Here is a 144,179-nt window from a genome sequence, read left to right on the forward strand (position 1 = left end):
GATATTATTCCATAGTTTAGGGCCTGAATATGTCAGAAATTTTCTAAAAATTTCTTTTTTAGGTTGTGGCACAAACTAATCTGAATTTTTTGCTGACCTAAGAGCTCATGTCTTTGATGAATAAATTGAAATTTGTTTTTCATGTACCGTGGAAATGAGGCATTGTTTAAAGATTTATACATAATGACAGCTTTTTATCCCCCGCCGATGGAATCGGGAGGGGGATATAGTTTTGGCGTTGTCCTTCCGTCCGTCCATCCGTCCGTCCAAATTTCGTTTCCGGAGTAGTTCTCTGCAACTACTGGCTGGAATTCAACGAAACTTTATGGGAATCATCAATATCAAGAGGAGATGCGCATATCGTCAGCTTGTTCCGGTCAGACCCTTTAACTCAGAGTTATGGCCCTTGATTAGTTATGTAGTATGCATATAGAGTAAAAATTGTTTTCGCACTACTTCTCTGCAACTACTGCCTAGAATTCAACGAAACTTTATGGGAACCTTCAATACCAAGAGGAGATGCGCATATCGTCGGCTTGTTCCGGTCAGACACTTAAACTCAGAGTTATGGCCCTTGATTAGTTATGGAGTATGCATATGGAGTAAAAATCGTTCCCGCGCTACTTCTCTGCAACTACTGGCTGGAATTCAATGAAACTTTATGGGAACCTTCAATACCAAGAGGAGATGCGCATATCGTCGGCTTGTTCCCGTCAGACACTTTAACTCAGAGTTATGGCCCTTGATTAGTTATGCAGTATGCATATAGAGTAAAAATCGTTTCCGCGCTACTTCTCTGCAACTACTGGCTGGAATTCGACGAAACTTTATGGGAATCTTCAATACCAAGAGGAGATGCACATATCGTTGCCTTGTTCCGGTCAGACACTTAAACTCAGAGTTATGGCCCTTGATTAGTTATGGAGTATGCATATGGAGTAAAAATCGTTTTCGCGCTACTTCTCTGCAACTACTGGCTGGAATTCAATGAAACTTTATGGGAACCTTCAATACCAAGAGGAGATGCGCATATCGTCGGCTTGTTCCCGTCAGACACTTTAACTCAGAGTTATGGCCCTTGATTAGTTATGCAGTATGCATATAGAGTAAAAATCGTTTCCGCGCTACTTCTCTGCAACTACTGGCTGGAATTCGACGAAACTTTATGGGAATCTTCAATACCAAGAGGAGATGCACATATCGTTGCCTTGTTCCGGTCAGACACTTTAACTCAGAGTTATGGCCCTTGATTAGTTATGCAGTATGCATATAGAGAAAAAATTGTTTCTGCGCTACTTCTCTGCAACTCAGGGCTGGAATTCAACAAAACTTTATGGGAACCTTCAATATCAATAGGAGATGCGCATATCGTCGCCTTGTTCCGGTCAGACATTTAAACTCAGAGTTATGGCCCTTGATTAGTTATGCAGTATGCATATAGAGCAAATATCGTTACCACGCTACTTCTCTGCAACTACTGGCTGGTATTCAATGAAACTTTATGAGAACCTTCAATACCAACAAAAGATGCGCATATCATTACCTTGTTGAGGTCAGACACTTTAACACAGAGTTATGGCCCTTGATTAGTTATGCAGTATCCATATAGAAAAATATTTGTTTCCTGACTTCTTCTCTGCAACTACTGGTTGGAATTCAATGAAACTTTATTGGAACCTTCAATACCAAGAGGAGATGCGTATATTGTCGCCTTGTTCGGGTCAGACATTTTAACTTAGAGTTATGACCCTTGATAACTTAGGCAGTATACAACCAGAGCAATAATCGTTTCCGTGCTACTTCTCTGTAACTACTGGCTGGAATTCAATGAAACTTTATGGGATACTAAGAGGAGATGTGCATATAGTCGCCTTGTTCCGGTCAGATACTTATAATTCAGATTTATGGCCCTTTATTAGTTATGTAGTATGCATACATCTCATTGGCATTTTCAGATATTACTATTTAACACAAAGTTATGGCTCTGTTATTGCCCTGAATATTTATCAAGTTCAAAGAATATTACTGTTTATGCCATGATTAATATATAAATAAAACCTTATGTCTTCAGTTGTTGTGTAAATAATAACCAGTACTCGGCGGGGGATATAAATTCAACGAATTTGCTTGTTTGTATCTTATTCTTTCATTAAATTTTATCCAATTTAATTCATTAAATAAGTCAGCAGATGGAGCATCATAGCTTTTGTCAAGAATGATTCTTGCAGCTCTTTTCTGAAATTTTATGATATCCAAAATCTGTTCATTGTTACAATTCCCCCAGACTGTACAACAATAATCATTGTTACTACATGACTGATAAGACTCTATTCACCATTAACTCTTACAATATTTGCACTTGTCACAACTGGACAACAGTTTAGCCTCTGCATGCTAAAAGCACAAATTATGTATGTTTTTTTTTATATTAATTGTTTGTGATGAAATGTAGACACTGTTTATGTTAGTTGCCTGTTTGCCCATCAACAAAAATAATGCATACGCACATGTCTGTCATTATAGTTTGTGTACAGGGGAAAGTTATAAAGAGAGCAAATCTTTACTTTAGTTTTGACTTAACAGTTTGTGTTATTCAAAAACATACAAATTAGGTTCTCTCTGGAAGATTGAAATTTCAAAAGTTAAAGACTTAAATGTACAATGATTACTTATTTCCAACTTAATGAGGGGAGTAAAGAAAATCAATCCCTGATATATATTATATACCTTTTTGCATTGGGAAGTAGGGATTTTTTTCTGGCCTCATATTAGTGAAAAAAAAAGGTATGTTTCATAACAATACCTGCAATGTCATTATTTAACCATGACAGTGATAATGTCAATTAAACCATAACAGGGTATATTTATGAATTTCAATTTCTGCTGTATCACATTGTAAAGCAATGAAAATAAATATTTATACTACTTTCATATTACAAATTTTTAATTTCATAGTATTTACACAAGGTTGATACTTTCTTTTTTACTGGTATTTTTCAATTTCCTTTGTATTGATGTGAATTGTTTACTATTTGAGTTCATTTTATATCACAAAAGATTTAAAGTATATAAATTATGCTTGTTGAAATGGTATGAAGAGTTTAGGCAACAAGTGTCCTAAATATAATAATAAAATAGTTGTAAATAAAAGATCTGATGTTTAGTATTCAATTTTTGATTAATTTTACATTTCCTGCACAAATAGCAGGTGTGCAGTAATTGAAACATGTTATTTAATTGTCTTATTATATGATTTAAATAGTACTTGATAAGTTTTAAACAAGTTTTAAACAAATACATAATAAATTACTTAAAAATTGTAGCACTATGAAAAACATACTTTGATTTGATAAGTAAATATTCAAGTTCTTTTCATTACATGACAATTTTATTATCATTTCATGAGCTTTTTGAATAAGAGAAATTGGCAAGAAAATTCAGATAAAAATTAATTGATTTTTAATTTTTTTTAAGTAACTTACTTTGAATCATTTGCCATCTAGACAAGAACTTTGAATTACTTCATGAGATTAAACAAGGCAAATACAGCTGGTAGTAAAGCTGAAAATTCGCCATAAGTCATTTACTACCATGATGTGATTTATCCCAATCCCAAACCAATTCTCACAAACAAAAATAGTTAAAATAAAGATGATTTTGAAAAAGGTAAATCAATGGTTTTGTTTAGATATTTATAAAAATAAATGTAAGCTGTTGTAAATTTTAAAAAAGAATAGAGATGTTCAGACAATTTCTATAAGGCCTATGTGAATCTGAATTCAACATTTTGCGCTAAAAGACTAAAGACTATATACTTAAGTGATACCCATTTACATCAAACATGCAATAGTTTTGATATGTTTTATAGTTCTTAATTATTGTTTCTTTTTAACTCACCTGTCACAAAGTGACAGGGTGAGCTTTTGTGATCGCTTTTCGTCCGGCGTCAGTCCGTCGTCCGTCCGTCTTCCGTCCGTAAACTTTTACTTTAAATGACATCTCCTCATAAACCACTAGGCCAATTTCATCCAAACTTCACAGGAATGTTCCTTTGGTGGTCACCTTTAAAAATTGTTCAAAGAATTTAATTCCATGCAGAACTCTGGTTGCCATGGCAACCAAAAGAAAAAACTTTAAATGTCTTCTTTTAAAAAACCATAAGAGCTAGAGCTTAGATATTTGGCATGAAACATGTTCTAGTGAGTGTCTGCCAAGTTTGTTCAAATAAAAGCCCTGGGGTCAAAATAGGCCCCGCCCCAGGGGGTCATTGATTTTCCCTATATGCATATAGTAAAAACTTAGAAAATCTTCTTTTAAAGAACCCAAAGAGCTAGAGCTAAGATATTTAGCATGAAACATGTTCTAATGGGTGTCTACCAAGTTTGTTCAAATAAAAGCCCTGGGGTCAAAATTGGCCCCGCCCCGGGGGTTCATTGATTTTCCCTATATGCATATAGTAAAAACTTCAAAAAATCTTCTTTTAAAGAACCAAAAGAGCTAGAGCTAAGATATTTAGCATGAAACATGTTCTAATGGGTGTCTACCAAGTTTGTTCAAATAAAAGCCCTGGGGTCAAAATTGGCCCCGCCCCGGGGGGGGGGGGTCATTGATTTTCCCTATATGCATATAGTAAAAACTTAAAAATCTTCTTTTAAAGAACCAAAAGAGTTAGAGCTAAGATATTTAGCATGAAACATGTTCTAATAAGTGTCTACCAAGTTTGTTTAAATAAAAGCCCTGGGGTCAAATTGGCACCGCCCCGGGGGTCATTGATTTTCCTTATATGTGTATAGCAAAAACTTAAAATCTTCTTTGAAAAAACCCAAATAGCTAGAGTTTAGATATTAAGCATGAAACTTCTTTTAGTGAGTGTCTTCAAAGTTTGTTCAAATAAAAGACCTGGGGTCAAAATTGGCCCCGCCCTGGGGGTCATTGATTTTCTTTATATGTGTATAGCAAAAACTTAAAATCTTCTTTGAAAAAACCCAAATAGCTAGAGTTTAGATATTAAGCATGAAACATCTTCTAGTAAGTGTCTACAAAGTTTGTTCAAATAAAAGCCCTGGGGTCAAAACTGGCCGGCCCCAGGGGTGTCATTGTTTTTAACTATATGTGTATAGCAAAAACTTAAAATTTTCTTTGAAAAAACCCAAATAGCTAGAGTTTAGATATTAAGCATGAAACTTCTTTTAGTGAGTGTCTTCAAAGTTTGTTCAAATAAAAGACCTGGGGTCAAAATTGGCCCCGCCCTTGGGGTCATTGATTTTCTTTATATGTGTATAGCAAAAACTTAAAATCTTCTTTGAAAAAACCCAAATAGCTAGAGTTTAGATATTAAGCATGAAACATCTTCTAGTAAGTGTCTACAAAGTTTGTTCAAATAAAAGCCCTGGGGTCAAAACTGGCCGGCCCCAGGGGTGTCATTGTTTTTAACTATATGTGTATAGTAAAAACTTTAAAAAAATCTTCTTTTAAAAAGCCCAATGAGCTAAAGCTTAGATGTTTAGCATGAAACATCTTCTTATGGGTGTCTACCAAGTTTGTGCAAATAAAAGCCCTTGGGTTAAATTGGCCCTGCAACGTTGGGGGGTTGGGGGGCCTATATACAGGTGAGCGACCTCAGGGCCATCATGGCCCTCTTGTTTAAAAATTTCTTGGAATTTCAAGCATAAGATAAATACAAATCAAGGAAGACATGTTTTAGTTTCATAAAATTATAATTTCTACATAATCTTAACAATATCTGATCAGCATTCACTTTTCTAGAAGGGGTTTAGAGATTTTAACAGGAAACAAGGTTATGATCAATTTATAAATTAAATTTCAACAAATCAAATAAAATAAAAAAAATACATCCTGCTTGTGACAAGCTCTAACCCATTTAACCATAAAATTTTAAATGATTCAGAAATTATAAGATTTAAATAATTTAGTAATAAAGTTGGAAATAAAACACCAAAAATCATTTTGGAATTTGTCCTGTTTCACTGTTTAAGGTTTCAAGAAAGTTCAAAAATTTCATATTTTTATCATTACGTCTGTTATGAAGATAAAGTTGAGCTATTATGATTGCTGCAACATTGTTGTAATGGTAGTCATCTTGCAATAACTTTAATGTAGCCCATTATTCAAACATTTTAAAAGGTACCATGTCATGAAACTTGGTATACTTGCTTATCATGACAACCTGCAGTTGTACAACAAGGGGCATAATTCTGAAACCTATCTTTCCAAAGTTATACCCCTTTTTAACTTAGATTTTTGTCAGAATAGCTTTTAAAGTAGAATGATTTTAAAACTATGAAAAGTATCAACATAAAACTTGGAATACTATTTTATCATGACAAGGTATAATTGTTAGACAATGGGATTAATCTTTAGAGTAATGCCCCTTATTAACTTACAATTTTGTGAAAATTGCTTCTTAAGTAGAATGATAAAACTATGGAAGGTATGTAGATGAAACTTGGAAAACCTTTTTCATCATGACAAGGAACACTTTTTAGACAATCAGGGCATAGTTCTTAAAGCTTTATTGTTGGAATTATGCTCCTTTTTAACTATATATAACTTTAAATATTTTACCTTATTATTTATTTGAGAGTGGATAATTTGATAGGATCTTTTGTCTAACATGTCATTGTTGAACTTAAGGGATTTTTGTCTGAGAGGGATTCTTTTTTGTCTGTTTGTCATGTTTGTGTGCCCATCTTTTTAGTCCATAACAGATGCAGCAGTGCAAGTATAATAAAGGTTTCACAACCTGTTTCTAAGGAGCCCTGAGTTAAATTTGACAGGGTCTGCCTTGATATGTGAATATTACTATATTATGCTAATATAGCATTTTCAGGTGACATTTTCTTTGTTTGCTCTTCATAAGAATTGATAAAAAAAAGAATAATATCATCTAATTCTTTGTCTGAGAGAACGTGCTGTCTTAAAGTTGTGTTTGCTTAGAGAATTAAGTGTGTAAATAAATATTTTACTCAAATTTGCGTGACTTATGGCAGAAATTCTTAATAATTTTAAGTTTAAAAATATCTTTAAATATTTCTTTATCTCTTTTTGAACTAGATTACCATTTTAGGCTGACATAAGTCTTTGTAAACAGTGCATTGGTTAAATGAACGAAAGTAATTAAAGTAAAGGAACTGTGATTATACAACAATACCTTTAAAGGGGGGTGAAATTATTGTTTGCTCTAATATACCCCATTTGAAAATTTTTTAAACACTTTCTTTTATATTTTCATTTTTTTCTATATATGTTTATTTGCTGTAGGAAGTTTATTGAAGGGTTGTGTCCATGTTCCGTTACCCTGACGGCTCTCTTAACATTAAACAAGTGCCTTGGTAAGGGATGAAAAGCATGCCTGACACATGAAATCAGACTTTGACGGGGGAAATGTGTTTGATTTGGAATTTTGTGGTAGTTTTCAACTGTGATCTTTGTAATAGATAAAAAAAATGTAAAAATAGAAATAAAGTGTGTAAGAATTTATGGTAACACCATTGTTATACAATATAATATAATGAATCATTTTTATAAAATATTAAAGCATAATAGATGTATCTCGGCTGTTGGATTTATATATGAAAAGTGATTGTATTTGGAATTTATATGAGTTTGAAAATGATTGGACATTTAATGATGAAATAGAGCAAATAAGCAGTGATATTTGAGTTAGATTGGAACATAACATGAAAATCTTATCATCATTGAAAATAACGTGATATGAAATAATATGATTTAAAAAGGAAAAGAAAATTTGAAGATTTCTTGTTCTGATTATCAATTATCTTAGTTTAAGTAAACTTCAAATATTGAAAATTCAGTTAGAGTATTACATGACATATTAGATTTAATGAAATAATAATCTTTATAAATTGGAGGAAAATTATATTTGCAGTGAACTTAAGAAAACAGGCTGTGAAGTGAAAATCATTGAAAAGAAATCCCATGGGACACTGTCAATGTTTGGTTTTTAATTGCAACTTATTTGTTTATGAAAATCTTCCATTTATCTAGGGACAGATTACAAAGTGAAAGTAAATTATTATGATGTGAAAAAATGTAAAGGAAGCCTTGAAATCTACATTATTATGTTAAACAGTAGTTAGTACCGTATAATGATGTGAATTGAATTGAAATATAATTTTATTGAACAAAAGATGAAATATTATGCAGCGGATAGAGAGGCACACAAAATAAATGTTTGGTAATAAAATGTTTATGACTGACAAAAGCATCTAAGAAAGCTTTAAGGCTTAAGTTTGTATGACAATACTAAAAATTGCCAACTCAAAAATACGCTTACTTTACAGTAAGTTTATTCCAATTTCTTAGACAAATTTTTTACAACATTCTGAATATAACACTGGCTTGTTCCTTGTCCAATAATGAAAGGATGAATTTTTTTATGTACATATCAGCAATTTAATCATAATATCTGAGTGACTTTAAATATGACTTGCAGATACAGACTTCATGATAATTGAAAAATTTCATAGTAATTAATTGAGATAAGATCATGTAATTGGATTACATATGGGATTTTTGTATGCTTCACCCATATCTTCGTATTTCATGCAATATAGATGATAACAGATAAGCAAAGTAAAAGGAAACCTTGGAAAAGGCGTCACACACATAAAAAAAAAACAAGGTCAGTAAAGCATTGACTAGGCTCTTGATAAATCCGCCGAAATTGAAGTGAGGATTTGTATTTTCATCTGATGATAAGTGGAATATTAATAAACATTGATTGATGGAAGATAGACTGGTAGACAGTATAACAAAGACGACGGTATCTTAACAACGGCAACAACTCTTCAATGTGAGCCTATGATGTAATGCGTAAATCGGCCTGTCTTCATAATGTCCTTTAAAGCCAAATAAAGTTAAGTGGTTGGTATTTTTCATGATGTCTCAATTATTGGAGAGTGATTTAAGACCACTGTTTTCTTTGAAGTGCTTTTAGAACAAAATTGTTGAAGATTATATAGAAAGTGTACTGTGAATAAAGAAACATTGATATTTAATAATAAAGGAGGCAATAAAAAGCAGGTTGTATTGAAATAAATTATTAAAAATGAGCCAAAGAAGATTATCTGATTTGTGATGCATGCTAAATTGAATCCATGAATTACAAGTTTAACAGTTTAGGACAATATTCTTCTGAAGACGTCAGTCTTAACTTAAGTATTGTAGGATCATAATTTCGCGGTAAGAAAGATATTTTCCACAGAGTTAATTTTGATTTTAAAAAAAGAAATAAAGAGAAAGCTTCAATGGCACAAATTAAGGAGAAAGAAAATGAGCTTCCACAAATTGGTGACTTTTCTTGGGGAAATAAATCAAAAAGGAAGAAGAGAAGACCTCTTGCTTCAACTTCAACTGTTAATGGATTAACATCTGTATCGGTCCCTCAGCGTGCAGAGATCAATGACCCAATATTCCAGTTGAAAGGTCAGAAGATGACCACACAACGTGTTGTAGATGAGCAGCTAGCTAACACAATTGCTATGGTATTGTTGTCTGAATCAACTTTCCACATTTCTTATGGTCCAAATGATGAAGTTCACTTGAAGGAATTGTATACAAGAACTACACAAAGTTATATCAAGGATAAGTCTGAAATAATAAAATATGAAACTGGATTTAGAGTAGATACAGAATATATTTCAGATGAGAATTTTGTAAATTTTCCAGAATTTCAGAGAAGTTTGACATGTACTGGAGCAAGTCTTTCACCATGCCAACATGATTTCAGGGTATCTAATTATTTTAATCCTATTTTTTGCAGCAAAACTTTGACATTAATTCTTATTTTGTTCTTTGCAGAATTTTTTGAATGGAGCTTAACACATGAATAATAGTACAATTTCTATAGTTTTACATTGAAACACAATTTGACTTAATTTAAAGTTTCAGATCTACTAATTTCTTACATGTAGATGTGGAGCATAATTTAGAGGCTGATTTTAATCAGATTGCATTGAAACAATAACAATTTGATTCATGAAAGTTATATGGAACTAGCTAATTTGAAAAGCATTTTAATCACAGAAGGAAATTTATATTGTTTTGCTATAAAAACAAAACTATTTCTTTAATTGATGTTCCCCACAGATTTATAATAATATTATATGGAATATTGAACAGCAGTTATATTATGAGTTTTCTTGATCTACGTAGCTTTAAACTGTTCAATTTTAAATATAATCATACACAACAGTCAGGTCTCCCAGACTTTCCTGATGAATTCTTCATCAAAATAACAGTAAATCTGTATTATGATGGAAGTTTTGAACTATTTTAAATTGTTTTTTTTTCACAATAAACAAGGGTATTAGAGTTGCGCTATTAGAGTAAATGTGAAAAAATACCTAGGGTACATTAGCTATATAGAATTGTAATGAAGTTTTATATGATTTGTATGAATTTGATCGATACTCATGTTGCAATCACAAACACAGGGAAGCGTTTGTTATGTGGAGTCAAAATCTTGTATCTTCCTTTTGAAAATACGCTGATTTATAGTTTTCCCCGTAGTGTTGTGTTAAAATGCTGTATAATTTATAGGCATTTTGTACAGTTCTACTATTTTATTTTTTTCTGTACATCTTTAAGATCCAGCTTATGTCTTTTAAAAGTGTTACATAAAATGAAAATTTATCAGGTAAGAGAAGATTTAAAAACTTAAATCATTTTAGAAATCAGGTATACTGCTTTATCATATAATAACTGCGATGATTATGCCTGTACAATGACATTTGACAAATTAAGGGTACGTCTTTACCCAGCTTGCATAGTTTTATCTCACAGATCTTCGTCTATTGTTATAACTGATAAATGGATCTAGTTTGATCCCGGAGAAATTTGTCACTTAAGCTACCCACTGACTGAATTATTAACATTCTTTGGCAGCTTGGTGATTATGTTTTTGATGCATATGAGAGTGAAAATGATTGTAAAAGAGAAGAGAAGAGATAATGGAAAAAGGGGAGATAATTTACACGGCTATTGTCACATGGCCCACGGAGAACAAAAACGTGAATTGTAAAGGTGACAGTAATGAAAAGAAGACAATATTTTATTCCTGCCTCTCTAAAGTCAATGTGCTGTCAGTTAATTACCGTGAACTTTGCTATCACTCAGTTTTTCCCTTACCGTTCAACTTACTTTCCAACATTTTCCCAAATCTGGCATACTGCATTTTCATCCTGTTGTTCGGTCATTTACATTTTATGTCAGTGAGGCAAATAAATGCATTCAATATTGAAAGCATACCCACTGATAATAAAGCCATTTAGAAATAATTATTGACAACTTTTCTGGAGACAAACTTGAACCTGACTGGAAACTTTTTTTTTTTTTTTTTTTTATGCATATGAGAGTGAAAACAAGTTAAATGTTGATGCTGCACATCAAAGACGCCGCCAAATGATGTGAACAGTCAATCAGCATTGAAAATCGTTCTCTATTACAGTTGAATATCCGAAACAAAAATCAATTTTTTCTCCCATGTTCATGGTATGTGCTGGTTGTTTAATAATTAAGTTGCATATTTTTGTGTAAAGAAAGGAGAACCTAATGCATAAATTCACAAAGTAATGCCATGTCTGAAATTCTGAAATGTTTGTCTGTTGCGACAAAGATTGAAATGTCTGGTCAAAGCAAAATAAATTAGATAACAAGACAAATCGAATTGAAATGATTGGTATACTTAAAATAAATTCAAAACAATATGTGCCGAGAATATGTCCATTTAAATATTTGTATGAATTGCATAATGCTCAAATGATTTTTAGGACAAACTGTTCTGCAGTGATCTCCCCTTACTGGCCGTAGCGTAATAGATTTGGCGTACTTTCGTAATGGTTGATGGAGAACTGCCTCTCTGATAGTGGGCGTGGTTTAGGTTTTGTAACTTTCAATTTAATGATTCGACAAGAGATATTTATCAAAGTTGTCCTGGTTCCCTACCACCCCATCAACGAAGACTAAATGCTAGCATACGGAGCATCATCTTAAATTTGGCGCAATTTAAGGCAGAGCCGAACTTCAACAGAGGCGGAGCAAATGAAGTGAGTGACACTGCCTCAGTCGTGACCTCTCTCAACGGTAAATTTTTAGAATGATCGACTATAGACTGGCTCATTGGCACGTTATTTATTATGTAGATAAAATTAGATAATGATAAAAAGGAATATGATATTCAAACATGACACTATCACTTCAGTTAAACATTTATTCTAATCCTTTAAAGCTCTGTGACATGTTGTACATCAGAAAAGCTATTTTTATTAGAAAATTTGAAAACAGTGTGATTTTGTTAAAACAAAAAAAATTATACAAAATCAAGTCTAAAATTTTCCCGTTTCGTGAAGAACGATATCCAACCCTATTCCTGATGTGTCGTGAATTAGCTGAGAATATTCTATTGGAAAGGGTTTTAGATTCTCCGTTTCAAATATTTGAACTATGATAATTGCTGTTTCATTAGTTGTCATTTTTATTGTTGTGCAACAGCTTAAACATAGCCCATTTCTCAATCACTTGTAAAGATATCTAAAAGAAACTTGGAATACTTATATTCTTATCATAGCTAACATAAATAACTCTTCTTGAAGTTTATCATTGTGATTTCTGGACAGGATGTTTCCAGTGTATTTCCATTGTTTTGAGAACACACTGACTCTAGTATATCAGCACATTTTAAGCTTGACTATTCAAAGTATAGTGGGCTATCCTACTCATCCTGTCATTTGCATAAAAGTTTGGTTAGTTTTATGTGCATCTTCTTTTACAGCATCATATCTTAGCAACCAATAAACTTTGCTTTAACTTAACATACTCATTTAAGACCATAGTAGGTCACTACCCAAGGCCCTTAACTCTAGCATGGATTTTTATAGAATTGTGTCCTTTTTTGAACTTAGAAAAGTCCTGCATCTATACAACATTAATTATCAAAACTACTGAAAGTTTTCACATGAAAGATAATGCATGTTACTGTCACTGTTCAATGCCCATAACTCATGACATAGATTTTGACTGCATTATGGCCCTTTGTGAGGCAAAAACCTTTGGAAAAAAAAAAGGCATTTGAAATACTATGAAAAAGTTGTCCTTTGACCAAATACTTTGTAACTACATCATAAAGTTCTTCATAGACTTAGGAAACTTTACTGTATAGATTAAATTATCAAAATAATTTTCTTTAAAATAATTTTCTAAGTGTCACAGGGTTAGAAAAATATGCAGCCTGACCTGGATTCCAAACCGCGACCCTCAGAATACTGTACTGCGGCTATACTGACTAAGCTATATGGCCGCTTACACATCCTCCCCTAAAGAGTGAAGTTCTGAACCGTGAAATACTCCCCTGCTATATTGAAATTTGTGCTCGAATTTCACAGAATTACAGAGCAATGTGAATTAAACTCTGAGCTATATTTGTTCACGGTCCCATGTTGGGTGCAAAATGTCATAGGGTGAGAAAAATGTGCAGCCTGACCGGGAATCGAACCCGGGACCCTCGGAATTCTGTACCGCGGCTGAGTTATCTAGCTGCTTACACAACTTCTCTCCTAAATAGTGAACAGTTCTGAACCGTGACATAAGTACAGTGTACTTAATTTAGTTATAATATTAAAGCATGTCAAGCTAAATGTTTACATTTCTTTTATTTGATACATTTAAAACACAATACAAGACAAAACAAAACAAACAAAAAACATTTTTATTTTGTACAAGTCATGTCAAAGTATGAAAAGCAATTGTTTTTATCCTGTTATAAATGAAGAATTGAAAATAACAAATTTCAATTTGTTTTTTTCTACACAAGTATTTTTTTTATTAAATTTTCAAGACATAGTTGTCATGTGAAAATAAGACTTATATGGATGTAATATGTAATATAACATTTTTATAGAAAAAGAGTTCATGAAATATTTAAATCACTATCGTAGAATTTAATAAAACCACTGCATCTTCTTTCTCCCTTTGATATGTTGAGATTATCATGTGTTGAGTAGGGGGATTACATCAAGATCATTTATAAGGATATATGGACAATTATTTACAAAGATACACAATAGAAAATGTAGATATAGAATACGAAAAAGCTTGCATTGCATACCCAGATATTCAATCAGATCTTAGCATTGAGACAGGCCTGATTTAATGATAAAATAAACAAAAAGAGCGCCCATACCACTTGGTCGCCAACATAGTTTTTTTGACCAGTTTAAGGAAAAATTAAATAAAAAAACTGAATAAGAAATTGAGCATTGATTAGCTGTCAGTGAAAGTTGTTTAGTGCAAGTTGTTGATATGACAAAAGAGTAATGATTTAACTTTAAACTTGTGTTTTATTATTAAAATACAGACCCTCCGAGAAGTGATTTTTGATGATACAGTTGAGATTATTAAGTTGTGATATAAGTGCTGCATGCGCATGAAAAGATTGTTATCATTTCTTTTATTATATTTATTTTTTTATGGATCTAATCAATTTATTGAAATCTACGTTAAAGATGGTATTAAGGACACAACAATTAAAGTTGGCAGATACTTCAGGGACATTGTATAACAGTGTTGATATGTAAATGTGAAAAGGAAATAAAAAAAATTGATTTGAAATGGCTACTGCTCAGTTATTACAGAAGAAATTAGATGAGAAAAATGAGGTAAACAAATGACTTTGATAAAAAACAATTGAAGATTAAATTGTCATAAAAATGATTGAAACTGTAATAACTATATTTTGTTCATTTTTGCAAATTTATCATTCTAATTGATTTATAATTATCGATGGATATCAAATAAAAGTATTTCAGTGTCTTTTATAAGTTGCAATATTGATGAATATGGGGATTTTTAGCTCCTAGGTATAAATACTATGTGTGAGATTTTTAATAAAATTATTTATTTTCTGTAACTATTTGGCAGCTATAGTAAGATGAATGGATGACTAATATTTAGCAATTCCTTGATGCACAAGACTTGTATGGCAGTTATTTAATATTGAATTGAGTTTGAATTGTATGGTTAAAAGCAAACAATTAATAAACAGTGGTCAGACTTATTTAAATATGCTGTTTTCATTAGTGAATCGAATGAAAAATATATATGTCTAGGGAATGTTATAAAGGTGAATATCACATCAGCTTGCAGGTCCATAGACTTGGATATAATATTTACTTATCATCCTACAATAATTCTATGTCAGTTTTTCTGTGACAATATTTTCAGCTTCATCCAAGACCTTACATGAGTTTTGTAGGCAATGTTCCAGTATTAGAGAAACATGGCAAGTTGCCAAGGGAGGTAATGTAACATTTTTAATGGTTCAAAGATTTTGTGGTTTTAATGGTAAATTTCTGCTGTTTTGGTTCCCTCCACTAAAATCCTTAAAAATGTAAGGGCCAAGCTCTTAGTATAGTCATTTATAATACTGTCATTTATTTAACAATAACTCTGCAGTTTTGTTGATTTTTTTTACGTTCTTTTTACTAATTATCTGTACCTTTGATCATGTGAATATTGTAAAATGGTTCATTCATTTAACATTTATGAAGAACAAACTGTTTCATGGGCCATAATATATTTATGTCAAGTTTCTTAAGCACAATGTGATTAACAATTTTTAATCTTTTTGTAAAAGTTTATTTTCAGAATTCATTCAAACATACCTATAATTGGACCATTTTAACTCGATTTTTTCAAAGAAAAATACAGCTATTGCTACTGTCATTTGTTGCCATTGTGTCCGAAAACTTTAACATTGGCCATAATTTTAAATTCCATTGTGGATTGTCTTCATATTTAGATAGAAAAACCCTTTTGACAAGCCCTTTAAGTAGACTAAACTGAAATTGACTCATAAATGACCTTTAACTTCAAGGTCAAATGTTTGATTTTACTTAATTTTTGCCAAAATTGGCTTTTGCTTTGTCAGTTCGGACAACCACTTCAAGTAGATCAAATTGTCATTGACCTTAAGGTTAAACTATTGAATTTTGCTTGAATTTTTGCTATAATTGTCTATTACATGTACTTATAATTGGAAAGTCTTCATGCTTGAGCACAACTACCTGAAGGACAGTGTTTGTTAGTTATTAAACTTAGTTTGACTTTCGCCAAGAAAATTTTGGACTTGTGAGAGGCTTAAAATGACCCCAGGTCAATCATAAGGTAACGTGTAACCAACGCTGAAAAGCCTTTGACTCTATCTCAATCCCTTGAGAAGTTGCAGCACTTTGAAATAAATTTTGATGGAAAAAATCGAGGCAAAATAGTGATTTTTGGCAATTTTGAGATGTCCCCTCGTTGCCATGGTAACAGGAAATTTAAGACTGAGCATGTCGTTACAAAGGCAATGGTCCAGTCAACATTTGTGCCAAGTTTGATTAGTATTGAAGCATTTTTCATAGTTTCATAGCAGTTTGAACTTGTAAGAGGAGGCTTTTCAGTGAAAATGGCCATTTTTCACAATATGCTCATGGGGGAAAGGGTTAAGGACAAAGGACAATAATTCTTTGGAAAAGACATTTAAGATGTAATTGAACTTGATCTTGACCTTAATTTGATCTTGACCCTAAAGGTCAAATAAGTAAATTTTGCTACAATTTGCCATATCTTTGTTATTAACTTATGGATTTGATTTATACTTGTACAGAAGAACACTTATTTTAATAAAACAGAATGCTGTTAAGTTAAATTCAAATATAACATTGACCTATAAATGATCTTGACCATCAAGGTCAAATATTGAATTTAGCTTAGAGTATTGTAACTTAATTATTTATTAACAGATTAGATTTATACTTGTACAAAAGAATCCTTGTGACAAAACATGTATGTTGAATATTTCAAATGTAACCTTGACCTTTATTTGACCTCCTCCATAAAGGTCAAATTATTAAAATTTGCTTAGATTGTCATAAGTTTTTTTTTGTTTGTTACACATTTGATTTATACTTGAACAATAAAATACATATGACAAAATAGACCTTTTTAATTATTATGATATGACCTGGACCTTTACTTGACCTTGACTGTCAAGGTAAAATTATTAAATTTGCTAAACTATCATAGCATTGTTATTTATTTACCTGAAGTAGTAATGATTAATGCAAATGTGGCCTTTATTTTTCAATGACATTGAGCGTCAATGTCAAATATGAAATTCGAGTTAGATTTTGTACAAGAAAATAATGTTTTCTACAATAGTCTTTGCTAAAATGTTCTTCCTCAAATGTTGTGTTTGACCTTAGAAATAGTAATATAAGTAGACCATTTTTATTAGCAAACACAAAAAATGCAATTTCAACGCAGTTATACTCTTCAGCAACTTTGATTTACTGCTATTGTCTTTGTCATAACTTCAAAACAATTACAGCCATTGCCTCAGTACTTTTATTGCTTATTATTAGTTGCCATTGATAGATAACTCTATAACTGAATAATTTACCTTTCCTAACTTAGAAAATTTGCTTTTCAAACTTAACTATTGAAATTCCTCAAAAATGCAATAGTTTCAAATTTTAAAACGGAACATGTCCGGTGCCATTAAACTCAGCAGGTAAACATAAAATGTTAATAAACTTTCATATTTTCATTACAAAAGCTTTGATTATGAGAAAATATTATTGAACAGAAAAATTGATGTGATTGTTTACTCAAATACAAATTGAACATCGAAAACAATATAAAGAAAGTATATAAATCTTAGAAAATAATCACAGTAGGTGGTAACATAAGTTTAGATCAGTGACAATTTATTGCAATATGTTCACTTTAAGTGATTTTACTATCACAGGGAGAAAAGATATAAACCAAAATCTTCAAATAAAGCACAATAATCTAAGTACTTATCTATTGTAGTTTTAAATACAGCTTGTTCAGATTGCAAAATAATGGCCATGTATGAAAGTGTGATATTTTATAGCATGTGCACAAGTTTTCAATAAACATATCAATCATGTAGATATAAACAATGAGATTTTTCTATGGCGAATTAACAAATATCTGAAATAATGTATGTGTGTTAACCTTAAATAATAAAAGTTTATATTGGTGTTATGATCTTAACTTATTGTAGTAATAATTTCTATACACTTACAAATATTTTCAGTTCAAAATTATTGTATTGGACAGCCCACCAATTTAAGTACACAATAAAAGACAATTATTGAATTGTTCTCACATCAAAAATGGCTTACATACTCTTTAACAAAGGAACAATGATCATACATTAAAATAATTGTGAGTTTTTGATGAGAATAACAAAAAGTTTTGTTATAGGTTATTCTGATCCTTAGCTAAGATCAAAGCTAATATTATCTTAATATTAATTTACTGTGAGGTAAATAATGAAATCATTGTAAATTCTTCCCTACCATACATCATTTAAAAAAAATGTGTTTGTTTTGTTTTTCTGGTTTTAGCTCTTGATATATATGTTATTCTGATAGAGACAAAAGTATTGATTGCATAAACTGTTGTTAACTGTTTCAAACTTTTGATTTTGTTCTCTATTTTGCTTAACTAAGCCCTTACGATAACATAGGTAGTTTATTGTACTGTATAATTACTATTCTTTATTAATTTTGCTAACTAACTCTTATTTTTGGGGTAACCCTTAAGCCTGTGTCTCAAGATTGTTATATCTAGGTCACTAGTACTGCCCTGTCTCTCTGTGTGGTTTGACTAAGGTCTATAATAATTGTCTTTGACTCTAGATTTTAACAATATGTGAGGCAATAATCGGTGCAAGTCCAATGATTGATAGATCACAAACATTCACATGCGCTCTTTTGTTAACAAGCATGTTATGGTGAATTTTTTATTGTATCCGCTAATCTGATAATTAGAATTAGACAGGTCAGGGATCTATGCATTTTATGAATTTTGAAGGTGAAAGTATATGGAATACAAATTGATTTTTTCTAACATGATTTTATTTTCAACACTGATCATAGATTGCTGGTGGAGGCTGGGAGTCTGAGGGTGTACAGACTTGTGAGCGGTTTGAGATGCACATGGGGCAACGCACCAGTGTATCACAACCGCAAGACAAGTCCAGACTACGGGTACGACTGATGTAACCATGGTAGTGACTTATCTTACCAGTTAACCACTTACATTTAGTCTTACAAATACATGTACTGGCTAATGCTACCATCTTGGAGACACTGGCCAGCTGGCACATGTGATATGTGCTAAATTTTTTAACTGTTTACTGCTTTCAGGCTTAACTGATACAAATTCAAATAAAAGAGAAGTGTTACTAACTATACATAAAGTTATTTTACAAAAGTGGTTAACTGGTATAATGTTTATTAACATTTTTTTTCACAGTTAAATTTGTTTTGGTGCTTTTTTCACTGTTAGTTGTATTGGCTACCTTTTATATACAAAGACAGATCATGTTTTCATGAAATAACATTTTCTCCTAAAAGATAATTTTAACACAAAATTTTGTTGACTTTATTGTTTAATTAAATGTTTAATTAAGAACTTGGATTTTGGAAAACATGATCTGTTTAGGTAGTGTTAATTCAAAATAAGATTGTGTGTGTTATCCATATTGTTCACAAATTATTAATATTGTCTGTTATATCAGACATTCAAGAAAGAGGTTTACTTTGGCTAATTTACTTTCCTTTATTAGTTGTTTTTTAACAATACAAAATTGTAAATGTTTGATGATTTGATAAGTTAATTCAAATGTCATAATGATTGCAATTTTACTAAAAGGAAACAATTTATTTTTCCTATAGAGTATTTTTCTATAGAAAATTGGCAAATCAAACCTCTTTCTTCAAATGGTCAACCAGTTATTAACTTAGATACCTTGTTCAGAGCTCCAGATGTATGAAACTGAGAATGAGGGACTCCATGGAAGTTTTTTTGATGTGACAGGACTGGAAATATTTTTTCAAGATTTACATTGTATGTACCATTTGATGTAGGTCTGGACCAATAACTTTTGTGATCATCCATTTACTCCATTTACTTCTTTTTTGCAGAATAATTATTTTTATCATGAAAAATGACTAAAAGATAAAAAAACATGTAAATTCTGTTTCTCAAATCGGGCTGAAAATTACACAAAATTATACTGTTTTAAAATTAATTCTGAGTATATTTTTGTATTATCTTTAGCGCATTTTTCAGTTTCAATTACCCCATTTGATCTATATAAGAATTTTAAATTTAATGTTTGAAATATGCCAGAATGTTTTGTTTTGGTACAAGATAATTTTAAATTGTGCAACAATATGATAATAATGGAAAAAAAATGTAATCTGTATAAGTCCTAGCTATTGCGAGACCAACAGTAAACTAAGATTTAGGCAATAATGTCTGCAATCTCAACTTTATAAACTGGACTCAATATATTATCTGTAAAAGAGATTGTTTAAGGATGTTTTCGGGAGTTTTCATATAGACATATAGGCAAAAATAAAACTGTTCAAAAGAATTTCTTGAAACTTGGCATGTTTTTAGAACATGATAACAGAAACATTTTAGTGGTCACCATTCTCGTTTTTGTGTTATGTACCCCTGAATTAGAATTTTCTACTTATTTGAGGTAATTTAAAGGGCAGATAACTTATGCATCTGTAAATGAATTCTTGTTTTTACTTCTGGATAATGTTTTTCTTTATATTGTTGAATACAATACATAATTACATGCAATTCCTTATATCGTTTCTGTTAATTTTTTTCAATGAAAATAAAGGTACTTTAAATTCATAAAAATAGGTCAATTTTTAAGAAAAAATGCACAGGTTAAGAGAAGAAGTCGGGTAAAAAAAATATCCACTCTTAATTTGTTCTTGAAATTTTGCATAGTGACTAAAACGAAGGTAAGCTTCGTGAAAATAAGAAGAAAAATATGGATTGTTGCATTTCATTGTAAATTATCTGCCCTTGAATTTAACAAAATAGTCCAATTCAAGGGCAGATAACTCCAAAATGAGAACGGTGACCCAAATTTTTTTTTGTTTAAAATGCTTCTGTTATCATATTCTAATAACATGCCAAGTTTAAATATTCTGTTGAACAGTTTTAATTTTGCCCATATCTCTATATGAAAACTCTTGAAAATGTCTTTAATTTCACTTGGTTTGCTTTTAGTTAGAATTCAAGAAATTTTATATCATAAAAAGAATAAAAAAGAAACTTTATTTAGATATTTCATCCATCAATCATGTCCTGGGTTGACAATGATATTTGTGCATTTTATGTCTGCTCAGGATAATGTTGTCAAGGTCAAGATTCTTTTGCTTTTCTTCATTGCTATTAACAAGAATCACTTGAATAAATAGTCAATGAAAGTATTACCTTGAAAGTATTAATCTGACCTTGTTCATGTCATCAAGATGTGATGTTAGAATACCTAAATTAATGTTCAGTCCTTAATGAAATGATCAAGCAGAGTGACATAATAACACCATAGAAATACTAAATACTGATGGAAGAAATTGAAAAAAGTACATGTAGTTTAAAATATTTTATTATATTTAGTTCTTATTTTTGCCATATTATGTATATATTGCGTTGATAACATAACCTGCAGTATTGTGCTAAATGTGGTGGTAATGTTAAAATGTTTACTTATACTCATATTTTGGAGCTATTTTAGATAATGGTTTTATATTTTCTTAATGGCATGTAGCATGGTGAAAGTTTTGTTTGTTCTATTTGAAAAATTTATTTGCAATAGCATATACATGAATAACGTTTATAGTTTTCTTTAAGTGAACTTCTTCAGTGTACCTTAACTATATGAACTGATTAACTGATTGGAATTGTTGAGATAAGAATTCTGAACCAGTGAATTAATATGTATTCCTTATTAAGATGTTATATTGTTGTTTTATGGAATAATTTATTTAGTCTTTATTTATTCAAGTATTTTAAAATTCTGTTCAAATTAAACATTTACTTTTATGTGAAATCAGATCCTATCATATAGGAATTATTATTTGATCGTTTTAATTGAACTGCTCTAATTCATCAATACCTGATTTGTAAAGTACACAAAAGATATTTGTTTATAAATGACTAAAATTAAACTTTTGGAAAATAAAAATTGAACATTGGCAAAAAATAATCTCCTGTCATAATTGTAATTAATTAATGATGATAATATTTACAATGAGATATTAATTGTGTTACAATATATGATTATAGAACAATGAGAAGAGGGAGGCGATCAGAAAACGAGCCCAAGAGTTGGCTGAACAGAAAAAACAGAGAAAAGCATACTCTACGCCACTGTATACATCATTAACTGAGAGAAGTAAACTTTGTTTTTATATATTGTACTTTCACTTTTGCAGAACATTTTTAGCTTGACTTTTTGGAGAAACATTTCGAGCTATTGTTACAGTCAGGTTTTTGCTCCCTTTGCCATTGCTGCTGCAAGACTTTAAAGAAGATTTAATTGAATATGACCTTAACCTTAATTTGACCTTGACACTACATACTGTGTGAGCAGTATTCAATTTTGTGGAACTTGTTTTTGAATGGACAAAGGGGTCTCCAAAACTCATTTTTACATTGATCACAAGACATCTTCATTCTTGTAATTTGCAATGTATATTTTTCAATGTTTTGGCCACAAATTAATAATGAAAAAAAACAAACAAAAGGTACCATCTATGCAAGTTTTGGTACTCCGTGGTAGTTGAAATGATGAAGTACTGTATTATAAACAGTAGATATTGATCTTATATTGATCTTGTGAACTCTTATACAAGTTAGATATTAGAATTTGACAACTTTTAATAAGATGCACAATTCTTATTGTGAGTATCAAGGTCAATATACTTAACATGCCAACAATTTGACTTGCTATTTAAACAGCATGCTATAAATATAACAGTACACTCAGAGGCACTGATAACCCGACACTAACATTTTTCGGTATAAATTGGTTATATGTGAACAGATTTTGTTCAACTTTTGAACATAGAAAATTCAACATATCATACTTACTACTTAGAATTTTATTTACAATTCATTGACAACAAAATAGAGAAAATAACAAAACAAATATGCTACTGCAAAATGAAAAATCACAGAATGGCTGTAAATATCATATCAAAATGAAAAGTTTCTGAATCCCAGTAAATCTGTATGTTAACCAGTTATTATCATTTGTGTGTCCTCCCGTGTCTATAGCAAAGTGTAAACACCTGTCTCATGATTATGACATGGTTTCTCATGAAGGCTTGGGAAATATTTCTGAATAAGGGTTTCCTCGAGTTCCAGCAACTCCTGCATCCCAAATCACCAGATCGAAACATCACACTTGACGGCTGAATTGAACAGGCATGTGAGAAAGCGACCAAAAGCCCCTTGCAATTTGCTGGAACTCAGCAAGCCCTTGTTTAGGAATAGAGAACTGTGAGGCAGTGGTGTTAACGTTGTTATAGCCAATTGGGAAGACATTCAAAGTGTTATAATTGGTTCACATACAGATTTAGTGGGATTCAGATAATCATCATTATATTACGATTTTACAGCCATTTTGTGATTTTTCATTTTACGGTTTTGTTATTTTTTTTATCAATGAATTGTAATTATGATTCTAGGCAGTAAGATTGATATGTTGAATTTTGTATGGTCCAAATTTGAACAAAATCCGTTCACAAGTTACCTATTTATACAGAAAAATGTAAGTGTCGGGTTATAAGTGCCTCTGAGTGTATACAAAGTGCATTTGTCGAGTACATGCATTATCTCAGTGATTTAAGAATGGTAAACCCCATAGATTGTTATAATGGTTTGCCAATTTAAAAATTTCTATAAGAGATCTCTGGAGAAAAGTATAGCCAATTATCAGAATGCTGTTTCATTTCTTCAAAGTGATTTCCATAAATATTTGAATATGTTGAAAATGAGTTACTTGCATGCATTTATCATGTATTTATACACCTACATATCTGTGATGTATGTTATCTAACAGAGCAGAATCTGAAGCCCCACATACAGAGCAGTAGACACCATTCCTCATTACCAGTCTCGCCAGTACAAAGAAAGGAGAAAATTCCCTCACCTAAAGAAGTATGGCAAGCGGCGGATCATTCAATAACAGAGAAGAGACCATCCCCATCACCTGTACCAATGAAGAGGGAAATATCTATAAAACTTGTCTCTCCAACACCAGAAGGTTTACTTTACTTTATAATAAAATATTGTGTTTAATTAACAATGCTTTTATTAAATGTTTGTAACATTATTGTGCTCTTTTTGGTCTTTGTTGCGGAGAGAGACAGATCTCCATGGGATATTCAATTGTGATGTATATTATGTAATATGTGTTGTGCAGTACCATGAAGATAACAATTTTAATTATAAATTTTATACGCCCGTTTGAAAAACGGGACGTATTATGGGACCGCCCCTGGTGGGCGGTCAGGCAGGCGGCGTCCAATTTTGTCCGGAGCATATCTCCTACATGTATGGAGGGATTTTAATGAAACTTCATAGAAATATTCACCACTATGAGGAGCAGTGTTGCGCACATGAACCAGGTCTTTAGGTCAAAGGTCAAGGTCACACTTAGAGCTCATTGAAAAATGCTTGTCCGGAGCAAAACTTCCACATGTATAGAGGGATTTCAATATTACTTGGAACAAATGTTCACCATTGTGAGGCGGAGTGTCGCGCGCACGATTCAGGTCCTTGCGGCCAAGGTCAAGGTCACACATAGAGGTCAAAGTTCAGATAAAAATATGAAGATGTGTATATGGACCATTTAGTCATCATTTATTGAGGGACTGTAACACAAATGGTCATTATCAAGACTATGGCTGTGATACATATAATTTAGGTCAATATATACAAGGTCAAGGTCACTAAAGATGATGAAATATCCAGATTTTGTCCGGAGCATATCTCCTACACGCATGGAGGGATTTTAATGAAATTTCATAGAAATGTTCACCATTATGAGAAGCCATGTCATGCACATGAACTAGGTCTCTAGGTCAAAGGTCAAGGTCACACGTAGAGCTCATTGAAAAACGCTTGTCCGGAGCAAAACTTCCACATGCATAGAGGGATTTAACTTGGCACAAATGTTCACCATTGTGAGGCGGAGTGTCGTGCACAAAATTCAGGTCCCTGCAGCCAAGGTCAAGGTCACACATAGAGGTCAAAGTTTAAATAAAAATATGAAGATGTGTATAGGGACGATTTAATCATCATTTATTGAGGGATTGTAACACAAATGGTCATTATCATGACTACGGCTGTGACACATGTACTTTAGGTCAATATATGCAAGGTCAAGGTCACTAAAGATGGTGAAATATCCAGATTTTGTCTGGAGCATATCTCCTACATGTATGGAAGAATTTTTATAATACTTTATGGAAATGTTCACCACCATGATATGTATTGCTCCATGCATGATCCAGGTCTCCAGGTCAAAGGTCAAGGTCACACTTACAGCTCATTGGAAAACGCTTGTCCAGAGCAAAACTTCTACATTCATAGGGGGATTTCAATATAACTTGGCACAAATGTTCACCATTGTGAGGCTGAGTGTCGCACGCAAAATTCAGATCCCTGCGACCAAAGTCAAGGTTACACATAGAGGTCAAAGTTCAGATAAAAATTTGAAGATGTGTATAGGGACCATTTAGTCATCATTTATTGATGGATTGTAGCACAAATGGTAACTATCATGACTACAGGTGTGACACATTTAATTTAGGTTAATATTTACAAGGTCAAGGTCACTGGAGATGATTAAATATCCAGATGTTGTCCGGAGCATATTTTCTACATGCATGGAGGAATTTTAATGTTACTTTATAGAATTGTTCACCACCATGAGACGTAGTGCCCTGCACATGAACCAAGTCTCTAGGTCAAAGGTGAAGGTCACAGTTAGAGCTCATAGAAAAACGCTTGTCTGGAGCAAAACTTCTACATGCATAGAGGTATTTCAATATAATTTGGCACAAATGTTCATCATTGTGAGGCTGAGTGCCGTACATAAAATTCAGGTCCCTGCGACCAAGCTCAAGGTCACACATCCTGTGCATATCTTCCCTACTGATTTGTTTTAAGGTTCATTTAACAACACAGTGCCAAGAATAAAAACTTGCTTGCTAGATAACACTTATCCATAATGCCCCCATCTCCATCTAAAGCTTTCGTAAACGGGCGTATTTTGTGACTATGGCACCCTTGTTTTCCATTTAAAAAGGAAAAATCATATTTATTTGTTTGACCAAAAAATTAGCAAGCTTACCAAGTCTTACTTTTCATTAGAGATCAAATGAGTTTACAAGATTATTTGTATATTGTCAACGAAACAGTTTTAATATTATGTTTCAGCATATGGCATATGTGTTTTATGAACACATTTAATTGAAGCATGTGTTGTTTGTATTTCAGATGAAGTTAAAGATGAGGAGGATGATAAAGACAAGTTGTCCGAGAAAAAGGTCACTTTTATAGATGAGGGGAAAAAAACTACGCCAAAATCAAGTAAGATAAAGAAAGGTAATATCTGAAATATTTTATTTCAGGTTTTTCAGTTATTGAAATGTTGTCAGTTTATCTGTTTTAAAGATTTGTGTATTTCTGTCGAACACTTTACTCAAGCTATTTAGACCTTTAAATAACAAAAACTATGTACACTTTTTAATGACAAAAAGAAAATAATATTACAAAATATATGTTAAAAAGGATACATAAGGATACAAGAATAAATAAATAAAAGTGTAAATTCTCATTTGAATTCAAAAAAGTGTTTGGCAGAAATGAAAACGTAAATCAAAAAGGATTTTTTATTTGACTAAAAATATTTGACTGTTCAAAAAGTTTCTTTTCATTTCTAACAATTACAGGGTTCTTGAAAGTCCTCTGACCACCAGACATGGCTGGTAAAATTTCAGTCGGTCTGGTGAAGCTTTTAGAAATATTACATTAGATATAGAAGAAAATATTTTTATGGTCTGGTAAAGCCTTGAGCTCTTTCATGATCTCTGCCTTGACAGAATTTCTCACCAAAAGGTTTGACAGCTTTTTTATTTCAGTGGAATAGAAAGCCATATTTTCTTTAAAACAGACAGGTAAATCCCTAATGTGTTTAATATGATGTATTAAATTGATATTTCTGTACAAGAAGATGAGGACGCTGATAGTATAAACAGTGCTGACAAGGAAGAAGAAATGAGACTAGAGGAGCAACGTCTGATAGAATCTCTCGAAAAACAAAGACTATTACAACAACAGGAGCAGCAAAAACTGCTTGAAGAGGAACAGAGGAAAGAGAAAGAGAGAAAAGAAAAAGAACGAATAGCAGAAGAAGAGAGATTAAAAAAAATGAAGGAGTCGCATAATATGCATAAACAACCATTGTCAACGCAGAATCAGAATCATGATAATTATTATGAGAATACGATGAATGCCGCAGGTACACCTTGTATCATTGTAGATGTGTCGTGTATATTCATTATTTTGTAGACTTAATCTTAGAACAATATTTAAAATGTCTATATAGATGTGTTTTATTCCTTGTTTTAACTGTCTATTTTTGGCAATTGAGATAACTGCTACTGATATTTTTCTCTGGTATCTATCTGTGTTACTTCCCTTGATTTTAATGTTTTTGTTGTTGATTTGGTGATCTGCCTTTTTTCAGCAAAAAATTATGTCTGTGATTTTAATATGTAGTAAATGAGTATAATTAACACTTTATATATGATTTTCATTTACCTTAGTTAGAAGATATAGATTTTAAAAACTTAATCCTCTTAGTTGAGTAAATAGAAATTATATATAATAATTCCATTCTATATTATAATCATATATACTGCAGTTATATATTCTTGCATATCAAACTGGCGGTTCCGTTTGTTTTACCAATGCCGGAAATTTTATGTTAGCACATTTTATGAACAAACTGCATTAAAATTTTGTCATTTCATCGCATTTTAAAATGAAACTGCATGTCTAGGATGGTATTATTTTGCATTTCAGAATGACATTGTAAATTTATATGCTTTTGTAAGAAAATTATAAGTTACAAGTAAAATAACATTCATTTCCATGAAAAATATTTATTGAGGTAAACATTTAATATATAATAGAATATGGTAGATTATGCAAGAAAAATATCTGACATGTGTTTGTGGTTCAGATTGGTATATCAATCCCCCTCAGGAGGGATATTTCGATCCTGATCGCAGCAATATGACAGATATTATTATTCTGTAAGTTAGTAAAATAACAACTTAGGCTGTAATGAACTCCTTTTATGTACAGTATCCTACATAACATCATATATTTATTCTTTTTTTCTCTCTCTTTCCCACCTACCAAACAGATCTGATATTTTCACAAAATTCTCAGGATAAAGTTGAAAATGAAGGAAAAGTTAATAAAAGCAAAACTAAAACTGAGGAATTTGATTTGAGGAGTGAATCTCAAAAGACTGAACCAATCAGTTCAGGTGAAAACATAAATGATTTGAAAAATAATAAATCCAAAGAAATAACATCGAATTCTGCTGACGCAATACCAGTTCCTCCTAAAACACCGAAAAGTACTGAAAAGTTACCAAAAGTGAATGACAAATCTAAAATGAAAAGTAGTTCTTCAAAATCGAGTGACTTTAAAAAGACGCAATCTGCTGAGAAAAGTAAAAATGCTGTGAAAATACCAGATGGTTTGGGTAGGATTGAGGAGGGTTTGGAGCGTGAAGGCACAACTGATAATGTGAAGGTGTCACATGGTGAGTAAGGTCGCATGTCCATTGGTAACACAATACTACCCTGTAAATGGAGAAATAAACTTACCTTGTCAATCCTGTAGAATAGAAAATTGCATGTATCAGTGTAAGAAATGTAAATTATTTAAATGTTAAACAGAATACACAGACGGTATTCTCACATACACAGACTGTATTCTTACAATGCATGTTAATTATAAGATATAAACTACATTATCGGATATGTAATGCTGCAATTTGTTGCTGAATTAATGCATGATTTCCAAAGAAGTATATGTTGTTTTACAGGACATGCTGAATGTTTTAAATGCCTTGTGTGACATTATCTTTGAAAATCATATGATTGAAACACATGACAATTATTAATATATCACATTTTGTTTTCCCCAGTAAGTAGAGCTAAAAGAATTGACCTTATTAAAAAAAAAATGTGGTTAAATTTTTAAATGCTTATGTAGATAGAGTTATTTCCCCTGTCAAGTGTTACCATAGAACAGAAAAAAGTTGTGTGCTGTGAAGTTGGGCTTTAGACAATTTGCTTTAAAATAACTTACACTGCTTGACTATCACGTTATTGTCATACATCATGATGCTGTAATATACAGAATAAATGTGTTATTATTTTTATTAACTCACTGGAACTAAAGGTTCTGTGTGAGCTGTCTGGAAAGTGTGATGTCTGTGGTCTGTCATCTACACCTTAACTATGAATGGTCTGATTTATATTTGAGTAGAAATCTTGTATTGTTTTTCATTCTGACACTGTCTTGGCCTCAAGGCTGTAAAACATTTTCCTCAAATCTGTGTTAAATCTCAGGATTTTCATTGGTCAGTATACATTCTGTGCCAGTTTTTGACCAATCATATACTTGAGATCTGAGTTTGAGCTGAGAAAATTTCTTTATAACCTTTGACCTTGGTCTCTGAGCTGAAAAATAGGAAATACCTCTCATTGTACAAGTGAATGTATAATGTCACCAATCTCGTTATAAGTTTTCGGAATGCCCAAATCTTAAAGTTTTCCTGTATTGATAGCATTGGCCTTGATTGGAGCTAAAGGATATTTAAAACATTTATTGAATGACTCTATAAACCTGGTAAGACAAAAAAGACACTTTTTACTCATATAGAATATAGATCAGACATCACTAAACTAGGTTTTGTTGGATCAAGTCTTTTCCCAAATGTTTTGCATGAATTATATTCATGTTTCACTGATATTGTGGTGAGCGACTTAAAGCCGTCTTGTTTTTGAATTTCACAGTTTTTACACAGAAAATGAAGTTTACAATTATAATATTGTGATGAAAGCTGTTTGTGAAATAATCACCTTTACAAGTCACTGATTGAAATTGTACACAGAACTGCCACTTTCTTACAGAAACTGTCTAATGAAGTTTAGACTAATGACTTTGTATAGATAGTCAAACATTTTCCTAATTTGAAATATTTTTTTCCATTTCATTGGTATGGAGCAGTGATTCAAACTTTTAAAATTTTGTTTTATTAACCTGTATTGTTTAAAGTGATTAAAATAATTGAAGATGATTGTGAAAAATTAGAAGAGTCTTTAATTAAGCTGTTAATTAAGTACAAAGAACATTCCCCTGTGTAGGAACATAAATAACATATGATATAAAACTTATTGATATTTATTTTGTAAGTATAATATACATGTATAATATTATATATGTTGATATTGTGTGAAATATATTTAACAGGGACATATAGTAAAATATATAAAAATATAGACAGCTTTATATACTTGGACAATCCTAGCACATAAACAAACACCTTTTGAAAAATTATTTGAGCCGCGTCATGACAAAACCAACATAGTGCGTTTGCGACCAGAATGGATCCAGACCAGCCTGCGCATCCATGCAGTCTGATCAGGATCCATGCTGTTCGCTATCAGTTTCTCTACTTGTAATAGAGTTGGGAAGTGAACAGCATGGATCCTGATCAGACTGCGCGGATGCGCAGGCTGGTCTTGATCCATGCTGGTCGCAAACGCACTATGTTGGTTTTGTTGTAACCCGGCTGATTTATATGTTCGTATTACATTCAAATTTGTCTTAATAATAAATAATATTTCAATATTTTTATTACACTTTCTTGAAAAGAAATCTGCACAAACTAATTCAAACAACCAATTCCTATTGTTTAAACATTGCTCAAAATAATTTTGCTAAATAAAGAATAGTAGATTGTGTAGAATATACATTCAAGTTTTATATTTGTACATAAATGAAAATAAATAATTGTCAAAACTAAACTATTTTCTTTCTCTTTTATTTGCAGCTAAAAGAAAAAAAGGTATGACTATTTTTGTTTTTGTTTAAAATCTATACTATTCTTGAATATCACAAAATCTTTTTATGTGATACACCTTAAAGATGTTAAGGATAAACTGTTAAATTTCTTACTCTGATTAGTTGTAGAGAATATTAAAAGACACTGATGAATAAAAGTCCATTGTAAGACTTTTATGCAGTGAATAATTACTGTGACTTTAATGAAAAAAAGGTGGGTAAATTTTGATTTATGTGTAATTTAGTGGCTGATTTTTGCCATGTAGGTGCAATGAAGGTGGCATAAAAGTGAAAGTTGCTACAGCAAAAAACAACAGTCACTGCTTTCCATCTTAAATATTTTTGGCCAATCATGTGAAAACCTTTGTTTGTCAGTAATCAGCCACTATAATGTTCCTGTTTAAAAAATCATGGTAATATTTAAAAAAAAATGCTTGTTACTTTACACATTAACTAGAGAATTAATTTTTTCTCTGAAGTAGGAATAAAAATGTAATACATGAATAAGATTTAATTTACTTTCAGTTTATTATAAGTATATTCTAACAATTATTGAACTGATTATTTCATGTATGTAAAGTATGGTAAATGTTTTTTTCTGTCTGTACAGGTAAAGCCAAGACTCAATCAAAGCCAATTAAAGTAGAGAAAGCACCAAAGAAACCTGCTAAGAAAGTAGTGGAAGAGAAACCACAAGGTAAAAATTTTATCATCTTTTTACTTAGGAATTTTACCCATTTGTTTCATGTATTCTATTACAGATAGAGTACTGATTATATAGTCTCCATCAGCAGGTGGGTATTTTTGTAAAGGAAAAGACATGTCTTGTTTTGGTTTTCCAGATCATGCCATGTTTTATTGTAGATCTTTTACCTCCAATACTTTAAATTGCACTTTCAGTAAGGCACCAAAATTAGTACTGCATTGTTTCCATAGAAATTGAAGTAAAGACATCAACTGACAAAAACTTTATCAGGCAGGGATGGAACATGATATAAATTTAAACCAAATTGTACATTTTTTGAGAGAATGAGCAATGCATTGTGTTCTTGTTTGAAAGAAAAAAAATACCTAATGCATGAGTTGATTGTAACCAATGCCCCTCAGCCTCAATAAATAGTGGGGATATTGATTTAGGATTCTCAAACCCCTGGGCTGCTCTGATTAGAGACAGGGTTGATTAATTAAATTCATCCTAAAAGTCCCAGCACTGAGATTTGGACATATTCCTGGCCAATTTAGCTCCAAAGCAAATATCCAACACTCCGGAAGGCAGGGACAGACAAAAAGCCAAAGCTTGGCTCATTCTTCCATATATCCACAGCCATTTCAATGGTTGGGTGGGCTGTAGTTACAATTAACTGGTGCATTATTGAAAATATATCATATAAATAAAACAGAAAACTAAAGCAACTCACTTAATGGTATCAGTGCATTTTAAATGCAATAAGTGAATTAGTGTTTCATATAGGTGAAAACTCAAGTTCTTTAATATTTGTTTGATTTAGACAATGTGGTAAATAGTGTGAAATATGTAAAACCAAGCAAACCTCTAGATGAAGACAAAGAAAAGAAAATAAATACAAAGACTACCGATAATAAAACAAAAGCAAGGGAAAACCTTGTTAAAAAGTTAAAACATGATGATGTGAAAGGTATAATCACAGAAAACACATGTCTCATTGTCAGAGAATTTTAATCACCAAATATTTGTGTCTATTATTTTTGACAACTCTAGTCACAATCTATATACATGTATAGTCACAATGTAGGGTTTTGTATCTTATAACAAAACTGTAATGAATACTTGTGAATCTTTGACTTAATACATATATATGAGCACAATGAAAGATGTTTTGCACAAAATAAAAATATTAACATAATAAACAGTTTTGCATTAACTCTGATATATATAAATTTTTATATTCAAGTTAAAAAATATGTAATAATGGAATATTACAAATTTTTATTGTGTTTAGTTATTGTCAGTTATGAAAATGAATCTGAAGCTTTTGCTCTGTAGAAATAATTATTTTTTGTCAGCAGTTTCTCGTAGGTTTGTGGAGGGGCTCAGAATTTTTCAATATTTTTGATATTTTTGATGAAGTTACTGTGTTTGAAATATAAATTTGCTTTTATTATGGCAGTGGTGGCAGAGCGCCTATTAATTTTTTTGTCCTTGAGAAAATATCAAGAAGTATTGAATACCAGTTAGAAGTCAATCTATTAAATAGAGTGTCTTTTATAGTTTGATAAGTTGTATTCAATATAAAAATAAGAATCACCATACTAGTACATAATAATTTTAAACAATATTAAATGCTCCTGATCACAAAATATAGTGTCACTTTCATCACATGCTGTATATCAATTCTTTGCTTAACAGGATGCTGTGTTTTAGGTTTTATAAACCATATGCATAGTATAAATAGCTTTATGATATGGATGAATACAGGAAAGTGTTGAACTTTGAAGCTGTTAAATTCTGAGAAAAATAAAGCATGAATTAACATGTATAATATAAATGTTAAATTTTCTGTATGCATTTTGCCTATGTCTTTAAACTTATATAAAACATAGATTAAAAAATTTACAGCACAAACAAGAGATTTAGATCCAAAATAATATTTCTGTATTATTCTACTTACTTTCTATAACAGCAATACAATTATTACTCTACAATGAAATTATGCTAATCTTTAATTGGTCTATTTTAGATTGAAATCATAAGGAGCATAGAGTACTTAGATTACTAATTACTGTCAAGCCATTATTACTCTTGCAATCTTGTTCATTTTATTCAAGATGTTTCTATTCTAATATCACCAATTTTAAATGTATCAGAACAAATGCAAAAAGTTATACCAAAGCCTAAACCAGAGCCACCAAGTAAACCTATCTTGGCTGGTATTGGAGCCCAGCAGAAGCCTGTAAAAGCCATGGCGCAGGGTGTGAAACCTGAGATGAAAGGTAATATGAAGGTTGTGGTAGACACATGAGCTGGTGTTTTTGCACATTACCTGATGTGAAGTCACATAACCTGGTGTTGTTATCACATAACCTGGTGTTGTAACATGACCTGGTGTTGTTATCACATAACCTGGTGTTGTTATGACATGACCTGGAGTTTTTGTCACATTGTTTGGGCATGGAGCTTGATGTAGATGTTTCACATAATGCACGATTGTTTTAATGTCATCACTATGTTTGTAAAGCAAGGTCTGTATATGCAACATTTGCATGTATGTCACTTGTACTAACTTTGTCATGTTTGGTGGTGTAAATATCAGAATTCACTCATTTTGTATTTAATTTGATTTCAATCATAACTAATAATATGCACAAAATTTTAATCATTGGTTAAACTTCACATAACAAGCATTTCTGTATTTTGTTCATTAGAAGCAAGAAAGGTGCTTATTGTGCTTATGTACATTGTTTAGTTATCATATGATTTATCATGTATTTAGATCTATATAATAAATCATTATCTTTAAATGCTTTGTGTTTAGGTTAAAGAATTATTTTATAAAGTGTTTATTAACTTTTTATTTGGGATTCACTCAAAGGATTTATTTTGGGCTGCATTTATATATCTATGTGCTATAAGGGTAGAGCTTTCTTTATATGTTGATTAGAATACACTTACTCAGGAATGAAGAATATTTTAGGGGTTTTTTTTGCAGCTAACCTAGGGGTACAAACAAACTTGCTGTTACAAATTTGAAAATAAAGTGCAATATGTTGACTAATCTATTGTGATTGGTACTCTGGGTGCACCTTGATGCTATAAAGGCAAAAGTTAATTTGTGATGGGGGATTAGCTTGGAAAAACTCATATTTGCAGTCAGTTCCGGAAAACAACTATTGGCTAAGGCTTAAAGTTTGATTTGTATGCAGATTAGTACTCTGTTATTTGCTGTTTAGTATTGCTTCTGTGGCTAAAGTATATCCTTTGGTGTTCTTTATCATAATCAAGTAGAAAACAAATTATTCATTTTTCAGAGGTTGAAGAAAGTGTCCAAATATAAGAGCTGATATTTTGATTTAAGAACCATGTAAATACTGTGATTGTATCATATAGTTATAAAACCTTTGCGTCCAGATATCAAAAATTAAAAGTACATTTGCTGTTTCTTAAGATTGTTAATATAACCAGTAAAAGATCGAACACTAATCAAGAGACTATGGGGAGCTTGCCTTGTAGATAAGTTGGCTGCCACCCATGTCAGGCATTGTGAATTCAAGCTTTATTTCAGTGTCCAGTCATATATATCCTCAAATATTTGTTAGTTTTGGACTCCAGAGCTAGTTAAATATGCTTAGAGATTTTGTTACAGTCATGTGAAAATATGAATGGTTTTACTAATAAGGCAGACAATCCATTTATTTTAACAATAAAACACACCATCACATTTCGTCTGAGGCATGGACAGGCACATGTCAAATGTCAAGGTCACATACATCAACTATAATGCTGGTATAATTTCATTGTTCTTTTGATATTTTGTTGGAAGCATTGCTTTAAATACAATTAAGGACAACTTTAAGCAACTTGCATATTCAAATAACCATATTTGTATAAAAATAGACTGGCATATTTATTTGTCATGATTATGATATTTTGATTATTGTATTAGAAAATAACAGAGAAAGATATGATGTGTAGGTTTATTTATTTTAGATTATGTCGCAGTTATTAGTGTGATTTTATATTATTTACAGTAGATAAAGAAATCAATTTTATATTGATTAGATCAACATTCCTATCATATGTAAGACAGTTCACCACTATTGCTAGACAACTGGTGATTTTAACATCTTTTTATTGTTAAAAGTTGGTCTATATTCCTTGAAGAAATAAAATTCATTTGAGTAAAAATGATTCTTCACTGATCGAAAACTTATTATAACTTTTATGCAAGACTATAGGTGTCTTAAAATATATGTTGCATGCAACAAGAAAAATATTTCTTAAGCTAATTGTTTACAGTGAAAGTGGCAATTCTTAGTATGTCTTAATTATGCCTCCCTTTGAAAAAATGAGGGTATATCAGCATCTGTCTGTTCTTTGGTCCCTTGGTCAGTAAACCTGAGCCTTGTGGCCAAAAACTAGAAAACACTTTGGCTTAAGATTTGGTGTTAAGGTTGGTAATGACTTTAGGAAATGACCCCTGTTGATTTTGAGGACAGTAAGTCAAAGGTCAAGGTCACTGTGACTTAGAACTAAGACCTAGTGGTATTGTGAAAGGACTGCTACGTTGAAAAAGGGAGATACCTTGAAAGAAATAAAACAGTAAAAATGGCAGATTGATTGTGTCTGTTCATGAGAAATAAATGGAAGATGCAACGACATCTCTCACAAGAGCTCAATATTATTCCAAATGACTTCTTGAAGAACTAAGGTTTAGTTTAATTATGTAACAACTGCTTACAGAACTATAATAATATGACTAAAATGGTATTGTTTTATGATTGTCAGCAGAACTTAGACTCCATGATTTTGGCTATACAATAAATAACTAAAAGCTAAAGATCCTATTATCATTATTGGCATAACAAGATTGTAAATCTTCTATTTTGTAATCAAATAATTTTGATATATTAGAAGTTCACATTGGTACAGATACCTCCTCAAAAGAATCATGACAAAAGAAATTCTGGATGTTAAAGTGTTGTTTTATTATCAGAGATAATTTAATATCCCTGTAGAATTCACTTTTATGTTATAAATCCAACCTCCTGCCAAATGTATAGAAACTGTGAATTCGTTTTTTTTAGCTCGACTTTTCTATGAAAAGGGGAGCTATCCTACTCGCCCCGGCGTCGGCGTCGGCGTTAGCGTTGGCGTCACACCTTGGTTAAGTTTTTCGTACCACCCCACTTTATTTCAGAAGTATTACAAGTATGGCTTTGAAACTTACCATACTTGTTCACCATCATAACCTCCATCTACAGACAAGAGTACATAACTCTGTCAAGGTTTTTGACAGAATTATGGCCCTTTTTTGACTTAGAAAGAGTATTGAGCTTGGTTAAGTTTTTTGTACCACCTCACTTTATTTCAAAACCATTGGAGGTATTGCTTTGAAACTGACCATACTTGTTTACCATCACGACCTTCATCAACAGACAAGAGGACATAACTCTGTCAAGGTTTTTGACAGAATTATGCCCCTTTTTGACTTAGAAAATACATTGAATATGGGTAAAATCCACTTATTGCCTTAACCCTTTGAGATATTGCTTTGAAACTTTTAATGCTATTTCACATCATTACCCCATCTGTACGCAAGAGAAGGTAACTCTGTCAAGGATTTGTTTTAAAAATTAAGGCCTTTTATCGACTTAGAATCTTGGTTAAGTTTTTTGTACCACCTCACTTTATTTCAAAACCATTGGAGGTATTGCTTTGAAACTGACCATACTTGTTTTACCATCACGACCTTCATCAACAGACAAGAGGACATAACTCTGTCAAGGTTTTTGACAGAATTATGCCCCTTTTTGACTTAGAAAATACATTGAATATGGGTAAAATCCACTTATTGCCTTAACCCTTTGAGATATTGCTTTGAAACTTTCAATGCTATTTCACATCATTACCCCCATCTGTACGCAAGAGAAGGTAACTCTGTCAAGGATTTGTTTTAAAAATTAAGGCCTTTTATCGACTTAGAATCTTGGTTAAGTTTTTAGTACCAGTCCACTTTTTGACTGAACTGTTTGAGATATTAATTTGAAAGTTGGAATACTTGTTTACAATCATGATTCCCAAACATGTCCAGGAGAAGGTAATTCTGTCAAAGATTTTATTTGAATTATGGCCCTTAACTGTCAATGTTTTGTATTATAGGCAAGCACTAAAAAAGTCGAGCGCGCTGTCTTACGGACAGCTCTTGTTATTGAGTAGGATCCTAAACCTTAAAGAATTGGTTGTTATTTTAATTGTAAAGAAATGATAAATATTTAATATTTCATTTTCTATTATTATATATGAGCCGCGTCAGGACAAAACCAACAAAATGGGTTTGCGACCAGCATGGATCCAGACCAGTCCGTGCATCCGCGCAGTCTGATCAGGATCCATGCTGTTCGCTTACCAACCCTATTACAAGTAGAGAAACTGATAGCGGACAGCATGGATCCTGATCAGACTGTGCGGAAACGCAGGCTGGTCTGGATCCATGCTGGTCGCAAACCTACTATATTGGATTTGTCATGACGCGGCTCATATAATCTCAACTCTGTACAATAAACAATATTTTTCTTAATATGATACCACTTTTCATTCTCTCTTTAATGTCAGTTTGAATAAATGCAATTTGAAACTGAAATTCTTTTATTTGAGATGTAATTATAAAATTGCCTGAATTAAGGGCATTTATATATTTTTCTATTTATGTTTTTTTTTTACTCAAATGGTTAACATTTAAGACCGTTCATTTTGAATGCAATAATGGTATAGAAATTATAATGCTGGAAGATGAGAAATGTGATTTACGCAGAGATCAATAGCTCCGAGGTACAACAATTATATTGGAAAGTTGATCCTCCATTAAATTTCACTTAGCTGTTTATCTGAGGGGAGATTGGTTGCACCTTACAAGTATTAACCTTCATATTCATCCAAATTTTAGATTTTATATAAAAAAAAAATTGTTAAATTTTAAATAATTGGAATATTTAAGTAGAGGTTTGTGTTTTTGTTTTCTTTTCTTTTTTTTTTATTTTTGCTAGTTTTTCCCTAGTTTTATTATTGAGCTTTTTAATAATTTTTTATACGCTGCAGAAATTGAAAAAGAATGATTAAAGTTCTTGTAAAATGGTTTTGAAAATTACCATTATAATTATGTACCTTTGATAAAATCTTGGACATCATTTTTAGTAAGTTTGCAGTTCAATTATTTTTTTTTTAAAGTTTCTATTAATATTGAAATTCTCTGTTAAACTGTCCAAGAGTAAGTGAAGCTTAGATCTTACTTATCAATAATTACAATAAATATTTTTTCCCTTTGGAAACAACTTCATATAAGTAAAATGTTCAGTTAAGTTTTAGGTTTTTCTGATCAATTTATAGTCATATTCATACTTGAATGTATTGTTATTTTAATGATTAATGACATTATTGATATGTTTCAATTTCAGCTTTCGGACAGCTATCTACAAAAACTTTAAAAAAAACAACTTTGTACAACTAAGTTAATCAGGGCAAAAAAAACTTCCTAAGTTATTAGCAAAATAAAATAACTTCTTGAAAAACATAATTGTTGGCATTTCGTTAAAATATTGTGGACATTTTTTTTTTCTCAATTATTTCTTCTACGGCTGTAATGATAGGGTACCAGTTTGATATTCTACAGTATAAAATGACATCAAAAACTTCATCAAAAACTAATAGAAATTTTGGAACCATTGCTTATTGATTCCAATACAGGTCAATTCAACATAAATACAGTATATTTTTTTAGAAAGATTAAAAGTTTTTTATCATTGAATAAAAAAAAATTTAATTCTATTTTAGACACTTTTAACTATTGTATGTGATATTTGACACGTTAAAGAATGATGATTACAGTATTTTTATAGTTTCCTTTACTCTTATTGTACCAGGTCTTTACAGCTTATACCCTTTCAGAACTTGTGACATGGCTTTTCATGACAGCCTGTAATTTTGTTTGAAGAGATTACATTATCCTCTCACTACAATTTACAGTAAAAGCTTTGTCTGAATGCTATCGGATAATTGGTAGGAACATGTGCTCTGTTAATTGTTATATTACATGCATTTAGGAATTCAGCTCCACTGATTTCACTTTGATGTGTGTTAATGGCTGTGAAATGTCAATTTGTGTATCATGGTTTGATTTGAAATGTTGAAAGAAAAACAGTAAAAAATTCCTATATCCAATGAATGATTTTTTCAAACTTAGGCCTAAGCAAGCTGATGTGCAGAATTCATTCATCTGCTGTGCTGGCTCAAGGTGAAGGTCACATTCGAAGGTCAAATGTCAGATGGTTTTGTGTCTGCTCTATATATAAGTCCTTTATACAATGAAAGGATTTTTCGTAAGTCTTGGCTTAATGTTCACCTCAGCAAGTTGATGTGCAGGACTGGTAGCTGTTGTGTGGCTCAATGTGAAAGTGACACTTGAAGGTCAAATGTCAGAGAATCATGTCTGCTCAATGAATCCTTTATCCGTGGAAGTATTTATGTTTAAATCTTGGCTTGACATCTCAGCAAGGTGATGTGCCAAACCTATACTGTAGCTGTGCTGCCTCGAAGGTCAAGGTCAGATGTCGGGCTTTTCATGTTGGCTATATACCCATTGAAAGATTTTTTTCAATTTTAACCCAAATGACTTAAATGTTTCCTTTAACAAAATGATGTGCAAAACTCATGCTGCCACTTAGCTGCCTTAATGTCAAGGTCACAGTTAAATGGTCAAATATAAGACAGCTTTCTCTGCTCAAAAGATATCATACTCCTTGAAGGACAGCTTTTAAGTTAGTTCAAATTAATGTTCACTTTAGAAAATTATGATAATGGCATAAATATAACTCTGTGTTATACAGATGGTGGGGGTATTTGTCAATTCTGTAACAGCTAAAGTTGGAACTACATGACTATAATCACATTAAGAAATTATACACCATAACCTAGTTGTAACTATTTGATTAGTTTTAAAAGCTTTTTCAATTAGGTTATATTGCCCACTTTAATATTAGTACAATAATGCTTGGAGATGTAACTAATATGCCATCTTTCATCAGTATTGCTGGAAAGCCATCATATAGCCATAACATTGTCAATTTAGCAATACATTCAGTCAAAGGAAAACTTTCTTTCATTTGCAAGAGTAAATTTAAGTTAGTGGAGCGTTTAAACCTATTCAAACTGTCTTGTATCATTTAAAACTGGAATCAATTAGATTGTATCAGTATTGTAATTTTGAAAGTGACAATGACAGAATGAAAGCAGATATTTTTTGTCTGGGAGTAAACCTTGGTGTAATAATACAGGCATTTATGATGCTTTATTGATTGAAATGATATCTTGATATATTGAGCAATTTAGAGTTGATTAGAATAAATAACCTAGACATCGATCTGGAGCTGTATTTATAGAATATTTCAATATTATTAATGGTGTTTTGGGATATAAGGAAACAGTCATTTATTCAAGTGGATGTTGATGTTATTATTTGAATATTAATTGACAATATTTGTAATACCTGCATATAAATGTATATTATTTTGTCAAAAGGTTGTTAATAACTTTTTTTAATGATATTAATTAGATAGTCAGATATTCAAAGATATGTTTTTAGATTCTATGATTATTGAATTTAGTTATTCTGTTTGGTAGTTTTAGGAGAAATACTCTCAAAATACTTATTTAATTTTAAATGACAGACTTATGAAATATCTTTGATTTAAAATGTACAAGACAATACAATAACTTTCTATTATGTAGTTAAATTGTATTTATGGTGTTTTAGTCAGTCATAGGTAAAACTACATTGAAAATCTTAATAGTATTATTAGATTCTCTTAAAGTTTTATTGTAGCATAATTTTAACTATAATTGTTGACTGTGATTTATTATTAGTTTCAGAAGAAAAGTTACCTGTTAGCAAACCTGCAGATATTGAGCCAGTCACAGAGGAGGAAATTATTAAACCAAAGGTATACTTCATTATTTTATTCCTACTGATACATGCAAGATGCTTAAAATAATCATTGTCTGATACCCGCGGTTGATTAACAAAAATTGTAGGTTTGCCCGTGGGTGTCTGATGATATTATGATGTATTTATCATTTTAATGATTTCTAAGACCAGTTTTACTGGTATACCTTTTATAATATGCAATGATTTTCCTGTATTTTGAGCAACAGGCATGGAATGCATAATGTTAAATGAATAGCAGTAGATAAAAGGCGAGGTTTTACACAAGCTTAAATTAGCTACGAATGAATGGTGTAACACCACAGCTATGCACTGCATAATAATATTTAAATTTCTATGCACTGCATTAGAATATTTAAATTTCTTCAAAATGTACTAATTTCCTAGTTTCTAAGGGTTCAAAGAGGGATGATAGAAAAATTAAATTTTATGACAGTGCAATGAACAGCTTTAACACCAATGTGCTTTGCCCAATTCAAAACAGTGCCCCTTTAGATGGAGCCCACATGATTGTTTTACCCATGATTTAATTCAGCCTAGTTCCCTGATAACGTTTTCGGTAAACTATCCTCATTACATGAAATCAGACAGTTGCATAGTCAATTATTTGTATACTGAGATAAGAAAACATTGTCATTCCATTCTACAAAAATGTAAATAAAAATTGTTTTGCAACAAAGAAAAAAATTTAAAATGGGTCCCGAAATGTTATGTTGATGTATGTGAATATTTTTATATACTTGTACTGTTATTGAGGAGTCACGTTATAAATTGTCATTCCCTGGTTAATCATGTGTCTTATTCAAAATCATATAAGACTAGCTGAATCATATAGCATATTTGGGCATCACTCATAACTCACAGAGGTGGTCTGAGCTATTTCCTCCTATTTTTGGCATTAAATCAGAACTGTGAAAATCTGCAAAATTTATTTAAGAAATGTAAAATAAATCTCTTAGTCAAACAGATGGCTAATTGGAGAAATTACTTTCCACTAATTTATTGAATTGAACTGTTAGTGTATTCTCTATTGTGTTACACAGTTATAGTAAATAACATTTATGTACATATCAAATTACTGTAAATTAACTATAAATTTACTTTATTGATTATAACAAGCTGTATTACTTTGTACTCCTTTTTTCTACTTAAACCTATTATTATTCATTATAATAGATTTTTCTTTTTTGATTTCTTTTAAAATGCCGTACAAATATCCAGCTTTATCGGATGAAATCATGAACATTTTCCCTTTTAAATAGAACTTTTAAGCAATAACTGGGATTTAAATATCATTGATACAATAAATTAGGTTTTTCATATATTTTGACAACTGTGATGGGCTGTTTGATTGACTTTTAGATCCTTAACAGTTTAAATTCTTAAATGAATTTATTTACAATAACAGTACATGTGTATGTGCAAGAAATGGTATTTGTCACTTTTCTCCCTAAATTTGCCAAAGGTGATCTGGTCATTGTGTGGTCCAGCCCAAAGATATAATAAAGGGTCAAAATGATGACTTATTTCATGTCTGTTAACACACAAACACACCTAATTGTATTTTCACAATAGTTTGAAAAGTGTTTAAAAACATTTTTATAAATTCCTACTCCTATTTTCATAAATTGTACAATTACATCAATAGAGAACAGTTGAAAAGGTAATGATTGTCGTAGATTGTCGTCAATAATTTTGTTATGTTGATAAAAGTCAATTTAAATCTCTTGGTCGCTGTTCTCAAATGGACATTTAAACTTTAACGCATTACAAATATTATCTTTATTAGCAATGTTATTTTTATGATCTGTTGACCTAGGATTGCAATGGGAGGTAAAAAGTTTGACAAACATGAACTTTCATTTAAGACAATTTCTATAATCGTGATTAGCTTTCTAAATGTTAGGTCTGCAAAATCATCATTATTTTTTTTGATAAATTGTAATTTTCGAAATGTTTTTTTATCAAGGGCATACTGTTTTAAATTTTTAATAATATTGAAAAAATATGTTTATATTATTAATAATACATCTGGATAGTTGTCATAAATTTATATGTGAACTAATAATGTCACAATTTGAAAGTTGTATGTAATATTTAAGATTTTTATATGACTTTTTTATCAGTCACCAGCAAATGAGAGAGGAAAGAGCATTGTAGAACAAAGGGAGATTGTGAAGAAAGAGAAAAGAGATGGTAGAAAATGTGTGAAAAAAAGTGAAGAAACAACTAAACCTCTTCCAGAACTTGAAGTTGATGCGAAAAAAGTTGACCCTTGGATATTTGATCAAGACGATTTCTCAGAGAAGAAAGATCTAGGGAAAGGTAAAGACTAAGTGCAGTTATGTTACCATGTATACTGTTGTTTGAATGCATGTTCATCACCTTAGTGCAGTAACAGGTTAACTCCTATATAATTATATAAGGAGTTTCCTAATCTAAACTTGATTATCTTTTAGAATCCGTAACTTCTGAAGTGACTGTATATATTGAGGATTTTTTTAGGTGATTTTCCAGAACCAATAAGCTAAAAAAGTCGCCATATAACCATCAAAAGTTGATATATATGTCAAGCCAAAACAAAGATGTATGTATTATTTTAGTTCAAACTTATCAATTCAAAACGTCACGTCCATAATCATTCTACTTTATGTTCTCATGGTTTAATTAATAAATATTTCAGAGGATTTACAAGTAGAAATAGAGCCACTGCCAGTATTATCTGGAGATTTAAATCCTGAATTAATAGAGAAAGAGAAAAAGGAACGTAAAGAAAACAAGAGAAAATCTGTACTAGCTAGCTTAATTGGTAGTGAAAAAACAATTAAAAAGTGGAGAAAACCAGGACATCTAGATAGTTCATATGCTGATGAATTACGGAGACTAGAATTAGCTGAAGAGAGGAGGAAAAGACAAATGGAGATGTTTGAACGATTAAAAAACAGACGAGTGTCAAATTTTAGTGATGCCTTTGATGATGGGTCACCAAGATTTGAAGACTGTAAGTTAATTACTAGTTTTTGTTAAAAGTTGGATTTATACTTAAAGATATTATACAGTTTATGACAGTACTGTTCTGATAGTTGTTATGTTAAAAAAAAATGAAGTTCTAATTAAACACATGCAGTCAAATGTTTTTGTCAGATGGTTAAATATGTTACAACATTGTATTTAAGTAACTGGCAAAGGTTTTTGTGTAGTAAATCTTGTTTTAACTCGAAAGTTTATATTCAGTGTTGTAATACATGTAATGTTTCATTAAGGTAAGATAAAAAGTAGACCTATGTCTGGTGAGTGCAGGCTAGACTTTGATGGTAAGTGTTGTGAATGGGTTGATTTTCAGGAAACTTAGGCATCTGAATTGCAATGACATTCTATCTTGTTTGATCATTCATTCTTTTCAAAATACTTTTCTTCTGATTTATATAGATATGAGAGTTGATTGTGTATACTAACAGATGTTATATAGATGCTTTATAATGCTCACGCTTTGAGAGAAAGTTTGGATGATTTGTTTTACAGCAGAGTGATTGTACATGTATTCTCTGTGGTTTTAATAGATGTTGTTTATTATTGAAGATAGCACCAAAGTTTTATCAGAATTTGCACATTGTCACATGAAGAACTAGTGCATATAGTGTGGTAGTATATATAGCTGGTGTGTTGGACTGCAGTGTCTGGTTTCTATGTCGACATCACAAAGTTACAAATTATTTGTAGTTTCAGTTGCATTGTGCTCAGCTAGAATTTTCTTTCAATAACTGAGCAAATATGATTATTATACCTCCACAAACAAAGTTTAGGGGGGTATATAGATGTCAGCTTGTCAGTCGGTCGGTCAGTCTGTCCGTCTGTCATCAGTCCACATCCAACTACAGTTTGGAATGAGGTATTTTAACCAAACTTTGTATATAGCAACCTTATATAGAGACCCCGGCAGCATTAGAGATAGCGTGCGTATCGGCGTCATTTACGCAAGCAAATAGCCTACTCAGGATACGCCAGCTTCGTCATTATTTTGGCGTATATTTACGCATAATAATTACAGTTTACACATTTAGTGAAACAAATTTGGCGTAGGCAATGTTTACATTGACACCGATAAAAATGACTGACTGGTTAGCGTACTGTTCTATAAAGGTGTGTTATTTTCTCAGTCTGGGTTGATAATTGCAAACCAGTCGACATTGTATCACTGAGACGCTCGGTAATAGATGTATATAAGATAAATCAAGCTTCAGGAATAATGATAAACATCACTGTGAAGCTATGCACCTGGATTTTGCTTGTGGATTTATCCAGTATTTGTAGAGTTATTGCCCTTGACTAAGTAAAAACTGTTTCATTATGTTGTGTTATTTGTTCCTTGAGTGCTTGAGTTAGAATCAATCAACTTTGCAGGAATAATGATCAACATCACTGTGAAGCTATGCACCTGGGATTTTGCATGTGGATTTTTTTCAGTTTTGTTAGAGTAATTGCCCTTGACTTAGTATAAATTTGCAATTTTCAACTTGTTCATGCATTATAAGGTCAAAAAGTATTTGACCTGTAGGCCTGAAAGTTTACAAGAATGTTGGTCAGGATGTGTACTTATGCACCTTTGGGTTCGCTTGTGGATTTATTCAGTATTTGTAAAGTCCTTGCCCTTATTTTCATAAAAGAGTTTTAGTTTTCAACTTGTGGCACATGTAGCCCAACAAAAATATTTAACCTAGAGTCATAAGATTGACAAAAGAGTGGAGTGTGGGGGCACCTGTGTCCTATGGATACATTTCTAGTTTCATACAATAGCGTATGAATTTACAACTTAACAACAGTGAAATGACGTCATTCAAAGCACATATTTATGCCACCGCAGCATCTGCGATGCGGTGGCATATAGCGATTTACCTGTGTGTATGTGTGTGTGTGCGTGTGTGTGTGTGTGTGTTTGTTTGTTTGTGTGTGTGTGTTATATAGATTATATAGTGAACTTAAAAAATCTTCTTGTGAAAAACCGCTACTCCAATTTCAACCAAACTTGGCAGGATTGATCCTTGGGTGAAGGGCTTCCAAAGTTGTTCAAAGAATTTCATTCCATGCAGAAATCTGGTTGCCATGGCAACCAAAAGGAATTATAAGAATAAATCTAAAAAAATTTCTTGTAAAGATCCAAAAGGCCTAGAGCTTAGATATTTTGCATAAGGCAATGTCTGGTAGACCTCTACCAAGATTGTTCAAATTATAGCCCTGGGGTCAAAATTGGCCCCGCCCCGGGGGTCATTGATTTTCACTATATATACATATAGTAAAAACATAAAATACCTTCCTGTAAAGACCCTAAAGGCCTAGAGCTTAGATTTCTTGCATAAGGCATTGTCTGGTAGAAATCTACCAAGATTGTTCAAATTATAGCCCTGGGGTCAAAATCGGCCCTGTCCCGGGGGTCATTGATTTTCACTATATGTACATATAGTAAAAACTTAAAATCCTTCTCGTAAAGACCAAAAAGGCCTAGAGCTTAGATATTTTGCATAAGGCATTGTCTGGAAGACCTCTACCCAAATTGTTCAAATTATAGCCCTGGGGTCAAAATCTCCTCTAGCAATTGACAAAATTAATGCTAGAGGTTAGATATTTTGCATGAAACATTGTGAAGTGAACTTCTAGCAAGATTGTTCAAATTATAGCCCTGGGGTGAAAATTGCCCCCACCCCGGGGTCATTAATTTTCAATATATACATATAGTAAAAAATCAAAAAAAATCTTATTGTCTGAAGGTACAAGGCCTAGAGCTTTAATATTTGTTAAATTATATCATCTATAGGTACTCTACCAAAGTTGTTCAAATTTTGCCTCTAGTGTCAAAATTAGCCCCGCACTGGGGGCCATAGGATTTCCTTATATGTATTTAGTAAAAAACTTTAAAAAAATCATCTTCTCTAAATTTACAAAGGCTAGAAATGAGATATTTTTCATGAAACATAATGTAGTGAACCTCTAGCAAGATTATAGCCCTGGGGTCAAAATTGGCCTGGCCCCACTCCCAGGGGTCATTGATTTTCACTATGTACATATAGTAAAAAAATAAAAAATCTTCTTGTCTGAAGGTACAAGGCTTAGAGCTTTGATATTTGGTATACAATATCATCTATAAGTCCTCTACTAAAGTTGTTTTAATTATGCCCCCTAGTGTTAAAATTGCCCTGCCCCAGAGGCGATAGTTTTCCTTATATGTATAAAGTAAAAACTTGAAAAATCTTCTTCTCTGAATTGAAAAATCTTCTTCTCTGAATTGACAAAGGCTAGAGGTTAAATATATATGGCATGAGACTTTGTGAAGTGAACCTTTACCAAGATTGTTCAAATTATAGCCCTGGGGTCAAAATTGGTCCCGCCCCGGGGGTCATTGATTTTCATTATGTACATATAGTAAAAAAAAAAAAATTTTTTGTCTGAAGGTACAAGGCATAGAGCTTTGATGTTTGCTATATAATATCATCTATAGGTGCTCTACCAAAGTTGTTCAAATTTTTCCCCTGGTATCAAAATTGGCCCTGCCCGGGGGCAGTGATTCTCATTATGTACACATAGTAAAAACAGAAAATAAAACAAAACCTTTCCTTGTTGATGTTTTCTGAATGGGAGAAAGCTACAACTTAGATATTTGACTTGAAATGTTGTTTGGTGGACTGTATCAAGATTGTTTTGAATTAAATCCTTTGGTCCAAAATTTTGCCTTGCCCAAGGGGACAGTGACCTACTTTCTTGTCCTTTGATGTACAGCAATGGAATTTTGACCATGTGCACAGTTTTAGTTGTAAAATTGAACTTTGATATCAGGTGACCTAGATTTTGATGATGTGACCTACTTTCTTGTCCTTTGATGTACAGCTATGAAATTTGAACCATGTGCACAGATTAAGATGTAAAGTGAACTTTGATTTCAGCTGACCTAGATTTTTACAAAGTGTCTTACTGTGTTGTCCTTTGATGTAGTCATGAAATTTAGGCTGTGTGAAATATGACCTTCACCACCAAATTCACTAGACTCGAGTGCATTGATATACTCCTACTCTGATCTTTTATTGAGTTAACAACAGATTTAACCACTAATCTGATATTAAGAATTAGATAGTTCAGGGATCTATGCATTATGACAATCTTCAAAATTGTATAGAAACAAAAAAACATCTGTTCCTACACTACTATTTAGTGTTGTATTAATGCGGTGGCATAGCATTTTTCTCAAATGCAATCTTGTTCTTTTCTAAAATGACGTCATTTTAACACCGTTTATTCATAAAGTGCGCCAAAATGAGGTTGTTGTATGGCATACGACTAATCTGGCACCCCCCATGCCAGATGAAATTTTCGGCATGGGTAAAACTCACGGAAATGCCATTCTGCTATGCAAGAAACTGCTTTCCATTTCAAATTGATCAAGGTGATTACTGGCTTCACTTTCAACCATGTGGATCCTATTGCTGGGCCAATTTTATAATGTAAGGAAGCTACAAAACTAGTTAGCATACATTATCGTTGGTGAACTTTCTAGGTGTCCAATTAGACTGAAAACCAAACAAACTTTCTTTACAATATCAGATGATATGTTATAATGAATCTATTAATGCCAAACTGACAATTTGTAATATTTTGTTGCTAAAAATACAAATGTATGACAGTATCTCTAATATTTTGTAAGCTGTTCATTTGATACTTTATAATAAATGAAGGCTATAATATACTTTGTTTTCACCTCAATCACACAATTATAACACATTAGAAACCAAGTTTTTGTCATAGGTATCATGGATGCGGAAAACGTAGTATGTACATTGGACATAGAATTGCTTATAACTGACAAAAGTAAGGTAAAAACAGGGAATAGTTGATATGTTTTGAAGTTACGACACTATTTCTGAAAAGTGAAGGAAATAGAGTTTTGCTAGTGAAAGCTTTTCATCAAATTTTCAGATGGTTTTCTGGCAAAGTACTGTATATTTACTAAAGGCAATATTGAGATGTACAGACATGCATTTGATGCAGTAAGTTTGATTACATAATTATATATATATTATAACTAGAGATCTTATTCATGATGACTCAGAAACTATGGTCACATTAGAGATTTTTTTCATACAATCGAAAAATTGTTTCATATGCAAAGTTTTCACAAATAATTGAATAAAACTCAACTGGGTTACATCATTAGTTATTAGTATTTTAACTTTTAAGACACACTATAAATAATACTCATATTTTATGAAATATGTTAGTTACTGTAACAGTTTGAGACTGAAAAAGAAGGGATACTTACTTATTTGCTGACTTCTTTGTTTCAGTTAGATTTAAATGTCTTTTTCTAAAAAATACATGTACATATAAAATTGACACTGTTTTAATGGAATATATTATTACAAGGTGGATGAGGGATCAAGTGGCTGGTTGGAGGGTGAAGATGTAATGATTGCCCTCCGAGGTGTCAATAATAAACTCACTGAGGCAGAGGAGGAGTATCTATATAGGGTATGTATTGTTTTCTATATCCACATTTTTTTCATTAGATTAAATATACTGAATTTTATTTAGGAAGCAAAAAGCTTGTCTTATATTCTTTTACTGTTTACTGGTTGTTAGAAAGTCCTTTCTTTCATTTCTTGTGTTAAGCGGCTCAATAGAACAGCCTCAGAATCTAAGGGAAAAAAAAGAAAAGGATCTTGTCAATTAAATCAAAATTATAAAAACTTGAATTGTAATTGTATTAATTAATTTCTAAGGCTTGTTTGATAGTGAAGTGTATATTAATTAAACATTTTCTGAAGGAGTTTTTTATGAAACATTCTAGACATACAAGTGCAAAAAAAATTTGTTTTTTCGACACCATGAAATCATCATTTGTGATGATAGATCATAATATTTAATGCCCTGTTTAAAGTAGAATGCCTCCAGAGTGATGCCAATTTTCTTAAAAATGTATTTAAAAGAAGCAAACAAATAATTTATACAAACTGTGCTTACAATCCGCATATATTATCAAAAAGAGGTCAAAATATGCAAAAATATCCTTTGCTGCATTAGTTATGCAGAGGAAATAAGGTGATAAGTACTGCAAAATCAGTCATTAATCACACATAACATGTAAATTATTAATTCAATCTTATAACTTTTCTTCAAATCTTACATTTTTCTAAAGTTTGATTTTCTTGGAACATTTGGTTCATCTGGAGGCATGCAACAGCCCTAACCTTTGATTAGTAGGAGTAATATAGAATGGAAAATTGGAAGTAACTCTGTATAATTTTACTTTATATGTAGGTATTGGAGTTGACAGGTTACAAACTTACACATGGTGCTGATTTTAAGATATTCTCAGTGCTTGCTGCATTATCACAGAGGATATCTGCTCTTGAGTAAGTTTAACTTGCATTTAGAGTCTTAAATTTATACATATAAAGAATGATCAATGTGAACATTATCTGTTTTCTAAGATTAATGGAGTAATGCAAAGAACAGTGTGTTTTATGATAATCTAATTGGTTTTGTTTGTTTGTTTTTATCAGAATGGTTTTTCTTATCATGATATTTCAGCATTATTTTAGCATTCTAATATTTTTAAAATGAAAAAGTTGTCATTCAGCTAATTTTCTAATTTTTACTTTATTAAGGTACATATTATAGTGTTGTAATTTTTTTGATTTTGTTCATTTATCATAAGAAAACTTTGTATTTTATTGATGTTTCAGTAAGTGGATGAAGAATTTGATTGGCAAAATGGATTTTAAAGCTCTTGAAATGAAAATGTTCAAGTGTAAAGTAAGTACATTACATACATTTTACGTCTAACATGTAAATTTTTAGCTTGACTTCGTGGAATAGCGAGAACAATGATATTGTACTGACGTTGGTACCTGTGCCAGCATCCCACTTTGGTTAATGTTTTGCATGCAAGTTTGTACCTCTAAAACTACTGAAAAGTATGGGTTAAAACTTAACAAATCTGTTCTCTGTGGCACAGGTCCCATAACTTTGAGTTACCTTTTTACAGAGTTATGCCCCTTTTCTTAATGACAAGCACAGAGAAAAGTTAGCGCTTTGTCTGATTATAATCAGTTGCCATATTAAAGGTATGCCTAACTAGTGCTTCAATGTGTTGATTGTGTCTAATGTCGAAATTAAAATTGCAAGTAAAAAATAAATGATTGACATATTAGACATTAAGATATGATTATATCTTTGTTTAAGCATTTCTATACTTGAATTTAAGCATTTCTATACTTGAAATGACTTAAAATAACTTGTCCCTACTGTGTTTGATTAGTGAAAAGGTGAATTCTTACAGGAAAGAACATAATTCATTTGGCTAGATAAGGACAGATGTTCAAATGCTTGCAGAAAGAATCTGTATTGCACTTAAAGCATTTCTACTTAGTGACTAATAAAAGCTGCTAAAATGTTGGTGTGATAAGAAGTGCAGGAAATAATTGTCACTTGAAATGAAATCATAATGTTATCCAGATTGTTTGACTCATGTCACACAAACACTTTTTATTGTCGTATGGCAACCTTCAAGCTTTACTGGTGGAGGAAGAGCTCAGCACCCCATTTGTGCATTATGTATGACACGTAAGCTAGATGGATAGCTTTCTCACATGAAAAAATCCAATGTATCTAACAGATTGGAACCCAAAGTGCTGAGTGGCAAGTGATTTGAAGTCAGCAACCAGAACCACTCGACAATTGACATCCCTATATTGTCAAATTCATTCAGATTATGAAACTTGAAGAATTACTGGTTGAACTTCTTAATTCCAACAAACCTTAGCATTTTGTTATTCAAGTCATTAAATTTTGTGCTAACACTGATTCTTTTATTCTCAATACTTTTTCCTATTAAAAGTGTATGAATATTTATCATAAACAAATAATTATGTTTAATGATTATTAATTTCTATACAATATTTTCTTGCAGACATTATGGGAGTGTAATGTTGATAAAGACACTAACAGTATATCTATAGATCAGTTGTGTGTGGATCTAAGGGCGGGTGGGGTTAGTTATGAACATGAAACGGAAGTTCGTGAGAAGTTGGCTCACTTACATGCCATAGATTTACTCGATTTCTTGACTTATATTCCATTGTTCATCATGATACATGAATCTGTGGTAAGGAATCCCCTAGATGATACAAGAAACAAGTGATGATGTCACAGGAACTTATGAGAGGATCAAACATATTAATTAAGGTGCAAATTATGGTTTTCATATTGATGAGCATGCAAGCATTGAATATGTTCATCTTATAGAAAATGCCATAAGTTGTGAACAACCAGTGTGTTGATGTATAGTTATGAATGCGGAAAAGAATTAGTACTAGTAAATAAAGACAGGATATCCATGAAGGAAGCAGAATGAAGAAAACATTTTGTAGTAATTAATGATAGAATAAAACTTCTCATAAATTTGACACAGACAAATAAAAGGCAATAGAGTAAAGAATGGAGAAATACCAAGAAATTGGAAAAGGCAAAAAAGTCTTGTGTTATTTAAGTTAATCTGGGCCTCTCAAATTTGTGGCCTTAGGCTTAGGCCTTGAAGTTAGTCTACATCCATTGCTTAATTAGAAGTTAGTCTTAAACAAAGGATTACCTTAAGAAAAAAGTATAAATTGGTTTGAACATGTTATTAAATTAATAGTTGACTGATTTTTGTTTTCATATTAATGTAAAATGTAAAACAAAACTTCTTCAGGATTTTCTTTTCAAATTTGTATATATTTGGCAGTTTAGATATTAAATTTAAATTATATTGCTTGAAAGAAACATGTCTCTTCTGAATGTATTAAATTATGTTATTATAAATCAAAAGACAAATATATAGATTGTTCAAGCATCACTGTAGGTGTGCAATAATTTGACTAATATTTGTGATATCAAATAACTGTGATATGTTATTATTTTATGTTAGATTTTTTAAAATAATTTCAGAAGCATGTTGTTGTACATCATGTACTTTGTCCAAATTGTCTTCATTGAATAGTTTACATTACAGTAAGAATTTACTTGAATAATAAGTTTACAGAATTCAATGTTTTTATATAATTGAAGTTCTTTGAGCTATGTCACTCACTGCTTCTGTTTTAACATGTGTAATTGTATTTATAAGTCAATTTAAAGATTGTATTATGTAATGTCCAGTGAAATGTTTGAACAGTAGAAAACAGCCAAACAAATAATAATTTTAACAGTTTAAGAGACACTGTGTCAGACATTGTCTAATACTGATAGAACATTATAGACATGATAATTAATATGGTGGCATCTTTCCTTTCACACAACCTTTTTCTCCAAGCTGTACAAAATTATCATATTTTTATCCAAGTACCAGGTAGTCATTTGCAAAATATTTTGAATTGATCACTCCACTTTTTAAGAGGAGGCAAAGATGGTTAATTAAAAAGTAACACTATCGATTTTAAATGTATTTGTTTTTGAATAATTGCAAATTAATTTCAATTTGATAAAAGTGACATATGCTTACATGTAAATGAAATATTAAGAATTATCAATCACATCTTGTTAAAAGGTCAATAATTATTATATCTGTACATTTTGCTTTCCATTTACATTTGTTCTTGCTATGCAGGTTTTCTTTCATAACATTCTTAAAATTATAAAGTTGTAGATTATTGTATATAAAATGACGGTCACTGTGACTGGCTACAGATTGTTTATTATTTTATGTCAATATGTATATATTAGGTAGTTATAAAGCTATATGTCTACGTCAGTAGATCAAAATAAAGATAATAAAACAATTAGTTTGAGTTCAGTTGATCTTGATCCAACCATAGATATATTTCCGACAATATACCCTATAGCCAATCATAGGGACAAAACTTACTTACTTGTTTTGATGTATAATCGTTTCATCTTGAAGTGTATTTTTAGGGGGTCTCATCTACCAGGATGACACTGTTTTGCCTGTATTCTCCAAACACATTGTCAATTAAGTCGCACAAATTATCAAATGTCACTAAGTACAAATGATGAATAAGATAAATTGCGGATATTTTTTTCACTTTTCAGCATTAATCTTGTCTGTTTTCATTGCTTGTTATTCTTTTTTGTCATTATAATATGAACAGTTTATTTAAATGGGGATTTAGTAAATGTTATTTATAATATAATATTGATTAGAATTGTCCAATTTCTGAACAATCTCTTTGTTTACTATTTAACGAGTAAACCAAGTACTTAGAGCTTATCTTTAAAAGTTTAAGAGTCAAGGATAATATTCTTCCAATATTCTTTTTTTTTTGGTTAGGATGTCATGCAAACACTATTCTGGTTATATTGCAAATTTCCAGCTATCCTGGTGGATGGGAAGATTTCAGATGCCCCTTTGCGCTTATTTCAGGCACCTGAATAGAACGACTGACCTTCCTCAAGCTATCCTTACATAAAAGAATCCAAATAAAAAGATTTCCTCCAAGGACTTCAGATTCTTTGAATGTGAGGATGTTATCCATCTAGCTTCTGGAAGGCCAGTGGTTTCATTAGGGTGTTCGATTGTGATTGAAATAATAAACCTTGAGCATATTGTCCACCTACAGTAGTGAGGGGCAAGTGGTTTGAAGTAAATGACCTTAACCACTCAGCCACAGACACCCCCTTAAATTTCAGTAGTATGTGAACTTCATACATGGTACAGTGCTAGTCCTAAGTGTTTCATTTAAATGAATGCAAATGATTTTGGACACAAGATATATAGCTAGACTGCTTACTTGCATACTGTGATACAAATTGTGTTCTGTTATCACAGTAACAACTTTGTATAGATGTATACCATTGTGTTGTTAACCAGGTGGAACCACGTGGTTAGCCTTTGTCACTTATATAGAGCCAGGCAAGATTGCTCACTCGTACAGTGTGACCAGACTCAATACTGTTTGTTGCCTAATTTTTCAATTTTGTAATGAACTGTTTCATATCCAAAGCAAGGTAAATTAATTACAGTATATAATTTCTCCTCCCTGCCAGAGTCCCAGCAAATCAGTTTTATATAACAAGAGGGCCATGATGGCCCTGAGGTCGCTCACCTGTATATAGGCCCCCCAACCCCCCCCCCAACATTGCAGGGCCAAGGGCTTTTATTTGCACAAACTTGGTAGACACCCATAAGAAGATAATTCATGCTAAACATCTAAGCTCTAGCTCATTGGGCTTTTTAAAAGAAGATTTTTTTAAAGTTTTTACTGTACACATATAGTTAAAAACAATGACACCCCTGGGGCCGGGCCAGTTTTGACCCCAGGGCTTTTATTATACCCCCAAAAATGAAGTTTGGGGGGGTATATAGGAGTCACCCGGTGGTCGGTTGGTCGGTCGGGCGGTCCAGACGTCCGTTGCATTTTCCTTGTCCGGACCATAACTTGAAGACTAATGGTTGGAATTCAATATAACTACATACAATGGTCAAGCACATTGAGAGGAAGTGCAGTGCACAAGAACCATAACTCTATCTTGACTAATTACAGAGTTACTGCCCTTTGTTACTTTTCCTTGTCCGGGGCATAACTTGAACACTACTGGTTGGAATTCAAAACAACTTCATACAATTGTCAAACACAATAAGGGGAAGTGCAGTGCACAAAAACCATAACTATCTAAAGTAATTACAGAGTTATTGCCCTTTATTACTTTTCCATTGCTTTCTTTTGTCCGGACCATAACTTGAAGACTAATTGTTGGAATTCATTATAACTTCATATAATGGTCAAGCACATTGAGAGGAAGTGCAGTGCACAAGAACCATAACTCCACCTTGACTAATTACAGAGTTACTGCCCTTTGTTACTTTTCCATTGCTTTTTTTTGTCTGTAGCATAACTTGAAGACTAATGGTTGGAATTCAATATAACTTCATACAATGGTCAAGCACATTGAGAGGAAGTGCAGTGCACAAGAACCATAACTCCATCTTGACAAATTACAGAGTTATTGCCCTTTGTTACTTTTCCTTGTCCAGAGCATAACTTGAAAACAACTGTTTGGAATTCAATACAACTTCATACAGTTGTCAAGGACATTAAAAGGAAGTGCAGTGCATAAGAGCCATAACTCCATTTTGACAAAATACAGAGTTACTGCCCTTTGATACTTTTCCTTGTCTGGAGCATAACTTAAAACGTACTGGTTGAAATTCAAAACAACTTTATACAATGGTCAAGCACAAAAAGAGGAAGTGCAGTGCACAAGAACTATAACTCCATCTTCAGTATTTATAGAGTTATTGCCCTTTGTTCCTTTTCTTTGTCTTTCTGGACTTATTACAGAGTGATTCAATAAAACTTCATCAATGGCCAACCACATTGAAAGGAAATGCAATATACAAGAACCACAACTATCTTTAATTGCCCACAACCATAACTCTATATTTCAATTATTTTACAAGATATTCTGTTACTAGTAACATCCTCATTTCCGAAGCAGTCTTGTGGGGGTATTAATCACATTTAGTGATAGTTCTAGTTTGAACAAACTTTGTAGACACTTACTAGAAAATGTTTCTTGCTTAATATCTAAACTCTAGCTATTTGGGTTTTTTCAAAGAAGATTTTAAGTTTTTGCTATACACATATAAAGAAAATCAATGACCCCCGTGGCGGGGCCAATTTTGACCCCAGTTCTTTTATTTGAACAAACTTTGTAGACACTCACTAAAGATGTTTCATGCTTAATATCTTAACTCTAGCTATTTGAGTTTTTTCAAAGAAGATTTTTTAAGTTTTTGCTATACACATATAAGGAAAATCAATGACCCCCGGGGTGGTGCCAATTTTGACCCCAGGGCTTTTATTTGAACACACTTGGTAGACACCTATTAGAACATGTTTGATGCTAAATATCTTAGCCATAGCTCTTTGAGTTCTTTAAAAGAAGATTTTTTAAGTTTTTACAATATGCATATAGGGAAAATCAATGACCCACGGGGCGGGGCCAATTTTGACCCCAGGGCTTTTATTTGAACAAACTTGGTAGACACTTATTAGAACATGTTTTATGCTAAATATCTTAGCTCTAACTCTTTTTGTTCTTTAAAACAAGATTTTTTAAGTTTTTACTATATGCATATAGGGAAAATCAATGACCCCCTGGGGCGGGGCCAATTTTGACCCCAGGGCTTTTATTTGAACAAACTTGGTAGACACCCATTAGAACATGTTTGATGATAAATATCTTAGCTCTAGCTCTTTGGGTTCTTTAAAAGAAGATTTTTTAAGTTTTTACTATATGCATATAGGGAAAATCAATGACCCCCGGGGCGGGGCCAATTTTGACCCCAGGGCTTTTATTTGAACAAACTTGGTAGACACTTATTAGAACATGTTTCATGCTAAATATATTAGCTCTAACTCTTTTGGTTCTTTAAAAGAAGATTTTTTAAGTTTTTACTATATGCATATAGGGAAAATCAATGACCCCCTGGGGCGGGGCCAATTTTGACCCCAGGGCTTTTATTTGAACAAACTTGGTAGACACCTATTAGAACATGTTTGATGCTCAATATCTTAGCCATAGCTCTTTGAGTTCTTTAAAAGAAGATTTTTTAAGTTTTTACTATATGCATATAGGGAAAATCAATGACGCCCCGGGGCGGGGCCAATTTTGACCCCAGGGCCTTAATTTGAACAAACTTGGTAGACACCCATTAGAACATGTTTCATGCTAAATATCTTAGCTCTAGCTCTTTTGGTTCTTTAAAAGAAGATTTTTTAAGTTTTTACTATATGCATATAGGGAAAATCAATGACCCCCTGGGGCGGGGCCAATTTTGACCCCCGGGCTTTTATTTGAACAAACTTGGTAGACACTCACTAGAAGATGTTTCATGCCAAATATCTAAGCTCTAGCTCTTATGGTTTTTTAAAAGAAGATATTTAAAGTTTTTTCTTTCGGTTGCCATGGCAACCGGAGTTCTGCATGGAATTAAATTCTTTGAACAATTTTTAAAGGTGACCACCAAAGGAACATTCCCGTGAAGTTTGGATGAAATTGGCTTAGTGGTTTATGAGGAAATGTCATTTAAAGTAAAAGTTTACGGACGCCGGACGGACGCCGGACAGACGGACGCCGGACGAAAAGCGATCACAAAAGCTCACCCTGTCACTTTGTGACAGGTGAGCTAAAAAGATGGGATATAGAAATAACAAACATTTCATTTCCATAAAAGCAGACTATTTTATTGCTGATTTTGTAGGAAATAATGATATAGTATATATATTTTGAATAAAGTTATCAGCACAAAGATGAATGGGTCGAGGAAATGGAGACAATGATTCTAGTAAGCAAAAAATAAAAAATAAACATACATATTAAACAAGACATTACTTACACATATGTTCATATCACAATTTTGGTTGTACACGTTTCAAGGAAATTGGCATAATGCTTTACACAGACAATTTGATACACATATAAACATGAAGACTACTGACCAGGAAATAAGATATTAATTATAGTATCATATTTAGTAAGGAATGGTGGAATACAGAGCACTTATAGCTGTTTAACTGCGTATCTGTTAGCCTAGAATATTTATCATTTATATATCATTATAAACATACATTCCAAATTAAATATTTACGTAAAGTTTACACATTACTGTTTAGGCATTCAGAAAAAAATCTGGAAATATTTTCTTTAAATTTTACAAAGAAATTAATAAAACTACTGACAGTTTTTCATTCTTATTTTAATGCTGACTGTCATTACTGGGTGAATACTTGAATTATATGTGAGACTTTCTGAAATTTACACTCTTTTTCTTATCTTTAACAAAAAATTATAAAACAAACCTAGAACAATATGTTGCAACAGATGAAGCAAAAGTAAGGACAAATCCTGAAATTCGTAATAAACTGACTATAATAATGAAATATATGTGAACTGTAAAAAAAGTACAATTTTATTTCAGCTAAAAGAAATCTTGTGTATGTAACTAATAAAAATGAATATTCATTCACTACTACACAACAAAAACATTATCAGCTCTGTGTAACATAAAACAAAAATATCACACAAGACTACAGAATGACTTCATAACAGAATAACTTACGCTCCAATTGTTGATAATAACAACATACTTAATTTCAAGTGTTCTCATTCTTCTGTTTTCAGTTTCTCAAACATATACAAGATATTTTACAAATCAATATTTCTGTCTTGATTTTTAAATCTAATTTCATTTTTATTTTACATCCATTCAGTATTTGCTGCAATTAAATGAAAATCAATTTGCTACTATTTATAATGTGGAGAAGTAAGGATGATTCTGGTATACCTCAAACTATTCAACCTGCCTGTTCAAGTACCATACAATGCCCTACTTGAAGCATGCATGAAGTTTGTCTGGAAGAACTAAAAGAAATTTTAATTCAAAAACAAAAGTCCTAAGCAAATGAATTGACTTCATTAAAAGAATATACAAAACAGTGCAGCTCGTTTTTTGAGAAAAAATTAAACAACACAATACAAAAGCAACACAAGACAAAAACTACACAAACAAACACTTGTATAGTTCTTCTAGGTAAGGCAAGACCTTGAAACACAAACAAAACTCAACCAGTATGCATGAAAAATATGCATAAAATAATCACACAAAAATAAAGCAGTATTTTTATAAAGTAGCTGCAGGGTTGTTATCTAACTACACATTCTGAAAACACAAACATCATTACTTCACACCGTTAGTACACACCTTGTTGTGTGTCAATTAAAAAATCTTCCAGAAAAAAACAAACAATTTATTTTCCAAAAATCTGGATAAAAGGGAAATAACATATCATAAAGAATTAAATTTGAATTACTGGTAATATTACAGTGATAAAACAGTCTACTTAATAACATTTCTTTTGTTCCTGTCGCCATTTATTGAGTAACTTTAAATCATCAAGAATAAATAGGTGAGATAACTAAAGAAGAGGGTGAAACAATATTGAAAATGTGTCTGTTTATACAAGAATAGTGTTTCGATTTAAAATAAAAAGAAAAAAATCAAGTCAACAGATAAAGCAAATATTCTGGACATTTACATGAATATAGGGTAACAACTAACCAATGTAAGTTAACATAAACAAATTATATATTTAGTGCCCTAAACACCTCAAGTTTTTTGCCCCTTTCAACCTGAGATTCTATCTAACAAGCATGGCACCAATTAAGGTAATTAATCTACACATATTTTCTGTATCTTAACACAAAAACTGGTTCCATTCCTGGTTAAACATGTACATATAGCTCTCACCCTTCTTAATTTGTTTAATGGACTTTCTCATCTATGATTTTGAAACAGTCCATCTATAAATTTTAGGGATTTCAATATTAAATCTTAGCAGTCAACAATGCTGAGCTTGCTTAGACTACATGGGTGTAAAAAGTTTGATTTCATTATATAAGGAACTGTATTAAAGTTAATATAAGAGTGAATGTTCTAAGGTACAATAGTTAGTATTAAACTTTTATTCTGCTGGCAGGACATTAATAAACCTATGTAGACCAACATTAACCAGCAATTTTGTGCTGGGTCATGTCATCTCAACATGGTTTATATTATTGGCTTATAGAGAAATATATCCTTATATTGATGAATGCATTTGTCCAGAATGAAGATGGACAAATTCGTTTAATATATTTAGCATGGCTAGAGTATGATCTAATCATTGTGAATCATGTATGATAACTGTGACTATTATTGTACATCAAACCATTATGCTCTTTGATACATCAATAAAATCTTATTAACAACTTTTACACAGATATAGGGAAACTATAGTGGGTATAGAAGACTGTATGGTGTGGGAATACGCTGTACAAATTACTTATATAATAATAATATCCTATATACAAACTACAACTATCTAGGGTATATTACATGACTTTCTACATATCTGGCTCACTAAATACAAAAAATAAACATCCCCCAATGAACTTTATACAAGAAAGCTAGGTCTAGTTCATCATCTCTGAATGCTACGTATATGTATAATATAAATAAAATACACTACACATGCTTTATTTTACCATAGTCTGAATGTTTTATATATGAAAATAACACACACAAGAGTGCTGTATTCAGAAGCAATTGACTTCCTTGATGCTTACTGTACATTTATACCTCTAAAATATATCTTGGTATGAATAATAAAATATTACAAAAGAAATATTATACAATGTATTTCAAGATATTTCAGAATCAGGCAAATAATTTTCTGTATCCATATGTTGATATTTATACCTACAAAGTAGACAAAATTTCTACCACCCAGAGATGATCAACTAAATTTAAACAGTAACATATTGCACTTGTAAAGAAATTGGTAGCTACAATAATGGAGTATTTACAAATTTGTTATAACACAATCTAAAATACATGTATTTTGTTTCGAAAGAAAATGACAATTTTTTTTTATGAAGGAAGACATTGTTTTATGAATTGAATTCATTAATACTTCAATTATTCTGTGGCAATTGTTGACTCAGCCATTACAAAACTAAACAAAGAGGAAAAATACGATGATTCAATTATTAAAGGTCATTACTTCACTGACCTAATTTCCATGCAATGTTTCATAATCGAACAATATATCTTGGTTGTCCCATTCAAGTATGAAACTTGACAAAAACAACAATAAAAAAACATTCTGTTTGTTTGTTTTTTTTAACAAGAAAATGATTACTAGTTACAAAGTTGTAATTTTCTGAAGTAACCAATTAATTTTGTTCTACTTAATATGTGTGAATTTATTCACTTACAAAAACTAAAAAATAAATTCCATTGCTTGCATTAACTTAATTTTTACGATGAAGTCTAAAGACGTTAAAAATCAAAATCTGAATTACCTTTCACATATTGAAGACAAATGTGATTGGTTAAGGATAAGCAGACCTCCATTGGTTTTTTTATTGTTTCAAAGAGTTAAAAAATTAACTTTCTTTATTAAGAAACAACAAAAACAACAACAACACCCTCTAGATGTCATTTAAAAAATAGTATGCATGACTTTCGGGGTTGTTTTCTCATGCAAGCAGTCCTATTATAACTGATAATGATGTATGATACTTGATCATGATAAAATTGCTATATAGAAAGTGTTCTTGTTTCACAGGTGAAGTTCTAGGTACACATCAACACTGTAAAAGTTTTATGGCAACTCTATATATGGAAGGTGTATAAAACAATTCATATATACACTGTAATAAATGCCCTGTATGTTAGTGAATAGAGATTAAAGCATAGAAATACATTACAACCAATTTACATTCTTTTGGAGCAATTTTTTCTTAATATTTTGACTATTAACACATTATCAACAATGAAACAAATAAAAAAATACTTTATAAAACACCATTACAATTGCTTCATTATGAATGCCAAAATAAAGATTTTTACAATAATTCACAAGTAGTGCATACACAATACCTTCTGAAGTGATTTAAATTTGAAGACATAATGGTACATTAAAATTGGCATTAACACACACATATTTACGAACACATGTTCATTGCTTGAATTTTGTGTTATTTTTACTGTTAGTAACAAGAAATGATCTACATAGAACTCAAATATCAGATGTTATTACCCTGGACACCTGCATTCATTATTTGTAGTGACTACTACAAAAATATGACAATATTTGAAGGATAAATTTAGATTACCATCCTGTTGATACCATCCTGTTGATATGTTACTTTCAATGTTATTTGATCTTGTGTACCAATTAACAATTGCCCGTGTTTGTACAATTAGGTATAATGTTTTAAATGTTTGCAAATGTAGATAAAATATGTCGTAAGTTCTGAATATCACCAAACAAATCTGTTCTCTGACCCTTAGCCTGCCCGCGACTTCATATTCTACCCATGTGACCAGTACAGACCAACATCAGCTGACAAATACATGCCATCCAATCATGGTCTGCAATTGTTCACTTTTCAGTTAGTTCAAATTTTCATTTTTATTCCCCCTAAAATGATTAACAGTCTTGCCAAGATTGATATATAGACATGTTCTTTCAGGCACAAACTTACTTTTAAAATATCTGACATTTGTTTGACATTTAGTAGTTACAGAAATGAAAACAAATTAGAGCAAATATCATTCCCACAGGACATCTCAATTACAGCTGTTCATAAATTATTCTATAACATAACTCTATCTCTGTAACACTTGATCACATCTGCTCTCATTTTACCCCATTTATTTATCATATCACTGGAAAATCAAGGAAGTGCACGAGTAGATGGTAAAAAAATAGGGGGATACTTAAAGTAGATGAAAATGAGGTTATCATACTAGCCTGGTTACTTTGTTAAATGTTTTATATAGCTTAAATACCTCTCAAAATATACAAATATTCAACAAATTTCTTTATATTCCCTATAATTATTACAGTAATCCATGTTGAAGTCTACTCAGACTCTCTAGCTGAATATCACACTCAAGTATTCTGTTTGTGTCAAACTGTATATGTATCACACTTGATAGGAGTTTCAGCACAGATCATCAATGGCAGTCTAGTCCACTCTAGAATTGGTTCACTACAAGCAAAGTCTGAAAATTGTAAGTTAGCCATCTTATATAGGTAAATAAGTATATATACATTTACATATTGAAATGATGTATTGACAACTATATACCTTGACAATATCGTCTCAATAACATTATTTTTGAAGAGAATTACAAGATATTTCTTTCTATTGCCTACATATTGTAAATTTCATATTGACAACTTTTAAAATTGTTCCAGAAATTGGCTAAACAGGTTATATGAAAGTTTTTATATGACGACATAGACAACACAGAGAGTATAAAAGTTTGACTATTTCTTCAAAACAAGACGAGCTAACAAGTCAGAAACATTCAAAGTAAAGACAGACCCACCATTAATCAGCCCAGTCATCATCTTCATCATCATCCTCTGACTCACTGTCTTCTACAGCTTTTCTTCTCATATCAAATGCTCGCGTCATCACAGCATGAACATCAAACCTGTTCTGTGACACAGTCTCTTGTTTCTTCTCCTCAGTTTTTCTCAACTTCTTGTTCCCTTTAATATAAATATATGTATAACTCAGATAAACATTTCCATCTTTTATCCAGCTTGTACATTGTGGAATGTTTACAAGAGCCAATGCCAAGGGGGGACCAAGCTCGACTTTTTCCTTATTTCTAAAGCTAAACATAACTGAGGAAGAATATTGTAGGAATGAAAACTACTAGAAAACATCATTAACTTGTAAAAGTATAATTAAAACTTTATATTTGACCTTGACAGTCAAGGTCATATGCAGATCAATGTCATTCTTAAATTATTCAACTGTCGGTATTGTCATAAGTGTTGTTTTATCCCAATATGAATCAAATCTCTCAATTATAATAAATCAAAACAAAGCTATAACAATTTGAAATAAGGTCAATTATATGACTTTGACTGACAAGGTCATTCAAAGGCCAAGGTCACATTTTAATTAATCATCAAGTCAATTATGTCTCAAGTGTTCTTTTTTCCAGCAACAAAATCAAATCCATAAAATAACAAAGTTATGTTACAATAATTTGACCTTGACGGCCAGTCAATTAAAGATCAAGGTCATATTAGAATGATTCAACATGTCAGTTTTGCCATGTGTGTTCTTTTGTCCAAATATGAATCAAATTTGTAAATAAATAAAATTATGACAATTAAAGCTAATTTGATTAATTTGATCTTGACAGACAAGATCAAATTAAGGTCATAGTTGAATTATTTGATATATGGTTTTTGTCATAATGGTTCTTTAACATCAATAAGAATCTTCAATCAATCTTACTTTGTTATCTACATTTTTAAATTGTCAGCAGTAAAAAAATTACTTTAAAGCTTAATATTTTTAATAAAGAACAAAAACAACTTACAGTCACCAAGTCTAATCTCATCTAACAGAGCATTTCTTGCTGTAATCTTTGGTGGTTCTGGTGCCTCCATTTCCCTTGCACTAGCTGTGCTCGAGTAATTGCTGTTCCCTGACGATATTGACATAGTATCAGGCTGTCCATTCATAGGGGGCGGTGCCATTGGAGCAGGTGGTGGTGGGGGTGGAGGAGGAGGGGCGGGAACATTTGTTTGCTGTAAGGGTGGAGGAGGAGGAGTCTGATGTGCCATAGGGGGAGGAGGAGGGGGTGGGGGCATCTCTGGACTGTCTGGTGACATTGGAGGTGGAGGTGGTGGAGGCAAGTCAGAGTCTCTCCCTGGAGACATGTGTCTTGGAGAGCCACCTTGATACACTATATCATTTAATTGAGTGTTTCTAATCTGAGAAGCATTCTGGTGACCATTCCCGACCAGAGGTGGTGGTGGGGGAGGGGGCAAACTGTCCCTCTGTGGTGACATACTGCCTCGGTCATTTCTTTGAATGTAACCTTGATCCATGGGAGGAGGTGGTGGGGGAGCAACATTTGGTCTACTAGGACTAGCTATATTTCCTTGTTTCTGAGACTGACGCCTGTCCCGAGGAGATTGATTTTGATTTTGAGCTGGATGCATCTTTTGAGAGCCACGATACTGAATCTGTGCATTATAATTAGGATCTTGCTGATCTATTTGGTACTGAGGATGTACAGTATACGGTCCATTCATTTGGTTATCTATATGATTCTGTTCAAGTGTCTGTCCAGGTACCTGATCTCCACCCTGTCTAACACTAAGCTGCTCTGGTCTGTTACCCATTGAGTTTTGTCTTGTGTACCCAGGAGGCACTTCATGTCCTTTCCCAGAACTAGGTTGAGTTACTGGTACATTATAATCTGAACGAAATTCCTCGCCCATTTTCTTATCTTTGTATTTTTCTGCTCTGGTCTGTACCGGCTTTGGTTTGACTGCCTTGTGACCAGCAGGGGACCGACTCTGAAACAATTACAACATTTATTTTAATAGTTAAGAATCTGCTAAACACATAAAAGGTCATGAAATAAAAAATCATAATAAATAACACCTAACCTAAAATCAAAGATAATAATGTCCAATTATATGTCATTTGGTATGTAAATTATTGCAAAGTGGCAAGTTACATAAGACAAAAAAATTGACACATGTCCATAGGACACACTCCAGTATGCCCCTACTGCATTTTGCCAGTTCATATTTAATTATGTTCTAGTGTAAGATAAATAAGCATAATGATTTTATAAACAATGAATTTTACAAACCTATGACTGAGAAAAGACTATTTTGATTGATTAGAATTAGATTTCACATCAAGTGTCAATAGGACATTGACCTAATGACCTCATCAATAGGGGCTGAGTACTTGCCAGAATTAGATTTCACATCAAGTGTCAATAGGACATTGACCTAATGACCTCATCAATAGGGGCTGAGTACTTGCCAGAATTAGATTTCACATCAAGTGTCAATAGGACATTGACCTAATCATAATGACCTCATCAATAGGGGCTGAGTACTTGCCAGAATTAGATTTCACATCAAGTGTCAATAGGACATTGACCTAATCATAATGACCTCATCAATAGGGGCTGAGTACTTGCCAGAATTAGATTTCACATCAAGTGTCAATAGGACATTGACCTAATGACCTCATCAATAGGGGCTGAGTACTTGCCAGAATTAGATTTCACATCAAGTGTCAAAAGGAAATTGACCTAATAACCTCATCAATAGGGGCTGAGTACTGGACATTGGCAATATCCCTATCAAGATTCACAAACTAAGTCTTTTTATTTCTTAAAAAGGGATTGCAAAGTGTAACGATACTGACTCAGAAGATTCCTTTTTAAAGTGCATAGGTCTACTATAACCATAATCTATCTATACATACCCCAATTCTGTCAAAACTGTCTTGAGAACAAAGATGGTATCTATGATAATGACAGTGTATGAATGTCACCAGTATAGACCTCGGGGCAATCTAAATGTTAATAATTCTTACAGTTGGCAACATTGATAATTCTTACAGTCTGATCTGGCTTTTCATGGCAGACTGGCTACCTAATTATTTTATTACTTTGATATTAAAATCACTAAGACGCATCATTTGTGTTTTTTCAAAGCCGGACGAATTGAAAATGCAAATTCTGCAGCTTATGGGTTAAAGTAGGCCATATCAACATACCTTTTTCACTCTCTTTGCCTTCAAATCTTTCTTTCTGTTTTCTATATCTTTCTTGATTTCGGAGTACCATAATTCGAAGAAATAGGAAGGATCTGTGTAGAATTTCATACAATCTTTACCATCCTCTCTGTAATATATAACATAATATTTTATACTGGATGCTACTCATATTGTGAAGAAAAACAAAAGTTGTCAGTAGGACAGCATGCTCAATTATTCTCAATGCTTGATAGTATAACAAGAGCCTGGATAATGTAGAATTTTCAAAGTTCAAAAGAGGTAATAATTCTGACAAATTTAGGTTAGAGTTATGGGCCTTGGAAAATGAACTACTATTATGCTCTGAAATAAGTGTGTGAAATAAGTGTGGGAAGTTTCAACCCATTCCCTTCAGTAATTTTGGAGATACCAACTTGATGCAAAGGCTTAACTTAATCCTGTAAGCAATGCCAAACACTCAGGTTAATACAATAGTTCTCCCTAATTTTCAATACAAAACTGTTTTATCTTTCAACTTCACTTGGCAAAGTTAAAATTACAGCAGTATGTCTATGGATGGTTACAACAAAATATGACAGAAATGATATTCTAATATAATTAATAGCAGGTCAATTTGAAATAAAGTGAATTAGACTTTTGTTTTTTACTCATCAAAATTAACATATCTAATATGATCTATTTCAGTACAGATACCAAATTCATAAACATTTCTTTACTTTATTGCAGTGTTTGAAAAAAATAAAGCATTTCCCAATATTTGTTTACGTCATATAATTGTGTAGGCACGCCACTTCAAGTGTGAATCATTTAAGTGTAAGTATCATCATCTACGTTTTACTATCTTATCAACCATGATTTACTGTGTTATATATATATATATATACACAGCAATATTAATATATGGTACAGCATGAATAGAAGTTAAAACATGTCATAATGTTTGATGAAAATAGTATGTAAATGAGGACATTGTTTCACTATAAAATGACTGCCAGGATTAAAAGTAAATCTCTGTATTTTATTGAAGAACTGAAGTTCATTTACACAGCAATGCTGCAAAATAAAACTAAAATAAAACATAATATCTAAAACTTAAATAACTGCAATCTACAAATTGAAATGTTTTTTTATTTGTTGAAGCATCAAGTCCTTGAATCTAATGGAAAGAGGAATATAATTATGATATTCTGTGGTTGAGACTGGGTCACAATTTTGCACTTGATATTCTTCCAGGATATTAAATTCTATTAAATACAGCCCAAAAAACAGCTGTTAACATACTGACTAAAAAGGAATATTTTTATACATCTCCTTTACCATTACAAGAAGTGCTGAATGAAATTATATGTTAAAACCCTGTATTATTTTAACTTTGAAACAACCAAATTTACATGTACATGAAATATATTTATTTTTCATGGCTTATCAGTCAAGCTTTTAATTTTTAACTTTTATTCAAAGCATTCATGTTACTGTAATACTGAGACTGTAATAATGCAATTTCTATCTGGAAATCCCTTATTAAATGTTAATGATTTAAATAATATTGCATCCATTTATTTATTTTACATTTTGTATGCTTCATTTGTTTTATTTTCTTGCATAAAAAATTATCTTGAAAACGTCAAAAGTTGTTTTTGCAGTATAAAATATTTCGCAAGTCTAATAAACCACTTTCAATGATTCATGTAAATATTAATACCAGTCTGTACTCAGATCAATATACACAAACCCTTTATAGAGTGATTAGTCAGCCAGATAATATTGTTATTAGATGGTATCTTAAGATATAAATGTGTACTATATATATATTGTATGAATATAGAAACAATTGTGACAGCAATCTTAAGAAAAAAGGTCAAGAAAATGTTAAATATATCAAAATTTAAACTCTAGATATAGATAAATGATCAATATTTTGGACAAAAATTAAACATTTAGCTTATTAATTTGTATTTAGATGTAAATCAAAGAAAATTATTTAGGGGTTCAAGTTTAATGTTATCCTTAGGAATTGTTATTCAAACATGGCTTGAGCTTTATCAGATCATCAGGACACACAATTATTAGAAATCCCACATTTTTTCAACTAAGACAAGCCTGTAATGTTAGAAGCAAAACAAATGGCCAATGTAACCAATATTGAGTCTAGTCAATGTCACCTATATCGAGACAGGCCAATGTCATCAATATTGAGTCTAGTGAATGTCACCAATATCAAGACAGGTCAATGTAACCAATATTAAGTCTAGTCAATGTAACCTATATCAAGACAGGTCAATGTAACCAATATTGAGTCAAGTCAATGTCACCTGTATCAAGACAGGCCAATGTAACCAATATTAAGTCTAGTCAATGTAACCTATATCAAGACAGGCCAATGTAACTAATATACTCTGGTCAATGTCACCTATATCGAGACAGGCCAATGTAACCAATATTAAGTCTAGTCAATGCCACCTATAACAAGACAGGCCAATGTCATCAATATTGCTGCATGCCAATCTATCCAATATTAAGACAGACGGTGAGACCAATGTAACCAATATAAAGTCAGGTTAATGTCATCTATATCGAGACAGGCTATATAGCCGATATTAAGGCAGGATAATGTAGCCAATATTCAGACAGGCAAATATCAACAATAGTCAGGACCTAAGGTTTTTCAATTCTGTAAACAATGCACAGTTACAAAAACAGAGCAGGGCAAGCAAATTAACTAATTTCAGTTGCTTCATTAAAGATTAAGATTAGATTGTAAACACACAACAAAAAATACTTATTTTAATGTTACACTTGTTACATGGAAGAAATATGTTCGTTAATATTATTTATAAAGATCTTATCGCTAGCATGTTTACTGCCATATTTGTGTTGTACATTTCGCCACATGGGTTGTTGACCTTCAGGTTTGATATGAATAAAACTTTGTAAAAAAAAGTGTCAAGTTTGTTCACATATTTTACATGATGAGGAAGAGCTATCATGAAAGTTTATCCTACTTATCATAATACAAATATATTATGCGCATATCTATCTGTCAACACTTGAATAGGCAAGATTTCAATGTTATAGTGTCAACAAGGAAGTTGTAACTCTACATCTTATTCTATAAATTCTATTGGACATAGAAAACTTATCTTTTGACAAAGTATAAATACACACTGCCAATGAAGTTTTTTTAAAAGCAATAGTTAAACTTGCCAACAGTAAAATAAAATTGTAAACTGTTATTGGCATTTGTTTTGTTAGCTAAAATATGTACACAGTTTAATAATGTTCCAAATCAAAACTTCCAGAATATATTTTTAGGATGTGTAAATACCTTGAAAATAAACAAGACTACTAACTTTCTTTTTTCAGAAGAAAATTATGTGATAAAATAAATTTCATAAGAAAATATAAAATTCGTTATTTATTTAAAAATCCCACAAATATCAAAATAGATTCTGAAAATTCATTTTAATTTGACAGCCGAGACCTTGACCTTGTGAACAATTATACACACATGGTTCTTACAGAAGACACACAGCCTCAACATGGGGTAATGTAATTTCAAAGTACATGTACACTATAATAATATGGCAATCTTCAAATCTCTTAAGACCGAATTATAGCATTTGATAAAATGACCTTGAACTTTGTGCTATAAACACAGGGCTCTCAGTAGGGTCAGAATTTCACGAGTCAAAGACTCTTTGGCTAAAATTTTCATAAGTCAAATAATTTTTTTTCTAGTGTCATTTGACTACATGTATCATTTTTATGTTACAAAAATAACTGTATTGGAGGTCATTTTTGGAGATTCCAAAGTCTAAATTGACAGAAAAAAATGCCTAATTATAAATGTCTATACTGTACTCCCACCACCTAAAAAACAAAACAAAAAACAAATAAAACAAAAACATGAATTGCTGTGAAAGAATAAAATAAGCAGCAGCTTTTCTGATTAAATGTATAAAATATAAAAAAATATCTTTACTGGTATGCTATATCATATTAATTTTAAATACCAAAATGTACCAGGAATATTTATAAGAAATGCACAGGTACTCCAAGTAAATGAAAGACGTATTATAAACCTTCAGAAGCAATCAATAATATTATTGACACCTCAAGTATGTATTCTTATCAGTTGTGTAGAGCTATTTTTAGCGCTGTCAAATTGCAGCCACTGAATTGTCGCGCTTCAGTGCATAGGGTATAAACAAAGCATTTTATACACATCTTATACTGCCTGTTGACATTTTTTATGAGTGTGATTTGAACACATGTAGGATTTGATAGATAATTAGGGGTGGATTTAAGGTAATTATTATTGCATAGCTGAAAATCCCATGTGGAAAATTGACTCTTGAGCAGATTTTATCACGTGTCAAATATGTGCATTTCCCGATTTTCACGAGTCAAAACCCGGATCCCCGTGTCAATCGAGAGCCCTGTAAATTAACATGATCTTTACAATCTCAGCAATGGTAAATGTCTGTGCTTAGTAAGCAGAATTATTTTGAATGCATAACTATCTTTACTGTCTTTTGGGTTAACTCACTTAAGTGACTGTCAATGGTAATTTTATTTGAAAATCGCTCCCCTGATAAAGGGTAATAATAAATCAAACAAAGAATTAGGTCAGTTGATAAAGTTCACTGCAGACTGCTCCACAAAAATCTTCTCAAGATAATTTATTCAAATGATTGCATACTACATTAAATTTTACATACATACTGAGTATGGAAATCATAGTAAATAATATATTAAATGTTGAGAAATAATTAAATCATATTTATGATGTGTAGAGTACTGAATGAAATGATTCAGATGAGATCATCGTTCATTATTTATAATTTGTCTGATAACACTTATCTATAAAACAAAGAGCATTATATTGATACAATTGCACACGGAAATTGCTCATTGTGATATAAACCCGCAATTTCTACATTTTCAGCATTTACATTAGATTTAATTTGGTTGATCTATCATACATAGATGAAACATACAAGCTTTAACAATTTCTCTTTTTTTCCTGTAACTGTATTTTGTATAGAAAAATTAGGCAAATGAATTTTATTATGACTATTATTCTCTGCAATAAAATAACCTTTTAGGAATATTTATGGCAATTATAGCCTTCATTCCTTTTGGTTCTTATATCTGTTGTTTGTTTAACTGTTTAATTGGGTTCTACGTAACACCAACACATTATAGGTCATAGGGCCACGTTCCAGCTTTACTGGTGGATGAAGACCTCAGGTGCCCTTCCATACATTATTTCACTGACGTTCCTTAACCTAGCTGGATAGCTTCCTCACATGAAAGAATGCAAAGTCCCTGTCAGGATTCGAACCCACAGCCGTGAGGGGCAAGTGGTTTGAAGTCAACAACCTTAACCACTCGGCCACAGATGCCCCCTGATATCTGTTGAACCAACATTGTAAATGCCATTAACATGAAGCTTCTTTCCATACACATCATCAGTCACCCATTTTTACATAAGGTGCAAACCAACACTAGAGTAAAACCATCAACACATAAAATGAAACTGTAAGGTTTTACAGCGTTTAGTGACCAAAGATATAAAATGTAGCTATTACCTGTAGACATTGAGTTTATCTAAGGCAGGTGGTTTCTCACATCTATTATAGACATCTTGTATAGCCTTAGGTATTGTGATACGTGACACCACCTGTTGATCATGCTGCTTTGAACTCTGGTAAGGCTTTCGCAAGTGAATATCTTGTAATGACACTAAAATATACAACAAAATCTGAGTTAATTTCAAAAGAAAAATTTCATACTGTACAAAGTAATTAGACTTAGTAATCAGATTTCAGTCATTAATATTAATAGAAGATAGTTAAAATACACAGAATAAACTTAAAGTGTATAATGTCATTTGAGTTGCATGTAGGACTTTTAACTTACTTCAAATCATTACTCAACAATAACCAACTAAGTAATAAGTCTTGCACACAATCAGAATTAAGTGACATAATTTAGATATTGTGCACAAACAAGCAGACAGTTTAAGGAATAACTGTTCAATGTATATACTAACCTTCTTCTTCTGTTGGGTTAAGTTGTGTAACTTTAATTCTTAAATGCTCAACTCTGTTATTTAGTTCACTAGCTCTATTGAAAAAAGTAGTAGTCTCCCTGTACAAATCAGAGAACATGTCCTCCGCATGCTGACTTAGTGAACTTAATTGACGTATAATATTAGCCAATGAATGATTAGTCACACATTCTAACTCATTTGTCACTGATTTGTCCACTTCCACGCGACTAACGTGGATCGGTTCTACTATTCGCTGTATAAACGGCATTTTCCTGTGTACCTGAAAATTAACAATAAAGAATAAGTATTGCAGATGTATAAACACTAATTCTCCTTAAATAACAACAATATCAAACAAATTACTTTTCTAAACTGAGAATATTGACTTTATGGACAAACTATGATTAAAACTAGAAACTGTCAATATAATAACATTTTAAAAATAAAACAAAAAGCTGTCTGAGGAGCAGCACTAACTTTTCTCACTCTGACAGCGATGGATAGTATGATAAAAGCAAAGTAAGATGATCATGTGTAAATTTGAATTACCTGCCCTTAAAAGTCCAGAAGTATTTTAAGTTTAAAGTGAATATATCTGATGATTTTTTTAGCATATTAGGAAAATAAAGAATGACTGAACAAAAATGATTTTCAGGGTTACCTGCAGTGGACAAGTACTTCAACAAATACACTTAGTACCACAAGGTTGAATAAAAAGTGAATAACTGGTAAGATGGATAAAGGGAAGGCTTCACATTTTTTAATGTTTCTCAGAAAATGTAACTTCATGCATTGACTATTACAGATCCCAGTTGACCTTGGCTTTTGACCTGAAAATAAGCTTGACAGGAGGTGCATCTCCATTTCCAAGGTCAATGCACTTTCAGTGCTTTTTCACTTATAGAGAATGCTGGCAGGGCCCATGGACAGGGTAAAATTAAATTGGAGACAAAAGAGACAAAATTCAGAAATGAAGCAGTTCATTTCAGGTGAATTTACTGAAACTATGATACAATATCATAACTTTTTAAACAACAATGCCTATCTCTAACTATTATGGTAACATAGAACTAAAACAAGATTGCATTTGAGAAAAATGCTATGCCACCGCATGGTTCAAATTTCATAGCTGTACATCAAAGGACAAGAAAGTAGGTCACATCATCAAAATCTAGGTCACCTGATATCAAATTCAATTTTACAACTAAAACTGTGCACATGGTCAAAATGTCATTGCTGTACATCAAAGGACAAGAAAGTAGGTCACTGTCCCCTTGGGCAAGGCATAATTTTGACCCAAGGGTTTAATTCAAAACAATCTTGATACAGGTCCACCAAACAACATTTCAAGTCAAATATCTAAGCTATAGCTTTCTCCCATTCAGAAAACATTTGTTTTATTTTCTGTTTTTACTTTGTGTACATAATGAGAATCACTACCCCCGGGCAGGGCCAATTTTGACACCAGGGGAAAAATTTGAACAACTTTGGTAGAGGACCTATAAATGATATTATATATCAAACATCAAAGCTCTATGCCTTGTACCTTCAGACAAAAATATTTTTTATTTTTTCACTATATGTACATAATGAAAATCCATGACCCCGGGGCGGAACCAATTTTGACCCCAGGGCTATAATTTGAACAATCTTGCAAGAGGTTCACTACACAATGTTTCATGCAAAATATCTTAACTCTAGCCTTTGTAAATTTAGAGAAGATGATTTTTTAAGTTTTTACTATATACATATAAGGAAAACATATGGCCCCCGGGGGCGGGGCTAATTTTGACACAAGAGGCAAAATTTGAATAACTTTTGTAGAGTACCTTTAGATGATATTATTTAACAAATATTAAAGCTCTAAGCCTTGTACCTTCAGACAATAAGATTTTTTTATTTTTTACTATATGTATATATTGAAATCAATGACCCCCAGGGCGGGGGCAATTTTGACCCCAGGGCTATTATTTGAACAATCTTGATAGAGGTTTACTACACAATGTTTCATGCAAAATATCTAACCTCTAGCATTTGTCAATTGCTAGAAGAATTTTTTTTGAAGTTTTTACTATAAGTTTTTACTATATACATATCAGGAAAACCAATGACCCCCGGGGCGGGGCCGATTTTGACCCCAGGGCTATAATTTGAACAATCTGGGTAGAGGTCTACCAGACAATGCCTTATGCAAAATATCTAAGCTCTAGGCCTTTTGGCTCTTTACAAGAAGGTGTTTTAAGTTTTTACTATAATGTACATATAGTGAAAATCAATGACCCCGGGGCGGGGCCGATTTTGACCCCAAGGGCTATAATTTAAACATTCTTGGTAAGGGTCTACCAGACGATGCCTCATGCAAAATATCTAAGCTCTAGGCCTTTTGGGTTTTTTACAAGAAGGTATTTTAAGTTTTTTCTATATGTACATAGTGAAAATCAATGACCCCCCGGGGCGGGGCCAATTTTGACCCCAGGGCTAAAATTTGAACAATCTTGTTAGAGGTCTACCAGACAATGCCTTATGCAAAATATCTAAGCTCTAGGCCTTTTGGGTCTTTACAAGAAGATTTTTTAAATTTACTCTTATAATTCCTTTTGGTTGCCATGGCAACCAGATTTCTGCATGGAATGAAATTCTTTGAACAACTTTGGAAGCCCTTCACCCAAGGAACAATCCTGCCAAGTTTGGTTGAAATTGGACTACTGTTTTTTCACAAGAAGATTTTTTAAGTTCACTATATAATCTATATAACACACACACAAACACACACACAAACACACACACACACAGGTGAATCGCTATATGCCACCGCATCGCAGATGCTGCGGTGGCATAAAAAAATTGGAGGGGAATTTATTTCAGATATAGGGGAAAAATATACACATGTCTGGGAGGGGCGACCCTAAATAAGTACTGACTGATTTAAATGGCTAGTTACATGTTTTATAATTACACTTACAGCTATCTGTCACTCTGTGACCTTGACTTTTGACCTGAAAATGGTAGTGACTGGTAGAACTTGTTAAGATGCATCTACATACATAGTTTTATGTTACATGGTCAATGCCCCAAAAGTGACTGTTGTGATTACCAGTTACAGGTTCCTTTTACCATGACCTTTGAATCTTGGACCAGAAAATGGGTGTGGCAGGTAGAACTTACCAAGGTACAACTAGTTACAATGTTTGAAGACCCAAGGTCAAAACCTTCAATGCACTTTGATTTAATTACCAGTACTGTAGTGTATTTTGTTACTTACAGGGCCCAGAGACTTTGACCTTTGACCTGAAAATAGGTGTGGCTGGGAAAACTTGTCAAGGTGCATGCAATGAACAACATAAATTGCATAAATTGTAATCAGTTCTCTAAAATATTAGCGGTCTATATTTACAAAAGGAAAAAATAGACAGCAAGTTTCATACCTAATACATTTTGTTCTTTCAGCATTTCACATCTTCATTTATTATGTACTCAATGTTTTAGATATATCTCAAATTGGAAAAAAATAATTTCAGTCAACATATATTGTCCAACAAAAAAATATCTAAGTAAAGTATTTGCAATGTCTATCATGCTGTAATTTTGAACCATTGCAACATATTATTTTGAAAATATTGACTTAAATTATAAATATACCCAAATATACTACAAAAATTGTCTAAAAATTGATAAACTGGATATTAACCAACCCAATATTTACGGTAAATTGCAGTAATGGCAAATTTTGATTTTTCTTGATTAAATCGCCAGTGGAAAACAATGATAAAATATTTAAAAAGTATTTACTTCCATACAACTATTTGCACAACAACCAAAATTGTGAATATTTCTTCAGAAAACAGGAAGAATCTGATTGTCACATATTTTCGCGACACTGATAAGTTATATATTTATTTAAAAGGTGAAAATAAGCTATGTTCTGTTTAAAAAGCTTTACTATTATGGCAGAAAATTTGTTTTACATTGGTGATGATGACATTTTTCAGTAAGTTGTTCAGGAAAAAAGGCTGTATTCGCAAGTGTTATTTCTATAGGCTAATATGACCTAGATCTACTTCAGTAAATGTGGAAATTGACAGTGGTTATAGCTGACAAAATTTGATTAGAACAATCAAAAGAAATTGTCTGATCACAGCATTATATAAAGTTATAATGAATCTTTAATATTATTGTTATACAGTAATTATTCTATTCATAACATTTTTATTCTGTTCTATAATAACAATTAAAGTTGTGGTTCTATGTATAAAAGGTAGTTATAAATATACACAAATGTATCAGTTTATTTGAGAATCCTTATAAAACTGAAAAAGTTTTTATGTATCGTCGAGTGACCCGTTTTTACGCTGCCCTATTTCGACGCCATTTATATTTTGCCTCATAATTGATATAAGCGGCCGCTTACGTCATTACTGTACTACGCTATAGCAAAAGGGGATTCCTCTAGTTTGTCAGGTAACAATATGTAGTAAGTAAGACACCCAAAGGTAAGATTTAGCATGTTATACCTTTTTTAAGAGATTTTTGTATGATTTCACTAATGCAATTTTGACCCTCACTTTACTATGTCATGCTTTTCTTGAAAAAATCGGCTGGAAAATACCCCCCTGTCTGCTGACCTCATTTCCTCATTCTCAGGTCACATGGCAGTAAAATTACCCAATAGTGTTGTTTTTTGCGCATTTTTTCACCCTAAAGCAACCTGTACGCGTTGTATATTTTTTAAACGGTTATTAATCGATGAATGAATATTAATTGAAAATTAATTGGATATGTTTATCTTATTTGGATGGAATTAATTGCCATGATTTAGTAAGTTGCTCTGCTAAATGTATTATTTTGTTTTTGCAGGTTCAACAAAGGAAGTTAATGTGCTATTTTCCAACCTTTATTATTCAGCAGAGGAGGTCAAACAGACTAGGGCAACCACCCAAACCACTGTAGAAATACAACAATAGCATTTACCATATATAATTATGCTTTATTATTGAAAGAAATAAAGAATAGATAAACTATTTTTCACTTGTTGATACTTTGCAGGTCTATGCTCTTGATGTTGGTGAATAGCGTAAGTAAAAGTATTATGGTGTACAGTCTCCTGTAGTGTGTAATTAAATTAGCCACTCAATAGCGTCGTTTTAGGGCACTCTCAATCAAAATGGCCGCTCCCGGATGAAGTGAAAGTAGGATTGTTCTTGAAAAGGAATAGCTGGAAAACAGCTTAAATTTACTCATTTCATAAAGGTTAGAGATTTTTTAATAAGTTAAAACATTTTATACAATACAATCACATGGTTTTAATAGACGCATACAAAACAATCCTTATGGGCGTCGAAACTGGTCACTCGAGGATAATGTTTATTTTATCAACTGCTTATGTTGTTTAAATCGCTAAATTGTGAACAGTCCGCTGAACTTTTGGCTATTCTTTTTTTAAGTTAAAAATATAATTATTGGCTATTATTATTTTATTTGAGCCAGTGTGAGCCCTGTGTATGATGCTAGGCGTTAAGGAGCAATAACTATTAGACATCAGACTTGACCGACATAAACTATAACAAGCCTGTAACGCCATATTTGGAAAGGGTGGTTCAAGTCAGGGGATACGATAGGGTCTGACCCAAAGTGTCTGTGGTCAAAAGGGCAAGATGAGACAAACATCAACAAAACTGACGATGTATTGTAAGATAGTTACAAGACTTTTTTTAAACTGAAACCAGTGATTTAACTTTAAGGAAAAGGTGCAATTTAACTTATTATTTAAGTTAAATATTTCACAGTAGATTCCAAATTATAAGTCAAAGGTCTCAATTTCTAATGTTGTAGAGATTAAATAGTCATTCAGAAAAGAACTACGAGAAAATGAAAATGATTATTTCATTGCGGATGCCAATCAAAATGCTCAATGATTAAAGATAGATCTCACAAAAATATTTTTGACATATTTGGGTCAAAACTTCTCAAATTTTCAAAGGAAAACTTCCAACAATGCACGTGAAATTTTCAGTTGGCAACCTGCAAAAAAATCATATATGTTATTTTATGTCAACATGTGATGAAAATACTTACATTACATTGCAAATTGTCAAGAAAAACTGGTTTTCATTTCTGACAAATCAATCAACAAACGAGGAAGTCATAAAAATGGCGGCGCTTTCTCGCGAGAGTTGGGCTCTCTTATGGCCATCAATTGCGGTCTATCAATCGGTAGGTTCAAGGACACTAAATCTGTCTGTATATTTTCTTCTTTGGTCCGCCTATCATACATCATATCACGGTATGTTTAAACAACTGTAGATCTATATCAAAATGGAACAAAATCTTTAAATATATATATATAATCACCCTTAGGATATGTTGCCTGCTTTTTAAATTTGTCTTTTTTCACGTCTTGTCTGTGATATGCAGGCTTCACCGCCTTCATAACCAATATGTGTAAAAAACATGTTAACATACATTTATAGGTCAATAGCTGATTGTATAAATGGTCATTTTAGTCAAGTACAACAATAAATAGAACTTTTATGTTTAATTAGTAATTATAGTTATTTATTAACATCATTACGTCACCTTGGCGCAAAAAGTACTGTAACTGACCACAGGGACCCAGCACAGTGATTGGATAGTGTAAAAAATAATTCTAAAAAAGAAATATATACTGCATATATAATAAAGTATTTTTTTTTTCTAGAATTTTTTTTTACACTATCCCAACACTGTGCCGGGTCCCTTTGTAACTGACATTTATGAAATTGTACAGGAGACACAAAAAACTGATTTATTCATTTTGAGTAAACCCTTTTAATTCCAGACAATAGTGTTAAAATATCATTAATAAGTATTATTAAATTGGTTTTAAACATTACAATAATTCATTTATGTATAAAAAGTAATTAGACATTCTTCTACACTTACATGACTTTTTGCACTGTGATTTTAAACGCAAAAAGTGATGTAAGTGCACTTACCATAGTTTTTGCTCTAACTTTAATTTTAAGTATCGAAGTTACTGCATTGCATAGACATTGAAAGATGTTTATCACAAAAAAAATAATTATAGGGTTTGTTTAAAATGGGTCATTGTGGATTATGAACCGCATTTAATACATTTAACATATGAATGGAAGTTTAAAAACTGAATATTTTGAAATTAATTTTAAACGGTAACAGTAATTCCAAAGCAGTGTATTTTTTTAATTTCAAAGTAAATGTAAGCATTAATCACAACAAAATTACATGAAAACTGCAGACTGGCTTGATTGAGTCTGTACATGAGCAATAATGAAAAGTGCAACATCCCTCACGCCCCCTAGCACCGACTTAAGCTGTACTCAATTTTCAACACTTAAAAGTGCTGGAATCAATGATTACAGAGGACCAGAAAAAACATAACAACACTGAAGTGAAGTATGTGACAACTTATTAACCATGTTTTTTACTGTTGTCATTTTCTAATGGTACAGTTTATTTATGTATTTGTTATTAAAAGGGGCATAATGAGATCTATATATCATAATATCTATGTCTCAATAATATCCAACCAATACAGGGACGTAGACTTTGAGATTTTGGATAAAACCACCAGGAATCTTGAACTTTTCTGAACATTTTGGTTGGATCTAGTCGAGATTTTTGATGAACCTGCTAAGAATCCTAAACTTTTCTTGTCCAACATATCCCTGTGATATCCTTTTATATTATCTGTCATGAACAGACTTTAATCATGAACAAACTTCAAGTTTTATATATAATTTTGTTTTCATTGCTTTTTCTTTTCAAAATTTTGATATATTGAATTCAAATTGTCTTATTTCCTGCCACCAAACTTTAAACATTATACTCTGTATCACTTTCATGGTTAAATAGCTTTGATTTTATATAAAAATTCAGATTAATTTCTGTGACAAAATGTGGTTTGGATCTATGTGCAATTAGTACAATTGTTGAAAATTGAGATTTTCTGTTAATTAAAGTGTTTTACATGCACGACATAGAGAATGAACTGAGCCATTCTTATTTTTGATATGACCCCATTCTATATGTATGAATGTATGGGAGTTGTAGATACACCAAATTAGACATAACATACCAGCAATTATGGTTTTGGCCAATATATTATTGAAACAGATTATATGCCTTTGTCTGCCATGTTTTATAGAAATCAAAATAGAAAAGATAAACCAATGTTAGCAACTGTTTCATTCCAGGGCTATAAACATTGAAATTGCAGTTACATTTTTATAATACAGTTGTCCTTATATAATGCAATAAGAATGTTCTTCTAAGCAAGTTTTTTCTTTATTTTCATAATAAATAATTGAGTAAAAAATTGAAGAAAAAAATTATATTACTTAGAGCTGTCATCAGTAGAAATGATATTGATGCATCGTTGATATTTTTCTGTTGATCAGTACACGTTTTAGAAAATCGATAATTTTGATTTAATAATTGAATGTCTAGAAATTATGAAAATTCAACCAAAACATATGCAGAAGCAATTACTTCATGGCAGTGATGACAAAAATTTGTTAGCAAAAGTCATGCAATGGGCATTACTTGAATCATTTAAAAATATCAACAAAATTTGAATACTAAAAAATTCCTAGCTATATTGTTTGTTGTCAAATTAAAATAAAACATTTTCTTTAAATGTTAGTTTCCTAAAGTAGATTTATATATAAAATTTTTATTTTAGAAATAATTTTGCTATTTAATAATGCCGTAGTGAAATATTTTAATGCAGTTACAATACTTTTTGCATCAAATTATTTTCAACTTATCTGTAAAAACATTGGTACAAAAACTCACGTAAGTGTACTTACTGTAGTTTTTGCACCAACAAATTCTGAAGCTGCACTTACGTTTTTTAATTTTATGCCAAAAAAGTCATTTTTTATCAAAATTCAGCTTCTAAACTTCAGAGACTGGTGAAACTTTGTATTTCTAACCAAATAACGACAAGTGATTTTCTCAAAAAATGTCAGTTACATGAATTTTTGCTCCAAGGTGACCATTTAATTTAGTCTTTGTCAATGTGCATCTCAAAAGATATTGTGGTTTAGTTATTTGTTGAGTTTTTTTTTCAAATTCTATTTCTTTTATGTGTTGTCATTTAAAATGCCTTTGTTGAATGCATATAGTTACTAGTCCTTTTTTTAATTGTGTTATCAAATCAGAATTAGCTTATGTTATCTTATTATTGTTTTGTTTATGTACATTTACATTTAATGTACTGATATTTATTTTATGTAATTGTATGCCTGAGAAGGCCCATGATTGGTAATAAAACACTATTCTATTCTATTCTAACCTCTGATCCCCTTTCTAAATTCCATTTTGTTTCGTTCCGCCCATTCGTTTCTCGTTTACGACACAAGCTTTCTATTACTTGGGGACCATACGCCGCTTTTCATGGAATGGCACTTACGTGTCACATTGTGGGTTCCATGATAACCGCCGTATGAACACATCTGCGGATATTTCTTAATTCAAAGTTTCTCCATACTTCAGTACTGTAGTCATGTTAAAATGTTGAATCCTGCTGTTGAATTTTATATAAGGGTGCAAGGGATAGGGGAGATTTGGGGCTAAATACTGAATAAAATTGCTTTTTAAATGCTGTAACAGATGTTTCTTGTTTTGAATGTTTAATCAAAGAGTACAGTATTTAGTGTTGGGCTTGTTACCATTTTGGATATCAGTGTTATTTAAATTTAGGATGTCTTCAAAATACTTGTTATAAGCCTCTTTAACCTTTTTTCGCACTAGATGTTTCATGTCAAGAAACTTTTTACAATCAGAAGATGATCCAGATTTATTAACCCTTTAAAGGCCCGGTTTCTTTTTCTGATCAGTCTCTTGACATGCGGATTGACCCAGGGAAGGTAGAATCCATTTTTCAGTAAGTGACTTAAGGTATTACCATCCTTATGCATTACCTCCGCTTTGAAGAGTATATAAGGAACTAAAAAATTGACATCATAGGTCAGATGTATACCTTAAAGTACACCTGTATGCAAAATTTAAACAAAGTTTACCGTACGGAAATCAAGTTATGGCCACTTCTCTGAACTCAAGCTAGGATGTTATGAGGGCCTTTTTTTAGAAATGAGGAACCTTTAAATAATCTGCTATTACTTTCTAATAAAAAATGTTTTCCCATTAATTTTTGGTAAGAAACAAATAGTACCATTCAGCTAACAATCCACATAAGCAAAATTATGGTTTCTACTTAAAATTTATGAAATCTGTATAAAAACGTTACCCTACCCCACCCATTTTTACCACGTGTCTGACCCTTTTTCTACTAAGGGAGCCTAATTTAAAAAAATCTTAAAATTTACCCAATTGAGTGCCTGTTTTCAAAGTTTCCCTAAATTTTTAAAAAAGTATATTGGTTGATCTTGTAAAATATGAAATACTTTTACCGTCTAGTTTTGATTATATTACACTTTGAAAATATCAGGTACCATATTTATTACTAGATTTAGCATAATTTAGCCAATAAATACCTATATAAATTAAAAAATCAAAATTAAACACTTTTTTCTTTCCAAATGGGACATGAGAGATACATAAATAATGTTAAAAGAAAAAAAGAAAGAAAAAAAAGTTGACCCTTCTGGGGATTGAACCCATGGCCCTCATTTTCAATGTAGTAAACGGTAGTTCTAGCCTATTTGAATACTCTTCAAAGCGGAGGTAATGCATTAGGATGCTAATACCTTAAGAATATCTGAGAAATTTTCCCATAACTCCTCTTCATTCACAGTGTGGCAATACCACGTGACATTGACGTCATTTTCGGCATCATTTCCAAGACAAATATTGCTCGATTCGGAAAAGAAAATAGCCGTAAATATTTTATTTCTGTACCAATTTCTTTGGGACATGCACCAGTCTACGGGGAAAAATATAAGCTTTCCACAGAATATTGGATCTTTGTCAGTTTATAAGCCGTTTTATCAAACACTTTGCATAACCTTTGAAGTTTCTTGTATTAGAGCGGGCTTCAGTTACAAGCTATTTCGTTTTCTGGCGTTATTTGGTCTACACCATGATTATTAGGTCAGGTTTACATCAACCGGGGGTACAGACAGCAAAATCCTACCTTAATATGTTTATATGTTTATTATTTATGGCGTAAATCTTGCCATTTTCTTCAATTGTCAATTCTGGCACCAGTTCCAAGTCGAAAAAAAGGACTTCAGTTTAAAGCAGATTTATGAATCCGTTGCAAATGCAAAGCAACATGCCTACCGTTCTCTCTCTCAGGGCTGGGAATCAAAACTGCGTCGTATCCCACAAAATGTAAACAAACGCCGCCATCTTGGAACGAAAAATGTATGTTTTTGTTAATAACTTTTTTTGTTGGAAATGACTGAAAACCAGATATATGTATTAACACGCTACACTATTTTCCGCTTCGTTCGGTATATGTTGCTTGCACAACTATTTTGTAAAACAAAAGTTATAGCGAACTTGCAACTCGAAGCGGAGCAGAATTTTTATGAAAATGTGTGGATACGACGCAGTTCATATTGCATTATCTATCGTTTTTTCCTTCAAATTAATTATATATTTGTTTCAGAGTTCCCCATAAACTTAAAAGCATGATTTTGCATCATTTACTAAAATTTCATTAAAAAGAGATGTTTATTTTCTAAGAAAATAATGATTTTAACGAAATGATACGACGCAGTTGAAAATAAAATATGATACGACGCAGTTGTAATTTTGGCAGTCTTTTCAACAGGGATAATTTTGGCAATATATTTCTATTTTATGGAATAATCACTTGCGCTAGATAAAAAAACCCCAGATCATTTGCGGTGTATAGCAATGTTCTGTTGCTTTTGATTATTTAGAATACATTGTGTCATGTCCAATATAACATTTAATTTGAAAGTTTACATTGCGGAAGCTACTTTTCAGTTAAACATGAACATGTTACCTAATTGATCATAATATCTGAAATAATTTCTTATATTTTCCTGTATGTTCAATATTATCCCTAATTTTTTTCGCAAAAATATTGTAGAAATCTATTAACTTGAATTCATTTTGGCTAGCTACGCTCTAAGTTAACTGTGGTTCTGCATGTTTTTGGTAATGACTGCTTTTTTGTGGTTTGTTTTCAAACTTTCACATAAGCTTTACTAGGGGCGAGGACCTCAGGTGCGCCTTTGTGCATAAGGGCCTGTCTACACCTATCCAAGTCTTGAATGCAAGTATCATATTCTCTTGTATCCAATATGGATAGTGTAGACACCCTACTTGAATGAGTTTTAAAGAGAAATTATGTGACATTCAAGAAGATAATTCCTTACAAGAAAGTTAGAACACGTTCTATTTTTCGACAAGTTTTTGGCTGTCAAGACACTGATAACACCGGTTTGACACAAAACATGTGCCCCGAAGGTGGGATAGTGTTGTTTTTTTTATTATTTTCTGACTTTTTTGTTACTGATTCAGTGTTCATGATCTGTAAATTTTAGTAAATGTATAAAACATTTTGGTCAGAGGATCATATCAATAGACTGATACACAGAAGAGCAAAAAAAGTTTTTCAAGTAGTCAAAATGGATTTTAAATGATCTTGTTCATATAGTGAATAACTTTCATCAAATAAAGAATTTGCATCAATTTATCAGCTCAAAAAATATTTTTTCTCACATTTTCCATTATTTGAAAAGAATGTACACATTTCAATTTCATTTACTCCATTGTTCTTAGCTAATTGCATCATTTTCCCGCTTTTTTATTCACATATTTTACAGAAACATGATAGCACTGCAAAGACAAAGGTATAAATCCTGGGCAATCTTAATTAGACATTCCAGTAAAAACTGTGCCTGATTAAATATTGAAAGGGCCATTTATTTAGCTTATCTAAATGTGACATGTAAGAAACTTGAATAGGTGTAGACACGGCCTTATTTCAGGCAAAATGTTGCACCTGCGGAGAACCGATCGACATGTTTAAACTAGCTTGAAAGGTTTTCCACACGAAAGATTAAAAAGTCCCTGGTGGTTTTCGAATTCATAGCAGTTCAGTTCAAGTGATTTGAATTCGGTTAACATAAACAGCTCGACCTCGGTCGGACACACCTGTCTGATTTGTTTTTCCAACAAAATTTGTTAACGTCAGCTGTACATCTAAGCAGCTTTTTATTAACTTCTGGCATGAAGTTTTAAGATTATAAATATTTTAATTAATTATAAAGAGAATAATAATCTGATAATCTGACATAAATTTTCTGTTCAATATTGTGAAAACTTCTTCAATACTGTTGAAAGATCATGTCTGCCTATATCTGTATCAAATTTATCGGTGCACAGCGTAAAATACCTTTGCAAAACGGACACCTTCTTTAAAAAATGATTTGTAGTTGTATCATATGTAACTCGATTTTTGAAAATTTAAAGTTTTTTAATGGAGAAAAATAATATTTAAGTGCAAAATATAGAAAAAATACATTCCGTAGACCTTTCCTTATCGGCGATAAAGAAATGCAATACGACAAAATCAGCGGCAAAGTTCCGCGGCGCTGAACATAAAATGACTAAACTGAACGCATAACCTACTTGCAGAAATATATTGTAGCCTAACCATTTATAATATGATTTAGAAAAATTAAATGTTCAGTTTCAAATAATAAAGCTCATCTGTTCTCATCGATTACTAAGAAAATGAATACAATAAAATCGGCACGTAAAAGACATAAGTAATAACGGAATTGACGGAAATTATTGCTAATTACAAGTAACAAAGGTAGGCATGCAATTTGCGCATAGCTCTCTTCCGATAGCAAGAGACCTTTTCAAAAATTGTAATTCTTTCTCTTTTTACTTAAAAAAGGTCATTCCTGATTAATACAGGGTCCAGGGAAAGGGACACTGGAAATATTTTAATTTGTATCAAAAAAAAGGTTTAATTTACTCCAAAATTTTAAAAATCACGGGAACAATTTTAGAAACACACTAAGGCAAAATGGAACAGTTTTTCATATGGGTGTGCGGGTCAGTGTTTCAATGTATATTTTCATTTTATACAGCTTTTCGGGAATTTTTAGGGGTTTCTTTTTTTGATAGGTTTTCTAAAAAAGCACCAATAGAAAATTGTATTACATTTTTAATTTTTATGAACCATTGAGTACCCCCGGGTTTTACTTAAATTTTAAACAAAGGGAAAAGTTGGGGAAATTATTAAACCCTTTTCCCTTTCAAAAATAATTTAAAAAAGTTTATCCAAAAATTTGCAACTTTCAAAGAAAAAAACCAAAAATTGGGGTCGGTATCATTTTTTTATTTTCAAAAATGCTTGTTTCATTTCGTAAAAACCATTATTATCTTGGAAAATAAGTATCTCTTTTTAATGAAATTTTAGTAAATGATGCAAAATTTATGCTTTAAAGTTTATGGTGAACTCTGAAACAAATATATAATGAATTTGAAGGAAAAAACGTTAGATAATGCAATATGAACTGCGTCGTATCCACACATTTTCATAAAAATTCTGCTCCGCTTCGAGTTGCAAGTTCGCTATAACTTTTGTTTTACAAAATAGTTGTGCAAGCAACATATACCGAACGAAGCGGAAAATAGTGTAGCGTGTTAATACATTTATTTGGTTTTCAATCATCCCAACAAAAAGAGTTATAAACAAAAACATACATTTTTCGTCCCAAGATGGCGGCGTTTGTTTACATTTTGTAGGATACGACGCAGTTTTGATTCCCAGCCCTGTCTCTATAATGATGTTAACCATGAAAAACATTTTTTATTTACTATACGATTTACATAAACACAAATGCATGAATATTTAAATGATTTTTACTCGCTGCGCTATAAGTGATTTTAAAAGTCGTAAAATTGTTGTCTGTATTTGTAAAGAAATTGATTTGCTCTTTAATCATTGTTCTTTCACGGTAATGATTATGAAAAATCTATATGTGTCATGTAGCAATACCTGTTTTCATACCCACGGTAGCCATTGTTCGTGCACTGGATATAACTTCGTTCCATTAAGAACACTAAACACTATTTATTTTATTATTGCATTTATTTCTGTTGATAAACTGCATATCTAACAAATTTAGCTGATTATATCAGTCAATCCAGCTTTATCAAGCTCACCAATACAGATTGTAAAGAGAGGAAGGGAACGGAATATTTATGGTTTGAAAACATTTAAATCGAGTAGAATTTTTAACAATAATGTCTCTTTCAACTGAATATAAACGATAGGGCTCTTTGGAACTATTTCTTATCGATGTGGTCATTGGCTGTAAATGCATGGATTATTGCACGCGGCATGACCTGCAGATGTCCTCAGCAGGATTTTTGTTTAAAGAAGGACCACATATTAAAATCTAAAACATGATAAACATAATGCATATGCCAAATAAGTGAATTATTTGATATGTGAATAAAGAAGTAAGTCATTTGACAGTTGAAGGATAAAAATTGAATATACTCTTCAAATGTAATCGTAATTTTACTTAGCTTATGTTAGCTCTCAATTATTCAATGGACGCATCAGTGTCATATATGGACCCCAGTGGTGTTGCTATTACATATGTTAATGTAAATATTTATATAATTATTGATAATCATTGTTATTTCCGACTTTTTGAATGTTTTGTTTCAAGAAATTTGACTGTGATCGATGGCTGTTGGTTTATAAAATCATTTATCTGTCTACTATTTTACACGCAAAGTTCCAAGTTATATGTAATGATATTAAAAATTGTTCTACACAAAGAACAAAATCTGACTGATGATGAATAATTATGCTTAAAGTTTAATAAGCATAAAATGTAAACGTCATGTTAGTGCGCGTGACAATTAGATTCAGGATTTTAATTTTAAATTGTGATTTTGTTTATCAAACTCTATAGAAATTTATTATACGGCAATTCCAGAGAAAAATATATACCTTTTCAAAGTCTCTCTTTTGTGGACAGAAGAAAACCTGTTCATCACATTCACGAGTGTCAGTGTTTGTCAGTTACTCTTTACAAAAAATAGACTGAAAAAATTACCTTAAGCCTTACAACACTCGCGTTAAAGTGTAACCCTTTCCGTAGCATTGTTTTATTTTAACTCTTTCCCTCACTGAAAGCACATTTTATTTCTTATCAATTTTGCCATTGTGAAATAGAATAAATCACATTTTACTACATAGGATAAGATGAGCAATACTTTAAACATCTTCAAAACGAAACCAAAATATTATTTTTCGGTGCACTTTTGCGATACAAGTAAGTGTTATTGCTTTTTAGGAACAATCAGTTTTTTCACAATCTCTTTGTGAAAGATCAACAATGAAAAACTAATTGTAGAAAGAGAACGGTAGGCATGTTGCTTTGCATTTGCAACAGATTCTAAAATCTGCTTTAAACTGTAGTCCTTTTTTTCGACTTGGAACTGGTGCCAGAATTGATAATTGAAGAAAAATGTAAGACTTATGTCATTCATAATAAAAATAATAAACATATTTCGGTAGAGTTTTGCCTTCCGTACTCCGGTTGATGTAAACCTGGCGTTTTAATCATGGCGTAGACCAGATAACGCCAGAAAACGAAAGAGCTTGCAACTGAAGCCCGCTCGAATGCAAGCAACTTCCAAGGTTATGCAAAGTGTTTGATAAAACGGCTTATAAACTGACGAAGATCCAATATTCTGTGGAAAGCTTATATTTTTCCCCATAGACTGGTGCATATCCCAAAAAAATTGGTATAGAAATAAAACATTTACGGCTATTTTCTTTTCCGAATCGAGCAATTTTTGTCTTGGAAATGATGCCGAAAATGACATCAATGTCACGTGGTATTGCCACACATTTTCAATTTGTCTTTATAGCCTGGTGGTAGTCATCTAGTGACTGTTTAATGTTTGGCCAGTTTGCTTTGTTATAAAGGGGAATCATACGAGGCTTTTGGTAACTTATCTTTGCGGATGTATTGACTTTCACTTCAACCTGATACCTAGGAGGATATGGATCTGGTTACCTAGATTGCATGGGATTTGTATTGAGGCATAAATCAAGGATGTTATTTTCTCCAGAAGGGAGGTATACATCGTTGAAACTTTGCATAGTGTTATCAGTAGAACTCAGCACTTTCCTATGAATATTGTTTTTCCCCAACTATTTTCGCCACGAAATAAGCAAAATATATGTCTGTAAAACTTTTGTAGCGATTTTTGGAACATTTAGAAAATGTAAGTTAGAGCATGGCTCAAACTCTTGATGAATATATTATTTCGGACAACTATTCATCATGCCGTAGTAAGTTTGTAAATTACATATAAATTGCATTTAGTTTCCCGGAAAATCGCTGCATGGTGTGTCGTTTCAATTACATTTCAGGACATAAATTGTTGTTTTTTGTAACTAGAAAGACAACTGTATAACTATAACAACTCAACTAAAGACATGGTTTTTAACTCTTATACTAAACTCTTATAATCAACGGAATGCCATTTTCTACTCACTGCAGGCATAATATGCCACACGTTCTAAATGTAACATGCGTTGTCTGAAACAAGGATGTACTCCTTTAATTTTTAAGAATTTCTGTATATTTTCGTAATCCCATGAATACTGGATGAAAGATTCCATTAGAATCAACCGAGCAAATAATACGGTCCTCTTATACTACTGATACTACTTTAATGTGAAAAAAAAACACGTTTTATTATAATTATACTTATTTAAATGAAATATTGTGAAATATAGATGAAATAAAATGCGTATTTTCATTTTCCGTATTTTCACCATTAAAATGATTTTTAAAACATATTTTCCGTATTTTCACTGGTATGTTGCTGGAATACTTTTTTCTTAATTCTGCCAGTCTTTCAATTTGTAATGTCAAAAAGAGAAAACTGTATACTGTATAATAAACAGAAAATTCAAGTTTTTTCTTTAGTTAAAGGATTTATTTTCATCCTGTGGTATGAAAATTATCATATTTCACTTGTGGCTACCGTATTTATTTTCATGCCACTCGATGAAAATAAACATGTTGTATTTATAGAAAAATCTTGAATTTCCTCTATTTATTAGACATCAGATACATGCACGTAAATTAACAAGATATCGGACATCAATGTAATCAAGAGAACTACTACAGCTTAAAACGGTGCCATTACGCAATATTGTTAAACTTTGATTCTAAAATGCCTCATCAGGCAATACATTGCAGTGCTATTTTATCAAATTCTGATTTTGAAGTGTTTCGATATGGATCGGAAGATATTACGCATACCGAATTATTGCTTGTTCAAATCGAAATATTCGAAAATAAACATGATAAAAAATAAGGACCGTAACTGCATTCATTTATGATTTTAATGTCATGTATTTCTGGTTTTAAAGTTACTGATTCAAAATATTAATAAATGTTAATGAACATAAGCTAATAAACTTCCGAGAATTAAGGCACTGTGTAAGAGAATTCTTAGCATGCAACAAATTTTAAACTGTGAGCGTATCAATTAAGTGCGTGTAAAGCTGGCATTCTGTGGTTCGCACGATTGAATTATTGTCAACTTGTATTTGATACGATAATGATGTTCAATTGACCAATACCAAAACCAGACTAAAGAACGGACTGCGGTGCAGCTGTTAAACGAGCATGCGAGGGAAAATGTCACGAGCATTTTTTAGCTGATTAATAGCCTTTGGCTTCCAATGTAAAACTATTTTGTTGCTTCAAAGTATAAAAGGACATATTAAACAGGTTGGTATTGCGTTGTTGTCTGTTTGGAAAAAATAACAGAAGAATGATCCACGTGTAAGCATACTACTAAATATGCCCATACCAAAAAATGATGTAGTTATGGTTATTAAAGTAAATCAAGGCAAATGGTATATAAAAACTCGTATATATAAAAAGCAATGACCAGAAACTTTTTTGCTGCAAAGATTAACTAAATTGATGTGCAAAGCAGGCGCAAATTAAGACGTTTTATTTCATGTCAGAATACATGCAAACTATTCATGATAACACGCTTATGGATTATATCAAACAAAATTATTCTCTTTCTTTTGTTCTGTCTGGTAAAAGGGGAAATACGCACTCTCTCTCAGTCCGGTACTATTTTGATACAAGTATATCTTGTCGTCTTGATTCCATTTAGACTTGGACTAGGGTCATCATACATCATTACATCACGTACGTATACTACTAATATCTGTCATATGTTGCGGTTCAGATCGGAATATCCGTCCCGAGGGGACCCCGCCCATCGATAAATGCCTTAAAAGTCAGGTAAGTAATTGAAAGTGATGGCAGGTACCCGATACGTGATATTACCAGCATGGGTTCACTATTTCAGTCAGAAAAACTGGAAAGAAAATATGGCTTTCCAAACACGGTAGAAGAATTTAGTTGTCAAAAAGGACTATGAGCACAAAGAAGGTCCTTTATTGCATATTCCTTCCTCCTGTGAACTTGTAATTAAAGCTGTAAAAATTCCGGCGCAGTAGGGTTAAATTGTTATAGGGTGTATATTTAGATGTTTTATAATTCTGAAAAGCTCAAGAAACGACGCCCTTTGTGAAGTTATTTTTTTTAATTGAAGTTACCGTCTTTCCACTGGACCCACAATACTCCTAGATCTAGCCCGAATACGACCTTTGTCTTTCTCTAAAATAAAAGTTCTTATCTGACCGGGCCAAATACAAGTCCCGAAGGACCTGGGCTCAGTCATCAGTCAGTGCCCTCAGAGGTATTCCTTGATCGTGGTGTATTTCACGAATGGACTCAGGGATTTCAAACGCGCGGAAAAAATATTTTTAGAAAAAGAAGAAAAACTTTTAATTTTGTACTAAAGGGCCTAAGAAAGGACCTATTGACAAAGCATCAGCATATATACAGAAAAGCAGAAACATGGCAATACGTGACAAAAAGCCGATATGACATGTGCATTCAGGCGAAATAATTCTTTAGTAAAAATGGGAAAGAAAGAGACATAATGTTAAATTCACTAATTGTGTAGACTTCTTTTGAGATGTCGCAATACACATTACATATGAAACAATCTTCGTATTTTATTATATTAACGTATTTTTTTTTTTTTTTTTTTTAAATTTTTTATTTTTATTATTTTTTTTGATATTTTGGACCACAACAAGATGCCCTTCTTGAAACGAAAACGAACATAAAGTTTATATTTTTTCAAAACATACCCCGGAGATACACTTGTGGCAAAACGTACGAAAAGGCCAGTTAATCCTACTGTTATTGCCCTCGAATAAACGCCACGAGAAAAATCCATTAACGCTTTTGGCTCTTCTCTATTGCAGGGAGGCCACAAAACAAATTTTTTTCCAAAATTCTAGTTACAAATCAATGGTAGGGGATACTACGGTTATGCGCGACCTGCTAAAATGCCCCTTGGACCATTTTTTTCGTGACTCGAAGGTAAATCAATTTTATTATGAAAACGTAAGGTATTAAAAATCAGTGCGCACCAAAGAATGGGCTATAGTATTTGAGATAAATTGTAAAAAAAGGGTTTTTAGATTTATTGGCCTGGTTTAGGCCTTTTAAAAGGGATAAGTTGTTTTTTCTCTGAATGCTCCCACTCTGGACTTCTCCCCGAAACATATATGAAATAAGGTTGAAAAACCTTCCTTTAAAATTATTTTTTAACGTACGGAACTAAACCGAGTCATGTAAAACCCATTTATCTTTATTAGTTTCAAAATAATTTCTATTCAAAAGTCAGTCTTATAAAGGTTTTTTTAAATGGAAATGGAAAATGCTCCATCGGACTCGGATTTCCAGAGATGCTCCCACTCGGACCCAAATTTTTTAAAAACATTTTGAAAGCTCATTTGCTGTGTTAAGCTTTTATGGATTATTCTCACAATTTTAACACCATTTTGCCAATAACTACTGTGTTTTGGCAACATTAAAAATTTTTCATTCTTTTTACCAGAAGATCAACTTCCCCTTTTCCCTTTTTTTTTTTTTTGAAAATTTTTGGGTAAGAAAATGGAAAAAAAAAACGTCGTTTGGCAGGAACAAAGTGCCATGGCAAGTTTCAATGACAGGGGTATATTAAAAAGGTGCATTGGCTTTTTTTGCTCCGAAGGGGTAAATTTAAAAATTTTTGCCAACAACAAAACTTTGGAATTAAAGAAATTTAAAAGGGGGGTTTTGGGTTAAAAATAAATTTTGTTTTTGTGTTCAAAAAAATGTGGTGTTTTAAAAGAAGTATTTCATTTTTAAATTCCCTAAGGGGTTAAAAATTCTGTTTTGGGGCCGTACACATATTAAAGGCCCGCATTTTTTTTAATAAATTTCTGACTTTATTTTTGTTAAAAATTTAAAAAACCCAAAGTTTTTCGTGTTGTTAAACTTGGGGATTTATTTTTTAAAAAGCATTTGGTAGGGTTTTTTGAAATAAAGAAGTCAATATCTAAACGGTTTATTTGAAAAGGTTTTTTTAAAAACAACATTGTAAATCAAATGTTGTCATGAACTGGTTAAAAAGTCAATGTAACTGCCCATAATACGGCGTCACAAAATTAAATTAACAACTTTGACAATTTTAAGTATGAAAGTTAATCATGTGTACGTTTTTTACCCCAAAATAAGAAAAAAATAAAATTTAAAAAACAAAGATCATAGTTTTTTTTTTATAGCAGTCTTTAACCATAATTTTTGGTAATTTTAAAGTATCAAATGTAAAGTTATATTTCAGGCTGTTACCTAATTGAAATTGTCTATAAAATTAATGTATTAATATTTATGGGTACTAAAACAATTTTTCAAACATAAAGGAAATATGTAAAATACGTTACTGCAATGCTTGTCCACATTATATGTAATTCGTTAAAATATAACATGTATGCATAATGGCATTCATTTCTTTTTGAAAAAGATTCAAACTTACACTTAATAGGGAAAATATATTAATAATTTTCGCCTTTATTGAAATGTAAAATTCCCGGTATTATCTTTACAAATAAAGTTTTCGGAAATACAATATTGTAAATTTCATTTGAAGCATTATATTTAAAAAATCAAAGAAAATTTTCAGGAATATTTTGAATGAAAAAGTTAAAATAATAAAATAAACAAGGGGAAAAGGAATCAACAGACAAGAAAAAATCCCGCCATAAAGGGAGGAAGTACATTTCAAAGGGGAAGTTTAACCCCTTAATACGTGTAAAAAATTCCAATAATGATACTCGTGAAAAAATTAATGAAAAGTTATGCCTAAGAACATAAAAATCATTGAACAAAAATAAAAAATTCCCATGGGAAAAAAAAAACAAAAGAAAAAACAACAAAAGATTAAGTTGAACACTTCTGGGTCCTTATGCTCTGCTATTCACTTCTATTAAAAATGTTTCAATATAAAAGTTTTAAGTTTATATTCAAAACCCTTTAAGGTATGGTTTTAAACCTTTAAAGATAGTAAATACAAAAACAATTTAAATCCAAAAATGGAAAAGTTGTATTTTTTGTTTGCGGAAATTTTTTCTTTATTGAAAACTATCCTCCCGTGAAATTTTTGATGAAATTTACATTTATGAAAATTGTCCAAAAATTAAAAGCAAAAAAATGAAAAAAGAAATTATTAAAAAAAATATTATTTGTTTTTTTTGGTTTCCCCTCAATGAGATATATCCCCGTTGGGAATTAAAAAAATTTGCTCAAACTTTGGCCCTGCCCAAAATGTTTCCCCCATGTGCTTCCTTTCGTGCAAAGTGGTTAAAAACCTTTTTCCCCTATGGCAAAATAAAATACTTTTGGGAAAAAAAAACGTTTTTTTAAAATTTTTTTAAAATGTATAAACAAATTTGTTTTTTATTTTAAAACGACTCTTTTAAACGGGAATTGTTTCAAAAACAAATTTTTTCCCTTTTTAATCCTTTGAAAAACATATTTAACGAGACTGTTTTAGTAATTTAAATATTAGTATCAAATTTTAAAAATGCTGTTTCCATTGAATTCTTAATAATTAATATGAAATTGAACGTTGAAATAAAGACATTTTAAAAAAAATAATAATGTTTAAGACAGCAATTGTTTTTCCAAAATTTTTGTATATAAATTTAGGTCCGATGGGGATTCTGAAGTTGAGTCCGAGTGGGGAGGATTTTTTTCCATTTTTTAATAAAAAACCTTTAAAAACTGATTTTGAATAGAAATATTTGAAACTAATAAGAATAATGGGTATTAACATGATCGGTTTATGTTCCGGTAGTTAAAATAAATTTTTAAAAAGGGTTTTCAATTATTTCATATATGTTTGGGAGAAGTCCGATGGGAGGCATTCGAGAAAAACACTTACCGGGTTTTTCAGGCCTAAACCAGGCATAAAATCTTAATAAACTTTTTTTAGCAAAATTTATCTAAGTATATAGATTCTTTGGGCGTACATGATTTTTTAATACTCTTCTTTTTTCTTAATAAAATTGGTATTTTCCTTCGAGTCGACGAAAAAAAATGGTCCAAGTGGGAAAATTTAGCAGGTGCGCGATGAATAGTATCCCTACCATTGAATTGACCCGGGGAACATCCCCTTATACTTAATAGCAAAAGATATGAGAGCTTATTCAGAAACGGGAAAAGAATTTTTCACAGTTTTTGTTTAAGGAATCGTGAGGCTAAAGGGAGGGACGTTTCTACCGCTAGAAAGGCGGAACAAGACAATGGTATTCAAAACTTGTGTTGTGTGTGGTGTTGTGTGTGTGGTGTGTGTGAATGGTGGCGTTGGCGGCGTGGGTGAGTGCGCGCCGCGTGTGTGTGTGTGGTGTGCGCGCGCGGGCGGCGTTTAATTTTTACCCCGGCCTCCGGAATGAGTCATACTGGGGGAGCATACTGGGATTTCCAAAAGTAACAATCGGGAATCTCCGTCAAGTTCGGGGATTGAAAAATCTTGAAATCGCCCCCGGTGCCGATTGCTTGAAGGGGCCCGGGGGGTGTTCCCGAGAATATATATTCATTAAAACTTTCTATTTTTTAAATGGGAAAAAAATTAATTTTAGCAAATAGTTTTTTGGGTACTGTATTATTTTCCCCCTTAAAAAAAAGTAAATTTTAAAACCCCCTGGTGAATTTAATAGACAGAGAAAACTGATTTTTTTTGGTTTTGGGAAAAACTCTTTTCCAACGCCCTCCCAGTTTAAGGTGAAAAAGGGTTTTAAAGCAGACTTTTTTTGTTTTTGGGCCCCCCCCTAATTTAAAAAGGTTTTTCCCCTGGGTATATTTAAGTTTTCATTGGAAAAATGTTTTTCTTTTTAAAATTTTTTTGTAGATTTTCCCGATAAAATACCCGAAAAAAAGAATATTTTAAACGACCCTTTCCATAAAAAAAGTCTTATGAAAAGAGTTTCTAAATTTGGGCACAATGAAAAATTTTGATACTTTCAAAGTATAAACCCTTCTGGTATTTTCTCAGAAAATACAAAAAGGCTTAAAGTGGTTTTTTTTTCGGTTTTTAAAATTTAAAACTGTGTTTTATTTTTTTCCGCAAAAAAAAACATGCTTTAAATGAAAAATGTCGTTTAAATTCCCGAATTTACTTGGGAAAAAAATGAGTATAAAATATCCCCGGGTTATGGCAAAACTGTATGAATTTCTTTGAATTGATAACTATATGGAGTTTGTACATATAGCGCAGACAATCAGTTACTTGAAATGTTCAGCGGTTTTGTTTCATTTAATGTGATAGACGAAAACAAGAATTTTATTTCACTTTCATAAAATTTCATTAATAAACTATTTTATTGATCGATTATATAATGCTATTTATCTTGACTTTTTACAATTTATCAATATTATTATTTAACATCTATTTATTTACAAAAAGATAAATACATTATATTAATGTGTGTATATATTTAAATATCTATGGTCTTCATACTTTAACTATAGATATTCTGTAATTATTTACATTGTTAATATTTTACTTGTTCCATTATAAGATTCAAGATTCAAATAACTTTATTTGTGTTCAAAGGCCTCAAGCCCAAAATACATAGCATACATACAACAATAAATAGTGATATGGCTGTGTCACCTTAACAATGTTTATTAATGCGTAAAAAGACTAGTTGTTTATGTTATCCATTAAAACATATACATAAAACATAAAGCTTCCTTAATGTGATTATATCACGTGTACCTATTAATACATAAAAATCATGTAGTTCTTTTCCGCCAAAATACCAATTGAATAAATACTTATCACGGATTTGTTTGTATTTTTTACATATAAAGAAAATATTCACAATCTATACTAATCATTAAGTTTACGTTCTTCCCTTGATATTATTATGTCTGGAGCAACGAAAATTTTGGTTGGAGCAACGAAAATTAAAACGCCTTTTTATGTTTAAATGGTATTTCTATTAATAAGTATCGTTCAACATTTAAAAAAGTGATTTAAATTTATTATAGTGAAAACATCTACTAGAATTCGTTATATTTTCATACCATTGTTGAGTACAACAATCAATAAGTCTTTGTTTGAAAAGTTTAAGGAACATATAATTGTATAATTGTAAAGAAAATGTGCTCTTCTTCTGGAGGAAATAAAGAATATTACTATTATTATTTTTTTATATAAATGTACGAGGAATTATATCCAAATAGTTGCCCCCAAATGTATCTAAAACAAAAAATAACGCAAGAATCAAATTGTCTTTTCCAGGATTCGAACTAGCGTCTCTTCACTAACGAATGGGACACTACCACTTTAATTAATATCACGCTTTGAAATGGTGAATAAGTAACTATCCAGGGTTGTTAAAGTTTGGAGAAATAAATCGCATACTTTTATATAGGAATTTACAACACTCCTGCATGTCAATATTGATGTAAACAGATAATGAAAGGAATAAATACAAAAACAAAGTTACAATAATCTTAGAGCTTCAAAATAGGTCCTTTTTGTGTCAAGGTCCAGTCCAACAATTAGAACATACCCAAAACAAAAGTATTTCACCGGTCAAATACTTGGCGAAAATCATACCAGAATGTTTATTTTTTGAGGACACCAATTTATGCGCTGATAATATCACAGATTTTATGTAAAATAGGAACGATTAAGACACGATATTTAATCGGATGGAAAAAAGAATAAACAAATGTTCATATAAACGTGAGAGCAAACTTCCATTTAATTGTAGATATAAAATGGAACATCACGTTGTTGCCGTTGGGGTAACTCCTTGTGTCGGCGTTACGGGTATATATACCTGCTTGACCTTAGAAAAAACTTACTGCAAGACTTGAAAGGTTTAAAGGTAAGTTTGTGAATTTTCTTTTAATTTTTTTTTTTAAAAAAGGTAAACAATATTTTTATTTTATGCTTTTTTGTGTAAGTTATCATGTAAACTACGAACTACATAGCACTGATAATTCGGATGGACATCGCTGACACGATTTTTTCTCCAATTATCTCGGTCTATTAGAGTTTTATACAAATTTCATTTATCGAGATTTTTTTTGTTTTAAAGTATATCCACAGTTACTTCGAATTCTTAAAAGCTAGTGTAAAATAAATAAATAAATAAATAAATAAAAATAAAAAAAGAACGAAATAATTACTGACTTTCATTTTGATATCTCTCTGTCGTTTCATAAACAAATAAATTGTGTACTGTTACAGATTCAAAAAAATAAGGAAGGGTAACGCTTCAAGCAAATATATTGCCAAATTAATTAAAAAGAAATTATTTAGGAAGTTATATATTAATCGACGTTTTAGTTATCAAAATTGAACAAACTAATAGGGGTGGTTTAGAATTAATGCTATCTAGCTAAAATATTTAAAATACTAATTGATTGTGAAGACCAGCAAAATTTAATATCAAAAGAAATATTTCATCTATCAAACAAACCTTTTGCATATGTAGCGTTTTATAAAAGTTAGAAAAAGGTCTAGACATTGAGCTAAGTGTAATTCAGTCGGAATTAATGCGTAGTCAAAGGTGTAAAGCAATTCATTCTTATAGTTCTGAAAATAAGTAAAATATATTCTGTGAAATTTGTGACATGTGCGTACCTTATGTTGTATTTGCGTACCTAATATTATATTTTCGTACCTTATGTTATATTTGCGTACCTAGTGTAATATCATACTGCACGGTTTCTAGATTGGTTTCTTGTTTTAAATGTGTTAGGCATTGATCAGGTCGAAGAACGCCACCAGTCAATCAGTATAAACATGAAATCTGAAGAAGATAAACTCTTCAGGTTACCTCCACTGGTTAATTTAATTTTGAAGGTAGGACCTGATAGCAAATATACGAAAGACCGACGAGGGACATTACAACTTCACAATGCTCAACAAATAGAATTCACGAATTCTCGATTCCAACTTCACGAATTCATTATTTCAACTTCACGAATTCACGATTTCAACTTGATGAATTCACGATTTTAGTTTCACGAATCTAACTTAACGAATTCAACTTGGCGAATTCGCGTTTTGATCTTCACGATTTCAAATTTCACGATTTCACGATTTCAACTTGGACGCCCATGAACGGAAAATGAAGTTCGATTATTAGATTAAGTACTTATTATTCAGACCTGACCTCTCATAACTATTGCCTTCCACCTTGAATGATGTATTCGTTGTTAAACAAAGTCTATAGCTTTAATAGATCAATTGACGTAAAAGTTCTAACATATTATGAGAACCATGAAAATGTGAAACTTTGTGTAAAGTCAAAACGAAAAAATAAACATTGTGTATAAAATAAATATTTTAATCTGTCAAGCAAATTTTTCCTGGATAAGTTGTACATATTAATATGAATCACCCTTCGCATAAAATATTGAATAATTGTTTCATTATTTAATATCTTACTTTTGCAGATGAATACGATAGTTATTGGTTTGCTGGCCTGCTGCCTCATATTTGTCGCTTCTGCACCTGCAGTAAGTACATTTACCCGATACGATAAATACAATATATAAAATAATTTAATCAGATTTCGCTTTAATAATAATAATAATAATAATAATAATAATAATAATAAATAGAGGATAATCAAGTTTTACCTATAAATACATGATTTATTTTCATCGAGTGGTATGAAAATAAATATTTCACGAGTGGCGGTAGCCACGAAAGAAATATGATAATTTTCATGCCACAAGCAAGAATATAATAAAACGTTTCATTTGAAAATTATGTGTGTAGGAGATTACAAGATTAAGTAAACACATTAAAGAAAGGTACTTATCAGTTGACACGTACAGGGTCTTTCACAAATAGATCAATTTGAAAGACTCTGGTTGACATAATTTAACTTTCAGGCTCTTTTTATGCACTATCTGTAACGAAGTTTTTCGTTCATTAACCCTAACCCTTAACGAATACCACAGCCTTCGACTGAGCAAATACACGAGTACTCATCAAAAGGACTACATTGTATACACATGTATAAATTTACAATAACTACCAACTTTTTGGACTACTACCAAAACCATTTTATTTGCAGAAACAGAAGAAAGTAGATAAAGCAAAGAAACAATTAGAAAAACGGTTTGATGACCTTTGTGATGATTTGGAAGACGGCTCTATTGGAAACATCGACACTAACTTTGATGACGTATTCAAGAACCTCGATCAAGCATGTAGTTCTCTTTCGGAAATAGAGAGCAACGCGCAAATTGTCACTGGAGTCACCGATAATGCAGGAGACGATACGGAATCTGCCGATACGGAATCTGCCGATGATAATTCCGTTAGTACCGACGATGATGATGGGGAATCGGTCGATAGTGGATCTGTTAGTACTGATGACGATACGGAAACTGTCGATGAGGTTCCGGCGCAAATTGACACAGTAAGAGTTTATTGCTTTTTAAATTGATCGTTTCAATTGAAAACACTTATTTCTATAAATTATTTCATTCAAATTACAACTAGAGATATCAATCTAAAAAGGTTAATCTAAAGCGCTTGGTGATTTAGAGCAGCCAAATAAATTTTCTTTATGTATCGTATAGCTGAGGTAGAACGTTAGATGAGCATGTGCGCATATAAACAACTTTTGGATGTAGGCCTACTTGTATCATTTTTTCAGAAGTAGAAAGTTAACCATATGATTATTAAGGCCAGTTTCATTTCACAACATATCATTTTGTGTAAATTTAACATCAAACTAGTGAGTAGTGACTGATGGCTAATGAGTTACTAATTGGAAAGGGAATTTTATAAGATGTAAAGAAAGATATTATTTATATATATAAATGTAATTGAAAGGGTATTACATTGATTTAATGGAAGGCTATGTCATGCCAGAAACATAATGATTATTTTTTAACGCAAAGTATATATAAACATTGTTATGATCGTTAAAAGAAGTTGTTTTTTTTCGTCAATGGTATCTCTAAATACATGTATATCTTTTTAACAATTTAAGCGTAAAAAGAATGGCAAAGAAAGGAAGGGTGGAAAGAAAGGTGGGAAAAAAGGTGGAAAGAAAGGTGGAAAAAACAAATCCAATGTCGATGATGATGATAATGATGATGATGATGAAACAGCCGCTGATAATTTTCTAGAATTTTGTGAGCAACTGGATAAAGCAGTAAAGAAAGGCGTAAGTATCCTATAACGAAGTATTGAACAAAAGTGTTTTACGTTTTTATTCGGTTTTAAAATGTTTAATTCAAATCAATCAACACAGGAATGCTGAATACATTATTTAAACTAACAGCTGTGAAAGTTCATTGTAGTCGTCTCCTGTGACAAAAACTGTACATCTACATGGCTTATTATAATTAGAATTCCGCTCTGTAAAAAACATGAAAAAGAAATAAAAGAGAAAATTTAAGATATTTACATATTCAGGTCATTGAAATAAATATAAACGCTGAAAATAATTGTATTAATTGGGGATTTGTTTTGATTGATATTAAGTCACATCGTCACTGTAAAGGTCATACGGTGACTTTCTAGCTTTACTGGTAGATGAAGACCTCAGGAAAAAGTCCTCTTTATCTTTGAACATCACGAAAATGATATTAAAGTTAATTATACATCATATTGGCGACAATCGTGTGTATTTATGTCTAGTGCTTGCGGGTATATGATAGTCTACTTTTTACTGTTCCACATGAACAAACTCATACAACCCTAATCTTAAGTCCGTGCTGAGTGCCCACAACTAAGTATCGTGATACCCGGTACATGTATTCAGATTACTAGTATTCACCGAGTCCAATCGTTCACTATGTTTCCCAGGCGGAGAACGCATGAAGAGATCAATTATACAGGTGGAAACCCGATACTGTGGTAAGAAAGTTGTCTTCAATTTCTTTGAAAATGCATATTTCACAAAACTTTATAGCCTATTCTGATCTCGTATGATTACTTTATCCGACAGGCATCTCAAACTCGCCAAATCTTTGTTAACTTATTAGATCATTATCGACAACTGCACAAGAAAAGTCACAAAATTGGTAAAATCGCTCTTTGATAGCCAATAACTTGACATCCAAGCAAACTTCTAAACATTTGTATCGCTCTAAATGTTCTTTATTAGCATATCCTCATCCACCAAACGCCTGTTCTATTTCTATTCCGTATTTTTGGAGTAAATATCGTTTGAGCGAATTTTCAAAATGAACGCATGAGCCGAACTTTTCATGTGGTTTCATAGGTTTGCAAAGTGAACGCATGAGCAGGTGGTATTTTTAAAAACCCAAGTTTTTCCTAATTATCTAACAAATTTAACATATTCAAACTTTAAAAATTTCAAATTTTATTTCAAATAAGTGAGAGACACTTTTTTTACAAATTAAAATATACTTTGTACGCTGTATGTATATATATGCTAATAAGCAAAAGTACGAGGTCTGTTGGGAAAGATCGTGTGAAATTGAAGTAATTCCTCGTTTGTAACACATATTATCAGCTTTAATGAACAACCTCTTATTGAATAACTTAAACAAATGAATATTGTTTAATACATAAAACGGAGAGATAACTAAGTCTTGTCATGTTGAATAAAATCAAATACTGACGACATTAAGCTGATTTATATAATAATCTTACTTGACACTTTGGAAAAATCCTTGATTTTTGCACGCATTGTAAATAATTGTTTTACAAAATATGTACATTGTACTTTGATAATTAAATCAGGAATCCTGAATAATTGTATAAAATTACTATCACACATGCATAATATTTAACAACAAATAAAACAAAGGACAAATGACAAATAATAGCGTATGTATACTCTTTTAAAGTCCCTGTACCTCAAAACTTTAATAGTCTAATATGATAAACATGATACTCAAATAAATTATTACCAATATTACAAATCTTACATAGATATTATCGAATTTAAAGTTCTGTAAATAAAGGGAGGTAATTTGAAACACATTTTGATAAATACTTTGCCTATTCTTCATTAAAATAAAAAGTGTATTATTTCTAAAAGAAAAAACTTATAATGAACCTAAAAAAATATGTGTTATTTCAACATTTTCTTGTATGTTCATTTTGTTGTAAGGAAGTTGATATATATATTCTTGCTTAAAGATCCTGTATGTTTTTACCACATGAGCATATTGCGAAAAATGGCCGTTTTCATTGAAAAGCCTCCTGTAACAAGTTCAAACTGCTATGAAACTATGAAAAATGCTTCCTTCAATACTGATGAAACTCGGCTACACCATAGCCTCTGTAACAGCATGCTCAATCGTGAAATTCCTGTTACCATGGCAACGGGCGGACGTCTCAAAATTGCCAAAAATAACTATTTTGCATTGTTTTTTCCCCATCAAAACTGATTTTAAAGTGCTGTAACTTATCAATGAATTGAGATAGAGAAAAAGGCTTTTCAGTGTCTGTTACTAGTTATCCTAAGATCGACCTCAGGCCATTTTAGCCTGTCACATGTCCAAAATTTTCTTGGCGATGAGGGGGACTCCGCCCCCCTTCAAACCCACTCAGGCAACCCCCTGATGTAACATTTGGATGGGGGGCGGCGCCGAAAAAGTGGTCACTTTTTTAACAACATTTCTCAAACGAAAACCAGTGTTTGGGGCCTAAATAGGACATTTTTTCACTGTTTGAGGCCTCAAAAAGTGTGGGGGTGGGGGCAAAAAGCCGTCGAAACACGCTTATATAAGGGAAAAGGTTAAGGATGTAACATCCTTGCGAAAGTTGTATATAAAGTTAGTTCTTATGAAAAACATATACTTAAGAAGTTGACATTATTAAACACATTATATGATCTTTCTTGAGGAAAAATGTTTTGAAATTTTTATTTGAATGCAAAACTGATTTTTTTTTACCAAAAAACAGATTTCTAATTATCTCCTTTTATTATCGGAAATTTTAAATTTTGGCAATATCCTTATCAAAAAGGTTTTCTGTAACTTTTAACATTGTTAATTCTTTATTTAAGCCAAAGATTTTTCATATAAGAACATAAAATTTTGAGTCACAGGATCTTTAAGTGTATGTTACATCTTTAATTATAACATACCATCAACCAATGATGTTGTATTTTGCAAATATTTTACTCAAAGTTTTAGCAATAGGAATTTATTATATTTTCACAGAACCGAACAGACCTTCATCTATTGCTTATAAGCAATTCGTCATAAGGTATGAAAATAGGAATTCTGTTTGCTCAAACATTCGGAACGAAAATTTTGGAATTCTAAGGTTCAGTGATCGATAACATGTGAGATATCCATGAAAACTGGAGTAACCAAAAAATCCGCCTGCTCATGCGTTCATTTTGCAATCTGATAAAACCACATGAAAAGTTCGGCTCATGCGTTCATTTTGAAAATTCGCTTAAACGATATTATACTCCAAAAATACGGAATAGAAATAGAACAGGCGTTTGGTGGATGAGGATATGTTAATAAAGAACCTTTAGAGCGATACAAATGTTTAGAAGTTTGCTTGGATGTCAAGTTATTGGCTATCAAAGAGCGATTTTACCAATTTTGTGACTTTTCTTGTGCAGTTGTCGATAATGATCTAATAAGTTAACAAAGATTTGGCGAGTTTGAGATGCCTGTCGGATAAAGTAATCATACGAGATCAGAATAGGCTATAAAGTTTTGTGAAATATGCATTTACAAAGAAATTGAAGACAATTTTCTTACCACAGTATCGGTTTTCCACCTGTAAAATTGATCTCTTCATGCGTTCTCCGCCTGGGAAACATAGTGAACGATTGGACTCGGTGGATATGAACAAGTGTTAACGAAATATTACTGTATAGGAATTACTGAAAATGATATGAACATAACTACTAAATCAATAGGTCAATTTATATAAAGGTGGAAGTGGCTATGATAAAAAAAATTATTGACTTTGTTGTCATTTTGCGATCGGCTGCTGATTGTTTTCACTTTGTACCGAAGCTAACATTAATATTATAAAGGTTCGAATAAATGTGCCGGGTTTCCAAATGGCTTCCCTGACTCATAAAAGCGGTGTAAAAATGTTTCAAATATATAGTTTCGTATTAAACTTGTATGTACAAAAAAACCTATACTAATCAGAATGACAACGACTGTAAGTGATGATATGATTCTTAAGATACTTCTTGATTGTCAGCATTGTCACCTGTGTCAAACAAATACATCTATATTTCAGGTTGTCGATGCTATGTCTAATGATATGTCAACTCTTATGGAATCCGTAGTGGATATATGTGTAGAGGCCGAAGCTATAGCTGAATCAAAGTAATAAAACGAGTCGACCTAATGTATAGCGTTACCCGGACATAAACCACGTGGAATTGGAGCGTTAAATAATAGTTATTACTTAAATGTTCAGTACATGTATCTGAAATTTGTTCAGTTCTATATTCTTCATTATTCTTTAGCAATAAATATTGTTCTTCGTGTGTAATCATTGTGTTTATTTCCTACATAAGTCAGTTTTGTATATCTAATGTTTGGTGTCACTTTCTTGTTTTGTTAACCCCCCCCCCACCCCTGATTAATGACAGCTCAGAGTATGTGAATTCTACATATCTTTACTCCTGGTACCAGAAATTTACATGTCAATGATCTTAAATGTCAGAAACACACAGAAAAGCAATATATCAAACAAAAATGAACGAAAGACAACATTTTTTCTTGATTCAAACAAACTACAGTGTAACCTCTGAATTGTGGCCATCTGTAGAGCAATAACCTCTTCAACAAATTCAATACAGTCAGGACTCATTACAACGACACCGTTGGTTCCCAAATGATATGTCAGTATATCGAATTTGTCAGTATATTGAATTTCATCATTAATGATATGCTTATTCACTGGTATCTGGACATTATGTATTTAGATCTATAATAAACATCTATAATGAAAGAGATTTTTGTGTTTATGTATTCACTTTATTATACACATTACATATCATACACATAATACAACAACTTTATTAAAATAATAACAACTAAAATAGTTAAAGATTGATATGAAAATGATAAAACTTTAGAAAGTAAAACACACATACAATGATAGGACTTTTAAAAGTTAAACCTTTAAAAATTGATTGTACACTGTTTGTTGTCTTTGTCAATTAACGAAAAAAGTCTTTGATACTTTTCTGCACCTCGTTTGATTTTGTATTGTTTACAGCAGACATCAACGCCCAGGGAGAGTCTAAATATTTCAGATCGAAGAGGGTACCCTGTTGTTCTAAATAGTTTATCGCATCGTTCAAGCTATCATATCGTTAAACCACATGAACAATGCGTTTTCAAGATTTCCATATTTTTCACTTCGATGACGCACACGTTTTGATTTTGGAGAGTTAGTTATTGTCTCTTGGTTTTTTAAATTGTCAATCACTGTCGATCTCCCTATTCTAATGTTCCATACATTTGAAAAATGAACACTAATATCACTTTGTGTAACATCCTTTTTACTGTTTTTATATGAAATGATTTTGTTTTTTTTTGTTCAAAAGTTAAATTAGTCCGTTGACGTTTATCTGGAGGTTCTGCCATTATTTTAATAAAAAAATCTGTGAAGCAATAACCTCTTCAACAAGTTCAATACATGTATTTTCCTTACTACGATTAGGTACTGAATATAACCATCCTAGAACAACTCTCAGCAACAATCTTTGCCTATCAAAATTTGTTGTTCTTCAGAGTAAGTTCATCATAGCAGATGTAGATAATACAATGTGCATACTTTCTTGAAATGTATGCTTATTGTTTTTATTTATTTAAGTAATCACTAATGTGGTAAATTTCCAAGAATACACAATTTCCAGAATGAAATTCGGCAGCCATTGTCTTGATATTGAACATTCGTCTGCTATTAAATTGGTCAAAATGATAATGTAAGTTTGAAACTTTGCCAAAACAAAACAAAAACATCACTTTATTAAACTTTCCATTGCTGCACACCATAAATTTAATGTGTTAAATATAAAATGTATCACTTTGGTCAAGAGAGAGAGAGAGAGATGGTATCAAAAGGCTACTTCTCTAATTTCGCTGGAGTGTTATGACAAAGGTCTGTAAAGAAGAATATATGAGCCGCGTCATGGCAAAACCAACATAGTGCGTTTGCGACCAGCATGGATCCTGATCAGCCTGCACATCTGAGCAGTCTGATCAGGGCTATCAGTTTCTCTACTTGTAAAAGGTTTGGTAAGCGAACACCATGGATCCTGATCAGACTGTAGGGATGCGGCGCAGGCTGGTCTGGATCCATGCTGGTCGCAAACCCATTATGTTGGTTTTGTCGTGACGCGGCTCAAATATGACTGGTGTATAGATTTGAAATAGTAAATGATGATATAATTGTTTACATGATTTTCTTTTCAGGAGATGGATAGTGTGTTGACAGATTTTGAGTTAAATTTTGCTGAAGGACATTTTCCAGGCTGGCCTGTTAGTATATCTGTTTGATAATTTTCTGAGTATAGGAAAAGTATAATTATGAACATGACTAAAATTCTATGAAGTATTTGAAGACTGCGTGTATTAATTACTGATTTAAAGCCGCATGCCTCCAGATGAGCGAAATATTTCAATAAAAACAAATTTGAGAAAAATGTACTAAGATTTTAGGAAAAGTAAAATTATTCAAGATTCAAGTAATAATTTACATGTTATGTGTGATTAATTACTGATTTTTCAGTATTTATAATTATTTCTACTGCGTTACTAACGCAGTAAGGGCAATTTTTGCATATTTTGTCCTCTTTTTCATAATTTACGTGGGCTGTAAGTGCCATTGATAATTTGCAAATTGCTTCCTTTTGGTTATTTCACTAAATACTACTTTTAAACACATTTTCAGTCTGATCAGGATCTATGTTGTTCGCTTACAAAGTCAGACTATAACAAGTAGAGAAACTGATAGCGAACAGCATGGATCCTGATCAGACTGCGCGGATGCGCAGGCTGGTCTGGATCCATGCTGGTCGCAAACCCATTCTGTTGGTTTTGTCATGACGCGGCTCATATATGTACATGACTTATTTAAAAGTGCAAAATATCCTGCCTATGCTTCTTTAAAATAGAATGTTTTGGACAAACGGTTTGAATTCAATGATTCATTTTTGCAACTTTGGTTATATACATTTAACTAAGAGATTGATAAGATGCAAAAAATTTACACGAAGTTACATTTGATATTTTTTTATTGATAACGAGAGACACTTATTTCTGCTAGAAACCCCACAATGACCGTCCCAACCGCACGTGCTCTTTCCTCTGGTGTCATTCGCCGCATCGTTTAATAGATTTCAATATTTCAATAATTTTATGATTTTCTGACATGTAAGTCAATACACAGCAATTTCTTATCAATTTTGTATGTGTACAACTTTTGTATAATGACAAGATACAAATTGCACGAAATTCACGTGCATCTCAGAACAGATAGTTAGACTGGTTTACACTCAATTTTATACATGCCAAAATATTTATCAACCCGTTTTATGACGGCAGACGAAAATTGATGAAATTAATACTTTAAATAAAAAAGATTATAAAAGATGAAAATGTGGAGTTAGAACAGCCTTTAAGTGTATTGTATCTATTGTTGTGTGGTTGATAACTATGAAGAGGATTTTTAACTCTGAGATATATCAAAACAATTCTATAAATGATTATAATATAACAAGATTAGACTAAACTATCGCAATTTCGTAGCTTCGCGTGTTCCTTTTTGCCCCAGTCTCCCTAGTTATAGAAGCCCCATGCAGCTAGTGCATTAGTTTTTGAACATGTTTAAAATAAAATAATAAAGAATGAAATCTGGATAAAACTGGTACGTGTCATATAAATTTAATTGAATTAAAAAATTTTTTTTTGACCCCGACGTGATTTGAACACGCAACCTTCTGATCTGGAGTCAGACGCGCTACCGTTGCGCCACGAAGTCATACATGCAGTTTGAGGACCTTATATGTGATGAGCTGATATTCAGAAATGAAGGCCTATTATGTGTCGCACATTAAGGTTCTTTCTAACAGAACAAATATTTTGAGTGTTAAATGTCTATGTAAATTAATTAAAATTTACTTGTTGTGAATATATAATATCACTACGTTTTACTTACGTTGTAAGTTTCGAATTTGGCGTATAGCTTTGAAAGAGGTAAAGTCCCGGATGTAGTTTTACCAAACAATCAAATTTTATTGGATATATAGACCAAATGGAGACACTTTTAGAGCAACAAAGGCGGTATCATGAAGAAAGAGAACGACTTATGGATGCCATGACAAAGGAAAGTTTACACACCGCAAAACCAGTAAGCTAATTCAGTTACTAGAATAGTGTCACATATTTTCGCGAGGCAAAATACTATCGTGGATCTATTTTTTTTTTAAATTTCAAGAACGTTTCGTGCAATCTTCTGGATCAGACCCCTTTATATTTTTCAGGAGTAAAACTTGTATAAAATGAACTTAAAGGGAATTGTGGTGGTCACTGACCTAACCAAAATATAGTGGTGTTTGACCTTGGTGAGATGGGACGTCCCAGTATTCCCTCAGTCCACATCCTGGTTTCCTGTTGAATGGACAAGCAATAAACTGCTCAGATTAATCTATCTGATTACATCCGTGTGTCAAAGTATCCAAAGAACTTGAACATCTATGTAAGTTTGTTATACCATTATAGATTTACTATAATGGTGGCAGCGGTGATTCAATTCTAGCTGCGGCCTGTATTTTTAAGACGCTACCAGTCTTCGGACCCACTTAGGTTTTTGTACCATTGTGGTTTCTAATTAGGATATTTTGATACCGGTATCATATTTTTTTTCTTCTATTGTTGTTCCAAAACCTAGCAATTTTTTGAAAGAAATTTGCAGAGGAATTTTTTAAGAGTGATATTTTCATAATATTGCTTATTTTCAGGCAAAAAGAGGTGTGATATTTTTTATATTGCATAATTCAAAGAGCGATATTTTTTTTTTATATTGCTTTTTATAGTTACTGTAAGGCACAATATTGTAGTATTGTGCAGGTGTGTGGAATAAAATAAATTTTATTTCGGAAATTGGTTTACAGTAACGGTAAGTGGTACTTTGCATGACCTGTAATTGCCTGATATTTTTAATTATTTGTAATAAAAATATTGTAATAAGTAATTATTAATATGGCAATGGCGATGGATAGGTCAGACACAAAAGGCCCCCACACCAATAAATCTAAGGTTGCGATTAATTTTGCTTCTGAGGACGAGTTGGTTAAAATTCCGGGGGTTAGTAAGAAGGTTGCTGCTATTCTCCTATCTATAAGGGGGGCTGGCGGTGATATCACAGGCGACATATTGTCTGCAATATGTTGTAAAAAGTTTACGGGTGAGGAATTAGATATGATAGATTTTTCACCAAATGAGGTTTTGGAAGAATTCCCTAGGAAAAAGGAGGCTTTAGAGCATCATACTGAAGCTTTTAAAGGGGAAGGGTCCTTGGATAAGTCATTTAGGTCCTTGGATCAGTCATTTTTAGACTTTTCGGAACCAAAGCCTGGGGCAGTAAAGCCTGATGTGGCCAGAGGGTCAGCTGGGGTGAAAAGCACTTCAGTATTTGGGCGTTAGAGAAGGTAGACCTGTGATGGGTGGGATAGCATGGGTATAATGGGGATATGTTTACCACACCTAGGGTTCCCCAGGCTATTCCTGCTGATTTTGGGTCTGAGCGGTCTCTATGGAAAGAACAGGGGACCACCTCATTGGGGGATAATGAGTTTGAGCCATTATCTCATGGGGGATGGGAACCAGTTTTATCCTGTAACAGCCAGGTCAAGACTATCGTTAGATAAAATGCCCACGAATTTAACATTTGATGGCAATTGCAGTTGGGAAGCTTTCATTTTTTAAGTTTTCCAGATATGCTGAGATGTGCCATGTGGTCAAATGAGGATAAACTGTGTGCGTTGTGCTTGACGTTAGAGGGCAAAGCTTTAGATTATTATGTAATTTACATAATAGTGGTGAAGTGCAATCGTATGCTTCTTTATACGATAAACTGGAGGCTCGGTTTGGTGACCAAATCTCACCAGAGGCAGCTCAAGGGCAATTTTATCAAGCTTTTCAAAACCCGGGCGAATCTCTTGATGATTTTGCAGACAGGTTACGTGCCTTAGCCGATAAAGCCTTTCAGGGGGTATGTGCCCAATTTATAATAAGTCAGGTTATAAGTAGGTTTTGCCATGGTTTATTAGACCAACAAGCTGGGTTCCATGTTTACATGCATGATCCATCCACGGTCGAACAAGCCAAATTATTGGTCCGTAAGTACCAACAGAGCCATGAGCAGTGTCTATTCTAGGAATTGAAAAATAGGGGTGATTTTCCCCCCTCCATTTCAAAAAAGGGGGCGATTTTCAAAATCAAAGGGTGCCAATATAAACTGCCAATGTTAAATCGTCTGCATTAAGTTTACACCGATGAAATAATTAAAACGATAATATTTATTTAAGGCAGCAGAAGTTGTCCCCCCTGAATTTTTAAACGAAAACAAATTATTACAGAACTGCCGCGATTGATTATAAAGGGATTAGCAATACAAATAATCGAAGTATCTTTCACGTATAGATCGTAGCCAAGCTAGGAATTGCCTCATTTTTCTTGATTATTTACTACACTAAAATGGCGCCCAACTGTCAGACCTAGCACACTAGTTCCGGTTGATACGGAACATTCCGTCAATTTCCGTCAACTCACGTAACCAGTACCATACGGTACTAAATTATTATAATTAGCTTACAGTTACCTCCCTTCGGTTTTCGGTGTAAATGTAAATAAAACAACCAAATATAATGCGGGATGGAAGTTTTACGGTTTTATTAACTTTTTTTATAGATGCGCGATTTTCACGCACATGATTTTGAATTGTGCGCGATCTGTTAAATACTAGCGTGAATCGCGCAATCGCGCGTCCTAGAATAGACACTGGCCATGAGGCCATTTTTGGTAGGAGCCAACGCAGTGAAAGGTGTGAAGGAAAGAGGGTTTCTTCAGTCAGTACTGATAGTTATGAAGTTCATTCTGATGAAGATAACTCTTCTGTGACTTGGGAAACTGTGATAGAGGCTATTGAGGAACTTGAAGATAAGTTTGAGAAGGCTTTTCACAGTTGATTAGGCTAAGGTCAAAGGTAGCCCTAAAAGTTTATAAAATGCTTTTAGGTGTTTTAAGGCTACAAGGTTGGGTCGATATCATGTTTATTCTAATATGTGGTTTCTTCTAATCCCAAAGGGGGGAAGGGAATTGGATAGAATAAAATGTAGGATATCGATCTGGGGGTAAAATCAGGTTGTAAACATGGTGTTTGGATCCAGGGACTTGCCATGTAGGAAATCAACTTGAGGGAAATTTCCTTGTAGTTGGAATAAGTCTTGGGGAATAAAAAGCCTGCCTTACCAGTTAGTTACTGGTGGGGGTGAGGGTAGCTGCAGATAGGAACCGCCATTGGGGTAATTAAATTTTATCTGGTGGTTAATCAGAGAAGAACTACCATGGGGTAATTTAATTTTATCTGGTAGTTTAGTTGATTGCATACCATAGACTGATCACTCATATAAGGTGTTTATTGGTTTTGGGAGCCACAAGGTAATTTGGCGGGATGGTTGAAGGATCTATCCCGGTGTAAGTTGCTGCAGCACAGATTAAAATCGTAATCATGGTAAAATGATGTAATGTCTAGTACCATGTGGGAAATCGATTTGGGACCCAGAACAAATCGTAATCATGGTAGGTAAAATGATGTAATGTCTGGTACCATGTGGGAAATCGATTTGGGGTAAATTGCCTTGCGGTAGGTGTCAAATTAGTATATGATGGCCCATGAATTGGGGGATCCTTTATTGACGATGTATGATGTGGTGCTATTGGCAAGTAAAGATCTCTTGGGTCACTAAGGGTCTTGGGAAGCCCTGCCAGGGAAGGAACTAAAATCTACGGGTTTCAGGTTAAAATCGCATCTGTCATTGAGTGTGTTACAATCAGTCTTGGTAATTAGGAACCTTGGGAACGAATCCAAGGAGTGTAAGCTCATTATCTAGGAATCATCTTAGTAATAATGGTTGCGAGCTTATTGGTGATTATGTTTCAAAAGGCCCTAGAGTCCATTCTGGTGTTATTTTCAGAAATCTGAGTCCCAGAACTGAGATGTTTGGTAACAATATAGTCACCATTAAGAGACGGTTAGCTCCCATATAGACAAGCAAGTTGCATCTGGTCAGTTAAGTTCACTGCTATGTAGGGGGTCACCAAGCACGCAGTTCCCGTCTCTTCTAAGCTAGATGACCTTATAATGTCATTTGGTAGGTTGCTTGTTAGGCCGACAAGCAATTTATATGACAGTTTTGTATGGGATCTATTTGGATGCAGGCATCTGTTAATAGTGATCATTACAAATGTTAGTACAATATTGGATTGCGTGGTTGGGGGTTTCTTATGGCAGAAATAGAATGAGCATCTTGCAGAACTGAAGTAGTAATTGTCATGATGTTATCTGTTAGGTTGAGCTCTTGAAATAAATGTCAGAGTTATAACAGTTATCAAAGGAAATGTGTTGTCTTTTTGGGATATAAGAATATAAGACTGGAGATTTATGATTCATTGTGGTTATTTAATGTGGTTTCACAGCTTGTGGGTGAAGGTTACTTCTTGATGGTTATTTGAATATAAATCTGAGTTTGGATCGTTTATTGTCCAGATAAGGTCTTATATTGAGGGATTTGGGTATAATCCTCAGGATGCTCATGCTGTTAAGCTGGTAGATGTGATAGGTGTTGCGGTAGTCTCTAGATATAAGCTGCATATCCTTGCATCTGAGTGTGAACCAGTGCATGAGTGGGTTAGAGTGTTTTGGCAGTAGTAAGAGATAAGTCTTCAGTGAATCAATTAGACCTGAAGGAGGTTTTATGTTTGTTGGTGATTGTTAGAGACTAATGTTGGTTAATTCTTCTCAGGGTGCTACTGGTGACAATTCATTCTAATAAATTCTTGTGGGCTGCTCAGGTTAATGAGTGAGTCGTAGAATTCTGCATAGTGGGCTGCTTAGGTGATTGAGTGAGTCGTAGAATTCTGCATAGTCGGCTGCTCAGGTAATTGAGTAAGTCCTAGTGGGGCTGCTCAGCTGATCAAGTCATAGCCGAGCTGCTCAGGTGATTGGTTTATGATAATCACCTATTTGGTACATGTACTAGAGCAGGGTACAGTACCAGTACTGGTAAGGATCCAGGAAATCATTCAATAGGCTCGTATTGAGTGCTGGATTAGATACTATAAAGGTCTTATCTGGCAGCCAGCCTTTTCAAATAGGACGGGGAGGAGTGTGGTGGTCACTGACCTAACCAAAATATAGTGGTGTTTGACCTTGGTGAGATGGGACGTCCCAGTATTCCCTCAGTCCACATCCTGGTTTCCTGTTGAATGGACAAGCAATAAACTGCTCAGATTAATCTATCTGATTACATCCGTGTGTCAAAGTATCCAAAGAACTTGAACATCTATGTAAGTTTGTTATACCATTATAGATTTACTATAGAATGCTTCCAAGTAAAATTTATAATAAAGATGCATACATGTGAACTTTTTTGCTGATCAAGTGGGAGATTTTACTCCAAAAAGAGGGAAATTTTAGAATTTGCAATAAACAAAGAAGGAAGTTTTGACATCAAAAATAGGGAGATTTTTTTAATTTGTGAAAATACCCCTTATTTTAAGTAAAAACCTGTGAAAATATGGCTGCAGAAAGTGGGAGTCTCCCGCTTAAAGTAGGAGGGTTCACATGTATGAAGATGAACTGTCACTGTTTGATTACTGTTTTCGAGTCAACTCGTCCCGTGCCGTGGTCAACTCGTTCCCTATCTCATCCCCTATTTTTTATTATTAATATTTGATTAATTATCAGAGAGTTTAATATATATCTTTTGAAATCCTTTCAAGAGAATTATTGGAATGGGCACTGGGGTACAATTTTACCATTTCGTGTGTTATATAGATAACTGTTTTATTAGTCCTATAACATAAGACATTTCCGTTGGTACTACGTACACTCCAACGTCTTATCGACTTCTTCATAAGTTCCTTTACCAAAACGTGCAGCGATTTTGAAGCGCTATATAAACCATCGTAATTTATTACAAAAACAATATTTTGAGTCAAAAGATATGCAGACAGTAAATTTAAACATTTTTGCATCAATGTGCAGCAAAAAAAACAAATGACTAACCTTCGAATGTAAATAAATCCAATCCAATACAATTTATAGTACATGTAATCAGTAATCATAAATGTAATCTGATTACTCCTGTCAGTAATCAGTAATTTAATCAATTACAATGTCAAAATAGAGTAATCAGTAATTTAATTTAATCAAGCATTTTAACAAATAATCATAATTTAATCGATTACAATTGTCAAGTAATCGCCCCATGTCTGATTTATACCACTTTCACCGCTATAAACATTGGGCCATTTTACCTGTCAGTGTTTTTTTTCTTTATATAACTACTACCCTAAAAAGGCACTGTTCCCAATAGAAAATAGGCATTAAAATTCCCAATTTCCAATGTTTAAATTCCCAAAATGGCTGTTCAAAATTCCTAAAAGGCCATGAGATTTCTCTAAAATAATTATAATCCAAGATATTCATATAAATCACCACTCAATAGTTCTACCTAGACAGTGGAAGCTGTTAATTATATTTGTTCATGATGACATATCTTATTTGTAGCTGAAAAAAATGCATAATAAAAAATCCCAATTTAAGTCAAACTAACGCATTTTTTCCCAATCAGTCTGGTACCGGCACCAGTCCCAAAGTATTGGAAAAAAACGCTGCCTGTATACATGTGGGCGGGTTTTGCTTAAGGAACTTATGAATCCCCCATCGCCCCTCCTCGAATAGACACTGATTATACTTAAATAATGCTTGTCCTTAATTTTGAATTCAACAATTCATGTGAAAATCGTGCCAAAAGTTGTTAAATAAATGCATATTTTTTCAAAATAATAAAATCAAAGACTGTAATAACAGTAATTAACCTTTTCCTCATATACTGATGATATAGACATGTTTTGACGGCTTTTTGTCCCCCTTTCTTTGAGGTCTCAAACAGTGAAAAAATGCCCTATTTAGGTTCCAAACACTGTTTGTCGTTTGAGAAATATTGTTAAAAAAGTGATTACTTTTTCGGCACTGCCCCCAGTCAAAATGGTACATCATGGGGTTGCCAGGTTTGGGGGGGGGGGGTTGAAGGGGGCAGTAGTCTCCCTCATCGCCAAGAAAATTTTTTGGACATGTGACAGGCTAAAAATGGCCTCAGGTCGATCTTACATTAACTAGCAAATAACACTGAAAAGTATTTTACTCTATCTCAATTCATTAAGAAGTTGCAGCACTTTGAAATAAGTTTTGATGGAAAAAAACATTGCAAAATAGTGATTTTACGCAATTTTGAGATGTCCCCCTGTTGCCATTGTAACAGGAAATTTACAATTGAGCATGCTGTTACAGAGGCTATGGTCCAATCAACATTTGTGCCAAGTTTCATCAGTATTGAAGCATTATTCATAGTTTCAGTGTAGTTTGAACTTGTAACAGGAGGCTTTTTAATGAAAAATTTTCACAATAATTATGCTCATGGTGTAAAAGGTTAACTTAAGTACGTGATAAAATATAATATCAAATTTAATACGGTCACTAGTATTATATATAAAAAACAACAACAACAAAAAACTGGAACTCTTTAATTAAATTTTGATTTGTATACAGCTACTTGTCTTGTGTGAGAATCAATACAAAGCTTTACATCTAATGATTTCCTGATATTTGGATATCTGATAATGCTTTTTAAAATGTTTTAACAGTTATAATATATTGTGTATTACACTAATTATGCACTGCAAATATTATTGTTTGATTTGTTTTAAAAAAAACAACAACTCCCCCCCCCCCCCAAAATTAATTATCCAATTTACACAAATTCATTTAGATTTTATTACATCAGAAAGATTGATATAAATCGTTGTTTTACATAATAGAATTATTTTAAGACTCAATTTAGTGACAAGTTGACAAAAAGAAGGTGTTTTGTCAACCAGTCATTTTATTCTACAAGATAATTAATTTTGCTTCTTGAAGACCTGATTGTTATGCAGCATAACCAGGCTATCCATGTTTCAAATTGATTTATATTTTAGTGTTATTGTTAATTTTACATGTAACAGAAGGTATATTTTGTTTTTAGGGTAGAGATCAGATCAACAAAGATCAAAGGCTGAGACAACTTCTAGATGTATGTATAATGTTCCATTTATGCTAGCTCTCTAAATTGATATAGTTTTTTTGTGTTTTTTTTACACTTGCCTGTAAAGAATCTTATTTAATTGATTTAATTGAATTTTTAGTACAAAATATCATTTTGATAGAACTTTTGGAGGTGTTATATTTAGTTAGTGACTGAAAGTACCAAATTTCGACCTCAAATTCTGCCTAAAAAGTACCCTGTTGACATCTTTTATCAACTTCAACAAGTGCATGAGACAAAAATATTGGGAGGCTGTATTGTACATGGTGATATATCATTTTTCTTCTAATTCTAGAGATATGTGGAATGCACAACAGAACTAAAAGACCTGTATGAAGATAAAGATGGGTATGTATTGGACACACTTTTATTATATATATTTCATTGTTTTAGTGTTAATCAGATGAAAAAAACATTTTCTAAATACATGTACAGTTTGATATAGTAAATTACCTTAACATTGGTTCATCCACACCATGGGATATTTTTAAAAATTAATTAACTTTGACAATTAATTTGACTGTATAGAAAACAAAAAAGTCCGAGGGAATTCACTTTATAAATTTTTTAATATATCATTTACTTAATGAGTGTACAGTTTATAATAAAGAAAGGGCCTTAAAATAATGTCTAAAATTGTTTTATATGATTTATATTTGTATATTAAAGATTGAGGAAAGAGGAGATGCAGGCCTTATATGGTCCAAATGAGTTCCAAGAATTTTACTCGAGGATGAAACAGCTGAAGGATTTCCATAGAAAACATCCTAATGAGGTTTATAGTCTATTTCTGTAGTTTATACTAATTTATTTTTAGTTTGATTGTGTTGGAAGCTATAACCTTAGTGAAACACTCTCGCATCCGCTCCTGGAACAAACCAGTACTAAGCAATGAGTGTAAAGATCTTGCTATTTCTTTCACCTTGATATGTCATAAAGTGAATAATTGATATTGTTAGGTTGAACAAACAGTTGCTTGTTTGTTTTCTTTCTAGAAGATTACCTTTTCATTGTATCTTAATTTATGAATTGATATCTTAGTTTTTGTGTTGATACTTTCCATGAGTGTTCTTTTTACTTTTCTCTATAAAAACACAGAGCAGGATTTTAAACTACAATTCCTGATAAAAGTATTTTTTTTTATTAAAGGTCAGATTCTTGTGTGTTATTAAATTATTCACATAATATGTATGAATTGTTTTGACAAGATATGGGCTTGAAATATTGCCTGAGGTGTTAAAGAATAAAGGTCAACAATTCATAACCATGATGAAAGATGTATAGGAAGATAATCAAGTAAATTATAATGAAATATTTACAGATAAGTGTACCGATGTCTGTAGAGTTTGATGAGATCAACAAAATGAGAGAAAATGCTGATGAGAACACAAGTAAGCAGTTTTACATACCCCTGAATCAACAAATTTGGTGTCATTCTATTGTCTGGTTTCGTCATTTTTTTCTGTCCACAATGATGTTTGAAATACATCGCCATAACATCTTAATTCTACTAGCACCAGTCAGAACCTTCATACTTGTACACTACATTGTGAATGAGAACTTTATTTTGACAAATTTGAAATATGACTTTTAACACCTAAATAATTTACGTTCAAGATTGAATTTTAATCTGCATTTTTGATAGGTATTAGATAGTTGGTTGAGGTACATGTAGCACAGAAGTTTCAATCAAGTGATTGATATCATTAAGCAGGAGTTATCAATTTTACAATTTATTTTTTCTTTTTAAATATTTGTAGCAGAGGTATGGTCCTCCCCCATTACAAATGTAATTTGTAGATAACTGGAGTACATTTCTTTTCACACCATTTATTTCTTGCTGATTTCATGTCTTACATTTATATAAATCACCAATTTTGTAAAAATATAGACTTAAAAGCTATCAAAATTGGAAGCAAAATTTGGTTACTTTATTCATGCTAGAACTGATATGTAAATAATGCAATTTTAGAATGTGTATGTTGATAAAGAATTTTCATAACCAAATTAAAAATTTTGTTATTGATTTATTTTACTTTTTTTTTCAACATTACAGATATGATTGAGTTTTCTGATGAGGAAGGGTACGGTAAATATCTAGACTTACATGACTGCCATACCATGTTTATAAACCTCAAAGGAATGGACGTAAGTTAACAATATCAATTACTAGAAAGTAGGAACAAACACAATGTTTGATTGTGTTTCTGTTTGAGTATTCCTGAATTAAGTTCAGCTAGCTTAAGAAAGTAAAGTTCATAATTTTTACTTATCTAAATATGTGACAAAATTGCATAAGACATTATTAATTTTTGTGTGTTCAATTTTAGTGATGAATTAATTGCAATGCTACATTATCAGACAATATTTAAGGTTTGGTAACTTTAATATGTGTGAACTTTATACTGTTAACTATTTGAAGAGAGCAAAAGTTTGATGTATCATAGCAATATGTGGGTTGTCTTCAGTAACGTTTTTTTTTTTCACAATACATTTATTATGCTCCCTGAAAAATTTCTGGGGAGCATATAGTCGCCGCCTTGTCTGTCCGTCTGTCTGTCCGTCCGTCCGTCCGCTTTTCTTGTCCGGGACATAACTTTGAAACAACAAGAGGTATCAACATGAAACTTTGTAGGTAGATAGATCTCATTGAGTGGGTATGCAGTGCACAAGAACCGTAACTCTGCCTTGCCTAATTTTTTAATTAATTCCCTTTGCTTACTTTTACACTTTGAACTTTGTCCGGGACATAACTCTAAAAGTATAAGAGGTATCAACATGAAACTTTGTAGGTAGATAGATCTCATTGAGTAGGTGTGCAGTGCACAAGAACCGTAACTCTGCCTTGCCTAATTTTTTAATTATCCCCCTTTGTTTATTTTACACTTTGAACTTTGTCCGGGACATAACTATAAAAGTACAAGAGGTATCAACATGAAACTTTGTAGGTAGATAGATCTCATTTGGTAGGTGTGCAGTGCACAAGAACCGTAACTCTGCCTTGCCTAATTTTGTAGTTATTGCCCTTTGTTTATTTTACACTTTGAATTTTACCCGGGACATAACTCTAAAACTATAAGAGGTATCAACATGAAACTTTGTAAGTAGAATGATCTCATTGAGTAGGTGTGCAGTGCACAAGAACCGTAACTCTGCCTTGCCTAATTTTTGAAGTTATTGCCTTTCGTTTATTTTTACACTTCGAACTTTGTCCAGAACATAACTCTAAAACTATAAGAGGTATCAACATGAAACTTTGTTGGTAGATAGATCTTATTGAGTAGGTGTGCAGTGCACAAGAACCGTAACTCTGCCTTGCCTAATTTTTTTAAATATTCCCCTTTGTTTATTTTCACACTTTGAACTTTGTCCATGACATAACTCTAAAACTATAAGAGCTATCAACATGAAACTTTGTAGGTAGATAGATCTCATTAAGTAGGTTTGCAGTGCACAAGAACTGTAACACTGTCTTGCCTACTTTTGAAGTTGTTGCCCAGAGCTGCAGATAAGCTTTTGAGTTAATTGGGTATTTACCCCTGGACTTGACAAGCAATTGGGTAACACAGAAACAAAATTGGGTATCATTTGAAAATTTATTGGTTTGCATAGATTTGCATCGGTCAAAATATTGTCCAGGATCTCGGAAACAATATACACAAAGACTGTAAACAAACATTGTCTAAAAAGTTCATTTAACAAATTTTTTACAACATCTGGCTCGGTAAAATAACCAAATATTTTGTAAGACTGCATTGAAATAATTAATTTTTATCAGCCCCGTTTCGCCATTTTGTTGAAGCAGAAAGTAAATAAACCTCAGTCTGGACTGCTATTTAGTTATCTCTCATAAGTATATAAAGCTTTTCCGCGAAAAAATATCTTTAAACCAGTCTACTCAATTGTTCCCGGTTAACAAATGGAAAACGAAAGTACAGAAAGGGAAACAGGCCATTGTGTACACCGGTCTTACTGACTGTCGATATTTGAGACCGGTGTGTATACAATGGGAAACAGGCTATTTTCGGATTTGTTTGGCAGTTTTTGCTAGGTGAATTATGGTCCAAGATATTGAAAATACGCTAGAGTATCAAAACAAATTGGGTACTGATATTTTGATTTGCGTTTTTATTACGCAAAGATTTTATTTTATTTGGGTAAATTGAACAAAATTATTGGGTAATTACGCAGATACGCTGCTTATCTGTAGCACTGGTTGCCCTTTGTTCATTTTGACACTTTGAACTTTGTCCGGGACCTTACTCTAAACTTATAAGAGATATCAACATGAAACTTTGTAGATAGATAGGTCTCATTGGGTAGAAGTGCAGTGCTTAAGAATCATTACTCTGCCTTGCCTTATTTTGAAGTTATTGCCCTTTGTTTATTTTTACTTTTTGACTTTTGTTGAGGACATAACTTTAAAACTATTAGAGATATCAACATGAATTTTTGTAGGTAGCTAGATATCATTGGATAGAACTGCAATGCTTAAAGAACCTAAACAAAGCCTGGTCTAATTTTAGAGTTATTGCCCTTTGTTCATTTTTACACTTTGAATTTTACCCGGGACATAACTCTGAAACTATAAGAGATATCATCAGGAAACTGTATAGATAGATAGATCTCTTTGAATAGAAGTGCAGTGCAAAAAAAACATAACTCCGCCTTGCCTAATTTTGGAGTTTTTGCCCTTTGTTTATTTTTAGCTCACCTGTCACAAAGTGACAGGGTGAGCTTTTGTGATCGCTTTTCGTCCGTCCGGCGTCCGTCCGTCCGTAAACTTTTACTTTAAATGACATCTCCTCATAAACCACTAAGCCAATTTCATCCAAACTTCACAGGAATGTTCCTTTGGTGGTCACCTTTAAAAATTGTTCAAAGAATTTAATTCCATGCAGAACTTTTGTTGCCATGGCAACCGAAAGAAAAAACTTTAAATATCTTCTTTTAAAAAACCCTAAGAGCTAGAGCTTAGATATTTGGCATGAAACATCTTCTAGTGAGTGTCTACCAAGTTTGTTCAAATAAAATCCCTGGGGTCAAAATTGGCCCCGCCCCAGGGGGTCATTGATTTTCCCTATATGCATGTAGTAAAAACTTACAAATTCTTCTTTGAAAGAACTCAAAGAGCTAGAGCTAAGATATTCAGCATGAAACATCTTCTAATGGGTGTCTACCAAGTTTGTTCAAATAAAAGCCCTGGGGTCAAAATTGGCCCCGCCCCGGGGGTCATTGATTTTCTTTATATGTGTATAGCAAAAACTTAAATAATCTTCTTTGAAGAAACCCAAATAGCTAGAGTTTAGATATTAAGCATGAAACATCTTCTAGTGAGTGTCTACAAAGTTTGTTCAAATAAAAGCCCTGGGGTCAAAATTGGCCTTGCCCCGGGGGTTTTGATTTTCCCTATATGCATATAGTAAAAACTTTAAAAATCTTCTTTGAAAAAACCTAAATAGCTAGAGTTTAGATATTTGGCATGAAACATCTTCTAGTGAGTGTCTACCAAGTTTGTTCAAATAAAATCCCTTGCGTCAAAATTGGCCCCGCCCCAGGGGGTCATTGATTTTCCCTATATGCATATAGTAAAAACTTAAAAATTCTTCTTTTAAAGAACCCAAAGAGCTAGAGCTAAGATATTCAGCATGAAACATCTTCTAATGAGTGTCTACCATGTTTGTTCAAATAAAAGCCCTGGGGTCAAAATTGGCCCCGCCCCAGGGGGTCATTGATTTTCCCTATATGCATATAGTAAAAACTTATAAAATCTTCTTTGAAAGAACTCAAAGAGCTAGAGCTAAGATATTTAGCATGAAACATCTTCTAATGGGTGTCTACCAAGTTTGTTCAAATAAAAGCCCTGGGGTCAAAATTGGCCCCGCCCCGGGGGTCATTGATTTTCAATATATGTGTATAGCAAAAACTTAAATAATCTTCTTTGAAAAAACCCAAATAGCTAGAGTTTAGATATTAAGCATGAAACATCTTCTAGTGAGTGTCTACAAAGTTTGTTCAATATAAAAGCCCTGGGGTCAAAATTGGCCCCGCCCCGGGGGGTCTTGATTTTCCCTATATGCATATAGTAAAAACTTAAAAAATCTTTTTTGAAAAAACCTAAATAGCTAGAGTTTAGATATTAAGCATGAAACATCTTCTAGTTAACGTCTACAAAGTTTGTTCAAATAAAAGCCCTGGGGTCAAAACTGGCCCCGCCCCAGGGATGTCATTGTTTTTAACTATATGTGTGTTAGTAAAAACTTAAAAATCTTCTTTTAAAAAACCCAATGAGCTAGAGCTTAGATGTTTAGCATGAAATATCTTCTTATGGATGTCTACAAAGTTTGTTCAAATAAAAGCCCTTGGGTGAAAATTGGCCCTACGGGGGGGGGGGGGGGAAACAGGGGGCGGGTGCAGACCTGGGGATGATTACATTGATAAGTAATTGATTTAATTACAATTACTTTCAGATTTTATTGTAATTGATTACAATTGATTACTCAGACTTGCCTCTGTAATCAATTAAATTACAATTACTTTGAGAAAGTAATTGATTGATAATTGATTACATTCCATGTATTAACTATAAACAAAAGTTTCTTAATGCTATTAAATATATACATTATATACATTATATACACAAAGGATTTCCAGCTAATCAACAGTCATCATTTTAACACACTTTTAGTTACTGTCACATCACTTTATCATATTTTAGCATTGCACTTTAGCATCATAAGTGTTCATGAAACCGTCTATCAGTCAGACTGCATCTATCAGGACGGAAAATTTTACCCGCAACACTAAACAAACGCTCTACAGGGGCCAATGATGCAGGAATTATCCTCAGTCTTCTTGGTGTAGGTTTCATAATGAACTCTCTGCAACAGAAATTTTTAAAAGTGTCAATTGTACAGTATACTGTATACAGGTGTTAAAACAGGTGTGAAAACAATAAATTACAAACACTTCAATGGTACAACAGTATCCATTATAATATAGACACATTGTCTATCACCTTACAAAGTAACTAATGCATATAATTAAAATATGGTAATATGCATCTGACATAAACTCTAAAATATACAAAGTAAAGAAGTTATCTACATTGTTTGAAACTTTTTAAAACATGGTTTAACCAAAATATGTGAAACAAAATTTAACATACCTTTATGTGGGTAATGAAATTTGAATGTGACTTAGTGTTTCCATCTATCTTCTTAGGGCACAATTTGCACTGTGCTGTCACATTTCCAGATGTTTCTTTAGGAAATTCAAAGACATCATAAATCCAATGATTTGACATTTTGGTTACAATACCAGCCAAACAATGATGTCTATCTTTCAGTTAGAATTTGGTTAACTGTATGGATTAAAACTTATTTCTTCATTGTGAGTGATGTCTTAAAATGTCTCACTTGATATTTTACTACCTTAGTTAAACTGTAACATGTGAAATAAATCATTTTAATTTCAATAGTTTCATGTAAAATCTGAAAGTAATCAACATCAATCAAATTGCAATCATAATTACAGACTGAATTTAAGCTGTAATTGATTAATTACAATTAATGTAATCAATTTTGAGCAAGGTAATCAATTACATGATGATTACACTGTAATCATGTAATCAATTAAAAAATCGATGATTACGATTAGTGATTACCCCAGGTCTGGGCGGGTGAGATCATTGTTTTTCATTACATGTGTGTAGTTAAAAAACTTAACATTGTGAAACATCTTCTAATGAGTGTCTTCCAAGTTTGTTCAAATAAAAGCCCTGGGGTTTAAACTGGCCCCGCCCTGGGGGCCTATATACAGGTGAGCGACCTCAGGGCCATCATGGCCCTCTTGTTTTTTATACTTTCCTGTGTCCAGAACCTTCTCGGGGAGCATCACCCGGTTCAACCGGTTCTTGTTATGCCCCCACAATGTGGGAGCATATAGCGTTGCACTTGTCCGTCCGTCAGTCCGTACGTCTGTCCGTCCGTCCGTACGTCCCGAAATCTTGTGAACGCAACTCCTCTTATACCGGATGGCAGATTTTGCTTAAACTTCCAGGGATGAACAACCTTAATGTGTAGATGGTAGTAAAGGAAGGAATTTTTGCTGCGACCAAATTTAACAGAATTATGGCCCTTTGTTGATTTTTTCACTATATACTATGTAGAAATTTTGTGAATGCAACTCCTCTTAAACCGGATGGCAGATTTTGCTTAAACTTCCAGGGATGAACAACCTTAATGTGTAGATGGTAGTAAAGGAAGGAATTTTTGCTGCGACCAAATTTAACAGAATTATGGCCCTTTGTTGATTTTTTCACTATATACTATGTAGAAATTTTGTGAACGCAACTCCTCTTAAACCGGATGGCAGATTTTGATTAAACTTCCTGGGATGAACAACCTTAATGTGTAGATGGGAGTAAAGGAAGGAATTTTTGCTGCGACCAAATTTAACAGAATTATGGCCCTTTGTTGATTTTTTCACTATATACCATATATATGTTGTCAGTGGGGGCATCCGTGTCCTTTGGACACAGTTCTAGTTTTTTAGCTCACCTGTCACAAAGTGACAGGGTGAGCTTTTGTGATCGCTTTTCGTCCGGCGTCCGTCCGTCCGTCGTCCGTCCGTCCGTCCGTCCGTAAACTTTTACTTTAAATGACATCTCCTCATAAACCACTAAGCCAATTTCATCCAAACTTCACAGGAATGTTCCTTTGGTGGTCACCTTTAAAAATTGTTCAAAGAATTTAATTCCATGCAAAACTCTGGTTGCCATGGCAACCGAAAGAAAAAACTTTAAATATCTTCTTTTAAAAAAACATAAGAGCTAGAGCTTAGATATTTGGCATGAAACATGTTCTAATGGGTGTCTACCAAGTTTGTTCAAATAAAAGCCCTGGGGTGAAAATTGGCCCCGCCCCGGGGGTCATTGATTTTCCCTATATGCATATAGTAAAAACTTAAAAAATCTTCTTTTAAAGAACTCAAAGAGGTAGAGCTTAGATATTTGGCATGAAACATCTTCTAGTGAGTGTCTACCAAGTTTGTTCAAATAAAAGCCCTGGGGTCAAAATTGGCCCCGCCCCGGGGGGTCATTGATTTTCCCTATATGCATATAGTAAAAACTTAAAAAATCTTCTTTTAAAGAACCCAAAGAGCTAGAGCTAAGATATTTAGCATGAAACATGTTCTAAATGGGTGTCTACCAAGTTTGTTCAAATAAAGCCCTGGGTGAAAATTGGCCCCGCCCCGGGGGTCATTGATTTTCCCTATATGCATATAGTAAAAAACTTAAAAATCTTCTTTTACAAGAACTCAAAGAGGTAGAGCTTAGATATTTGGCATGAAACATCTTCTGGTGTGTGTCTACCAAGTTTTGTTCAAATAAAAGCCCTGGGGTCAAAATTGGCCCCGCCCCGGGGGGTCATTGATTTTCCCTATATGCATATAGTAAAAAACTTAAAAAATGCTTCTTTTAAAGAACCCAAAGAGCTAGAGCTAAGATATTTAGCATGAAACATGTTCTAATGGTGTCTACCAAGTTTGTTCAAATAAAAGCCTGGGGTGAAAATTGGCCCCGCCCGGGGGGTCATTGATTTTCCCTATATGCATATAGTAAAATCTTAAAAAATCTTCTTTTAAAGAACTCAAAGAGCTATGGCTAAGATATTGAGCATCAAACATGTTCTAATAGGTGTCTACCAAGTTTGTTCAAATGCAAGCCCAGGGGTCAAAATTGCCCCCGCCCCGGGGGTCATTGATTTTTTTTATATGTGTTTAGCAAAAACTTTAAATCTTCTTTGAAAAAACCCAAATAGCTTGAGTTTAGATATTAAGCATGAAACATCTTCTAGTAAGTGTCTACAAAGTTTGTTCAAATAAAAGCCCTGGGGTCAAAACTGGCCCGGCCCCAGGGGTGTCATTGTTTTAACTATATGTGTATAGTAAAAACTTTAAAAAAATCTTCTTTTAAAAAGCCCAATGAGCTAGAGCTTAAATGTTTAGCATGAAACATCTTCTTATGGGTGTCTACCAAGTTTGTGCAAATAAAAGCCCTTGGGTTAAATTGGCTCTGCAACGTTGGAGGGGGGGGGGGTGGGGGTTGGGGGGGCCTATATACAGGTGAGCGACCTCAGGGCCATCATGGCCCTCTTGTTGTTGGTTGTGATTCATTTTGATTTATGTAATTTTTTTTTTTAGAAAATAGACTACATCTCATATCTATCTACATTTGACCATTTGTTTGATATATCTAAAGACAGGAAAAATGCAGCATACAAAGAGTAAGTTGAGAGTTTTATTATTTCAATTGCTTTCTTGTTGTGTCTTAAATGTTATTAGATGTGTAATAAGGTTCATAATGAGGTCATAAGTCAATTTTGTTTCCTACACTAATACGCTAAATTTACTTAAATGAACATGTCAATATCCCCATCTGGACAATATCAGTCATTGTTTTTAAAGAAAAATTTCAAAATATGTGCCCTCTGATCATGGTCTCTACTGGTCACATGAGTAGAAACATTTGCCTTCAGCAGGGTATAGGTTCATGTGCTGTTTCTATCTTATTAATATTTAGACTTATATTACCTATTACAAAATTAAAGGATATCTGCCTAAGTCATAATCCAAATTTTAGAAGTTTTAATTCCTCTTGTTAATGGCTTATGTGTTGGTTATATTTTAGGTACTTACAGTATTTGTTAGAGTATCTTGATGGTTATGTACAGAGAATTAAGCCGTTACTAGATCTATCTAAGGTAAGTCTGAAATTTGTCACTTTATAAACAGTATACTTCAATATATGAGTTAAACATCAGTTACAGAATGAGTTATGTATTTGAGTGGCTGGCTTTATTAAACAGTTTTGCATTACACCTTTTTTCCTTCCCTGCCACAAGGATTTGAAAGATTAGATGTTGCAATTCTTAAACCAGCTAGAACATTTTTTATATGGAAAAGGTGTTGAAATGTTGTTTTAGTTCATATATGAAATTACTCCGGAAAGTAGCTAAAGTAATATGTTGTATAAAGATATTAAGACATTGAAATTATGATTTAAAACATAAAAATGGAATTTTACTTAAATAACTATGTGTCAAATATTTAATAAGCAAGGCACTCAGTATTGTCTGAGTCTCATGAGTCAATGACTCTTTGACCACAATTTTCATGATTTAAAACCTGAAAATTGAATCTCACTTAACTGTGTGTAAAATAACTTAAGTGAATGACTAGAAAATCATGCAACAAACTAATGTCATTTGATATTGTCACTAAGGTTGAATTATTACACTCATCTTGCCTTTAGCATTTGCGATCCCTTCAAACCATGTTAACAACCAGGACTTTGGTGCAGACAATCAGATGGAAAAATTCAGTTCAATCTTCTCTGCATGGCATGTAAAGCCACATGTCTTGATTTTTATATTGCAAAAATAAAACCACCTCATTGACTAGGCAGTGAGGCTTTAGTTTGAATGGGTATACAACTAGCATTCCTGTAATAGTTGGTAGCCAGAATAACAAATGACTGGTGCATAGATTTGAAATAATAAATGATGAAATAAGCCACGTCACAACAAAACCAACATAGTGCGTTTGCGACCAGCATGGATCCTGATCAGCCTGCACATCTGCGCAGTCTGATCAGGATCCATGCTGTTCGCTATCAGTTTCTCTACTTGTAAAAGGTTTGGTAAGCGAACAGCATGGATCCTGATCAGACTGTGGGGATGCGCAGGCTGGTCTGGATCAATGCTGGTCGCAAACCCATTATGTTGGTTTTGTCGTGACGCAGCTCAAATATGACTGGTGTATAGATTTGAAATAGTAAATGATGATATAATTGTTTACATGATTTTCTTTTCAGGAGATGGATAGTGTGTTGACAGATTTTGAGTTAAATTTTGCTGAAGGACATTTTCCAGGCTGGCCTGTTAGTATATCTGTTTGATAATTTTCTGAGTATAGGAAAAGTATAATTATGAACATGACTAAAATTCTATGATGTATTTGAAGACTGCGTGTATTAATTACTGATTTAAAGCCGCATGCCTCCAGATGAGCGAAATATTTCAATAAAAACAAATTTGAGAAAAATGTACTAAGATTTTAGGAAAAGTAAAATTATTCAAGATTCAAGTAATAATTTACATGTTATGTGTGATTAATTACTGATTTTTCAGTATTTATAATTATATTTCTACTGCGTTACTAATGCAGTAAGGGCAATTTTTAGCTCGACTTTTCTATGAAAAGGGGAGCTATCCTACTCGCCCCGGCGTCGGCGTCGGCGTTGGCGTCACACCTTGGTTAAGTTTTTCGTACCACCCCACTTTATTTCAGAAGTATTACAAGTATGGCTTTGAAACTTACCATACTTGTTCACCATCATAACCTCCATCTACAGACAAGAGTAATAACTCTGTCAAGGTTTTTGACAGAATTATGGCCCTTTTTTGACTTAGAAAGTGTATTGAGCTTGGTTAAGTTTTTTTGTACCACCTCACTTTATTTCAAAACCATTGGAGGTATTGCTTTGAAACTGACCATACTTGTTTACCATCACGACCTTCATCAACAGACAAGAGGACATAACTCTGTCAAGGTTTTTGACAGAATTATGCCCCTTTTTGACTTAGAAAATACATTGAATATGGGTAAAATCCACTTATTGCCTTAACCCTTTGAGATATTGCTTTGAAACTTTTAATGCTATTTTCACATCATTACCCCCATCTGTACGCAAGAGAAGGTAACTCTGTCAAGGATTTGTTTTAAAAATTAAGGCCTTTTTCGACTTAGAATCTTGGTTAAGTTTTTAGTACCAGTCCACTTTTTGACTGAACTGTTTGAGATATTAATTTGAAAGTTGGAATACTTGTTTACAATCATGATTCCCAAACATGTCCAGGAGAAGGTAATTCTGTCAAAGATTTTATTTGAATTATGGCCCTTAACTGTCAATGTTTTGTATTATAGGCAAGCACTAAAAAACTTAAAAAATCTAAAAAAAATTCATTCCTATCCACTTGTTCACTTTACCATAAATTATGTCATATAAACATTGCTGTAATATTCAAGGGTATCAAACAACTAGTTATTTTTCTCTTTTTGTACTTGAAATTAAAATCAGTAGTATATGCATATTTCACATTTTATCTCGCCTATTTGATTGGTGGACAAGTGACCAGCTACAGTGTTCAAGGGTATCACACAATTCAGTAAAATAATTCTTCACTAAATATCTTAATGCTCATGGCCATTGTTCACTTTAAAAATACAGAGATTCTTGTATTGCCTTTTACTGCAAAAACTTTTTTTATTGGCAAGCAATAAAAAAGTCGAGCGCGCTGTCTTACGGACAGCTCTTGTTGCATATTTTGTCCTCTTTTTCATAATTTACGTGGGCTGTAAGTGCCATTTATAATTTGCAAATTGCTTCCTTTTGGTTATTTCACTAAATACTACTTTTAAACACATTTTCAAAATTTTCATGAAAGTTAGCATGAATCTGGAGGCGTGTTGCTTTAAGGCCTTTTGTGAACATAGAAAATTCTTGATGAGAGTTTTTCTTGCAACATAATCTTTAAAATCACCTCAGGTTTTAAATTGAAATTTTATACTTATCTTTGAAATTATAATTAAATGTTATTTTGCAAGACCATTAATTCTGGTGTGGATATTGAATGAATTATGGCCCTTTGTGATTTTAGAAGATACCTAAGCATGCAAAATTAATTTTCAAAACTACTTATTTTGATCACTTGAAAAGTTGAAACTTTATACATTTCTTTTGAACCATCAGAACCTTTTGTTTTAGTAGTCTTTGCACTTTAAAGCTGTCATTTTAAGATCTTACAAAACATTCAAATGGTGTTATATGATAATTCAGTTATTTCATAAACCTTACAGCACATGATAACTCAGTTTTGATGATTTTGATAAGAAAACAATATTTTCTAATTTTTTAACCTTCATGATCAATGCATTAGTAAGGCAGTGTTGAGCGGTGTTGAAATCTTTTTAAAAAAAAAGCCTTTTGACATTTGACATGTTTTTTTTGGGTATTTCAGAAAGAAGCTCTTGGTGCTCTTGCACATACTGGGGCTCATTTAGATTTGTCTGCCTTTTCTTCATGGGAGGTAAGTAACTTATTGTTGACTACAAGGTGAAAAAAATGCATCAAAGTTAACTCCCCTTCATTGTTAGGAAAATAAAATTTTAGTTACAAGGATGCATGTAATTGCAGTTGATGCAACACATGCCCCTCATTGATTTTAATGCAGCCATTGGCATTGATTCTGAAACACTTCAAGTTAGACTTTGGTGAAAGTCTGTGGGTACTATACATGGGCACATTTTTGTTCACTAGTACATATTGAAATTTTGACTTGTATCCCAAACATTTTAAAATAAAAACTTAATTTAAAAGGACGGAAAAATAAATAAATTCATTTTTAAAAGGACTAGAAAGCTTTGCTGTTTTGCAGGTAATTTTATCTGATTTGTAAACTTCATAAGATGTTGTTACAACAAATTTGTTAAAGTTTGATAAAGTTTGTTGTTTCTAATTCCAGGAGTTGGCATCATTGGGTCTTGATCGTCTTAAATCTGCTTTAATGGCCTTAGGCTTGAAATGTGGAGGGTAAGGGTCTTCTATTTAATTAATTTAACTTTTTAGTTTAAAACTGTAAGTCTTTATTCAACGAACATTTGACCTTGACATTTAAGTTTGGGTTTAATACCAAGCTTTGAAAATTTTAGAGTTTTAGTTGAAATGAAAAAAATACACCTAAATGAAATGATTAATTTTCAGTTTATAAGAAGATACGTAATTTCAAGCAAAATTAAAAAAAAAGACAAATAACTTTAAGTAAATATTATCTGTATTGTCTGTTTATATGGCCATACATTGATAAAAACAACTAAATTAAAGCATGATATAAGTCCTTTATCATAGAGTTATTCAGAGAGCTTTTATTTTTGAAGAGTTTTTTACCCAGACTGATTTATCATTAACATCTTTTAGAGATAAATATTTAATCTGGATGACTTATTGGTGATACTTGACAAATTTTGAATAATTACTTAACCAGGACTTTAGAAGAAAGAGCTCAGAGATTATTCAGCACAAAAGGGAAGAGATTAGAAGACCTAGATCCAGCTATGTTTGCTAAATCAAAACCTGGCAGGGCTGGAAAAGCTAGGTAAGATACAAATAAATAGATAGTTTGATACAAAATCCATTGCTATAGATATAATACTACTGACATAACTTAATATTTCTTTTGGAGCTCCTTTTGAAGCGGAATATTGAATGATGTTGATAAAAAGAATACGTTTGACTATTGTTTTAATGAGATAAACATTTAGCTAGTAAATGAAAAGTTGATTGGTTTTTAACTTGCTGTCAGTATTTGTAAAAGAGCACATGTGAGCATTTTTCATTGATAGTCATATGGCAAAATTTGTTAGTGTGTAACAAACAATACATGCCATATTTAAGTTAAGCAGGTTATAATGGTAGGTATTAATGTCTTGCTAATGTTATTGTTCAGGGAAGGAGAAAGACAGAGAGAAATAGCTGGACTAGAGGCACAAGTTTACAGATTTGCTGAAATTCTGAGTGAGCAGCGGGCAGCTACCAGAGAGAATGTAATACGTAAACAAAACCCCGTAAGGCGAGGAAAAGGGGGGGGGGTCGACGAGGGGAAAATGCCGGAAACCGATATGACGATGAATTTACGATGACGCCCCTATAATCCTAAAACTTTCCCCTTTGGGTGGGACGGAAAAAGGGAAGTTTTATGATAGTTTTTATAGAAATTTTAGGAAAAAAATGGGTTGTTTAAAAGAAAAAAGTATTGAAATAGATTAAGATATTATTTCAAAAGCAGATAAAGAGGGATGTTAAAAAATATGAAAGTACCGAGAGATAAATAATGGCAGATAAAGAATGCCTTTTTCTAATTGTAATAAAAGGAAATAAAGAATATGTCTGAGAAAAAAAGCAAGTACAGAGGACTAACTTGAAATAGTGAAATTTTCAATGCAAAAGGTATTAGAAGGCAACAAGTCTGTTCATCCGATTTTTATTTATTTGTTTTACATAAATCTTGAGGAAAGAGTAAATAAAATTGTGGCTTTTGATCGGGGTTGTGACTGCTTTCATTGAAATATCATTGATTAAATTACAATAACTTTGATCTTCAATGATTACATTTGAATTACCCCATTTCTTTAGATGTTATTGAATAAACTAAATTATATTAAAAAAAGTAGCATGAATACTTCTTATTACCTCAATTTTAAAACAAGAAAGGCATTCTGTTTCACATTTGTGAAGTTAATTTTTATAATATACAGTGATTTTTTTTATTTGTCAGATAAGTAATGATAAATGCTTACAATGATACTTGATCTAATAAAAGCATATTCATATTATACATGTAGTACTAATTATATAAAATACTAAATTTCCTGTCTCTTATGAAAAATATCAGCTTTGTTTTGCTTCAAATTTGTATAGAAGTTAGATGAAGTCTTGATGTTCTTGATATAAGTAGGTGCATGATTTATATTTTGCTAGAATATCAAAGAATCCAAAAGTCATTTCTTACATTGATTGAAGTTCGTTTACTTTATTATTTGTTTTCAGCCTATACCATACGTTATAATTTGTTTTCAGCCTATACCATACTATATAATTTGTTTTCAGCCTATACCATACTTTATTTTTATGTTTTCAGCCTATACCATACTGGTTATACAAGTTACATGGTTTAAACATCAGTTATCAGTGTGAGATATGCTGTAATGTTGTCTATAAAGGACCTAAGGCATTCCAGAGACATTTTGCTGTAAGTCACTTACAAACATCATTTCTATAACAATTATTTTGTTTCATCTTCTTGCATGCAATTGCATGTTTTTGTCATGGAAATCCAGTACAACTTGCATCTAAAGGCTGTCATTAACATCTGGTTGTTTTGCTTGAAAAAAAAAATTTTGATTAAATTTTCTTTCTTCTGTTTAATCTAAAGTTCTTTAATCAAGTAGCATGCACAACTTCTTCATGGGAGAAACATATTTTGAGAGGGAAACAACACAAGAATTTTTCCTCCTTAATTACAAAAAATGAAAAATTGAAACATGAAACTCAATGATTGTGCAGTTTCTGTAAAATCTGCCAGCTATTCAATTAATTTTTTTTCAAAGGAAAAGTAGAAGAGATTTTTTTCGTCAAGAGTCAATTTTGTGTTTCAAAATTGATTTTGTGTTTTTTTTGCATCTGTTGAACTAATAAATTACACCTCAAGATATCTTTATATTCAGGATTTTCTACAGTTTGTGATTTAGAATATTTGAATTTTTTAAACACATACGTTTCCTTACAGGAGGTTGGAAATAAAAACATGTATGCCATCAATACATATAGCTTTGAAGAAAGCATAATTTACAGTTAATTCATTATTTATGAAGTGTTGATAATACAGGAGTCCCAGGTTTGGCTAGGTGAAATTTCTCCAGGTAAAACTTGAATAAAAGGTCTAACGGTCATTTGTCTTTCACTGTTGATCTAAAATCAAATGGGATTAGTTGCTGCAAAATTAGTAATTACTGATTAATTATCCAGCGTAAAAACCAGGTGATCAAATAAACAGACATAAAATTTAATTTCATAATAAGAAGGAGTTTGGTTCTGAAACAACATTTTAAATGTATGTCATAATAAAATGATAAATTTCAGGAATGGCGACATGCTCATGGTATGAGATGTCTTGGTATACCTAATACAGCCCATTTTGCTAATGTCACATCTATAGAGGATGCCCTCGCTTGTAAGTATATAATCTCTATACATTCCTACCATATTGTAATACATTACATATAATTCTGTTTTCAGTTTTACCATAAAACCTGCATTCAACAACCAGCATTTTAAGGAATGGAAAAATTGAGTAATAGTACTGTATACAATCAAATGAGATATCTATTAACTCAAAAGGAAAATATATCTAAAAAGCAATACAGAAGTAACATGTCTTCTTCCTCCAGTAAAACAGATGTCTGATACTATTATATGAACTGTATTTGACCTTCAAGGTGTCAGTGTAAACCCATTCTCTTCATACAAAAATTAAAATAAAAAAAGCATAATAAAAACCAAGTTGTATTAAAATCTCATAATTAATGAGATGTTGGTTTCTTATGAATATACAAGTAGTTTATTTAAAGATATACTATGCTCAAATTTAATATCTGAAATATTGATAATTGCTACACAGTCTCTTTATAACTATAAGATAAACCTGTTTTGACTACACACAAAGTCGATATGTTATGTTTGGAACTATACACACTATAGGTTGTCACAATATGAATATATAGCATCATTAAAAAACTGCCAGTTTTTAGCTCACCTGTCACAAAGTGACAGGGTGAGCTTTTGTGATCGTTTTTTTCGTCCGTCGTCCCTCCGAAAAACTTTTGTTTTAAATACATTCCTCATAACCACTGACCCCAATTTTTCCAAATTTAAGGAATTTCCTTTGGGGGTCACCTTTAAAAAATTTTTCAAAAATTTATTCCATGCAGAAACCCGGTTGCCATGGGAAACCCAAAGAAAAAACTTTTAAAAATCTTCTTAAAAAACCCCAAAAAGCAGGCTTAGATATTTTGGGTGAAAACTCTTTTAAGAGTGCACCAAATTTTTCAAATAAAAAACCCTGGGGGCAAAATTTTGGGCCCCCCCTAGGGGGTCATTGATTTTCCCTATATGCATATAGTAAAAACTTAAAAAATCTTCTTTTAAAGAACCAAAAGAGCTAGAGCTAAGTTATTTGGCATGAAACATCTTCTAGTGAGTGTCTACCAAGTTTGTTCAAATAAAAGCCCTGGGGTTAAAATTGGCCCTGCCCCAGGGGGTCATTGATTTTCCCTTTATGCATATAGTAAAAACTTAAAAAATCTTCTTTTAAAGAACCGTAAGAGCTAAGGCTTAGATATTTGGCATGAAACATCTTCTAGTAAATGTCTACCAAGTTTGTTCAAATAAAAGCCCGGGGGTCAAAATTGGCCCCGCCCCCAGGGGGTCATTGATTTTCCCTATATGCATATAGTAAAAACTTAAAAAATCTTCTTTTAAAGAACTGTAAGAGCTAGAGCTAAGATATTTAGCATGAAACATCTTCTAATGAGTGTCTACCAAGTTTGTTCAAATAAAAGCCCTGGGGTCAAAATTGGCCCCGCCCCAGGGGGGTCATTGATTTTCCCTATATGCATATAGTAAAAACTTAAAAATCTTCTTTTAAAGAACTCAAAGAGCTAGAGCTAAGATATTTAGCATGAAACATGTTCTAATGGGTGTCTACCAAGTTTGTTCAAATAAAAGCCCTGGGGTCAAAACTGGCCCCACCCTGGGGGTCATTGATTTTCCTTATAATTTATGTGTATAGCAAAAACTTAAAAATTTTCTTTGAAAAAACCCAAATAGCTAGAGTTTAGATATTAAGCATGAAACATCTTTAAGTAAATATCTACAAAGTTTGTTCAAATAAAAGCCCGGGGGTCAAAACTGCCCCTGCCCCAGGGGTGTCATTGTTTTTAACTATATGTGTATAGTAAAAACTTAAAAAATCTTCTTTTAAAAAACCCAATGAGCTAGAACTTAGATTTTAGCATGAAACATCTTTTTATGGTTGTCTACCAAGTCTGTTCAAATAAACAAATAAAAGCCCTTGGGTAAAAATTGGCCCGGGGGTGGGGGGGCTATATACAGGTGAGCGACCTCAGGGCCATCATGGCCCTCTTGTTTAAAGAAAAGATCAACATTACTTGACCTGTAATAGGGAAAGAGTTTCACATACATAGTTAATTCGTTCTCTTTTTCAAATTTAAGAATTTAATAGATTTTAATAGATTTCTGTGATAAAAATATTTTACCTGAGGATGAGCATAGTATATCTTTAATAATAGTACCAAATGAATATAACATATTCTATATTTATTTACAGTATGGCAAAAAATAAAAGCATCAAAAGAAACAGAGAGATGGAAACCTGATACTGAGGTAAATATTTGTGTGTTGTTATATTTTTATTTCCGTGAATAGTATACCTTAAGATTAATAAAAAATAGTTTGTAATTATGGATATGACTATTTAAGATTGCTTTGCTATTTCGATTTGTAGTTTAAATTGGTAAATGATTTGCAGATAATTTCTTAAAATAAGCAGTTCAATGCATTTAATCATAAAAACTTGAGAGGGTATTGGTTTCAAACATGAAAAATGTTAATGCTGTGCACATATAGTTTGTATTGAAGTTATATTACATTGATTTACTTAATTAATGTTAAAAGTTTTGTGATAAATTGTTTTACAATATTTGTGGTTATTGAGGGAGAATCTTTCAATGGACCAAGGGTGTTTGTAGTTAAGGTTACTTTCCCAATATATTATGCATGATTTTTTATATGCCCGAAAGAATTTCGGACATATTATGTTATACCCCCTGGCGTCCGTCCGTCTGTCCGTCCGTCCGTCCGTCTGTCCGTCCGTCCGTTAGCAATTTGGTTTCCGGAGCATAACTTAAGTTCCATTTGGCCCACAATATTCAAACTTCATAGGATTATTGTCCATATTGGGTAGAAGACCCCTATTGATTTTGGGGTCACAAGGTCAAAGGTCAAGGTCACTATGACCTTAAAACTGAAAACGTTAGCAATTTGGTTTCCGGAGCATAACTTAAGTTCCATTTGGCCAACAATATTCAAACTTCATAGGATGATTGTCCATATTGGGTAGAAGACCCCTATTGATTTTGGGGTCATAAGGTCAAAGGTCAAGGTCTCTATGACCTTAAAACTGAAAACAGTTTCCGGAGCATAACTTAAGTTCCATTTGGCCCACAGTGTTCAAACATCATAGGATGATTGTCCATATTTGGTAGAAGACCCCTATTGATTTTGGGGTCACAAGGTCAAAGGTCAAGGTCACTATTACCTTAAAACTGAAAACAGTTTCCGGAGCATAACTTAAGTTCCATTTGGCCCACAGTGTTCAAACTTCATAGGATGATTGTCCATATTTGGTAGAAGACCCCTATTGATTTTGGGGTCACAAGGTCAAAGGTCACTTTTACCTTAAAACTGAAAATAGTTTACTGGAGCATAACTTAAGTTCCATTTGGCCCACAGTGTTCAAACTCCATAGTATGATTGTCCATATTGGGTAGAAGACCCCTTTAGAATTTGGGGTCACAGGTCAAAGGTCAAGGTCACTATGACCTTAAAACTGAAAACAGTTTCCGGAGCATAACTTAAGTTCCATTTGGCACACAGTGTTCAAACTTCATAGGATGATTGACGATATTGGGTAGAAGACCCCTATTGATTTTGGGGTTCACAAGGTCAAAGGTCAAGGTCACTATTACCTTAGAACTGAAAACAGTTTCCGGAGCATAACTTAAGTTCTATTTGGCCCACAGTGTTCAAACTTCATAGGATTATTGTCCATATTGGGTAGAAGACCCCTATTGATTTTGCGGTCACAAGGTCAAAGATCAAGGTCACTATTACTTAGAAATTGAAAACAGTTTCTTGAGCATAACTTTAGTTCAATTTAGCCCACAATATTCAAACTTCATAGGATGATTGTCCATATTGGGTAGAAGACCCCTATTGATTTTGGGGTCACAAGGTCAAGGCCACTATTACCTTAAAACTGAAAACAGTTTTCGGAATATAACTTAAGTATCATTTGGCCTACTGTGTTTAAACTTCATAGTATGATTGTCCATATTGGGTTAAAGACCCCTCATGATTTTGGGGTCACAAGGTCAAAGGTCAAGGTCACTTTTACCTTAGAATTGAAAACAGTTTCTGGGACATAACTTAAAAGTTCCATTTGGACCACAATATTGAAACTGCAAAGGAGGATTGTTATTTGAAGGAGGTAATACTTTATTTTAGTCCCATGTCTTACAAATGCTTCATCTTTACTAAAAAAAAAAAACACGTTCGGGCATATAATGCTCCGCCTAGCGGTGCTCTTGTTAGGATTTTGCATTTTTAGGCTTGACCCTTTTTTAGCAATGAAAACTGTAGCCAGTCTTGTTTTATTCATTGCTAGGTTAACTGCCCACACACAGTATGACAAACAAAACCATATGTTTATTTGTGTAAACCATGTCAACCAGTGATTTTGTTTTATCCCAGTGTTGCTATTTGATAGCCAGTTAGCTGAAGACTGTAAATACTTCAAGTTCTGTCAATTTAAAAGACAAGATTCAGTCACTTAAAAACCATTCAAGAGAGAAAAGATAGATTTCCTTTTTATATTTATAATATCTTGTTAATGTTAACATGTTTTGTTATTTTATATTACAGGAGGAATTTGAAGATTCTCTGGGAAATGTTGTAAATAAAAAGACGTATGAAGACATGAAAAGACAGGGGCTGTTATAGTGTATAATATGTGATTTTACCAGCTCATTAACTGAAATTCTCAGAGCCATACATTTATTATGGATGTGTTCCTCTTACAACTTTGAACAATAAAAATGAAATCAGAAAAATAAACTTGTGTTAGTTACAGAAAATCACAAATTTTAAAGAAAGAATATATTTTTTTTCTGTGAAATGTTTTATTTAAAGTATATAAATGTATATATCTGCTGCAAAAATAATTGTTTGAATTTTAAAAAAGAATCTAAAATGCTTGTATGAAAGAAATTTTGCAGAAAATTTCCTTAAAAGCAAATGGCGCATGTGCAAGCTCATTGCTTACTTAAATTTTGCAGAATAATATGTGGTTTTCAGTACGTTGTATCCTGTTTACGTATAATATCCATATGTGCTAAATAACAGATTTTCTATGTTACTGTGCTTTTAAAAATCAGCAATAAGATTATGCAAACAATATATTTTAATGTCTTTATTTTTTTTGGTAAGATATAGCTATATACCATTTAAATCACACTTTAAGGTAGTGATAAGATCGGCATGAATGTTATGACACGAACGTTTTCAATTTTCACAACGTAGGAATTTTTTCTGGTAACATTTATTTTATTTGGAGGACTGTTAAAGCAATGGTCTTGATTATAAATACTATCTTAACAGGTAGTGTCATAAAAACACACCGGTTATTGTGTACAATCGTGTTTCATAAATACTTCTCTGTTGATGTATATACAACTGCAATTCGCCATCATTAAATGTGAAAAAGGAATATAATGCTTTGTTTTGATTTTGCTTCTAAGCCAACCCAACCATCAACATAATCATCAATCTGATAAAGTTTACGACCAGGGATGTTATATTTTAATAAATGTCAACATATCTTTAGTACAGTAGAAGTGGGATAATTAACGTATTGACTACTGCTTCAGTTTCATGTTTCAGATTACAAGTTCATTGCGAGTTCGCACGGGGCACTTTTTGATAATCACGGCCATATGATATATTTAATAGAGTGTCGACGTGTTGATTTTTTTTTTGGGGGGGGGGGGGGGGGGGGGGGAAGGGGTTAAAATCTATTTGAATATCAAGTTAAACAATTATAAAAATGGAGATAAGATCTTGAAAACAGTTACAGATCAAATTACATGTACATATACTACCTCGGGTTAGAAAAGAGATGTAAAGAAGAGAAGTTTTATGTTTCAACCCTTGTTCAAAACACAACCGCCTTAAATACTTGAAAAGCCATTTAAAAAAGGTCAGTTTCAAAAGCATTGTAAAACAACTTGTATTTCTCGCCTTGTCAGCAAAAAAGGATGACTAGAGTTGTGGATTAACTGTTTAATAAAGGCGTGGTGAATAAAATAAAATATAAGTACGTGCCGTGCAGGACTTACCGTATTACGAAAATTATGGACAATTCAAAATGATTTTATATGTTGGTGTGTTTCGTTTTTGTTCTGACTTTATAAAGTATTTTATTAGAAGAGGAGCGATGAGCTATTTGTGAACTTTGTATATTATAAAACGCAAAAGAAACTACAAGTTCACTCAAACGCAAAATGAACTGCATCGGGGATTTTGATAATTTTTTACAGAATTTTTCCATGGTTTTACAAAATGACATGTTTAATTAATTCTGAAGAACAGTTTCTTTAGAAACGTGTGCATCGACTAGGTAGAGTAGGGATCAAATTAAAATTACGCAGATTGGATTTTACTTGTGATAAAAATAGGATATTTAAGGTAATTTAACTTTATCATTAATATATGAGCCGCGTCACGACAAAACCAACGTAATGCATTTGCGACCAGCATGGATCCAGACCAGCCTGCGCATCCGCGCAGTCTGACCAGGATCCATGCTGTTCGCTTTCAAGCTCTATTACAAGTAGAGTAACTGATAGCGAACAGCATGGGTTCTGATTA

The 144,179-nt window shown here is 32.3% G+C and overlaps 4 protein-coding genes, 1 long non-coding RNA gene and 1 other non-coding gene across 17 annotated transcripts; 4 read left to right on the top strand and 2 right to left on the bottom strand.

Annotated features, from left to right (window-relative positions):
• The first annotated feature begins 8,591 nt into the window (after window positions 1-8,591).
• LOC132759803 (golgin subfamily A member 6-like protein 22) lies at window positions 8,592-53,327 on the top strand. 10 transcript variants are annotated; one of them, XM_060751651.1, is made up of 20 exons: window positions 14,300-14,696; window positions 15,262-15,336; window positions 18,993-19,103; window positions 22,216-22,324; window positions 23,996-24,199; window positions 26,440-26,547; window positions 27,173-27,463; window positions 31,085-31,099; window positions 31,706-31,792; window positions 32,604-32,750; window positions 33,940-34,065; window positions 41,708-41,784; window positions 43,913-44,111; window positions 44,470-44,787; window positions 45,050-45,100; window positions 49,746-49,816; window positions 50,193-50,297; window positions 51,087-51,181; window positions 51,515-51,584; window positions 52,741-53,327. In XM_060751651.1, exons 1-20 carry the CDS (start codon window positions 14,649-14,651, stop codon window positions 52,969-52,971), a joined length of 2,538 nt encoding a protein of 845 aa, XP_060607634.1. In that variant the 5' UTR covers window positions 14,300-14,648; the 3' UTR covers window positions 52,972-53,327. The 10 variants fall into 10 exon arrangements, with proteins under 10 accessions (XP_060607633.1, XP_060607636.1, XP_060607635.1 ...); XM_060751655.1 differs by lacking the exon at window positions 18,993-19,103; XM_060751650.1 differs by lacking the exons at window positions 14,300-14,696; window positions 15,262-15,336; window positions 18,993-19,103 and adding an exon at window positions 8,592-9,527.
• Window positions 53,328-59,714: 6,387 nt separating this feature from the next.
• Window positions 59,715-80,216, bottom strand: LOC132759805 (actin-binding protein WASF2-like). 2 transcript variants are annotated; one of them, XM_060751662.1, is made up of 7 exons: window positions 80,071-80,216; window positions 73,999-74,278; window positions 73,535-73,688; window positions 67,941-68,067; window positions 65,728-66,715; window positions 64,714-64,879; window positions 59,715-64,370 (listed from the first exon to the last, which is right to left on the bottom strand). In XM_060751662.1, the coding sequence occupies exons 2-6, from the start codon at window positions 74,264-74,266 to the stop codon at window positions 64,716-64,718; spliced, it is 1,701 nt and encodes a 566-aa protein (XP_060607645.1). In that variant the 5' UTR covers window positions 74,267-74,278; window positions 80,071-80,216; the 3' UTR covers window positions 59,715-64,370; window positions 64,714-64,715. The 2 variants fall into 2 exon arrangements, with proteins under 2 accessions (XP_060607645.1, XP_060607644.1); XM_060751661.1 differs by having other exon boundaries at window positions 59,715-64,383.
• A 21,644-nt stretch (window positions 80,217-101,860) lies between these two features.
• On the top strand, window positions 101,861-108,344 carry LOC132759812 (probable DNA-directed RNA polymerase subunit delta). The gene is made up of 4 exons (XM_060751667.1): window positions 101,861-101,924; window positions 102,491-102,838; window positions 103,418-103,594; window positions 107,626-108,344. Exons 1-4 carry the CDS (start codon window positions 101,862-101,864, stop codon window positions 107,716-107,718), a joined length of 681 nt encoding a protein of 226 aa, XP_060607650.1. The 5' UTR covers window position 101,861; the 3' UTR covers window positions 107,719-108,344.
• Window positions 108,345-111,312: 2,968 nt separating this feature from the next.
• Window positions 111,313-111,384, bottom strand: Trnaw-cca (transfer RNA tryptophan (anticodon CCA)). Its single transcript has one exon. It is a non-coding gene; the product is annotated as a tRNA-Trp (tRNA).
• Window positions 111,385-111,433: 49 nt separating this feature from the next.
• Window positions 111,434-142,572, top strand: LOC132759806 (splicing factor 3A subunit 3-like). Its single transcript, XM_060751663.1, is given in 17 exon segments — window positions 111,434-111,753; window positions 119,714-119,761; window positions 120,069-120,121; window positions 120,443-120,548; window positions 121,095-121,164; window positions 121,830-121,921; window positions 129,980-130,062; window positions 130,467-130,539; window positions 131,652-131,717; window positions 133,858-133,926; window positions 134,362-134,429; window positions 134,881-134,991; window positions 135,343-135,586; window positions 136,534-136,644; window positions 137,535-137,625; window positions 139,801-139,856; window positions 142,176-142,572. Coding segments are annotated over 17 exon segments (1,515 nt in total). The 5' UTR covers window positions 111,434-111,657; the 3' UTR covers window positions 142,254-142,572.
• On the top strand, window positions 140,246-141,852 carry LOC132759807 (uncharacterized). Of its 2 annotated transcripts, none has more exons than XR_009629773.1 (2): window positions 140,246-140,911; window positions 141,051-141,852. It is a non-coding gene; the product is annotated as an uncharacterized LOC132759807 (long non-coding RNA). The 2 variants fall into 2 exon arrangements; XR_009629772.1 differs by having other exon boundaries at window positions 140,246-140,903.
• Window positions 142,573-144,179: the final 1,607 nt, after the last annotated feature.

Source organism: Ruditapes philippinarum, unplaced genomic scaffold (genome assembly GCF_026571515.1).
Source record: "Ruditapes philippinarum isolate M1 unplaced genomic scaffold, ASM2657151v2 ctg2955_1_1_1_1, whole genome shotgun sequence".
NCBI classification, from domain to species: domain Eukaryota; kingdom Metazoa; phylum Mollusca; class Bivalvia; order Venerida; family Veneridae; genus Ruditapes; species Ruditapes philippinarum.

Coding starts and splice junctions, on each gene's coding strand:
- LOC132759803 (XM_060751650.1), top strand. CDS start 9,291: ATGGCACAAATTAAGGAGAAAGAAAATGAGCTTCCACAAATTGGTGAC. Junction 45,101..49,745: donor GTGCAGGCTAGACTTTGATG/GTAAGTGTTGTG, acceptor TCAAATTTTCAG/ATGGTTTTCTGGCAAAGTAC. Junction 51,585..52,740: donor TGAAAATGTTCAAGTGTAAA/GTAAGTACATTA, acceptor ATTTTCTTGCAG/ACATTATGGGAGTGTAATGT.
- LOC132759805 (XM_060751662.1), bottom strand. CDS start 74,266: ATGCCGTTTATACAGCGAATAGTAGAACCGATCCACGTTAGTCGCGTG. Junction 68,068..73,534: donor GATAAACTCAATGTCTACAG/GTAATAGCTACA, acceptor TATATATTACAG/AGAGGATGGTAAAGATTGTA. Junction 66,716..67,940: donor AGGCAAAGAGAGTGAAAAAG/GTATGTTGATAT, acceptor TAATTGTTTCAG/AGTCGGTCCCCTGCTGGTCA.
- LOC132759812 (XM_060751667.1), top strand. CDS start 101,862: ATGAATACGATAGTTATTGGTTTGCTGGCCTGCTGCCTCATATTTGTC. Junction 101,925..102,490: donor TTGTCGCTTCTGCACCTGCA/GTAAGTACATTT, acceptor TTTTATTTGCAG/AAACAGAAGAAAGTAGATAA. Junction 103,595..107,625: donor ATAAAGCAGTAAAGAAAGGC/GTAAGTATCCTA, acceptor TCTATATTTCAG/GTTGTCGATGCTATGTCTAA.